At 40.9% G+C, this 144,179-nt stretch overlaps 1 protein-coding gene and 1 long non-coding RNA gene across 3 annotated transcripts; one reads left to right on the forward strand and one right to left on the reverse strand.

The window, feature by feature from the left end:
- The first annotated feature begins 8,403 nt into the window (after window positions 1-8,403).
- On the forward strand, window positions 8,404-69,216 carry TECRL (trans-2,3-enoyl-CoA reductase like). Of its 2 annotated transcripts, XM_040064038.2 has the most exons (12): window positions 8,404-8,637; window positions 23,154-23,205; window positions 42,388-42,432; window positions 43,751-43,854; window positions 55,760-55,875; window positions 57,904-58,009; window positions 59,129-59,201; window positions 60,948-60,991; window positions 64,614-64,671; window positions 65,556-65,641; window positions 66,060-66,105; window positions 67,217-69,216. In XM_040064038.2, the coding sequence occupies exons 1-12, from the start codon at window positions 8,404-8,406 to the stop codon at window positions 67,342-67,344; spliced, it is 1,092 nt and encodes a 363-aa protein (XP_039919972.1). In that variant the 3' UTR covers window positions 67,345-69,216. The 2 variants fall into 2 exon arrangements, with proteins under 2 accessions (XP_039919972.1, XP_039919976.1); XM_040064042.2 differs by lacking the exon at window positions 64,614-64,671 and having other exon boundaries at window positions 67,217-67,352.
- On the reverse strand, window positions 8,633-57,985 carry LOC120752644 (uncharacterized). Its single transcript, XR_005700784.2, has 5 exons — window positions 57,873-57,985; window positions 18,647-18,730; window positions 12,092-12,189; window positions 9,793-9,982; window positions 8,633-8,856 (listed from the first exon to the last, which is right to left on the reverse strand). It is a non-coding gene; the product is annotated as an uncharacterized LOC120752644 (long non-coding RNA).
- Window positions 69,217-144,179: the final 74,963 nt, after the last annotated feature.

The following is a 144,179-nucleotide window of genomic DNA, read 5'->3' on the forward strand; positions in this document are numbered from 1 at the left end:
TTAAAACGCTTCTGTGACAATGCTGGTGTGATAGAACAAAGTGTGGATAAACTGGGTTATGCCAGCAAAAAGGAGCCAGGTGGAAAATGCTTCATTCACTAGGAGTGCAGGTGTTTCCTGAGAAGCCACAGAGGCATTTCTGGAGCTAACAGTACCATTTTCCTTGGAGCTCAAGCTTAACATTCTGTTCATTTCAACTTGTTCCAGGTTGCTGTGTGGTCATAATAATACCATTACAGAGATGAAATGCACTGTTGTATTTCTTTCTGGTAGTCAACAACGGAAGAGAGTGGAGGCCTTGAGCTCACATGGGCTCCATCCTTTCGTGCATGGGAGGATGCCCTGATGTTGTACTGAGGTTCATTATATCTGTGGGCAGATATGCTTAGGCATGAGCAAAACGGGCTTGTGAGAGACTCAGCTCTCATGGGTCAGCAGGATACACACACATGGTTGTGCTACTGGGCTCCCCACTTTCTGTGGTTCTGTCAACGTCCCTTGGATTTCCTGGTGAAAGGCAGATTTTATTTCAGGGCATGTGGTGGCTCTAGGTGGCTCACAGCCTCCAGGTGCTGTGAGGATGGCAGGTTTGATGAGGTGGTAATCCTGAGCACACGAACCTGCTCAGTTTGTGGCAGTAAGTCAGCGACATTTCCACCTAGACCTGCTGCCAGCAGAACTGCCTGGCTCAGCACTGCTTCCCATGCTGGACCAGACCCCAGCCCTGGCAGACAAGTGATCTGTCCATGGGTGAAACTTCTTCCTGCTCCTGAAGTACAAACAAGGAATGCAGTTTCTTGCAGTCCCTTAAATAGGATAGATTTCCTGCCCTGTTTTGAACAGCCCTAGTGGGGGCTCTGATGCAGGCCTGTCAGAAATAATGGTCAAAACAGAAGGTACTAGCACAATGCTCAAATTGAGGCAGGGCCACTTTTTTATCAGAGTTGTTACTGGGAATGGTAGTAGTCTGGGGGCAGAAGAGCCTTAACAAGAGAAAGAATTAAAGAAAAAAAGATAGTATTTCATTCTGATGAGCATGCTTGCTTTTATTTTCCCCCTAAATTTTGCTTCACAGAAACATTTTTCAAACATTTCAAGTTTAAAAAAGCCTAGCCCTGAACAACAGCTCTAATGAAATAAATAAGGTCCTTTTTTGTTTACTTGTCTAATTCCAAGTTTACAGTAATTCTACTGTTTCTCAAATTCGTTCCGCTTTGAAAGAAAATGTCACAAGAATATTTTTTAGTCACAAAATGATTGTAAAAAAAGACTGATAATTTAGCTCAAGGACTGAGACTGAGCATTAAAAATGTTATAATAAATGGGAACTTATAGTAAGTGGAAACTTGAAAGTTTTTTGAAAGAAGGAGGTTATGCTGACAGATGTTTCAGAAACCTAATTAATGAAGCCCTGAAATGAAAAAGACTGAGAACAGTTTGGCTTCTTGTATGAGAAGAAATACCATGTAACATTTCGAAAGCAATGAAAGACCAATCACCCCGACAGTAAATAAAGAAGGATTGTAAATTGGAGTTAGGTTTCTTTCTGTCATTAGAAACTTTTAAACGTATTTCTGGATAGAACTGTCTGAAAGACCATGATTATATTTTGTGACAGTTACTGAGCTTTCAGAATTTTATACACTCTACATTAACAAACAAGAGCTTTTGAATATGTTAATGTTGAAATAGCTTCTTTAGAAATCTATAGGTGTTCTAGTCAAGGCTGTTCTTCCCTCCTGCTGGTCAGAAATTATTAAAGAAGCCAGACTGTTCCGAACCTCAAAATCTTTTCATCTAAATGAGTAAATTTTTTTGACTGCTTCAGTGTCACTGAAAAATGCATATTTGAACAATATTTTTTTTCCCTGAAATTACTCCAAGTGACTCCAACTTCATCTTGCAGGTAACAGTTTTTCCCAAATGAAAGATGCACCTAATCTCAGCTGTAAGAACACGGATTTGCCAGTTCTGTAGTGCTGCCATTTGTGAAAAATAGCTTTGCCTCACTGTATTTCTTTTCATTATCCTTACTTAGTGGCTGACCAGCTTCCAATAATGTGGTTACTTGATCTTATCCTGTGAAATTACAATCCATTATCTCTTCAGGGTTTGTTCTCAGTGGGGATTTTAAAAAATGCTGTCAGTAATACCTGTACTCAGCCGAAATTAAGTGAGGGCACGGAGGGAGCTTCACTGCTGCAAAGCACAGGGTATCAGCACCTGTCCTCCATGAATCTGCTCAGCCCTTTCTCTTTACGCTGTGAAGTGACACCGTGCCATAAAGCCACGATGAAATCCATGGAAACTTGCTGTCTGCCCGTGCTTGGAGGAGTCTCACCCACCTAGATGCTGCCTTGTTTGATAGCTTTGCTGCTGGGCTGGCAGCAAACAAACACGGAGCTCATCCCAGTGGCTTTCCTCAGGTGAGCAGCGGCACATGAGAGTGCACAAAGCCCGTTGTGAAAAGCTGAAATAAAGCCAGACATTTGTAAGCCACATTCTAACCTCTGTTAATTGAGGTGCCATTTTATTAGGCAGAATTGATGATGCAGTGAGGGGAGTCACACTACATTAAGGCAAATGTATGAAAGCACTTACTGCCACTGAGAGGCAAAAGCAGCTTGAGGACACGCTAAAGGATGAGCGTAATGCTTTAGGGAAAAATTATGCAGGTAAAGGTCAGTGGTGTTTTCTTTAAAAGTAGTTCTCGGACAAGTTTGGGCGACATTTTTTTGGTCCGATTTCTAATACTGCTTTCTAATCTTTGCCTCAAAGAAACAATGGGGTACAAAGCACACTGTCTGTGCAAGGACTTAAATACGTAGTGTGTTGATCTCCCTGTCTTTCTGCAAAATGCCAAGACTAGCTTAAAAATCATAGACTTTGTTTTGAAATTTTTTTTTAAAAAAATCCTTTTCCTTAAGCTTTTTGAAGTCAAGTTTTCAGATGTTTCTGTATGTTTAAAAGGGCTGCACATTTACCTGAGTGAAAGAGAATGACAAAGGAATGACAAAGTACATGTTAAAAAAAAAAAAAAAAAAAAAAAAAAGACTTTTCACATAGCATTTCATACAGCCATGTATTTCCAGATGCATAGGGGAGAAGACCTCATGCCTCAAATAATGGAATAGCACAATTTCCAATGTTTTCATGTAAACAAGAACTGAAACTTCACAGCTGTGAATATGCTATTTACTGTCAGTGATCTTAAAAGACTGGTCACTTTTGAAGATTCATTTGGGTCTCTTCATCACTAGGAGCATCTTTTCGGACTTCTCCCATACTACAGTCCAGCAGATTCCTGTTGCAATATACCCTGCCTATCACGAGATTTCAGTTCTGTATCAGGCTGTACTTATTTTGGTAGAGAAGTAGGTGTGTGTTTGTGTGCTCCAGGGGCTGGGGGTGGAGGTTTCACTGCATAGTGCTTGCAGATAGAATTACTATCCTCTATTTCAACTTTGCTTATTTCCCTTGTGGCTCTCAAGGATGTCCGTGTGGGATAAAACAAACACTGGCTTTGGATTTGATTTGCACTGTGGATTTGCTTCTAATTGGCACCACCCACACCGAAGTTTAAAGCCAATATTTTCAGTTTTCAAATCCAGAAGGATAAAGCCAGGCTATTACAGTGAGATTTTAAACAGCTGACGAAACATCATTGGTCTGGCCAGTGGTAAAAGCTCCTGCAGGGCCAAGGTGGGCACTGGAGATCCCTTGCAAGCTGCTCCTTTGACTCTCCCTTCCCACAGCCTCTGAAGGATGTGGCCTGAGGCTTGTGGCTTTTGGCGGTGTAATGTTCCCACTGCACAGTTCACAGGGTCAGAAAGGTTGTCATCCTCTGCTGAGGAGCCCTGCCAGTGCAGCTGAAGAGGAGAAACACGGGTGTGTATCAATTTTACCCTGTCCCCTAGCCGGTGGGGTTTAGTCCTGACTTCAGCACTATTTAAAATAGCTTTAGGATTGTTTAGTGTTAAAGTCAGACACTCTCCTTCTGCGCCTTTCTCTCTTCCTTTACTTATTCAAGAGACTTAGCTTCAAGAGAGAAAATGCAATGACCTGAGTAGTTTTAGTAGAAATGCTGTGGAGCTCCTTCTAAGTGGCATTTTCATGTGCAAGCATGTTGACGGAATGTTTTAAATTGATTTTAGGACTTCTAAGGTAGATGCATGCAGGCAAAGAAATGCCAGAGGTTCATGCACAGTGGTTTTAGTTGTTTCTTTTTTTTTCTTTTTTTTTTTTTTTCCCTAGCAGCCAGGCTCCTGCTTAAATTTCTGCAATGCTTCAGAAATACATTCTAGTTGTTATTTGTTACAGATAGCAGAATCAAACCAAACATCTAAATGCAGTAGCACCCCAAATAATCTGGTAAAGCTATTCCTAAACTCTCTGCCAGATGAAGCCAGGGGCCAGACGCACAAATTATTGTCTGTGTTCTTCCAAATAAGTAAATTAGATCAGGTTCTTAAATCCTTCCTTGGACAGCTCGATAAAAAGACACTGGAAGAACAGCTACACTCCTGCCTGGCCCTGAAAATGTGAAATCTAAGACTGAAACAGGGAGAAGTTAACACCTGTGGTTAGACCAAGCACAATACCTGGTGTCAGGGCTGCACAGTTGCTGAAAAAGGTGAGGCCAAGGGCCGTGTGAACATATTGGTTCTTATCCCCCTTCCCAGCAAGACAAAGTGGCAGCATCTCCAAAAATGGCACACAAAGGTAAGTGTGACCTTGGCAATCTGCTCTGTTTTAGATTTCATGACCTGTGGTTCTGAACCCCACATGCTTTGGGCTCTGGAGTTTTGTGTCTTGGGGGCAAAGCCTGTGGGAAAAGAATAACCCTGGTCCTGCCAAGCATTTGAAGTGTGTGGGATAAAAAAGTGACATGTGAGGGGCTGCTGACAAGCATCTGGACTGACAGAGGTGACCCTGTGCTGCTGACTTAACAGCTGACATTCTGCAGGCTGAAAGGAGATGACCAGTTTGCTGGGAAAGGAGGAGTTCAAACCATGACCAGAGATGAAAAGGAACTTCAGAAGCACCTTGAGGCCCCAGCTGAGATCTTTTGAAATCCCTTTGTGCCAGGCTGTCTGCAAAATGCACAGTGCAAGAGAGCCTCACACAGGGACAGCATGTGGAATAGGAAGGGAAAACAGGGAAACCAGGAAAACCAGCAGCTCCCTAACTCCTCACAGGAAATTGGTGCCACAAGCAGAAATGGAATGCTAGGTCTTAGCTCCTGAGCAGTGCTTTGTTACCTATTTTGTCATGACCAGCACAGGCTGATGCTTATTTCCAGATACTGATTAGAAGGGTGCAAAAAATCCTTTACAGGTGTAACTTTTTTTTTTTTTTTTTTTTTTTTTTTTTTCCTGAAAATATCAGCAGAGATAATGGCCAGGCTGTGTGATTTGGGGGCAGGCATTCTGTGCCTCCTTGAAAAAGTGCCTTTTGGAAGGATGGCTTAACCAAGTGCCTGCCTGTCTCCAGAACAGCCCATGTGAGCTGAGTGCCAAGTGAGGAGAGGAGGCAGAGCCGCCCTTGGAGAAGAGTGATGCCCATTCTTGCAGCCCCTCAAAAATATCAGCCCCTTATATGGCCTGAACTTCAGTGCGAGCTGAAGCTGTCAGAGATGATTTAATTCTCACTGAGTGCTCTTTGACTCCTCTCAGAGTCCCAGAATGAAGCTGAGGTCAGGGGCTGGGTGGCTGCTGGCTGCTAGCCCTGCCACAGCCCTGGGGACAGCACCTTATAGCTGTGTAATGTGGATGAGTAAATCTCACCAGAGGGCTGATCACTTGTCCCTGTGTGCCAGGACTGCCCCTTTCCAGTGCTGAGCACTGAGATGAAGTACAATAACTGCACTGAAAGGAAAGATGTGCCTTCTGTCCAGTAATTAATGTTTGCCTTCCATGTGCACCTCCACACAGAACGGGCTGGATGACTTGACACTGAGCTGGAACATCCAAACCCATTGATGCCATTTCAAGAAAGTGCAGCACTTGTTACAATAATGGCAGGACCATCACAGCTTTTATTCATCTCCCTTTTAGAGCTCGGGTTATCAGTGGTAACTCTATCCCTGATTATTTTCGGTAGAGCAGCTCTCATCCACCTTTATATGCAAGCATTACGTTTGCTGCAGTCTAATCCTAAATCCGTAACACAACAGAGGGAGGAAAGGGCCAGCCACCTTTAGGGAAGATCTCCTAGTCTTTGTCAGCAAAGTGTTTGGGTCTGTAAAGATGGTTGTTCAGTAAAATATTGACATTGCAAATGATTAGCTTGGATTGAAGAAAATGGAGTATATTTTTGTAAGCATTTTCCTGGAATTGTTTCAGATATTCAAGCGTTCATTGGTCAGTAATAAAATTCTGATCATTTAAATGTCTGCACTAAATCAAAAGCTTTTTTTCTCAGCAGCAGCAGGAGCTCAGATGTTATCCTTTTAAATATTATAAATATACCCACAGTAATGACTGTAACACCAGCTCCTTTATACACACAGAAATTAGCCTTGATGATCAATATTATTCTTTATGGGTTTAGAATTGAAATAAATTTAGAAATTTATTAATATATGCTATTACTGCTCACTTATTCATATAAATCCTACAGCTAAAGGGGGATATTCTATCAGTTTGTCTCGTTCCTTGTACAGTTTCTTTAGAGTAGCCTGTTCAAATAAGTTTATCTCACACTTGGATTTTAGGACTTGTCTTTTCTGTGGTCTTTAGGTGGCTGTTTTAAGCAAGCCACTTACAGTAAGACAGTAATTAATCATTCTCCCTGTTGTGACTAGCTTTTATCAAAATTTCTGCCTGCTGTATTGACTCCACCAAGAACCCCTTTCATTTAACCTCCGAGACCGGTGAACTTCTCTGATACGATAAAATCCTGTTCAAGTCTAACTGCTTTTTTCCTTTAGATGCTCACTTATTCTGCACCACTGGCAAGACACTAGCTGATTTCAGTAAAGTCAAAATTTAATCCTGTTTTTTTTGTAGTAGGGGATCAATATTGTTCTACATCTGCATTCCCCAATCAGGGTTTTCCATTAACAAATCCAGGGAAGGCATTCCAAGGCTGCACGGCTGCATCACCAAGCAGGGGGGACTTTTTTCTCCATCTAAGCTACCTCAAAATTTGTTATGTATGAGGGCATAAAGCATCTTAGCTATGAGTTAGGGTTAGCTCCTTTAATCAGAACTATGGCTAAAGAACCACTAAATTTTCTCTAAGTCACAGCAGAATCAAAGAAAAGAGACCTGTTCCGTTTCCACCCTGCATCCCAGAGTGGATATTCGTTGTGTGGTGACTTTTACCTTGTGGAAACTTTTTTCCACTTAATTAATTTCCTCAGTGTAACAAACCTATATGATTTTTATAATAGTGATTGTAATTTTCCTGAGATTTTACCATGCAGAAATTTATTCAGAGTTTACTCTCTGGAAAGAGCTGTGTGCAGAAACTCATGGTGTCCTTCTAACACTGTAATCCTAGGCAGCTCAGGGAAATATAGGGGAGAATTTCAGGATGGAAAAGCACTGCTAGTTCTGTTAAATCCTATTAAAAAGCCATACATGGAGAAATGAAGTTTAAACACGGCGTGGGAAAGCTGCTTCAGAGAAAATTTGTTGTTTTATGTAGTCTTTATTTTTACCGTTAAAGCTGCTTTTGTTTTGTTGTAGACTTGGATTGTAAAAATTGTCAGGAAAAAATAAGAAAATAGAGAAATGACCCTGATTGTATGCCTTTAAGGTTATAATTTCCTTTCCTTCAGTTGATTTTCCCTGGCAGAACTGTGAGGAAAGCTCTACCCCATTAAATACCAGAAAATTCACAGTAGTAAAGCCAAGTAGATACTTAAAATATCCCCTAAATTTTGCTGATGAACTCATGCTATTTTCTTAGCAGATATTTCTAGAATAGATGACATCTGATGATGACAAGTCTAGAATAGGTGACATTTATACCAATACATGTGTGTGTACATGGACATTTTAAACATCTGTCTCAGTAGGTAACAGTGGAATTTACTATGTTCGTTTCTGCTTGCCCCTCTGGAGCTCTGGAATTTCAGGATCTGATATCTGCTAATAGGGAATTCCAGCATCTCTTGTTTCAAACGCGTTTTTAAATAAAATGGAAAAAAGAAAATAAGAGAGCAGCAGCAGCATCAACACAGGACATCACGATAGCAGATTAAATATAGACATGGATTAGAGAGCCATTGTTTTCACTCCTGCTAAATAAGACAGTACACTTAAAATGGAATGCCACTTGACCTTTCGTGTCTCGTCAGTCTCTGGCTGTATTTAACCGATGCAGGGAGGAAACATTTTCCCCTGGAACTGTCCCCTGCTGATATGACGATCGCTGCTGCTGCTGGGTCACACCATGCTCAAGAGGCAGAGTCCCAGCACTCCAGAACGCAGCAGGGATCTCGCAGCCGATGGAGGAGCTCTGTCCATGTCTCACAACGACTCACGCTCTTTTTTCAACTTGTCTCAGCTGGTGCTCTCTGCTGGCCAAATCAAACCCTCACCAGCTCTCAAACATTCAAAGGTCACGTACTTTGAAGTAGAGATTGTTGATGTGCAAAGCAAGAAGCAGATCTGCATTGTGGACAAGGTGAGTGTGTTATCCCGGCACGCTGGGGCTCTGCCTGGTTCTCACGGCGCCAGTTCAGGCACTCTGTTTTCAGTGTGTTGTGGTCTTATTCTGTGGTAGAAGTACTTTCATTCCTTTCTCTGGGAGACAGTAAGGATTCCTTGTGGGTCACAACCCCGGTCTTCTCCAGGATTTTTACAAATAATCCTGCACTGGTTTGTTTGAGACCTCCTGGCAGCTCTGTGGACTCAAAGTTATGTCCTTAGGCTGACTCTTGACACTTCGATTACAGTGTCTGTTTCAGAGCACGACACTTAAATGTTTGTTTTGGAATGGATACTCATTTTTCATACATTTGCAGAGCCTACCATCTCAGCAATGCTATGAGTACTTGCTGGCACCTAAATGTACTCAGCTGTGCCCTGCTTATTAGATTGGACCTGGCAATTTTAAAAATTTTTATTTTTAAACAAAGGGTCTTAGCTAAAAGAAGTGTTTTGAGTTTTTGTTTGTTTTAATAACATGAGTAAAAAAATATAAACTACAGCCAAATTGTGTAAGTAAGATGAGAGGAATGGGTAGGATGGAAGTTTATGAACCCATAAATTACAGCTAAAAAATGCTTCATAAATATTTTCATGACAGTTTTTGTGATTCATTATCCCTCAGTGAAAGAGTTGGTCTCTTGAATGCCACGAAAATGGGAATCCTAATCTATTTAGCCTATGGAATTTTTCAGTAAACTAGGGGAGTTTTGAGACTTACTGTTTTTCTAGAAAAAAAAAACCCAAACAACCCTTGTCTCATTTGCAACAACTGGAACAGGTAGATAAGTTTGCTTCAAATGTTTAATTCATTGCCTTTGAAATATGCAGGGTGGAATACTAGCAGATTTCCAGTGTTCTTGGTCATTTAAAGGGTGTATTTGTAATTTGTGTGCCTAGTTAAAGGTGAACGTCTCATTTGTTCCTTCTTAATGGGGTAAAATATTTTTTGCTATTTTTTTTAATCTAGCCAAAGAGGAAGCATGCACAAAATTGTCAAACCAATATGATGACTATTACTAACAATTTTGATGGTAGTGTTCACGTTATTGAGCGCTATTTACACAGTTAGCTTATCTACATACATTTAGAATTAGGTTTTTATCAAAGGAAAGACAAATCCGTTTCTTACCTTCAGCTTTCCTATAATGTCAATAAAAGAAGCATAGTACAACAACAGCATTAGGCAAAGAGCCACTTTTCAGGAATCCTTCCATGCTGCATGCTGCTGGGATGATACCAGACCTGTGTTTTAATCTTCATTCTGAATTTTTCTGACCCTGAAGATTTTCTACACCTCCTCCAAACCATGGACTCTGCCCCTGTAGCGGTGAAAAGAGAGACATGAGTGGTGATTGCTAGGTACTCTTTATTCAGAGGTAAAATACACACAGGGTAGCAATAACAGCTGGAAGTCTCTGCTTAGAAACAGAAATTTATGTTCAATTTACATGGCCAGCAGCGTGGACTTTTTTAAAAAAATATTTTTGGCACAGTACCAAGGGATTGGTACAAGTATAGTACAAGGCTGAGATTTCCAAGACTGCCTGAAGAATTTGGTTTCTGAATGCTCATTCACCTGGCTGTTTAAGCCCCTTTATTTGCTGTGATAACCCCTTCCTGAGCCAACCCTGAATGAACAGAAGTTGGGTTCCTTGCTTCCATGAACCCTTGTCGGTACTGGTGAACTAGTTTCAGTTAGTTATTAGAGCAAATGAGAGACTGCTGTACTGGATTAGCCATAATTTTCTGTTTAATTAAATATAAGTAGTACAGGCCCAATATGACACTTCTAATGCCTGTTTTCTGTTTGTGAGATAGTTATGATTAACTTAATTTCTTGAGTTTACATTACTTACTGCTTGCCAGAATAGGCCAGAACCACAGGAACCACAGATTTTAAAAAGTATGTATTTAGACCCTTATTGCATATTGCTAGTAGTTCAGAATATTGTGATTTACCAAATGCATTTATAATATTCTCAGATTAATAAATCTAAAGGGAAATGCTGTATTGCAATGCCAGAGAGAAGAACCCTTTCTTTCTCTACCCAACAGAAACTCAGGCAGAGTGATTTAATGCTTAATGCTCTGTGGTTAAACACCAGGAGCTGCTTCCAGGAGGTTGAGTTTCTGTGAGATTCTTGCATGTGCCCTATGAGTCCCATTCAGATCAGTGGGAGCTCTGACAAAGTCTACAAAATTATAGCACATTTAACTAGTTCTGGTATTTAGCAAGAAATAATTTCCTGTCCTCAATGCAGTATCAGGAATTTATAAAAGGTGTGTTTGGCTGTGTCATCTTGAGAAATCGGTTGGCATCAACCCAAAGTTTTGAATTCAGCACAATTAATTCTCTGAATTAATTCTCCATTTTAAAAAGGAAAAATTGGCATTATTTCCTTTGGTTTTCTTACCTATCTTGTACTTTTGGGAAGGATCAGTCACATATATTAAGTGTTATTATTAAGTTCTTGATTTTCTTTGACTTCAAGGAACAGAATAAATACATATTTGTTTTTCAAGCCTTTAAAGCACATTCACATCACATTGCGGGCTTTTCCACAACCAGAAAAATGCAGAAAAAAATACTGAAAGGAAGCAGAAGAGAAAAATCCCAGACATTTTGGTCCCACAATCATCTCCTGCAGGAGCTGGGTTCAGGGGAAAATTACCTAATCTTGCAAAACTTAAATTCACATGAGTCAGCAACACCGGCAGTTTATTTTGCACATGCACGCTGTGAACATGAAATTCTTTATAGGACTATAATTTCTTTTATTCAATATTGTCAACCTGCTCTGGGGACTTTCTCTGCTATGGATACGACATTATGCAAGGAGTTTGGTGCACACGAGCTCTTCCAGTGAGTTACTTAAAGAATTTAGAAGAGAAATAATAGCAGTGTGTGATCTTTTTCCCCAGATTTGCTCTTGAAATTAATTCTGAGGTGATATGCCATGGAGAAGAAATTTTTGATTTTGGGGGGACGGAGAGGAATCACAAACCAGCTTCAGGTTTGTTTTTTTTTACCCAGTTATCCTACAAAATGTCCCCAAACTAGGGGAAGTCTCCAAGCAGGGAAAGTTATTTACACTTAGGCTACAACTGTCCTTAAAAGCAGTATATAAGTGCTCAGAGGAGGTGTCTTGGGACTAGGCACTGAAGTTTTGAGGAGGGGTATGAGCCGCCTCCTGCTCCACACACTGCCCATGACAGAACAAGGGTCCAGGTGTCTGGGCCAGTTTGGAGGACAGCATTCTGGGTTTTCCTTCCTTTTGGCCCTGCTCCCCAGGGAGGCAAACCCAGGAGAGGATGTGTCTGAGCAGAAAGGTTCTTACCCAAGCAGCCAAAGGCCTTACTAGAGCTGGTGCCTGAAAGCCACAAGTAGGAAAATTTAGCCAAGAAATTTGGTCCATCTTTTTACTTACCATCAAGGGATGGTAAGGAAGAGTTGAGTGTCTTGTGGGCTGATCTTCAGGTCATTAACACGCACAGCAATACTCATTTGAGTGAAGATATTCTGTAGCTGAAACATGAATCACACAGGTTTCTTGCTCAATGAGTGAAAGAAGTATTTAGCAAGGATAAATCTCTTTGGCCAATGTAAAACAGTAGGTGAGCCTAGATGATCAAAAGTCCCTTTTTTCCGTCTCAATTTATTAATTTGTATGGATGAAATTCCTATCTCTTTGTAAAGAGGAAAGCAGGTAATTAAAGATTTCTTATAAGAAATATTTTCAATTAAAAAGCATCACAAAATATCTAAGGGTTTTGGCTTCTGTGTTGCTTCCAAAAAGCCACAGAAAACAGCAGAACAAGCAAAAATCATCAAGTCTTATACAATTACTTTTTTTTTTTTTTAATTTTTTTTTGGCCACCTACAACTTATGAAAAACTATGTGGCTACTCAAAAACAGTTTTACTCATACATTGTTCCAAAAGCCTAATGTAGGTTGGTTTTAAAGTTATCGATGTGCAGTGATTTGATTTATAAATGCTGTTAAGGCAACTCGTAACTGTTTCCTTTATAGCATTCATTATATAATATTTTTTTTCTTCAAATTAACTTGTAGTAAAATGTATTTTCCCACAAACATAGTGCAACATAATTAACTTTGCATGAGTTGCTTTTAAGGCAGAAAGTGTTACACCGTATAGTTTTTACAGAATAAATCACCTCTGGGGAAACCAGCAGAGAAAGCCTTTTGCCATCAAAAGCCTCAGAGCTCAGTAGCTCTGCGCTGTATGATTTTGCAAGTTAAGCTGTAAACAGAGGTGCAAACTCAGATTTTGGCTACTGTGCAGTGACCTCCTTTTCAGTACACTTTCTAAGCCATGCAGAAGAGATCTTGCTTCTTCAGATGCGCAGGAAGAGCCTCTCTCCTTGATGTGTTGCAAAGACAGTGGAGGCTACTTTCCTGCCTTTCCTTAAGCCAGCTCTCCATCCTCTACCCAGTGCCTTCTCCCACTGAAATCTCTTCGTAAAACCCAGTTGGCGATAACTGAACGTTTCTGGTTCAACGTGGACGCTGGAGGAACTTTTAACCATATGAATGTCATGGGAATATTGTTATTTTTAGGGAATTAAAACACCCTTGCACAGACACAAGTGTATGCATCAACCCAGTCACTTGTATATACTCAACACTCCTTGCAGTTAAATATTGCAGTGTGTATATCACTACATCTTTTGCCAAAGATGAATTAGGGCTTAGTCTGATTGCTCTGAAAGGCCTGTTTTTCTCTGAAGGAGTTCATAAGCTTTTTTTTTTTTTGACACTGTTGTTTGGAAAGCACCTGAAGCAGCAGTGTCTTTGTACATGCATGCTATGGCTTAACAACACAATGAATTTCCACTGGCATGTCAGCAAAGCCATTTGCATGCAGAAATGCTGCCTCTGGTATCAGAAATCTCTTCCTCTCGCCTCGAGAGAGGAAAGTGAACAGCCGAGGAGAAAAGTCATCACTGTCTCTCTTTTGCACAGTCAGCTCTAGCAAGTAAAAATAACTTCTCACATCATGGCTTGGAGGTTAGACATACCACATTCATTTTAGGTGAGCAAATGCAGTCATTAAAGTAGGCAGTGAAACTCTGCAAAGGAACTCTTTGCAGTACCAGAATATTGCCCCTAACGTCAGATTCTTCCCATTAGCCTCATTCTAGGGAAGGAAAGTAAAGAAGTCCTTTCCCAGGAAAGAGGTTAATACTTTCATGGCCATTTTAAGTATTACCCCCCTAAATCTGTCACTTCTAATATTTCACTTCAGAGGACTATATATTCTTCTCTGCAGAGAATGAGCAGAACCTGTGACCATCCACAGCAGTCTCATTTCATGCAGAGGATTTTTATCATAATTTTTCTCGTTCAAGTAATCTATCATTAATGGTGTGCCACCTCTGGTGCCAGAGATACCAAAAGAGGCTGAATAACCAGCTGTGTCAAAGTAAGGGCCTTCCATAGTGGGACATGGATGCTGAGTCCCACATAGCAGCAATTCCCACAGCAAAATGGCTAAAGGAACACAGACACAAAAATAGCTGAATGTAGGCTCATTGCTGTGGAAATCCTCCTTTTTTACTTCCTTTTGGAAAGAGGATTTCATGGTGTCTTGTGTCTTCCACTGTACGTTTTCAAAACATCCAGCACAACAGGGATCTGGTCCCTGCTGGGGGGCACAAAGAAAAACTACATTTATAAAATCTGTAATTTTCTTGCCTGTAAGAATTGAATCTTATGCTCAGCCCACAGTGCTGGAAGTGATGACAGTAGTATTTTCTTCCTCAGTTATTACTTATACTTGGTAAAGTAGGTAAACATATTCAAATTTCTGTTATAGCAATGCATGACACTTATTTCTTCCTGCTTTGCTAGAAATTCACATAATTTTAATGTCAATATAGCTACAGATGGTTTCAGATGAAAAGAGGCAACTATACATATTACTTTTTGCTTGCTGTGAGATGGCTTTTTAAATGGAATACCTGGAGAAATGGCCTTTGATTTTTCTAGAAGAGAAAGACTGGGGAGAGAGGAAGCTGGTAACTTTAGGGCATTTAGCATTTGCAAAGGGATAATTTAAACAATTACAGAAGCTGCAACAGATGACTAATGCTTCAGCTGATACTAATCAAAGCTTAGAAGCGCCTTTAAATGACAGATTTTATACTTATTTTAGATTAAAAAAAGTCAAAGCCTGAGGGAAGAAATAAAGAAGCAAATACAATAAATATTCAAAAAAATTAAAGTTGCATTCAAGGTTCAGCAAAAGCAAGAGTGAATTTGTGAGACGCTGGTGGTGCTCCAACTCCTCCTGAACATTCTGGCCAGCAGCGAAAGCCAGCTATGCCGCCAGAGCAGTGAATAGTGCCAAAGTTATATCTGTAGAGACAGATTCCCAGCCAGTGTGAAAATGTCCTCTTTCCCACCAAAGTTATGACATTTTACCCCAGCCACACATTTGCCTCATTGCATTAGAGATAATTCAGAGATTATTGCAAATTATAAAGGTACTGGAGCAATACAAGACCATAGGGAGCAGTAGATGTTTTATTAGTCTAATAGTTAACAGCACAGCCCATGATGGAAAGTTAGGTGCATAATGGCATATCTTATAGGCATTATTAGCATTAAAATACTCCTGCATGTGATTTATTGCTCCATCAGAACATGCTTCAGGTTCTTCCTGAAATCCGAGGTGTGATTCTTCAGAAAACACCTGAACCATGTAGTCATGGATCTGTAAATACCCAGCAGGATATGTTCATGCTGGTATTATATCTGCCTATGTTTAAGCAATTTTGGATTTTAAAAAGTCCTTAAAATGCGAGCTTTTCTTCCTTAACAGCTACATTTCTTGTGCTTCAAAAAGCAAAACTGTGGCAGCCAGAGAACCTCTACCAGAAGTACAGTAAGCATCTCCTCATTGCACTTGGTACTGAATAATGAAAAGTACTTGGATTTCTAACAGACCTGAGGCTGCCTGGTTGTTCTCATACATCACTCTCATTTCCCATTCCTTTCTGCTGCTTCTCTGCTTCCAACCTCCCTCCACGGACCTGCTTTATGAGCCCTGCTTGTTTTGCCAAAATATATTCTTCTGTGAATTTTCCTTTGAATTGATTGATCTTTTGGCTTTTTTTTACTTCATGCCGTCCCCCAAATAGATTGTGACAATCTTGGGCTAAATAGTGGTTGAGTTTCTTGGGTGCACTTCCTGATTTTTAATTTTAGCAGTGTGTGTAGATATAAAAAAGCAAACAAAAATCTATATAGCCATTTGATAGAAAAGGGAAGACAAATTCAGAGGTTCCACAGCTAAGCCATATGCTTTATCTGTGCTAGAATTGGCAATCAAAATCCCAACAAAAAAAAAATAAACACCATCCTAAGCATCACTTTCTTCCTGAGAAGTGTGGGTCAGAATTACTGTTTGTTATTCTTTATTATTTATACTTTATTAAACAAAACAGCACTATATTTATCTATAATAAAATATTATGATTGTGGTTTACATTACTTTATTTTTTGTTAACTATTTTGTTTTTAAGCGCATATCCCAAATGTTGTTTTCTTTGAAAATGACAGTGGGGAAAAAAATGAGCCTTGAATTTTTGATGGGTAGAATTTGGGAAAGATTGCATTACAAATTCGTTTTGAAATACTTCAATCTGTTATGACACAATAAATATTTCAAGTTCAGTTTATTTTACAACTTAATAGTGCATTTATTTGCATATTATTTCCTACTGGTTTCTTTTCAATGATGAGGGCCATGTGCTATATTATTTTGCACTATCATGATAGATGTGTCATAAAATAATGCAGAAGTAATGAAAGTTCCATACAGATGAGAAATCAAAAGTAATGAATATAACTCAACAAAATGAATTCCCAGCATGTTCCAGAAGCAGAGTTTTTACAAATTTCTATTCCATTTTTAAAATTTGAAGTCAACACAAATTTACACATCCAGGATTTTTACTAGAAAAATTCCATTTCCCTGGTAGAAAAGTGTTGTGGCAGTGGTTTCCTGACAGACTCTGCTGTTCAGCTGCTGAGGTGAACAGTAAACTCCCCTTAATATAAGGATATAAGGTGAGAGGGCAGCGAGTTGTATCAATCCAGTCAGATTTGATCAGAATTAGGTGTACATGTTGAATTCTGCACACCTTCTCTCTGCTAACGAGTTACATTCTCTTTACTTTCACTCTCATCTTTAGCAGAGAGAGAAAAAAGCTCTTTTTGGTGCTTGACACTTTTTCAGGCAATTTCTTGTAAAGAGAGAGGATTTTGTTTTGTTTTGTTTTAATAGAAATACCCAGCTAGCAGCACAAAAACAATTAATCATCTTTAGAGACAAACTTGGCTGGCGTAAATTGACGTGACTGCATGCAGCAAGCATGTGGTTATGTGTATTCTTAGCTAATTTGGCCCAGAATCACTGGAAATGTTAGTCAGTCAGATTATCTCATATGCCAAGGTTCATGTGACCAGATAATAATCTGGAAGGTTGCTCAGTGAGACAGTACTTACGTACGTGTGCTGGAAACTACCTCAGCTCAAACCGTAATTTGGAATATCTCCTGTTCCTGGAAGGGCTGGACTGAGGTCAGAGCCAGCTGTTTGGTAGCCACTTCACTGCAGTCTACTGAGTAAAAGACTGGATTCTGGATAAAGCCTTTGTGTAGCTGCTGACAGCACTCGTCTATATGTAGCTACCTCCATGTCATTCCCATGGTGAGCTCATTTATTTATATCCCTTTGGGCATGACCAGCACACTGGTTCACCAAAAGAGCAGCAGCCTGGGACACACTGGGGAAGGTTAAAGCAAAACAGTGCCCAACTTTTAATCCTGACTTTGAAAACTGACAATAAGAAAGAGCCAATCTGACCTAGAAGTGAAATTCACAAAACACAGAGATCAGCTAGAACAGGTACTTTTCTAACTAACTTTCTGTGGTATGCTGCTGGTTTCTTATAATACAGCATGGTCCCAAAACAAGGACAGGGTGCAAAAGCATGAAGTATGTGTTGTGTGCTGAATTTGGAAATTACTTGGCTTTCCCATTAGCTGGTTATCTGTTTTGCAGCCAGATTCTCAGCTGCAATAAACTGATGTCACCCTTTTGACCAGATTTACCCTGGCTGAAGATGGGGCAGTCGTTAATGAGCAATTGGAGTGGCAGAATTTCTGAATTCCTGCAATTATGGAAAATGCCTGTTACAAAGTAGGTGACTCAGGAGTGCAGCGGCACTGACATGTCACAGAGAGAAAAAAGTATTCAGAGAGAAATGTTGAATGAAAGATTACTTATTTGCTGAAATGCTATTATTCAAATTCTTAATGATATTCTGCTGACCTCTGACCCCTACTATAATTCTTTAGTGCAAGAACTGTGTGATGCAGTTACGTGCAGATCACCAGATTAGGCATAATTCCTTGACTTATAAATGTGAAAGAGGTATGAAAGTGGATAACTATCTGATTAGCTTGCACTCACAAAAGGCAGTATTAAGTTCCCTTAATATCTTCCACTTAGTTCTCTTCCTTCAGTGGTAGCATAAAGTACTAATATGGTATTTTAAATCTTAAAAAGAAATGTGATGCTTTGTGCATTGGTGTCTGAAGGAAGAATAGAACTGGTATGGATGACCCAGAAGGTCCTTTAATTCTTGAATTCCTGTAAATGAAAAGTTGCCTCAAATGGAAAAGTAAAAGTTTTCTGGCTGTGAAAGCACAGGAAAACCAGGATTTGACATTTTGAAATCATCCTTTTCTGAATGAAAAATGTAATAACTGCAACCCAAAGCTGTAAAATATGCATTTATTCATAACATTTTTTTCAAAATAAAGTAGTCTTGAACCTTACATATGATAATCATTAGAAAGTTGACTACACTTTAAATCAGATCTTAAGACTATAAGTGAAAAAGTTGTAGGGAAAAACTGGCTTGACCATCAGACTGTGGAAGATACATACCAAATAAGAGCAGAAATCCATCTTTCTTTAAACAAACTAGGGGTGGTCTTCCACTCTGCTTTGTCTTTGCATATTTGTGAAGTTCTGAAATAGAGGAAAGAAAAGGTTATAACACTTTCAGACATAATTCAGAGGAATGAAAGGAGAGTAAAACTAATAATTACAGTGAAATATTCCTGGGTGTTTTATTCAGTTAGCACAAAGGGTAATAAGATCAGACGCCTTCCCAGTCCTTACAATTCCTTAGCTTGTATTGATGTACAATGAAAAGAACAAAAGATAATTAATGGTCTACGAAGAGGACACTCTTAGTAGTAAGCTGGTGTCCCAGCATCCATTTCTCGTTGATCAATATTAGAAACTATAACTTCACTGGTTGTTTTATGAGGTCCTTAAAAAAGGACACAGAATTATCAAGATCATAAAAAAATGTATTTCATTCTTTTGCGGCTACAGCCTCATTATTCTGCCCGGGCAAGGACACTGTGATTCCTCTATGTCCCAGCCCATTCTGGAGGGCGAGAGCATTTGTGTTATTTTTCAGCTCGCGACCCGTGTCGTTTGTCTCAAGTGGAAGGGTTCTTCTGGTTCAGCTGGCTCATTAAACGGGTGTCCTGCTGGATGTGAGCCCCGTGCCTTCCCGAGCCCCCCGGCCCGCGCAGAGCCACGCGGAGCTGCCAGACCGCCACTCGCCAGCCCAGCACATCTCCGGGCACGGGCTGGAACCGCGCTGGCCTAAAGCAGCCTGGCTGGAGGCTGGCACAGCAGCGTCCTGCTAATGAGCTCTGCCTCGCTCAGGGATGGACGGAGCACGGCCCTTCCAGCTGCTGCTCCGGGGCTGAGCGCCGGCTTTGGAGATGGGGACTGGCGTGAGGTGCTGCTCATCACCCCCCAGGGGCACACGCGCCGGTCCCTGGGCTGCAGCAGGATGCTGCAAGCGCTTCATAGCTTTTAAACACTGAGGCATCTGGGTGGTTCTATGTTGGGGTCCAGGGCATTCCTTTGGCTGCCCTGGGAGGTCAGAGACCTGGACAGGGGGGTCTGGGACCCTGGAACAGAGCCCAGAGGGACATTGGCTTTGATCCCAGTCCATGAGAAAGGCTTCCTGCACTGCGGGAAGGATTCCAAGCCACAAGAGAGTGAAAGACAGTAGTTTAGCTTATCACAAGGTGAGAAAAGAGTAGATTTGGGTTTTTAATATGGAAGTGAATGGGAGCAAGATGGAGGATTTTGGGCGTTGTCTCCTGCTTCTTCCTTCTTCTTCCCTCACTCCGTTTTCTGCAGTGACGGTGGCACAAAATAGTTTAAGGAGATTGGGTCAAAGTAGGGATGACCTTTTTAGTATAAGCGATAGGTATTGGCAAATAAGGATAAATAAAGAACACGTAGCAATTAGTATAAAAGATAACACCACAGCCCAGTGGGGAGGAGTCGCCAATGCCCGAGCAGCTGCACAGACCTTTGTTGGGCACTGAGAAAATTGTAAGATAAGAAACAATAAACAGATCATGCAACCTTGAAAAATCAGAACCTGAAGACTCCATCTCTTTCTTGCATCTGGCTCAGGGCTTTGCAGAAGGCAAAAGACTCTAATACCACCTGAATCTCGGAAAAGAAACCGAGAGTTCTAGACCTAAAACGTGAGCTTGGATTAATTCTTTAAATAGCTGAAGTTAGGTGATATGAATGCCATTGCTACCAGGATTGCAGGATTTGGAGGGGAGAAAGCACTGATTGTCTCAGGATGAAAAAAGGTAGGGGGATGTAAAGGCAGAGCTGCTAACAAGGGCTGGGACTAGACATTTTGAACAGATTGAGAGCAGCTCTGCCCTGAAGTCAAAACACACTCAGGAGAGCTGGAGATGGAGACCTGGGCTCTGTTTTGAGCAAGCACTGCTCTGTAAGCATGCTAAGCTTTCCAGTTTTTCAGCTTTCTTTGCCTAAGTCGGTTGATCAGCTCTCCAGAGCACGGGTTGGCCCTTTCTGTACTCTATCCCAGAACCCGTCACAGTGAGGGGTTGATCTGCAGGGATGCAGGCCCTGCAGCAATGTGGCTTACACTGCATTTAGAAAGCCAGCTCATCATCCATCAAATTGGAAAAGATCATCCCCATCCTTCAGCTGGCAATGCCAGCTCTGAATACCTGCACATCTGCCCTGTGCTGGGACACATGACAGATTTCAGTGTGCAGGCTTGTATGCTGAATAGGTGTTGCCAGCTAACAGTGCTTGCATCCGTATCAGATGGATTCTGGGCTCCAGGCCTCACAGGTGTGAGATTATAAAGTGTGAGAAAGTAATTTCAGACATTTTTAGAGGTTTTGGGGACATAACCCCCCGCAGCTCCAGTATTCAAGTCCACAGAGGTTGCACACATGACAAGAAAACCACACGGAGACTGTGGGAGGTGTGCTGTTCTACTGGGTGTTGCATCAAATGGCTTAACTGCAGTAAACACAGGTAAAATGTTTTCTGTTGGAGTCCAGGGCATTCCTTTGGTTGCCCTGGAGGGTCAGGGACCTGGACAGGGGGGTCTGGGACTCCAGCCCAGAGCTCAGAGAGACACTGGCTTTGATCTCAGTCCATGGGAAAAACTTCCTTCACTGCGAGAGGGTTTACAGGCCACAAGAGTGTGAAAAATAGTAGTTTAGTTTATCACAGGGTGAAAAACCAGTAAATTTATATTTCTAGCATTGAAGTTAATTGGGGCAAGATGGAGAATTTGGGGCATTGTCTCCTTCTTCTTTCTTCTTCCCTCACTCCATTTCAGCAGTGACGTGGGCACAAAGTAGTTAGTGAGGATTGGGTCGGAGTAGAGATGATCTTTTTAGTATTAGTGATAGACATTGGTAAGAAATAGTAAATAAAGAATACGTAGCAATTAGTATAAAAGATAAGGACAGCCCCAGTTCGAGGGGAGTCGTCTGAAGTCCAAGCCGTGGCAAATATCTTGTTGGACACTGAGAAAATTGTAAGATAAGAAACAATAAACGAAGTATGCAACCTTGAAAAATCTAAAACTGAAGACTCCGTCTCTTCCTTCGGTTTGGCACAGAGCTGAGCAGAGGGCAAAGGACTCTAAAACCACCTGAATCTCGGGGAACAAACCCAACAGTTTTTCTTCCTTTTTCAACTAAGGAAGATAAAATAACTCCATCTATTGTTTCCTTCTGTTGTTTCCTGCATCTAGGAAGAAAAGGGTCTCCAAGGGCAGCGTCTCTTGCCTGGCCTAATACAGTTCAGCATGGCTTGGGTCAACACGGGTGTTGGGGACAGGGAAAGGGTTATCCTCGGTTTCAAGGAGCCTAGGCCTTGATTTGGGTGGAGTTGGCATTGCTTAGCAGCCACATCAGAGAGACAAGTCAGGGTTTAAGTGGAGTTTCATTTACAGCAGTTTCTGTAAATGCCCAGTAAAATTCTCTGTAATTGTGGAAAATAAAGTGTTCTCATCCAAACCCAAGAAAAAACTTAGAAAATATCTGCACTTTACTACCTTTTAGCACAGGTGTCATTTTACACCCTTAGATCACTGAAATCTGTACTGAACTCTCTGCCTGTTCATATTACTGGGAGCAAGTTGGGTTACTCATAAGTACTAATAGCACATACATTGTATATTTGTGTGGGGTGTCAAATTACATAAGAGTAAACTTTTGTTTCTGTACCAATTTGTTGCTTTAGAGTCAGCAATTTTATTTTGTTGCATCAGTATTCCTCCAAATTCAGTCTTTTCAACAAAAGAACCTACGTTTAGGTGCTAAATGATGTCTACTAGGAGAATTTCTTATGTTCTTCTCTATTTGTTTGCACAGTTATTGTCACAATCCACTAATAAATAGCTCAACATGCTATTTCCTCAAGAGTCCCATTGCCTTTCCTTGTAAACAAAAAGCAAATCCAAGTCTTTTGCTCTAGTAAATTCTAAATGTGTTTCTCAGGTAATTTGTACAAAGTATCTTAAGAAATAAATATACATAATAAAATAGACTCTAAAAAGCCTCCAGACTGCCCTCTATAACTCTGGCACCTGAATTGCTTCAGTGCACATGAACAAAAGCATGCAGAAGCAAACTCATTTTGGGCAGAAAGGACAGAAGCTACCAGTTTTGCTGCTGCCCTCTCCAGAGAACCCTTTCATGTCTCTGGGACATGGACTTCAGCATGCTTGAACCTAACTTAAAAGCTAAACCCTTCAAATTTTTCCACTGGTTTGATCTAGGGGCAATTACTGCATCAAGCAGGGCCAGCAGATTTCCCTCTTGACGCTTGTGATTTTACCCTTCCAGTGACCAAGCAGAGGTGGTCCAGGTGATGTATTAGTCAAACCTGGACAATCCTTAATAACATATCAACCTGTAAAAATAAATTTACTGATTTTTCTTTTTAATTTTAGCCTGAAGGACTTGCAGACAAATGTAAGCATCTCTTCATTAGAGGAGTGGAGAAGGGATCCCAAAGTGAAGAAGAAAGAAAAATTAATCTGCATACATTTTGCTTTCTTTTCCAGGTACCTCCAGCATCTACCCTTCTTGATGTGAAACACAAATTTCACAAAGCATGTAAGTACTATGGTTACCAGACTGGAGACATGGTTAGAGGCCTTTCACTCAGAGAAATTGTCAAATTTATTTTTCATGAATCTCACACAAAAGCTGAGACCGGCCTGACAGCTCCAGCGCTCAATAAGAATAGTGTTTGAGCTAAGGTTCTATTGTAGCTGTTGCAGATGGGAGAGTCTGGAAGGAGAGAACTGCATAATTTATCTCTGCAAGCACATGAGGGGCAGTCATTTTTATCTTGTTTTCAACATTACATGGTGTCATTTCAAAACCAGTACTGCATTTCTTCTTCCAGTGTTACACTGAATAAACTTCAATTAACAAAAGACTGCTTCAAGTTGGCCATAAACTGACCATGTGGGCCAGGAAGCTGCTGTAGTGGGGAACTTGACCTCAGAGTGATTAAATAACATCTGGGATTTAGGTTAGATATAGGAAGAAATTCTTTATGGTGAGGGTGGCAAAGCAGTGGCACAGGCTGCCCTGAGAAGCTGTGGATATCCTGTCCCTGGAATGGTTCAAGGTCAGGTTGGGTGGGGCACTGAGCAACCTGGTCTAGTGGGTGGCATCTCAGACAATGAGCTTTCATTACTATTACAAAAAAGGGTGTGTTCAACTACAGGCTGGATGCCTTTTACAGGGGGAAAAAAAAAAAAAAAAAGGTTGTCAGCCAGTAATATGCATGAGTTCAGAGTAGGGTAAGTAGAAAAAGCATTTTGCTTCTCCTGTGTCCTTATAATTTTATAAAACACTAAAGCTTAAGGCATCTGTGGTTGCACACGGGTTCAGTTGATGAAGCGAAAGGCTGTTAACCTGACTGCTCTAAAGTTACTTATTTTCCCTCCCTGTAAGGGCTTGTAAAATACAAAATGGCAAAAGTTCAAAAGCCACACTGCTGAATATGAAAAGATCGAGTGCCGGAGTTTTAATATTTCAACAGGGGTATGTCCTCCCATCAGTTTGTCAAATGCAGCGCACTTCTGCCTAGAATCTCTTAAATCAATTGAAACCGGATTTATATTGATGCAGTTTAAATCAGCTGGAGAACACTAGCACAGAGGTTTATGCCAATATAACTGCAATGAGGTTTTCAATGGATTTGGGCTAGAATGACATGGGATTGTGTATAAGCCATTTTAATGGCACCTGTTTTGATATTAAGAGGCATCTTACTCCTCAAGTACCCCCAGTGATGGAAGTGGAGCTGAGTATAAAGGGAGACAGTAAGCATACAACAAAGCAGAGTACACACCATGAACCAAACCTCTGCCAGTGCAGTGTGTTACAGCACATGGAAGGGCTGGCAAGTGCCTTCAATGCTTTCTAAATTCTCATATTTTTATGTCAATTCCTCCCATTCCCAGGAGTACACCATATCACGGTCCTATGTCCTTTCTTCTCAGTTCAGCTCATTGCTTTGATCTTTCTTTTCCAGTTCAGCCTGGATGTTGTCGTCTCATGAGGTTCCCCCCCCCTCTCCTCCTTTCCCAACTGCAAACATCAAGCTTTCACTTTTTTCTCTTTGTATAGTTAGTGGGATGACAGCTAATAGAATACAGTTCTCTTAGGCAAGGGCTGAGAAGGGGCTGAAGCTGATCTGTGGATACCTTTGGTTCACATGCTATTTTGTACTCGCTCATGCATTCATTTCTGCCATTTTGTGTGTGCCAGACTCACACGTTCCCCTATAATCTCTCATTAAAACACACTCCTGCGCACACCCCCTTACGGTCTCCCTGTCTTCATACGTTCTCCTTTGATCACCCATGCAATTAAGCTTTCCCCTCAGCTGGTGTCTTGTCAGCCCTTCGGTGAGAGGAACCCCTGTGCAGCAATTTCACAAGCATCATCTCTGTCACTGATCAGGTTTTGCTGCCTGATTCAAGAAAGGAGGAAGGAGACTGCATTATGAATTGCAGCACAGGCTGTTAGTCATTAAAATAGAAGAAATGAGACGCAAGTGACACGTGCCATCTCATGGATAAGTACGTTAGTCAAATATTAGTTTGGATGTGTGTTTATACTAAAGGCAGAATGTGGATTTAGAAGTCCAGGAACAAATACCCCTCAGCCCTCACTTCAGCAAAACTGTCTCTACTGAAACAACCCCAGAAAGGCCTAACCTTGTGCTTTTTGTGGCATTGAGTTCAGGGGATCAATCCCAGTTTTATCACTGGAGATTCAGGGATCTTAGTGGAGAATAACCATTTAAAACAAAGTGCTATTTTCATGGGAATTCAATGGCTTTATCCAGACTGAAGGTGTTTTAAATCATCCCCAGGCTGCTGTAGCCACTGCCCATGGGAGGGATGGGCAGCACCTACTGGGGTCAGCCCAGAACAGCAGATTCCCTGCTGCAGCCCCCTCCAGCCATCAGCTCTACAGGGGCTTTCTGTAACAGATGTTAGAGCCAGGCTGTCATGCTCAATAGCAAACATCACACCTGCCCACCATGGAACTGTCTAATCCTTTTTAAACCTACTTATAGTTCTGACCTCAGCAAAATCCTCTGGGAAGGAGTTCCACAATATAAATATGTTGTGGACCAATGCCTACACTTTCACGGCTTGATATTTTCTGCCTGAAATTGAGTGGCAGCTGAGTGTCAGGGCATCATTGGCCATCAGGCTGAGTTTTCTGAGGCACAGGCAAAGAAGCCTCAATCAAAATGGTGCCATGTATTAGGAGACTTTACTAGAATCTTCCTCATTCCTTCGGCTAGCTGGCAGAGATGGAACCAAGCCAAAAACTGAGTGTATACGAAAGAAGTCTCTTGACCCATTTTCTCGGTTGCTTATAATGAGTTAGCTACCTGGCATTTTCTTTATCTATACAGATTATGTTTTCAATGGAGAAAGAAATATCTTGTAGGCTAAACTTCCCAAGCTCTTGTCCTTGGCAATAACTTTTCACCTTTAATTTATTTTTATCTTTGCAAAATGTATTGGACTGCTGGGGGAGGAAATCTTGCAGATAGAAAATGAAAAACTGTAATAATAATGCTAATTCAAGTATCACATAACTAAAATAAAATACCTCTAGAACAGGTAATATAGTGGAGTCAGTGATCATTAAATATTTTCAAGGTTACTGCATGAAAGTTGCTGAAAAAGCTCTTGAAAGAAGAGGAAGAACTGAAAGCAAGGGGGAAATCAGATCTCAGCGATGCTGTAGCAGACTGATAGAGGCAACCTCCTGCTCAAGGGGAAGAGCACAACTGCAGCAACATTTTGAAGCCAGAAGGGTGAGGCAGAAATTGCTCTCTAGGCAGAAGGAGCAGCCAGGGAAGGGAGGCAGCCTGGTGATGGGTGGAAGGAAAAAGGGAAGTCCAAGAGATAACTCTAAACATCATGTCAAGGGTATCCTGGTCCACAGAGGGAAATAAAGTGCTCAAGAAATAAGGAACATCTAAGCTAACAGAAGTTATATAGGGCATTTAAAATAGGCAGTATCTATGAAAGCAAATCATTAAGACAAGAATTGTCAGTAGATGGCACTCAAGAATAAACAGCATAATTTCTGAACACTATGAAACTTTAGAATCCTGCTATACCATCTTATAACTGCTCCTTACAGGTATTTCTATAGCGATCCTGGGAGCCATGTTCCCTGGAATGCTGCTGAAATATTTTCTGTTGCTTTTCTCTAGAGAGTGGACAAGGAAAAAGACAGCACAATTCCTTCCTCATGATGGGACCAATCAATCTCTCTTTCAGCCTCCTCCTTATGGTAGGGCAGAGTGTTGGGAGTCATCTGCCAGGTTTTACCTACTGCTCTCATCCTGTGTGTGCCCCAGAAGCCACAGGAGGACCGGCAGCCCAGCAGATCCCATCACCCTGCAAACCGCCCGGTCAGAGCACACCCCGTCTGACTGCCTGCACAAAGGCAGACCAGGCCCTTCCACCACACCATTTCACCAAGCCTGTCAAACACTCCCACTGACTCCCAGGTGCTTGAATAAGAGGTTTATTGCCTAATGCAAGGAGATGCAGTCTCAGAAGGCAAACATAAGCATAGGTACCACGTCATGCAATTCTTTTCCCTGTGCTTATTGTCCCTCCTTCCCTTTTCAAAATGACCTGTTACTGCCTTCAGCTCACTTCTACCCCAAGCTGCTTATCAGTAGTGCTCAGCAGCTGTAAGAAGAGCAGCATTTTAAAACCAACAGGTCCTTGCTCACCCAGAACCCTGAAGCAGATCTTAAAAACACAAAACAGTGGAAGTCAAGCTGATAGGGTGAAGAGTGAGGAGGAGAATCTCTCATGGCTTAGAAATCACAAGGCAGGCTTTGTGAGCACAGCTCAAGGCACATGAAGTACTAAAATGAGTTCTTTAGTGGAGGAAACCCTCTTCCTTTCCTCCTTTCTAAAAAGGCTGCTAAGGATTTTCATGCCCTGAATGTGCAACTTTTCTGGTTTTCATGACACCTGAGATCTAGTAGCAGGATTCAAGGGCATCAGGAATGACTGGGTTTTTCCAGGTCTGTGCTGACACAAGAGCAGGATGCCGAGCTGTTGCTGGAAAGGATGACTGTACTGCATCACATAATTCCCTTCTGGAGGCTGGCTGCGATGTTAAACTGCAAGGCTCAGAGAGGTGAGAAAGGATGCTGTGGGGATTAGTCATTAAGAGCAGTACCAGGGAGAGCGGTGACTGCTAAGCCAGTCCTTGCCTACCGGCTCTGTATAATCAGGACTGTCTGATAACACAGTCTTGCTGGGAACCTGCAGTTCCTCTGATTTCTCCACACTGTCTATTACAGCTGGATTCTCAGGTTGCAGAAAGTTAATGAAATCTGTCAATTTTGATGCCTGGAGAGACTCATGCGCCTGATGAATACATCTGCTGGGGACTCAGAGAAGCTGAATTATGCTATTTATGGCTCAGCAAAGTTGACTTCACAGTCTTGGCCTGTCAATCAGCCATGTGTCTCAGAAACCAAAGAGACCCAAATAAGTTATATCTAGGGCACAGAGCCTTCCAGCAGGGATCTTTCTTCTGTCCTATATTAGGATATCAGTCTTTGGGAAAGCCAAAATGTTTGAAAGAGGGCAATGATCTGATTCCAAGAGCTGCCTTGAGCTGGATGCACTCCCTGGACAGAAAAGCAGCTACAAAGTCTATAGCTTTTATCAGATCTCAAACTCTTTCCTCCCTGATTGTGTCCTAAGTAGTTCACACTAGCCCAGAATCCATATATGAAGGAGTTTTCCAGAGGACAGACAATATCCTGCTGTGCAGGCGTCTGATTGCAGAGCTCAGAGGCCCAGCATTACAACCCCAGTATGGATTCTCGGAGCACATTGGGCTGGCAGTCACATCCAGCTATTGTTTTCGATAAATTCTCCCCTCTCTGCATTCATAACAGCTCAACTGGAAATCACACAATGAAGGCGAATCACTGGGGATGGGCAGTCATTACAAATGGGCACTAAGAAGTACGGTGATTTCATCAGTGTAAATTGCTCATTCATCTGTGTTGACTTTGTAAATTGAAATTACTAGATTAGGAGGAAACATGGTATTTATTCCATACTATATTTATAATTTATTCTTCTTTTGTCTTAGTCACACGGCAGAGATCAATAGGACGCCAGTTCCTGATGAATTTCAGTATCCTTCAAATGACAAAGATCTTTTTACTTCTCTATGCCTGTCAATACAACCCAGTTTATTGGAAACTCCTTGAATTTCTTTTTACTGCCACAGTGAGGCTTGTATCTTCTGAAATTCTTTACTTTTTGCTTCCCAGCTCTAAGCACAAAAAACCCAACAGCTCCTGCCACAAAACTCAAACTGGTTGCTACCCTCTTCCTTCCCAGCTCACAATCAGAGATCTCATGAGTAAATTTCTTCCTGCCTGTGTAGCACTTGCCTGTCAGAACGGGGACCCCAATTTTTGCCTCAGGATGGGGCTTTAGTCACAAGACCAGCCTGTCCAGTAACTTAATTTCTATCCTGTGCAGGGAGAAGCATCAGGAGGATGACCTCCTCTCAGCTTATTTGTGACATATCTGTGCAAATCTCTCTATACGAAATACAGGAGTCTGTCTGCTGGTACAGATTCGTGCAAACCTGAATTTGTGGCTTGGCTGTCAAAATAATTAAAGCCCTCCTGTGAAAGCTGGGAATTTTTTTCACTCCTTTGCAACAGCCAGTCAGGAAATGAGAATGGCATCATTGACCTAACACTGTTAAAAGAAAGGGAAAGCCAAACTGAGTTAACCTCATGATTTTAATCTTCAAAACGAATGAAGATTTACCTTATCCTCAGTCACCACACATCCCACAACCCATTCTGTATTGGAATTACAGAAAAGTGATTCTGGCCGTGTTCCTAAAGGGACAGACAATGCATGAAGCCCATTGTATAAGCCCTCCAGAAGGTTCTGTTCACTTCACAGACACTATTGTGCATCCTGAGCTGTGGTCATAAGCCTCCCACTCAAGCCTGATTCATGCCTCCTGACACTGCTAAGGCCCAGATATTGCATTTGGACATTTCTAGCTGGGGTGCTGAGATAACAAAAGCGAGAGTGAGCACCAGACCTGGCATCTCCAGTTCATTTCTCTGCTGAGCACTTGAATCTTGTTGTAAGTTGTGAAAAATGAGACACTAAAGCAGTCTAAAAAGCATCTGATCGGGTATCTGTGATGCTTTACTGTCTGAAATACCTACACAGTTGCAAAAATATTTCATTATTAAATTAGGAATCTATGGTGGAGGTTTGGCTCACCGAGCTGATTTAGGAGCGGGGCACAGAGAACTTTAAACAAGCTTTTCAAAGACAGATGTTTAAAGCATTCTGGTCTTCAAAAGATAATCATAAAAGCCAGAAGGTGCTCTGGGACTTTTGAAGTCCCCTGATTAACACTGAAATGAATGTGAAGTTTAAGACTTAGGTCTTTAAGACTTGACCAATGGGAGTAATGCTATTGACAGGGGTTGGTTGTGTGCTAGACACTTGCTCCCTTTTTAGCTTCATTTTCTCCTTTATAAAATAAGAATAATTAACCTGTCTTTCATCCAAAACCTTGGGGTCTTTTGTCTCTTTTGGCTGTGATCCTGTAAGAAACATTTGGGACAAAGAATGACTTAAATATATTTTTAATGACCTATTGAACCAGAGGGAATAAGGTGTCTAAAACACAAAAGCCAGACTATCCATTAAATCCTTACTGAAATAGGATGACCTTCAAAAAAACCAGTAATACTTAAATCAGCAATGGAAAAAGTGAAGATCAACTCAAAAAGTTTAATAAAAATTCACATTATTTCTCTGTTTTTGACAGCTGCTGCATCTGATGTTATTGCATTTCATTAGCAGGATTACGGATGAGTAACATAATAAAAGAAAAGGCAGCAAATCTATTGAGATGTAGCTTGAAGCAGAACTGTCCCCCTCTGCTCTCTGGGATATTGTTCCCAGCTGAGATTTCCAGGGCTCCAACAATGCATCACAAATGACATCCTATGTAAACAGTTGGAGAACAAATGTGAGATGCTATTTAAATGCCTCATTAAGAAAAGGAAATTTCATAGCTAGATTCTTTGCTTTTCTTGACTTTACAGTAGATTTAATTGACAGATCTAGATGAAAAACATCAAAATTTGTTTACCAGAATTGCCTGTTATTATTTACAATGGGTCTTATATTAATGCCTATGGTGCAACAGAGGAAATTATAGTGAAGGCCCTAAAGTGTAATCCAGGCCTTAGGAATATCCAGTCTTGAGGAATTAAAGCCTACTCAATTGTTAACAGAAGATGCCAAAGTAGTTTTGTGTTTGAAATTGCTCCTACATCAATTTAAACTCACATATTTTCATCTGAAGAACAGACTAATTTCCAGTATTAACCTGGTGTTCACCAGCAGACTCGTGGTCTTAATGTTCATTCAAGGAGCTCAGGATGCTAAAAGCCCCAGCGGGCCTTCGTTAGTGTGAAATGAATCTCATGTCCATTAATGAGACAGGAGTCTGTTGATTAAGGCAGGGTCAAGGTCACCTGAGGCTGTAAATGTGCTCTGCATCTATATCAGGTTCTTCACAGGAGTCTCTGCACTTCTGAACACCTAAGTTGGCATGTGGCTTTGCTGAAAGGTCCAACAGCTTCTCTTACAAAGAGCTGCTTGAAATGGATGTGTATGAAATATTCCAGTAATTCTTGTGAAAGACAGCCAACAGGTGCTGGCTAACAGGAGAGAAAGTGAATCTCCCTTACCAGAGTGGGAGGAACCTACCTCCTCGAAAACCTGTGAGAACAAGCGTGATAAATGGCAAGTCCTGTGGTGTCATCTCTGCTAGACAGGCTAGAGAAGAAGCAGCAGCTTCAGCTTCTAAATTCAGACTTTCCCCTGGGTCTTCTCATCCTCATGGATTCCCTGGATGTGCTTTTGCAGCCTCTCCCTTCTGTGGGGCCAAGAGCTGTGGTACAACAAGTAGCTGCAATTCCAAGGGTAGGGTCAGGTGAGCAGAAGAGCAAGGGGGGCTGTTCAGAACTTCATGTGAAAGATCTCACCCTGTGATAGTGGTTTGTTTTGCATTTGTTTAGGCTCTTAATTTGTAGCCTATTTCTGTCTTTATTTTCTTATTTGTGCATGGTGGGAAAGAAACCCTAAGAACAACCAAAACAAGAAAGCTTTCAAACAAAACTTGGTATTTGCGACTGTTTCAAGTTAATGAAAGCAATGCATCAAAGACAAGAAGGTGAACAAATTATTCACAGTAAAAATAATGTAGCAGATTTCTGCCTCTTTCTAAATTGCCCCCAAGTTGCAATGATATTGAATATATTTGCTGTTGAAAATTACTCAAACTCAAAATTACTGAAACAAATGGTGTGTGAGTTATACTGGAACAACGTATGTTCCTCTGGTTAAATACATACTAGTGGAAGGCAATGTTTTTTAATGTCCTGCCACTAGACTGCAAGTTCAGAGTGCACAAACAGTCTGGATGAGATGGGTCTATCACGCTTACAGAGGGGAAGCAGCAGAGAACACAGGCCATGAAGGGTTTGCCATATAGATTGGGATGAAATATCCCTCAGATATCAGAATGGAAACTCACCAAGCAGTACCACAACAATCAAGTCCCTTACGGGCTGTGTCTATAAAGCACTTTGCTGATCAACTTTTAGGTTGGAAAAGGCCTCTGAGGTCATTGCATCCAACCTGTGACCAATCACCACCTTGTCAACCAGACCACAACACTGAGTGCCACGTTCTGCTGTTTCTTGAACACCTCCAGGGATGGCGAGTCCACCATTCTCCTGGGCAGCCCATTCCAATGTTTAGAACACTTCCCATGAAGAAATTTCTCCTGTTGTCCAGCCTGAACCTCCCCTGGCTCAGCTTGAAGATAGGTCCTCTCATCCTGTCACTGACTGCCTGGGAGAAAAGCCTGGCTCCCACCTTCCTACCACCTCTTTCACGGAGTTGTAGAGGGTAGTAAGGTCCTCTCAAGCCTCATAGCAGTGCTTCTGAGGCACAAAAGCCTTTCTACAATCTAAGTAAAGTGGTGGGATGGGAGAATTAAACCAGTCCTAATAAACTTCTCCTAGGAAGGACATGGGAACATGACAGCCTCTGGCTCCCGTGCTAGTGCCTGATCTGCTGCCAGAGCAGGGCAGATCTCTGCTGCCTTTTTCTCACTGCCCCTGGAGAAATGACAGTTTAGCCCTATTCTTAGTGGGGATTAATTTTCAGCGTGGTGAATTTACCAATGAATTTATGAGAAGTTAATTTGTTCTGAGGACAAAAACATGTCAATTCAAATGTGCTCAGTTAATTGCTGATGGCATTGGTGTGGGCAGTAGATACAAACCCCGCATTGCTTTGGGGATCAGTGAGGAAAAGCATCCTGATCAGCTTAGTGGCTGGAGAGAGCAATATCCCCTGGACAGTCAATATTGAAAGAAAATGATACTTAATTAACATAGTTTATTAGGTAATTGACTGTGGAATGCTTTTAAAGAAACAGCTAGAGCCTGGGGTAGGATTCTGCCCAGTACATCAGCGGGGAAGGCACAAATGAGCTTTTGGACCATCTTTCCTGTATCAGCTGTGATTGCTGGACCACTGTGTACTTTCTCATGCTGGAATACAAAACCAGCAGGACCCCAGTCCTGCTCTAACATTTGTTGGCACTGGAGCACATTCAGGCAGCGTGCAGACAGCACTGGGTTGAAACACTGACCTCACCAGCTCTCTGCTCTCTGTCTCTCTTGCAGCTCTGTGGAAAGCTGCTACCTAAATGCATGCAGCAGCCGTGCTGATTGCAGCAGTAGCCACACCAGAGCTTTCTGAAGTGAGGGAGCAGTGACCTGTGTTATCAGTGTCCTGAAGCACAGCCTGTCTATGACACTGCAAGGCACAGCACTGTTTGTTCCCGCAGAACTTGGCACGGGATGAGCATGAACAAAGGTTTTGAAAGGAACGTTTTAAAACAAGCCTTAATATCTTACTGCTTGTGTTTCCTGAGACCACGAGGGTGGAAAGATAACTGCGTTTAAATGCTCTGCTTTGCTGCCAGTGAAAACCTTGTCTGGGCTAGCAACTCCACACGAGCACAGATAACTGAGCATTTACGGACTGAGATAGACAGCAAGTGATTCCATAAACCACCAAATACTGAGCTGCATTTTTAGAAATCCCGTGCCAAATTATGGACAAGAAGATAGAGAAGGAAGGATATTTTTCATTCCTGAAACACATATTTAGTTTGGCAAATGTATGTGCAATTTCTCAGGTTTGTGTTGCCCTTCATGTGAAGGCTTCACCGTTAGAGTTTATATTTAGGAAGAGAATCCCGCTTAAGTTCTCACATTCCCTGATACCTGAACAATTATCTTTGCTACTCTTTCCAGACCTGTGGAGATGGGAGAAGCAAAGGCAAAGGTAACTACCAGAATACAGATCCTCACTTGGCATAAATTACTCATCTCTGTTTTAATTTGGGCTGGCATTTCAAAACACGACTGTCTGCGAATACAAAGCAAACCCAGCGCTGTCACAGCGCACGGGTGATGGACACAGCCCTCCCTGGGGGTCCCTGGTCCAAAGACTGCCCGAACCCACTAGGCAGAGCCCAGCTGCACTGACCACCCCCTGCCACCCTGCAGTGTGTGACTGTGTCACAGGGGCAGTGAGGGCAGGGTGAGGGGCCAGCCCCGCAGTGACACTGCCCTGTGAGGGGCACGCTGCTGTCCTGGCCAGCCCTGCACAGCACCACGAACTCAGCACCTCCTCACCTCCCTGCACCGATGAAGGGCAGTCCCCCATGGGAAAGGTCCTTCCAGCTCCAGGTTTATCAGAGTACCTATTTTCTTGTTTCTCTGTATTCTGCTCTGTGGTTGTTATTAATGAAATAAAAGGTGAGCCTCATTCCCTTTCCCTTCCTTTGCCCACGCACATTAATTTAAATGCAAATTCACTCGGAAAGATCAAAATTAATTATGCTTTCTGCAGCAGGCTACATGGAAAATGGAAATGCACAGGGCTGGCTTTTCCCTTTTCTCCTTTATTTTTTGGAAGTGCAAAGAAAAAACAATGTAGAAAAACATGAACATACGCATCTAAATATACAGTATGTATATATTGCATATATAGTTGTGGGTTTTTTTCCTGATGCTTTTTGCTTGTCTGAAATTTCACCATTGCCTGCAGTTGCAGATTGTTTCAGAAGGAATATTGAAAGGTTAATCTGTTAGTGACACAAATTGACATCCAAATGATGAATAATATTCTGTTTACCATTAATAAGAACCAATCTCCATTAAGAAAAACTATGCTGACTCTTAAGAAATTTGTCCATTATTGCCTGATCAGAATATAGCTGAAGTATTTAATTTTTTTTTCAGTGGGGGAAAAAAAAAAGGCATGAGGGGAGTGTTCTGTTCTCAACAACTTCAGGCATTTTATATATATATGCCTTTTTTAATGAAAATGCAGCCAAGTAAATTTGTGACTCAAGGTGCAGTGCAGAGTCCCACAGGCTGGAGCTTCACATCTGGGCACAGTCACAGCAGCTGAACTGCTCCCAGGAACCAACACATGGACAGGGCTATCCTTTTTTGCCAGATTAAAAAAGGCAAAATTCTGAGAGGTTTTTTTAAGGGGAATGAGTGTGGGAATTATATGCATTGTGCTATAGAGACACTAGGTATGCTCTGAGAAACCTTCTGGATCAGCCTCTGTGAGGCTTCAGTGGAGCTGCCAGGGGGACTATTACATGACTTTATGTAGGAAAAATGGGTGGTCACAGATTTTAAACACTTAAGGCCAATGGGAATAATCAAATGAGCAGGTAAACCAAAAGCATTTAGTCAGAATTTCAGTCAGCCTGGGGCTTACTTGCCTAGCAGTCTGTGGGAAATGCATGCTCTGGGCCAGACCCTGTCCTTAGCACTGCTGGTCTTAGTCAGTGTCTCTGGAGACATCAGTTCAGCCAGCTCACTGCCTGCTCTCCCTCGGCCAGCAGCGTGGTTGTAGCTTGATGAATTCACGTATTGCAAAAACCAGAGGAAAGAAATGGATGCTTATGACCAAACGGCTAATTTTTCAAATTCCACATGCCATTAAGAAAGTGCTTTTTTGTGTCCCCATAGCAACTAGAGTTCAAGGTGCCTTTGTAAAACACATGGCCAAAGATCTTCCCTGGAAAGCTTACAAATGAAACAAATCAGAGAAAATATTCAGAGAAAAAAGCTGACAAAGAAAAGGGATTTATCCCCAGCTATAGAGCCATTTAAAACAACATCCATTTCAGTACTCTGCCGAGATTTTACTGAACAGGACACACTGGATCTGCTCTTTTCACTAACTTCCTGTAAAAACCATGGATCTAGCTCAAGATCTGCTCCTGCTCTTTAAATACTCTGATACAGCCCCTCAAAGTCCTTCTGCCAGGAAAACACAGCCTAGCTGAACGATCCCAGATCCAGAAAGTGCCCTCCCAAGGTCAGCCCTGTGCCCTAAAGACTTAGCAAGAGGTGGAAGCAGCACTCAATTTGTAGCCTGACCCTTGTGAGCTAGGCTGGGCTCAGGAGCTCAGTCTGGTGTCAGCTGAGTGGTACCTGGAGGGGGCCTGGCCAGAGCTGGTCCCTGCACGAGCCCTGGAACATAGACCCAGGTGACCGTGCTGGCACTTAGAGTGTCAAAGCAGCAGCACATCTCTCAGCCTGCAGCCAAAGAGGGCCTTTTGAGAGGGACCATGTGAGGAGATGCTGTGGCCCTGCTTGCCCCAGGCTTGCTGCTGAGAACTGCAATTCTTCAAGTGGGCTGGTGGTTCAGATTGCAGCTCTCAGTGGCTGCCATTTATTACACTGGAGGCAAGCACAGTAAGTAATCACTTTCTCTCTTGATCTTGTGGCCGAGCTTTGTTTTACTGTGGTTTCTCTGGTGTGCTTTGCTTTCTGCCGTCGTGCTCAGGAATCACTCGAGTGCAATGTTAGCACAATAAATCACACGGCCTTTTTTTCCCAAATAAAAGAAGAAAGTAATAGCTTTGAGTCATTTCAGCATCTTGCTTTTCCTGCTGTCAGCTCAGTGAAGCAAGACTACACAAACTTCAGCCCTGCAAAGGCTGTGGTCGCTAGCATGGTGACGTCTCTATCCTTAACTTCGCAGAAATGTTCCTGGGAACAGTCAGACAGGGCTGCTGCAACCGAGGGAGACAACACCATGGCCACTGTCCAAGGCCACAGACAAGGGACAACTGTATTTGTTCAGTGTTTACTTGTCAACGAAAGACCTCAGCAAGCTTTAAGATAATCTGTCTGTCTCTATATATTGTGCACAAACCCAGCATACCCGCACCTACTAAAATGTGAATCTTTTCCTAGCAAACTCTTCTTACTGCGACACGGGTATCAAAACTGCCACCTGGTTAAGGTCGTGGAACGTATTTCAGCCACGCTCAGTTCACACGAGCAAGTGCTGTTACACTTCTCAGCTCATGTGCAACATTTTTGTGATCAGAAAGGGAGGCTGGTGCCGCAGCGGATCCTTGGAATTTCCGCTATTTCTGCAAATTTAAACAACATGCTGCTGATGATTGATTATAGTAATTTTGTTGTTCATATCACCCTATTCATATCACAGCAGGTATTGCTTGTAATTATTAAGGCTATTTGTTATTAGAGATGCATGGGTGGTGAAATACATTGAGAAGCAAACAATTTAACTGGTAATAAAATTAGCTGATGATGGAAAGTCAATCTGCTAATTATCTCCAAATTGCGTCTGTCAGCTGTGTTTTGCATTTCTTAGACTCCTCTCTCCCCAGCAGAATAGCTTTTGCAGGTCTGCATTCTAAGGAGCTCACCGAATTCCCCAGCAAGGGAGGTCCTCATCATGTTACCTTTGTTCTCATACAGGCTCACATAACTTCATAAATACTTTGTGACAAATGAGTATTTGATTGTGCAATTTACTGCAGAGCAGACTGCTTTTTTTTTTTTTTTTTTTTTTTTTTTTTTCAGGAGATTCTCTATGAAACTTCATAAAAACTAGGTCGATTCCTTCAATTTCACAACTACTGAAAAGCACGAAGTACTTAGATTCTTAGCTGTTAAATTTTCAAAACATCTTGTGATATTTAAGTGGTGGAGCACACATGAAGGTCAGTTTGAGTCATGTGGATAGAGTACCTTTGGACAGTCTTAAAAGCTGCACAGGGGCTTTTTTGATTGTCCTTGCTTCTGAGGATTGTCTGATTAGCTGATTCATTTACTGGGATTCTAGTATGCAGGCAGTGAAAAAAACCATGTGGGCAGCAGGACCACTGGAACTTGGTTTTCTGTGCGTTTTTATGCAGTGATATTGGCAGCTGGGCATGGTGCTGAGGTTGTCATTTTAGCCGGTATATGTATGTTGACAGCCCTACATCTCCTTTTTATGGACAGTATTAATAGATAATTCCATTAGGAAAAATTAAAGGTGGACATCAGCTTTTATATGTCCTGCCAGTTTGTTTGTATTTTAATTTCTTTTTAAAATATGGACAGGTACCAACAAATAACCCACACAGAATTACATATTTTTCCTCATATCCATTTTTAAAAGAGGTTATTAAAAGTAAACACTGAGCTGCTTTCCAAGCAAACACCATCCTGTTTGGAAAAATTACGATGCCTTAAACATCATAGAATTAAAGTATTTTAGATGTTTTTTTAAAATAAATGTATGGATTCTTTTAACACAAAGTTGGAACAAATGCCTGGTAGAGAAGATGGAATATGGCCAAAGACTTAAGACCTGCTATAATTGCTTACGCCTCCAGACTAATGGAAGCCTGTACACATAGACATAACTTTGCCTGAATCATAACAGAACAACTCACAGAACTATACAACAGTTTGGGTTGAAGTGGATAATCAGAGATCATCTAGTCCAACTGCCCTGGCATGGTCAGGGACATCCTCAGCCAAATCAGGTTGCTCAGTGAAGAATTAACTTGATGTCACTTAAATTCAAGGAGTTTGTGAATGACTTTTCAGCTGAGGAATGGACAAAGCTTTCAGGTGCCAACGTGCCTGCAGGTGGGGGGGTGACCATACCGGGGTCTGAGGAACACAGCCTTCCAGAGAAGGATAAGCCAGCAGAGTAGGGGTAATCAAATAGAAATGGGAAACTAGGAAGACATTTCAACAGCTGTCCAATGATGCTGCAAAGAGAGGAACCAAAGCTGTTTTACAGAAATGCTAGAAACGTAATAGATGTGGAGGAACCACAATATTGACTAAACATCAGAGGATGTAATATTGGCTAAATAGACCTGTGGTTTGAACCATCATGGCCACTCTTATTCTCTGGATGGCCTGTAGCTGCTTTCCCAAGTCAAAGTCACTTTGGGATATAAGTGAGCTGAGACGTTATTTTTACAATTTGTTCCAAGTGTGAAATACATATCCAAACCCATAAACCCTGCATAAGGGAGCTGAACAGCTCTGCTAACCACAAGGATTATAGAGAGATTGTGACCTGTTGTGGCTGAGCTCTGATGCACTGTCACAACGTCAGAAAGTAAATATTAATATATGCCTGATCTTAGATGTAACATCAGTTACAAGATAAACTTCCATCACCCATGGTCTTGGATCGCCATTAAGTTCAGCAGGAGGCAGCAATGGAAAACGTTAGTAAGAAAAAAGCGGGGATTAAATACTGCTAAAACCTCCCCAAAACAACCCTGCAAAAGAGAAACCCTTCAGCTTTAGACTGGAAGCAAGGGGAGCTCTGCCAGGTGTGGGAGTGCAGAGGAGCCTTCAAGTGCTGCCCACAGCTGCAGCTGTGCCTCTGCCTTTGGCGAGTGTGTGTGGTTACCTTGTCTGGGAGCAGGACTCTCCACATGCACTCCTGAACTCCTGCTGATGCCAGGTGAAGCTACTCTGTCAGACAGCCCTGGCTCTGGATATCAAGCCCTCATTCTGACAGGAGGTAGCAAGAATTAATACGAGTGATAATTAGTCCTTCGGTTTGGCCTCTTTTCACTGCTTAAAGAAAAGAGAGCTTTCCTGCCATAGGAATGAGCGGAATGTTTGTCTGCCGTAGGCAGGCTGGATTGGAATAGATTCCCACACTGCCAAACAGAAATCCAGAGCTGCTCTAGTGAGATTTTTGGAGGATCCCTGTGGAAAACACTCATAGGAGGAAGGCAAATAAATGGTGACAGGTGGGGCCAGGGTCTCTCTGTCTGACTGTTACCAAGAGGTGAGCAGGATGCCTAGGAATGTGTGAGATTTCCTATCTGAAACGAGCCTAATCAAGCTAGGAGAGCAGAGTCTTGGCGGAGTATGCTTCTCCCCAGAAAGCCATGCTGATTTCTGCAGGACCCTGGACAGCTAACACTTGGGCGCAGCCTTGCTAAAACCTGCTGACAATAAAGACTGAAAGCGGGAAGCTCTGGTGATCTCACTCAAAGCAACATAGAAATTTGTTTGGGCTTTGTCCCCTGCTCCATTTAGCTATTTCCACTTGACATTAGCTAGTGGCCCCCCACCAACAGTAAGAGCAGGGAAGGAACAGCTAATTCCAGATCCTTCCAGAAGAATACACGCAGCTTTGCAAGCACGGCTTGGAAACCAGAGACACGCTGATGTAATAACAAGGTCACTGCAGATGAGCAGCAGCAAAGACACACTTCCATCTGTCTAAATCTTTGAGTATGTTTGAACATAATGGTGTACTGAGGCTAAAGGGCTGGAAATGTGGGATGACGTGCTTAAATGCACAACCTCTGTTTGCCCTTGTGAAGATTATGAGCCATACCTAAAAGAGCATTGCCACAGGATCAGGTAAATTGACTTTTATTGAAACATACTGTAATATGAAGGGGGGAGCTGGGGGGGAAGATTCCAGTTTAACACAAATACATTGCATTTCAGGCTTCCAAATAACTATTGATATCTGCTGTCCTGGAGCAAATCATATCTTCCCTGACAAGTCAGACAGCTGCTCCTTCTCTATCTTCCCTTTGTTATCTTTAATAGCCATGGATTGTTGTGGTAGCTTGAAAAAGATGTTCGCAACTTACTTGATGGATGTCTCACCTCTTGCTATTAGCCCTGGTTCATGGGTTCATCTAATGCCTGTTCTTGCCTACAAAAGTCAGACCAAGTGCTTTTGAAATGAGTGTGCTGAGTGTCACTGCACAGTGCACACCGTGTACAGCTCCCTTCCCCTCCAGCTGGCAGCTGGTGGCGTGAACAAACTCTCCTCATCATCCTGAAATAAGTTAGGTAGAAACAACCTCCAGAGCTCATCTCCAGATCCAGGTTCCTGCTCAGAACAGGGCCAACTTTAAAGTCCTGTAAGACTGTTCAAGGTCATCCCCAGACAAGGCCTGACTATCTCCAGGGAAGGAGATCTCACAGCTTTTTGGGGCAAATGTTTCCACGTTTAATCACTGGGAACAATATTTTCCATTTAAAGGTATGGGAATATTTGTACCTTAAACACAGGATGACTAAGAGTTGTAAGATAAGTCTAAAAAAATTCTGATCAATTTCACGTAAGCTTTGAATTGAAAAGACAAAGCAAATCTCCTTCAGGCTATCAACTGCCCTCAGGGGTGTCAAAGGAAATAAAGAAAAATGTGGTAGAAATGGCTGGGGGTGGTGATACTGCAGTAGGTTCCTCACTTTTCTCTGACAATCTTTTTTCCCCCAAATGTCAGTCAACACCACGGGCTATGGAAGTTCTCACCACGTTGCTTCAGGTCAGCCCAGAAATGTGCTGGGACAGCCCTAAAAACATTCAGCAGCAAACCAAAGAGTGTATATGGGGGTTAAGCAAAGTTACTTGTCCTTGTGATGCAAAGGAGGAGTGTTTGTATCGTCCATTCAGCAGCACACCTGTAGAAGCACAGCCTTCTGCACAGAGGAACTAAAGAGCTGGCCTAGTTAACAACTCGAACAGCCACAATCCCCTCTGCAATGTGTTGGTAACAATTACCCGCTCACTCCGACACCAAGGGAAACAAAAGCAGCTGGAGACCTGTACCTGTTTGACCAGCCTGACGTGTCTCTGTTCAAAATTGCCAATGGGAATCCAATAACAATGACCCACTACTATTCTGCATTTTGGAATGACCTTTAAAATACAGCATTTAAAAATCTACTTCTAGGAAACATCCTCAAGTTGAGGGTATCAAGGAAGTCAAAAGTCACTCAGTATTAGCTACCCATGTGCTCCTACTTTCTGTGTCTCTATTTCCATGATTAATCTGTGGTTGAGAACTAATACAAGCTACAGATGCCTAGTCAGGTTTTACATTCCTAAATGGGAAACACCAAGTTCTGGACCAGACTCCAGCACAGGCATATTTTTTGAAGGAGGGGCAAGACAGTACATTTAGTACTGTTTTGGCAGATATAGTAATAAACAGTATCCTCTTTATATTTCCCAGTGCTGCACACAAGCTGTGCTGATGGAGAGCTCAGCATTAATATTGGCCCTTCTAGCACTCAAATGGAAGAAGGGATTTATGCTCTAATGTGTGTATTGTGGGCTCCTCCCAGCTCTCTTGTATTCTCCTTACAGAGATAAGACTGAAAGAGAGGTGGGTTTTTATTCCATCTCTCTTTTGTAGCTATCAGCTAAAAAATGACCCCCAAACCTAACAGAAATGTAGCTTTTCTATCATGAAATTTACAGCCACACTTTGTGATTCAAACAGGTCCCCAGTGGTACCCATCCCGTGTTGGCCTGCAACTAGAACGCAGTGAGTATTCATAGAGCTGAATACAGCCACCTAATGTATTACTAATCCTCTGGCAGATTCTCCTCCTCACAGTATTGCTCTCCATACGTGTTATTGGGTGAACTGTTGGTACATTCTCATTAACTGACATCAATTATTAACTTATTCGTTTTTTTCATTAATGAAGGAACCTAGTGGTTTTCGTAACCACTGAGTGAAATGTTCCAGAATACAGTGTATAATCACATAATGAAGACAAGGCTGTTTTAAGCCCATTCACTCCCTTCCTCCCCTCTTGCCATTACCTGTTTTAATACTTGCTTGCTGCCTCACCAGAGGATGCAGCTGGCTGCCAGAGGCAGCCTCTGTGTCAGTCCACAAGTTCTTGGCAGTCATGGCAGTGAAAGATAAGGCTGCCAGAGGCTGTTTGCTGTTTGGTGTGTAGATGTGTAGAATTGCAAAGCTATAGAAAATGAGGGCTCAGCACCTGATGGAATATACCCTGATTGACGTAAACGGTCAAAAAACATATATTGAAAGGGAGACCATATATAAAGAAAAGAGAAAATAGGTGTTGCAGCCATGGCAACATCATGTGCCAGTGGCTGTTGGATTTTTCCAATATCCAGCTCACTGCCTATACTAAAAAACAAAAAAACAAAACAAAACAAACAAAAAAAACCAAAAACAAAAAAAACCACCAAAAAAACCCCAAACAAACAAACAAATAAAAACCCAAATATTGTTATTTCATGTGTCTGCCTGCACACTCTAGATCCATTAGGATTGGAAGAAGATGCCCCAGAATACTTCAAACAGTACTGTAATGCTCAGATACACCTGGTCTGCCTAGGTCAGACAGCTAGCAAAGAAATCTTGGATCGTGAGCCTTTGCCCAAGAAGTTGCAACCATCATCAGGTACTGCCTGTTGTAAAACAGCCTGCAAATGCTTCAGCAAAATATGTCAGAGAGGGAGACGCTGTGTAACACAGACTTTGCCATTAGTCTTGCAAGGCAGAACAAGAGGTGCTCTGTGGAGTTGTCTGTGTGGTTGCATGGCCTGTCTCTAATGGGCCAGATTAACAGAGACAGCAGCGCACAACTGTCACACGTTGCCGCCCTGTGTCATGGCAGCCTCATGCTTTTGTTAAAACGGGGAGGGAATAACCCTCATGGAAGAGCTCTAAGCTGCTAACCTGGAGAATAAGTACAAGTCACCAAAGAAAATCAGAATCCAAGCTGGGCCTACAGCTGGCAGGGCAGCCTCAGCGTTATGCTGAGCCCCCGAGAGGGTACCCGTTCTTCACTCCATCTCCTCCTCCATTTTTGTCATTGCAGACGGTCCCTTTTTGAAGGATTCCGTCAGCATCCAAAGCCTTGCCGTCTCCTCCATCATTACACTCTATTTTACAGACCTGGGTCAGCAGGTTGGTTGGACCACTGTAAGTATGTCCTTGTAACACTCGGCATGATACGTCTTAATGGGCAATGTGTTTTGGCATCAAATTACTTCGACTTGCTCAGCCTGTGCTTCCTTATGTAAAATGGTGTAATTAGTTTATCAGCACTCAAAACAGAATTAAATGGAGAGCAAGCCAAGTTATCAATATGCTAACTCTGACTTCCAATTAAAGATTAGAGGGGGAACATAAAAATATTGCCTGAGGAAAAAAAAAATCAATTAAAAAAAACAGTTTTAGCTTATCTTGGGCTCATATGCCTGTGCAGAACTGTAGCCAAATACATTAATTTGCTGAACGACTCCTCAGCTTTGAAAGTGGAAGGATATTATAAAGAAAAAATGGATTTCTAGTAATCCTGTTACTAATGCAGGAAAATAATTGGATGGAAATACCTTACCCTTTGTTCAAGTAAAGAACAGTTCCGAGAGAGGCCAATGATTCCAGGCAGAAGATGTCCAACTAGGCTGAAGAGCAAAAAGTTTTGAATCTCCTTGTAAAACAAAAGCATTTGCCATGACAACAATACCTGTCTTATGCTGTAGGTAGACCTGGTTGGACTTTAGCTATTTTCCTATAAGCAGCTGTTGGAAGGTGAGGTTGCTAAGAGAAAGGCAGCACATTCCACTCAAATAGGATATAGGGAACTCTACCCCTACAGGCTCCTTTGGGAAAGTGACAAGCGAAAGATTAAATTCTTTCACAGCCCAAAGACAGAAGACAGTAGAAGGGTTTGAGAGGACATGAAGTAATGGGAGAAGAAGAGACCTTTCCAATGTCCTGCAGTGGGCACATGCGGAGAAGCTGAGAGTAGTCTCACGATCACTCTGACCAAGCTTTTGCTGCAGTTTGCACGTAGAGCACTAGCTGAAGTAACACCCAGCCCACATTGGGTAATGAGATGACCAATTTCTGCAGTGAGAAACACAGGTAAGACAGAACTACAGCTTCTGAAGGCCATAAAAGCCATGATAAGACTACTCATGGCAATGGAAAGCAAACCACCAATTGCGTGCAATTCCTTTAATGAATCAAGTGAGGTTTTTGCTAACTGGCATCATGGCTGTTGGCCAAATTGTTATGTTTTTACCTCAGGCAGCCCACAGGCCCCACCCTGCTCGCACAGGGGGACTATGAGCCGCTGTCCTTCCTTGGCTGTGCCGACAAGGATGGATATCACCTTTTGGTATCAGGTGTTTGAGCAGCTTGCAGGTGATAGTCCAGTTCCTCTCTCCAATAGGTCACTACAGGTTAGGAAACATCCCTACAACGTTCACTCAAGGTGAAGGTTACTGCCACAACAGTAACCCCTGACCTGGGAAAAGTCAGCCTCTGGATCAGCTCTATAAGGTCCCATATCCATCCCAGCTGCTTGAGATCATGCGCATTTCTGCCTGTCCTGGGAAGCAGATAGACCTGAGCAGCACAAATTCTGGCAGGTTTTATCCCCAGTGAAGAAGAACATGACCTGTGTCCACCTTTCCCAGTTCCGAAAGGATCCAGATCCCCAGGGGGTGACCAGCACTTCACTTCAGCAGAGCTAGACATTTCCCACTGTGTGAGCTACCTGTTTGAGTAGAGGTCTGTGAGTTTACTGAGGCTTTACCCCATCCTGATTAATGGCCTACTGGGGCCAGACTAATTAATGCTAGTCCCGTTTCCTTCACGAATCCATCCCACCACCTCTCAACCATGGAATTTCCTTGCAAAGCAGAATTGTGATTACTGCAGCTTCCTGTTTGCTACAATTAAGTAATCTGCAAGAACCTTATTTATTCTCTCTTTTCCTGGTGGTTTATGTAGCCTAAGACAGTAACATAACTAAAGCTTAATATCCCATTATAAATACTGCAGTTATGACCGGGAGTAGGTATTGCAGGCAGAGGCATTTTTTTTTAGGATTTAAACTGCATGCAAAAAATTGACTTCATGAGTTTCTGAATATACATCTTATCCCATTCTGCTCCATATTCTGAATTGCCTCCATTCTCAGTGGGAGAAATCTTCTTCCTAGCCACGTCACTTAAACAGTTAAAAGACTTTCATATTATAGCTAGTCTATAGCAATAGAGAAAAGGTTCACAGAAGACTGTATTCTAACCAGAGCAATTAGAAATGCATTTGTACACAGGATGTGTAGTTTTACTGCCATTTTTAACTGTCTTTAGATCTCCTGTGGTCCCATCCCCCTTGATGCTCCACTAGATTTATGCAAACCGTGAGGGAGGCTTCTGATTTAAAGGTTTGACATTTAAACAAACAAGTCACAGAATAAAAATATTCTTATCTTGTCAGCAAAATGATAGCTATGGTACAAAGGGCCACATTCAGGTCTGGACTCCAAAAATAGATGCAGGAGAACATGGAGACATGTTGGTTCTCTAGAGGTTGATGCATTGGGCATAGGTTTGTGTAGGGGAACACTCAGCACAGAGTTGGGTTTTCTGGGGCTCTGTCACCTCACTGGAGATCACACTTGAGGACCAAGAACACCAGTGCTGGGGATTTACACCAAGACAATGACTAGTAGTTTTTAAAAGGGGAAAACAGTATCGACCTCCACCTCCTGGGAACAATACCCTTTCTAAACATGTTGTAAAATAAAAGGTGATGCTGCTGTCTGTTCCCAAACTAAGAGTTTGTGTATCAATAAGCCTGGAAAAATCAAGAAACTTCGCCTTCCTTTTTGGAGCAGAGACAATCTCAGATTTACAATACTTGTCACACTCCACCGTGGCAGCTCAAGGGTTTGTTGTCTCCTGTTGCCTACTTAGTCCCTTTGCCAGAGGCTGACACCTTGTAGGAAGGATGTTTCCTCCTCTTCCTCAGCTTTCCTAAAACACTGTTGCACAGTGACCAAAATATTTTTGGTGTCTTGTGCTGTGAAATGCCAGACTTCCCCTTGGCCCAGGTTACACCCCAGCTCTGAGATTGTCTGACCAGTTTTCAACACGTTCTAGAGGGTGGATTGCTCTGATGGAGGGAGGAGGACAAACTGGGGTGAGGAATTTGTGATTCTTCTCCAAAGGAACAATTATTTGTCATTTTGTCATTCGCTTTTGAGAAATGAGGTCCTTTTCTGGGATAAAAGTGGATTTTCAAACTCAGCTGGCTCTTTTAGGAGAAAGGGGGCCCTCAAGGCTGATTTCCAAAATATAATTCATTGACAAAACAAAACCTGTTTCTGAGTATCATGAAATTTGTTAGAACTCTTGCTCTACTCTCCCTTCTTTTATATAAAATAAATATTACCTGAAACACATAATTTACTTCTGCACAAGACCTACCAATTTCTTTACCCTGCCTGGAGGGCATAGTTGGGGTTTGCTGACTGAGGCTGCAGAGATACTAATGGGAGCTGAGTTTATAGGTTTGTTCTATATGGCCCTGCAAAGATTTTACCCCCAGGGATGTTTGAAATTCCCATAACTGGAGTGATGGCTTTTATTTTTAATCTCTATGCCTTTGGGCATAGAGATTAAATTTCGGTCCAAAGCATGTTTGACAGACACCTCTTTTTATATAATTGCAATGTGGCATGGTGGCTTTTTGAAACATGGCTGGTGTTTCACTGCTAAGAATACCCACTGCTGCTGTATTGAAAAGAAGAAAAAACAGAAAAAATCAATTCTTCTGGCCCAAATCCACACTGTTGCTAAAGTTTTCCTCATTTGAGCAATGATTGCAATTTCTGACTTATCAGCTTCTGTTGTCCTGTTGCTACCTGGGCTAGCTACCAAAAGGATCCAAACAGAACTGAGAAAACAGCATAGAACTGTAAAAAAAAAAAAAAAAAAAAAAAAAAAAAAAAAAAATTACCTCCAAGCCTTTGAATTTCAGAAGATTAATCCTGAAGCACAGTACTTCAGTAAATATTTTTTGTAACTGTGATTTAAAATTAGGGATTGCTTAAGTACTTTGACTCGTGAGGGCCTTAAAATAGTAAAGCTGGCAGCAGAACTTCTCCATTTCAAATTTCCCAATGAAAAAAGATTCTGCTCAATTTGGAAATGTAGAAACTAATACTTCTTTAAACCCAGGAGCATCGCTGAAGTCTGAAAATCCACATTTTTCACCAATAGATCTGTTCTCTCCTGGCTGGCAAGCAAATTTATCACCAAGTTAGGCATTGTGGAAAATGAACAAGAAGCCAGGAAGGGATCTGTGTTTGAAGCCCTGTGGTTATGCACAGCAGCTGTAGGCAGTGGGGAAGGGCAGCGAGGAGGTGCTGCTGTCCTCTCAAGGGGAAAGCAGTGTTTTGGTTCTCTCCTCTTGCATCCATGTTTTTTGGTCCTGTTGGCGAACAGGGAAGCAGCAGCTTGCTCTGACTGTTGGGCACAGCTCAATCCATTGGTCCTGTAAATGTGGAACAACCCCAAGAGGTCTATGGGATGATTGTGTTAGGAAGCAATTTGTGTATTGGTGGGTTTGGAAAAAACCCCAGCAAACTTCTGCAGACTCATTTTCTCTACCTTCTCTATGCTGAAGCTAGACTTGAACTCCCCATGGGGAACAACTTAAGATATTTTCCCGAATTTGGGAACAGAAGAAGAGACTTCAGTAAAGGTTTATAACCTCTCAATGGGATGTAAAAGTACAGACAATTACAACAGAAGGAAGAAGAGAGGATCTGAGGAGTCTGAAGAAGTGTGAGGACTGGGAAACCCAGCAAACTAGTGAGCCAGTGTAAAGATGGTAAGTGTAAGAAAACTCATATTATCATAGCTTAGGAAGGAATTTGAGGTCCAGGTAACAGAGAGAGCTGAGGGTCTCTTTGATGTAGCAGAGAATGTCCCTGAATATGGTTCTCAGCAGACACAAATCAGGGTTTGCGTACTTTGTGGACAATTCAGACAGAATTAGTCTGACTAGGGACTAGTCAGTGGGACTAGGACCCTACAAATTGAATAACACAGTCAGGGAATTGTGGGTACCTGAAAATCGTTGCAGAAGTGCCAAATAAACAAGAAATTTGATTCTGTGTGAATCTGTGGGTGCCTTAAGAACGGCTACAAAAAAGTGCCGAAGACAGAAAAATCATCAAATGGTTTTTCATTGCTAAGCATCTTGGATCAATAGATAATCTGGCATAGAAAATGATCGCCGGGAAAAAAATTAAGTCACTATTTCCTTGATAGCACCTATTACGACTACAATTATTTGTAATGCAAAGCACCTCCGTTTTAGAGCTAACAGTTTGTACTTGGCAGAGGTTTCTGCCTGAACACACAGTAAGTGTTGCTATATCTTGGTACAGTTGGCCAAGTCTTGAGCTGATCCCAGTCAAAAGCTGAGAACTTTTAAAAACATTGTGACCTTTCACAAAGGCAAACCACACACAAGATTAGTCTTATTTTTCATTTAATTAAGTCTAATATTTCTCAACCTCCAGTGTTATCAGGAGAGAACAGCTTGCATTTGCCTGATTTCTTGCCATGGTTTTATATTGTTTGTGCCTTTCCTTGGGCGACACGTACTTTTGGCTCTCTGTTACTGCCCAGTGGCAGCATGAAGTTAACTGATAAAAGAAGAGGAAACCTCTGAAACTGCCCAGCTGGCTGATTTGGATTCCTCAGATGCTGCTTCTAATGATGCAAACAGTGTTGCAATAATTTCTCTTGGTCTCAGCAACAAATGCCACTAGCTCGCGATGAACCATGCCAGAGTGTCAATTTTTCAGTTGCCGAGGGGAATTAGGGAGCTACTAGAAAAATTAATTCTGAGGATTCTAGTTACTCTTAAGCTCAGTAAAGACTGAAAGACCTATGCCTAAGTATTACAGGAATGCCCTTGAGTTTTTAGCCCTTTGAGTGCAAAAAAGAAGGTAGAGGGAATTCAGTAAACATAAACAGATCATATGTTTAGAATATATTTCTTTCAGTTATACATAACTTTATGCTTAAACCTTTCCTGCTACTTAAGGAGCAAAGAACTGTTTGATGTACAGAGCTGGTACGTGTAGACATCTTCCTATTTGTATTCAGAGTAACTAAGGAGGCTGGCATTTTGTCAATCTATGCAAATTTGAGCAGTTTTAGTCCCTCTAGAATGCATAAGCCTGGCACAATTATTTTGTATGGGGAATTTTACCCGATCCCATACAGGGTGTGAGGAGAGCACAGAGAAGAGTGAACCACAGGGTGAACCAGCGCTCAGCACAGTGAACCAGAGACTGAACCAGTGTTTGAGAGGACCAGGTGCCCCTTCAGCCACTCTTGCCTGATGGCATCTCCCTTGACAAGTCTCTGAATTTCTCTGTATTTCAGCTTCCAAAACACTGGCAAGAAAGTAACAGTATTTTCCACTTTGCCAAGTGCTTTGAGGCTTCTGGATGAAAAGCACAGATGAGGTTATTTACAATAACCAGGTGTTTAAGAAGCACTATTTTGTTTATGTAGCTACATAGCAGACGATAAATACACATTTTAAAATGATGCACATTATAAGGCATATTTCAAAATGCTGTTGAAGACCTGTAAAGATTTGGCAGCTAATCTGAACTCACACTAGTGTTTGGTTACAAACAGAACTTGAATTCTTCATTGAATATGTATCAGTATGAACATAGACAACATACATATATGTGTGTGCATAAGAATAACATTTGTTAATTTGCAATAATTTTTCATTTGGAGTAAGAAACATGAAATGGTTTGCAGTCTCAGGGAGGAACGTTAATCAGAGTAGAAAATGGTCTTATGTCAAGGTTTCAGACAGGTCAGTCTTAGGAGAAGAGACAGGAAGCAGATGGGATTTCACCACCCTTATTCCACAGAGCATTCACAGGTCTGACTCAGGGACAAACAGAGTCCATTGCTGTTCACTCCCCAGCTCCTGAAACTGGCCAGACTCAGCTGCAATTTGCCTATAAAATTCTACAGCAAATCCATCCCTATCTCTGCTATTTGCAGTAAGTATTGAGCAGCAGCCTGAAATACTCATAGACACCAAGTTAGTGTAAAATCTGCCCAGACAAGGGACGTTTCAGGTGCCCCTGCATGCACATTTTAAGTTTTGTAGACTGCATTAGCCAGCTCTGTGAGAACGGGAACAAAAAGTAATTGAATAATCAAGCAGTCCTTAAGAACTGTATTACTTGAAGCAAAACTGCTGCTGCAGTGGATTTTTGAAGACATGAAAATACAAAACTTTTACAAAGGTGAAGATTTAGAGATGGTGCTAAAATTATGCCATTATCATCCCTAGGTAACTGTACGGCCTTTAATGAGGTAACAAAGTGTATGAAGTAGAAATTAGACTAGAAATTAATGTTTCTTAATGATCATCAGCTCAAAGGTACTTAGGGCTGGGATTGTAAAAGGAGTCTAAGGTACCTATACGCTAAGTTTAATGTGATCTGGGGACTTGGGAGGATTTAGCTGCCTGTTTCTCTCGGGTTTCTCTGAAATCCCAGCTTTTCTCTGTACACTCACACACAGCAATAGTCTGTCTGCCTTAAAGCAGGAGATTCTCCTCTTTGTGCAGTATGTACTGTGCCAGTCTGACCTTGGCTCAGACCTGCAACTACCTCCTTTGTCTCACATTTATCAGAGAAACTAAGCCCTGTCCATTAGATAATTTATATACTGCAGCTGCTTTTCCATCAGAGTTACCCAGGACACGCTCGAGCTCTTTTGTATCTCTTGCTGTGCTGGGGACTACAGACAGCGACCCAAAGTCATTGTCCTGGCTGCAGGTATTACCCTCATCCCATGCTCTCTGCCTCCATCCAGACATCCCGTGGGCAGTGGAAGAGAAAACATCACAAGCAGCACCAATGACTGGGACACTGGCCCTACATGGCATGGAAAGATCTGCAGGAAGGGGTCAGTGTGGAAGAAGCTGTATGGCCTTTCCTCAGCTCTGCTGCTTGTCATAAATGAGATAATATGAGACTATGCCAAAAGGCAACAAGATAGGGTGTGCTGTGCGATATCACAGAAAGGGCAGGTCATAAACATTTCAGAGAGGAATTAGCTGATGCCCTCATGTGAAGATATGTATATGTGGGCTGTTCATTTATAAAGATTTGGTTGGACTTTTTTCAGATTCCCTCTACTCCACTGCCTGCGTTTACAGCTTCCTTTTGTCCTGTTCTGCCTTTTCCTGACCAGTACACATGGTACTTTATCTCACATGAAAATCCATTCCATTCTCTTTAGCAGACATGTCAGGCACTATGTCACCCCTTCCAGCCAGAAAATCCCTCCAATAACTTCAAAGAGCTCCATTCACATCTGCTGCATTCATACCTCCCTAAATACACCCTATGCCTCACAAGGTCTGGGATTTGAATTCCTGGCTGTTACTCTGCTCAGCAAGGTGTTCCTGGCATGATGAGCTGAATAAAAGATAAAAGAAGGAGGTAAAATCTGGCTTATGCAAGATGAGATGTTTTGTTGATTTGCAGATCAGCTCTCCTGTAATGTTTTACTTCTTTTTCCATCATCTCTTGGATAATGGAAACTCCTACTTTAACTCTCTTCTGACTGGTTTTGGATCTCAGTTTTGATGTTTATGTAGTGGCCATTTCCAGTTTAGGTGTTACTGAATCAGGTCTCTGAGGACCTGATACCTGAGATGGTTAAAGAAGATTGATTTTAGCACCCTGTATGGAGACCATGTTGGGGAGAGTTTTGATTCCAGAATAGTTTCATTTAAGAGCACTTTCTCTATGTTACTGAGAATAAGAGGTCTATAGAGTATGTAACATCAGACACAGGTGGGGAGAGAAGGAAAGTAAGAGACATTGTGCAAGATATGAAAAAGAGTGTACTGGTGTGGGAAAAAAAGAGGCAATCTCCTGTTTTCTCTCTTCAGGGAGTTAATGAGGAGCTCAACAGTTAAATCCTGTTGAGCTATGCTCATTGCTATAGAGACATACTGCTCCTCCAGGAAAAGATATTTGCGTTTATTATGGATCACCGTATTTGGTTGCACCCAATACATCAAAAGAATCTAGGCTGTACCACAAGATGGTAAAGAAAAAGTGATTTTCTTCTAAATGTTGAGGTTTGGTGCTTTTATTTGTTGTTTTTTCTTTTTTTTTTTTTTTCATATTATATTTCTACATGATAAATCTGCTCTGCATTTTAAATGATCACATTTGTTTTTTCAATAAAATGATATTTCTTTTTCTTAGAAAAAACAAGCTACACTGTTTTTACTTTCAGGCCTTTGTTTAAAATGTGATTACTATTTTTGCTGAGTATGTCAGGAGGAATCACTAATTTTGAGCACCTATAAAAATGATGGGTCGAACTGATCCTTGACACAGCTAATAACTCCCCAAGCCCAGCAATCAGCTATAGGATGAGTAGAAAGATACTAGTTAGGCTTAATTGCATATAATCATTGAGAATCAATACTAAAAGTATGGGGCTTGCCCTTGATTGCCAGTGGGTAGAACCAATAATTGTAATGTTGTGTTAATTTAAGACTTTAAGACTTTCCCTTTCACCTGCTTGAGCTCATGGGAATTTTTAGCAGTTTCTCTGCCTGCCTTTCTGGAACCGGTTTTTCATTTGACAAATTTAAAATCAGTGGGTCAGAGAATGAGAGCAGTAATTGCAGTATGGGAGATGCAACAGAAGAAAAGAGTCTGAAACTTGCCTAAATTGAACTATCACAACAACTCTTACAGCAAATTGAGCCTCATCCTCTAAAACAGAATGTTACTGATCTTAACAATGTGCCAGTGTGACTGAGTTATGACAAAGGCAAATACAGTCCTGTCTGCCAGACAGTGCCCAGTTTGATTACACATCTCATGGCTGACCCTACACGACCTGCCTCCACATGGGTGATGTGACTGACACACAGACAAGACTGAACCCTGTCCACAGCCTGAGTGTCCTGATGCTGCTCACCCCACAAACTCCAGCTCAGGAGCTACTTTCAGTGCTCTCAGGTGCTTTCTCTGAATTGCATTCATGCATCCCCCCTTTCTACACCAAACCCTGCCACAAGGATTCAGTTACCCTGTGTCTGGAGCTTTGGCTTTTAAAGAGAGACTTTTTTTTTTACTAAATCTTGAAACTCCTCCTTTCAGCATCTGAAATCAGTCTGGGGGTAAGGGAGGAACACTTGGTGCAGTAATAAGTAAGCACAACTCGGTGCGAGGTCCTGCCAAACTCTTCCTTGGTAGCTTTGTAATGTGCTTGTGCCAAAGAGATGTTGAAAGCTGACAGTACGGATGTACTTTGTGGCGCAGCTCATGGCTGAGAGAAAAAGCTACACTGAAGAAAGCAACTCATTCCAGGCTCTTCCCCTGACCTGCCCAGACCACATTACCTGTGCCCCTGTCCACTGTACCACCACAGTCAAGATTTAGCATGTTAGGTTTAGACAGCAGAGACCATGCCTTATAGAGTTTGCAGAGTGCCAAATACAGCGGGTTCCCGCTTTGGAACAGACACATACAACTGCTATTAGGACAAAATTCTAATAAGCCCTTGGCTGTGAGGTATTCCAAAATGAGTGCTCCTGGACTCCTAGATTAAATATTTTTACACACACACAAACACACACACACCTGCTCTCGGGATCATGCAGAGTCTAAATGGAGCACAGGGGTCATGATGTCACTTGGAACAAGAGAGAATTTGAAGTTCCCCTGGTAGAGAACACTTAAGTCTGTTGTTACTTTTGGAGATTGTCCTGCTATGAAAGGATAAAATTTCAAAAAGTCTCCCCCTGTAACTGAGGAAAAGGGAACCTAACTGGCAGATATTTCTGCAGGAAAACTTTCTCTTTCAATGTTCTTCTGAAGAGTAATTAGCAGAACAGCCCGCTGGGGGGTAAATACTAGTTTTGAGAACGGTGGTCTAAAGACGGTGTTGCTTCCTTAAGCCACAGGTATTTATTCATTACAATTCTACAGCAGTGCCAATAGACACCATAAAGACAAATAACCCATCAGTTATAAATCTTTCTCCCTGAGGCAATGATAGGCACTTCAGCTACAATTTGCCAGTCCTTGTAAATGTGTGGGACTACACCACTTCCATTTTATTCTGGGATTCAGTCCAGTGGGGACAGGTGATCAAATCCAGATCTCTCATCACTCTAATGTCATTTTACTTCCATCTGTGGGTGGCTTAAGAATGTTCCCCAACAAAAATCAATACAGACTGTACCAAACCAAAGTCAGACCTTAAAACAGAGGGCAGCTCATGTAATCTCCATGACTCTGCCTTCTCTTCCTGCCCCTCCTCTGTGCTCTCTGTGCCTAGCAGAGGTGACAGTGGTGAGATGGAAATAATTTCTTCTTTGTTTTGTCACAGTAGGGCAATTTGTCCAGCCTGCCCACCACAGGCTACTTCTGCTGGTGCCTCTACCAGGAGAAGAACCACACAGTCACCAAAAAAGAGCTCAAAGCACCATGCACCAGGCAGGCTGGTCCTGCTCTTCCTTCCTCCACCAAATTTCAAGCAATGACAGCCTTCCTTCCAGATGACTCTGCTAGCAACCAGGATTCAAAGCTTTGTTTTGTTTCTGTCATGCCTTGTTGGCTTTTAACTGATGTACCACTTAATTGCAAAAAACACTGGCAGAAAGCAAGCTGCCTTCAGTTCCTTGGCCTTGATTTTCCGTGTTATTTAGATTCCAAATAGGCACCTGATGGCACAGCCAAAAATATAAAGAGGAGATAACTTTGACCACCTTCTTTCTTCTGCACAGAAACCTATCTCATTTCCTAGATGGATTTTTCTCCTTTGCTAAAGAGACTGCAGAAGAATCCCCTATGTGTCATTTAAGTCCTGAAAATGAAGCCAAAAGTCATTGGAAGGATGAATAGGGGTTGTGGATAGGGGTATCCTTTTTCTCACTCCTTTCGTGATACAATTTTCTACTCTGCCACAGCTATTTTATTTTTCATTTCTAGTTTTTTCTAACAGAATACACCGGGCCTCTTCTCATATATCTGCTCTTTTACATTCGCCTCTCGACTATTTATGATCAAGTGGAAAGCAGGAAGAACTTCCGCCACCCAGTGGTTCAGTAAGTGGCACTTGTTTGAATTATTTTCCTGGATCATGAAAAACCAAAGGGATGGGAGATTGCATTTCCAGAGCTGAGGATCTTACAGGGGGTCTGAGGCTGCCTGCCTGGTGTCAAATTCAGTTATTACCAATACCTGTTTGTCATTTTAGCAGCACTCATAAGCTTGACCAAAAATGGGATCCCAGCAATGGTCACTGCACCTTGTCATCATGTAGATGCAGTGTTTTCCCCAAATACTTTGACATCAAGTCAGAAAGTGAGATAATAAACACAATGGGTTGTAACTCAAAGACAAGACCCATGCTTGACAGAGAAGACAAGACTTCAGGTGCCCCACTTCCAGTTCCCTTATAGCACACTCCTGCTCTTGAGATGAGCAGCATCAGTACCCAGCACAGCAGATAACTACTCCCACACCAACTCTCAACTGGGCACAAGAAGGAGAAAATTTATCAGGCGTGCATGTCATGTGCCAGGTCAGAAAACTCAAAGGAAGCATCTCCACACGACGGCGGTAGAATGCACCAGGCAGACTGGGAACTTTCACACTTAAAGGAACTTTCCTTCAGTGGAACTGCCCCCACTATGGGTGATTAGCGCCTGGCAGAGGGGTGAAAAGTGACCAAGGAAAGCCTGTCACCTACGTAAGTTGGACCATGTATAGGAGGGCAGGGACCTAGGAGGCTCAAGGACTGTACAGCTTTCCCACACGCTTCTTCCTGTGATTGCAGAATCAGGGGAACTGGTACACAGCAGAGAAATACACTGAGTAATAATGCCATTTACAGATGGAGGAACAGGCACTTGGAGAGGCATTAAGGGAGTTAGTGGAGCTGGGAAAGAGAACACAGAATAATTGAATTCAAATCCAGAGCTGCAAGATGCTTGTCTTCCTTCTCTTGTGCATATGCTTAACAGGAGAGAGTTTCTGGCAGCACAAAAGAATCTGCAATGCCTTTATCTTCTTTTACGTGGGCAAGGGTTGTGCAGAATCCTGCCAGTGACCACTCCTTAACGGGTTCATCTGAGGTCCCCATCCTAAGCCAAATTAATTTTAAAATTTCCAGCAAAGCTGGAAGTTTGCTCCAGGCTTTGGATAAGTCATTAATTGTTCAAAATTCTCTTAGCTCAACTCTCTCTGGTTTAATTACTTTGAAATTATTTAATCTTTGACTTTAGCTACTATACACGATGCATAATAAAATTATTTGAGATTTCACATGCTGAAAACCACTATTCATTTATGTCTTATAATTGGTTTGCAGCAAGATGGGCTATGGTAGTACAGTAAATGTAACCAAGATAAAATGCCATCAGGAATCACTCCTGACATTTGTTTCTGAAACTCAATCACTATGAGCTGCAGCTCATTCTCGGAAGCAAATCAGCAATGCCTGTTATTGTTTCATAATCTTCCTCAAAAGAGAATCAATATAATAATTTCCACCACAATTGCTTCATTTCTTTATAACAGGCAACAAAAAAGCCATCAGAATGGATTAACTTAGCAGCAAAATTTCATTTTGCATCCACAAGGAAATGAAACACAAACTACCTCCATGCAGCTACTTGAGTTGGCAAAGGACAAGGAAACCATTCAGAAGATGTTCAGAATGTTTTTAAATGTCAGACACATCCTACAGGAGCATTAAGGTGGCCTTAAAACACGGGAAACATCTCTTGGAAAAGCGAGTCAGACGCCCGGCTGTATACACAGCTGTCCTGTCTAAATGTCTTGTCAGGACTATGTATCACATTCAGAGCTTGAGGAGCTCTTTTTATTTCAAGGCTAGTAAAAATAAGTTGCTTCCTTGCAAAATACAAGCAATTTTGTATAACACTGAAAATTATTCCATTAATCTTTGGTTCCAGATGCTTCAATTAAGACAATACCTTAAATCCCACAATTTTAATGCGACTACAGTCTTGGAATACTAGTTCTTATTCTTTTCATGACATTAACTGTGAAATAATAAAAACAGTCTTTCACTTACCTTAATTTCATTTCTTTTTCCCCCCTTGCAGCTTGGCCTGCTTCTGTCACTGTTTACACTACATCAGACATCTTCTGGAGACATTATTCGTTCACAAGTTTTCGGAAGGGCACACTCCTCTGAAAAATATGATAAAGGTGACAATATGTTTACCATCTTGTGTAAGAGAGAATATCCTCATATCAAAATAGTCCTTGGAAGAAGATAGGGAAATAAAAATTAATTTATTTTGTAGCTCCAGGAATTATGTTTAGTGAAAATATAACAGATAACAGGAAGGATTTCAGGACTATGCCCCCAGAGACATAAATTGAAATCAATGTCCACTTTAGCTCCTGCATGTAAATGTCCACTTTGACTCATTCACCCAAGGGGCTGATTGTCATATCCAGGATATTTTTCAGACTGAATGCTATTTTATGATGATAGCTGCTGCTGCAACATCTAGCAGCATTGACAGAACTCATACACTGCTTCCTTGGTGCAATATAAATACATAGCAAGAGACAGGCCATGTGCTAGGAAGTGAAAATCAAATTACAAGTTGGAAAAAAAAAAATCCTGAAAATGGAGGCCTCAGGCAGGAAGATACTGAGCTGGCCGGGTATACTCTCTTTCAAAGCTTCCTGAATTTCAACTGTGTGTCATTACTCAGAGGCCTTATTTTATTTTTATTTATTTATTTATTTAATTAATTTTAGACACTCTATCTTGGCCATTTTGTATCACCCACCCATGGCTACAATATGGGGCTTCACTTTTTCTTGATTTGTCTGGTTTAGCATCCTGTTTGTCTTGCTCTATCTTGCCTGGAAATGCTGCATTTCAGGTACAGTAACAGCTCAGCTGTGTTAGCCAGCTCTAGACTTTCAAAAGCACAGCTCACAGAAATGTGCTCTTCAGCAGTAAAATAAAAAAAGGAGAAAACAAGTGCCAATTCCTGCAACAGGAATAAAACACATTCAACGCAAAAAAAAAAAAAAAAAAAAAAAAAAAAAAAAAAAAATCTTTACTGTGTCGATACCAGTTTTTTGTTTGGTTTTTTTTTTTTTTTTTTTTTGTTTTGTTTTTTGTTTTTTTTTTTTTTTTTAATTTCTTCATAGCATCTTAGAAACTTCTATATTCTAAGATTCACAAGCAACTGCAAAGCCTTTCAATGGTCACCTGGGTTTTTGCACTTGGCAGAATTTATACTTATAAAGTTACAGTTTGTACTTCCTTATTGCCCTTTCAAAAAAATTATCTGTCTGTTCCAGGGCTGTGCCTTTTACTGGGGATTCACATCCTGGATCGCATACTACATCAACCACCCACGGTACACGCCACCATGTAGGTATGGGTAGGACATCAAACTGACAAACCCGCTTTGAAAAAGTCTTTGCCGTGTAAGTCCTCCAAAATCAAGAGATTGGTCCCACATTAAATCACATGACTGATCTAGCCAGAAATTAAGCCTTTGCTCCCTGTCAGGAGGAAGATTGCTGTGTTGGAAGCACGTCTCTGCTTTTGCTTTGTGCCATGGAATGCTCATGCCTGTTCAGCAATGGTCAATCGCTGTCCAGTTTATGAACAGGAAATTTTGGACAAGTGGAGAAAACACAAAGATCAATATATTTTGCTCATCCTCACAACATTTGTATTAAAAAAATGCAGGAGAGAATTGGAACTGGTTGCATTTTCTTGGAAGAGCTATTTATGTGCCAAAGATACATCCTTTTCATGAAAATTAAGGTTTGTTATTTTCCCTGAGAAACCAGTAAAAATCCATCACATACTGCTGACAACAGAAAGATTTTTTTTTCAAGTTTTGAATTTCATCCATCATTTTGCTCCCTCTCATCATATTTTAATATTGCATGGCTGCTTCTTAATTTTATTTTTCTGTTTGCTTTCTGGATTTTGCTTCTTTTGAGAATAATTGGCACAGGTTTTATTTTCTGCTGCTTTACTTTCTTTGTTATACCTTAGTCTTTCTTTTCCTCTGCATCTCAGATTTACCTATGAACTTTGGGGGAAAAGCATTTACTTTGCCATTTTTATTTATACTCAGTTGAATTGCTAAGTTTATTCAATCAAAAATTTCTCCTACATGACACTTGCTTTTCTTTCAAACTAGCACAAAAGTTCCATTTCAAAATTATGCGATTCATTGAATGACAGTTGGATTTGGTGCGGCTTTAACAACAACGCCAAACAATGGAGAAACTTCCCTAGACACAATTTTTTAGCAGTCTGGGCTATCAAATCAATAAGTGCAGCTTCTTTATAGGGGAAACTCTTTGTTCAAGACACAAAAGAGGAAGCGTTCAGAAGAAATATTTCTAATTGCTTGCCACTGCCTTAAAATGCCTTTGGCACCACAATGGAGTGCTGTGCCAGCCAGGAGCAAGGAGTTCTCAAAAGTAAAGGCTTGATGAGCCATGGCCAAGGCAAGTGAGGGACCTACACATGGTTTGTGTCCCCCAGCTACGACCAAGGTTTGCTTGGGAACTGTAAACATTTGGACATGAACTTGGTAGAGCCGTACACTGCTTTGGGGACAACTGCAAAAAAGGGAGGGCAGCCAGATGGCAAAATTTACAAATGTTAAATGTATTTCCTGCATGACTGTGAAGCAGGTAGTGGCTGTGTAGTAAAGCCTCACTACTAAAGTAAAAAATTGGTAATAGATAGGTTATGTATTGAGTTTTCTGCTCAGGGAAGTAGAAGGGTATATGGATAAGGCTGGGATTCTCAGCCTGATTTTGACACTGACCTTCACTCCACTGCCCTCCTTGCCTTTTCAGGGCATTCACCGCCACCAGCTGCTTTGACCAAACACTTGGATTTATGATGCTGGCAAATACTAAAAACAATTGGGTGAAAACTGCCTTGAGATCAGTGCTGTAAAACTGGCATTTCTAGAGTGCTGTTACTGTTTGTATTGTCTTCATACTGTGTGCTATAGTATCCAATCTTTCTGCAGAGCCTGTCAGGAAAGAAGCATTTCTGCTCCAAAGCACTAGATTAATTTCACCCACAGTAAACCATGTGCATACCATAAAATGCAATTTATAATTTCACTCTGTTTTCTAGCATTTGGCCACAAACAAGTTTCTTATGCTGCTCTTGCTTTTCTGGTACGTACAAAAATGAAGTTTTATTTATGATTATGGAATAGGATTAACTCACAATTTATCACAGTAAAACCAGTAATGCTTCTGTGCATTTGTGTGTACACATATATCTAAGTCCATGCTCACAGCCTTGTGTATTTTGACTGGATTTAGTACTAATCTATTAAGGTTTCTCAGTCAGGAAGTGTCCTACTAATAGTTAGGTACACAGAGTTTAAACTGAAGTACTGTATTTGAAAGCTGTGAGAACATCATCAGCATTACTGCTACTGGTAATTGTGTTAGAACGCTAATATTTAGACAGACTAAAACTTGTCGTTTTCAAAACACTGAAGAATTACATGCTAAGCAGACTTTGCAATAGCTCAGTGTACCCTGGATAACTTATATCAACAGCTATTAAAAACAATATATATACACCCTACCAAAATGGGATAAGCCAAGGGAAAGTGGAGACGATGAAGAATGGCTGAGACTACCCAACCTGCTGTTTGAACATAATTGTACAGTGAGACAGAGGCTTGGTAAGAAGTTCTCACATGGAAATGTACATACCCACTCTGTCCTCTGGAACTGCTGGGCCAGTAGCCAAAACATCCTCTTTGAAAATGAGATGCAATTTCCAGAAATATGACAGGGTGATGAGACAGTAATATTTCTAGGCTCCTTCAGGCAAACATGATTCAGAAAAAACATTCAAAAGCTCATTAGCAATATTTAAATGCTTTTGTAAATAGGGACCCTTAAAGGACACAGTTTTGGCAGTGTTTGTCTCTGGGTCTGTCCACGCAGTTCTCAGCTTTCCTTGCTCTAATAAGGTATAGCAAAGAGAAGGAAAATACTTCTATGAAGATGTCCACACACTCCATGAGGCTCTTGAGCCAAAAGCAATAACCCAGCACAGCAGAGACAGGAGGTTGTGGCACTGGTAGCCAGCAGTACACTCAGAACATCGCAGTGTGCACCCCTCCCAGACTCAGGGGGTGTTTGAATCTAAGCAAACTGCTTGCCTGAATATTCAGTGCTACCAGCAAAACTAGTCCACATCAAAGTCTCTGCTTAGAGAAAGCCACCTTTTCCTTTGAAACCTCCTTCCCTGCATCAGTGGAACATGCCCTGCTATAGCTTGGAAGGAAAATGCTGCTATCAAGCAAAGTGATGAATCCTGTTGGGGGTGTTTGCTATAAAATATGTCAATCCCCTTAAGATCTGCATCAGCACCTGGTCAGGGTTCTGAATTCTTACAGCTCTTTTGAGAACTCCCTACCCAAGGAAACTCAAGACCTGTCCCCTTCAGATCTTGTGTTGGCAGGTTTCCAGACAATGAATTTAAAACATCGACATATGAAATAAAATAATTTGAAGCTGTTTTCACAGGTTTCTAAAACACAAACAAAATATTTGGAAGATTTATTTTTTTTTTTTTTTACCCTCTTTTAAATCTTGTCTTTATTACACATCCTGATTTAAGTGTATACATCTGCAGCTGCTGTAAACAACAGTACTGAGTAATATAAAGAGTTTCTGCAGGCCCTCCTGAAAGATTCTCATGTTTAGAGAAATTCAGTTTTGCAGGGATGTTTTTTGCATACACTTGGAATATACATAGGGGAAAAACTGTGTGTAGGTTTCAATATTTAATAATCATTAATAGCATAAGCTTTTTCCCTGCTTTCCCCACTGCCCCGTATTTTATATATGATAAACTGAGGACTAGCTTAAATTTAGCAGTGGGTCTTAATGTAGAATGTTAAAAGTCACATGTCTAAAGAGGGATTATAAGAGTTAATCACAGCAGAATGCAGCTGCAGAGTCAAAGGTAAGCCAATAAATACCCCTGCAGAAATGCCCTTAGCTTGTTTTACTTAGAATTGGTAGGGGTTAATTATAGTGGGTGGGTATCTCTTGCTCAACAATAGTATGAACATTTCATTAGCTATAGTGCTTTACAAAACCACTTTTAACCACAAAACCTATTTCTTTAAAATAATAGCAATCAGAAAAACAAATCATGTTCCCAGCTCATAATTGGAAGTATGTAAATTAAAATTACATCCATTGCTATAGTTGGAGTTATGGCTTCTAATATGTTATCTTATAATGGAATTTCATTTTCTGGCTATTTAGTGTTTTACATCTCGTATTTATAATAGAGGATTGTCAGTTAGTTGGAATTAAAATAATTTAAAAGGACAGCAGGACTTGAACTGTAGCAACCTACCCACGCAGAAAAACAGCAAATAACAGGTCTATTTACTAATAGCCCTGATTTAAACCTTCCAAACAAACCCCACAAAAATACTTAGCAAAAATGGGAAAATTCTTCAGCAATTCGTCTATCTGCAATGTACTTTCAGATAATAGCACATTTCAATATAAAATGAAGTTACACATTTCTTTCAATTAGCTTTAACAAAAAATTGTTAAGGATGACTTTCAGAATTGACTTAAAAATGACAATTGAAGTTCTTTTTTTTGTATTAATTTTGTGACTTCACACTTTTAACATCTCTAGGTTTCAACATTTTCCTTTTTATTTTAATTTCTTAAACTTTTCTGACCCTTGCAAAATATAGAATGACAAATTATATGAGAAAATTCAACTTTTTTAACCTGCCTTTTTTTTTTTTTTTTTTAAATTTGAGAGGACAAATCAGTCTTCAAACCCAGAAATTAATAAAAAAGTTCAATTCATCCTGAGCTTGAACTGTGTACACCATTTTAGTTTTCTTCACAGGGCAGGGGAAAAATGAAAACCATAAAATTACATAGCTGTGATGACAGGTCATCTTCTCCAGGAATTTAAACTGATTTCCCTACCGGTTCCCATTTTAAATATGGGTAAATATTGATTTTCGTTCTTCAGTATTTGTAACTGATGAAGTACTGAAAGCCTTAAGCAAATCTGAAATCAGCCTGTACTACAGGCTGTATAACCAAATGGGGAGAAACTGTACCTCTCCCAAAGGTTTGAAATACCTAAATGTTAGAGACGAACTTTGAGAAGTTGGTTATGACTGGAAATGGCATTACCAGAGAGTTCCAGAACCAGGAATAGCACTGGCTTGCCTCCTTTATCAATCCCTGACTACTATCCATTCAACGAGTCTGCCTTTTAGAGACTACTGCTTTTCTAATCACCCTTTCTTCCCCCCGCTTCCTGTTTTGCTGAACACCTTTGAAAGCGTGTGTAGGAAGAGGGGTAGCGACATTTACTTGTGACATCTTTACAAAACCAGAGGTCAGCTTTTCACCTGCTTCTTTGCAGCTTGGATTAAATCCAGGAAAAATCAAGAAGAGCACCTTGATGAATTCCTTGGAGCCAGGGAGTCTCTCTGATCTCCCCAGGGCCAAACATGCTGCGCGCTCTGGGCATGGGAACCCCACCGAAGGCAGGGCTGCACAGAGTTCTGTGATGATGTGCAAGGGCTTTCACCCCAGGCTGCACCCACAGTGTTCACTGGACACTTGTGTGTGTGACAGAGATCACAGGCTGCTTTTTGGCACACATATTTCCTGGATACAGAGACTGAGTTGCAATGGGGAGGGTTCCGGTTATGCACCGCACACAACTGCCACAGCCTTTTAGGCATACAACTGAAAATATGTTTTTAATGTCTTGCAGATGTGTGAAGCTGGAAATCACTTTATCAACGTAGCTTTAGCTCACCAAACCAATTCAGGTCTGTCTGTTTCCTGTTCCTTAACCTATCCATCTTCTGCTGGTGTACAGTAATTTATGCACCTACATCCACTGAATAAAGAAAGATGAAGCAGTGGCCGTGCCATTGGTCTAACACCTCAAAAAAACTCCTGTGAACAAGGAAACATTAGAAACACTGTTGTTGTTTCAAGACTTATAGCAAATTTATCTTAATTAGACACAACTGCAATTTAAATATGGATTTAAGAACTGAAGTTCTTTAAAGTATGCTGGTGACTGACATAAATGTATTTTATTTTAAGTAAGTCTCAAAAACTTCTAAACTACATCACAGCGGTTTTAGACACATTCATCTCAGGCAAAGATGTACATGCATATATTCAAATACACAGAGACAGACTCATGAATACTTACACAAGCACCAATGTATATGTAGGCTCTTAACAGGCTGGGGTTTCAGCATTTTTGTGTCATGAGAATAAAGGTTATACAATATATACCGGAAAGCAAAATATATTTTCAGACACTAATAGTGTAATTTCCCCACTAGAACACCCTGCTCAAAAAAATACCACAGTATGATCAACTTCACACACAGAAGTCCGTTTCTGTTCTGGAATGTTTTCATGCACTGCGGTTAGAAAACTGTTTATGTTACTTCTTGCAAGGCCTAATTCAGTTTAAAAGCAGCAAGAGTCAAAAAATTAATTTAAGTTCTTTCTCACTGGGATAAATACAGCTTTTACTACCTCAGAAGATTTCACTGCAAGTTTTCTAACAGGTGAGAGCATTGGCCCAGGGGATTGCTATTACATAGGCAGGCTGTGATAAGGCTCAGTTCGCTTCTCCCTGTACTGAAACTGGTTCTGACCTTCCCCACCCTATTTTTTCCCCTTTCACAAGGAAATAGAACCTGTATTCCAAGCCCAACCTACAACCCCTTCACGTGGCTCTTCCTGCTGGTATCCTGTCCCAACTATACATATGAGGTACATGACTTTCTTCTGCTTATATGCAAAGGGTAGGTGGTTACGGTTTCAGCCTTTGCCCGTGGAAAATCAGCAACACCTCCATGCAGCTTCTCTCCACATCAATCCTTGTGCTCTGTATGTCAGAGTCTCCTTGCTCCCACATGTATTTCTCCACCAAACCCTCCTCTTCCCTCACATCACTATTTCACGGACTTCTGTCTGTATTTCCCTCCACTACAGTCTCCCCAGTGATCTAAAGGTTTACCACCCATCTCTTCACCCCATCCAGCACACTGGGGGGTTCATTTCTTACTATTTTTTTCTCTCCCATTTCCAGTACAAGTACCACACTCCTTTTCCTTGGGAAGCTTTTGAAAACTTGCCATTTTGCTTTACATAAAACATACAACTAACCACGCCTTTTTCTTTGCAACAGGCTGGGTCTTGGATTAGTTTCACAGTGATGACACAAACTCTGCCAGGTAAGTTTGAAAGAGAATGAAGACAGCATTTAAAGTATATGTGGAAGAGAATTCTGGAAATCTAAAATTTGCCAAAAAAGTTTATAGTATACAAAATATTGCCATCAAATTTGCCATATGAGATTAACCTCCGAAATGCTCGCAAGAGCAGCCTGCTCAGTAGCATTTGCAACTCTTGCTCAGCACTTTGCTGCACTCTTAGAGACCTAAATACTCACAAAAATCATGTCCCTGGGACTGAGCTCTCCAAACCACTCACTTTTAAATTATTTTACCATTTCAAAATAGAAACCTATAAAAACTGCTCGTAAGAAGTAGCCCCACGTGGCTTACAAATGAAAAAGGAATGGATTTCTAAAGTGGGTTAACCGCATCATGCAAAAATTAAATTGAAATTTTGTTTGAAAAGATGAAAAGTTTTTGTGTTTTAGGCTTTGGTATGGAAATTATCTGAAAGTCTGGTGACAAGGTAGGGCTGTCCCTACAATGGCTGGAGCAGCAACAGATGCAGCACGCTCATCCTTGCTGTAATTGTCCCAGACGTAACTTGGGCGGATGCCAAAGGGATGTTTCTGATTAACCACCTCCATATTCAGCAAAGGATAACAAATTTGCAAAATGCAAATGCAGTACAATTGTCCCCTATTTGGTGCCCATTTGCTGGATCAGGGAGCTACTGCCTACTCGCTTTAGGGCCCAGCTGTCCCTCCACGCAGCAGGGAGTTACAGCACAGTTCCCTGTAAGGGTTGGCAGCCAGAGGTGGAAACAAAGAAGTGTTATAGTTCAGAAGTAAACCAGAAATACAGTCAAGAGAGGCCATGGGTTGAGACAGCGCCATGGCCAAGGAGGCCTCGCGATATATGAGTTTGTGGTGAAGTCAAAGGGGGTACAGGGTGTGTTACAAATGTGAAAGTCATCTGTGTGAATTCTGAGGTGGAGACTGAGCCTTGGGCTATGGTATATCAGCAACTGCCAGGCTGAGAGGAACTGCAGAGTTGTCTCTGCCCACAGAAGACACTGCAAATATTTCCATAAACCCTACTGCATTTACAGAAACAGGCACTGAAAGAACACATATCATCCTTGTCTTTAAATCTTTTTCTCTGCTAGTTGGCATCTTTGCTTTCCTGATGGTCATCCAGATGTCTCTGTGGGCCCAGAAGAAACACAAGCTGTATCTGAAGAGATTTTATCCAGAAGTGAGGAGAAAAGCAGCTATGATTCCCATCATCTTCTGAGGCTGTCACCAGAGTGGGAGCCTAAGTGTACACTTCAAGAGCCAACTTGGAGTAAATGAGCCATTTCATTCAGGAACTAAGTGGATTAGAGTAAAAACTATTGGATATCTTTTTCAGGAAATTAACAGTTCAAGATGGAGAGGTTTTAATTAAATGCAAAAATTTAGCTCTTGAATTCCTGGTTCCTGCTAAAAGATATGATTTAATTAGATTTTCTGTAATGGAGCTAATTGAAAAGGGACAAGAAAATTGCTTATATTGAATGCTAGATATTTAGCTGGTGTAAATGGGCACAGATGCTGCTAAAATAATGAACACAACTTGTCTGCACACATTCAGGTATGGTAATTTTAAGGTTCAGTGTTTGATGTTGAGGAGAGTCTTGGATTTTTGCATCAGAAGATGTTTCACAGCCTTATTTTTATTAAACTTCACAGAAAAAGCACACTCTGCCTCAGCTCCTCTAAAGCACCACATCAAAGAATGACCACTATGCTGTGAACACTGTTTAGTCTAGCTCCACAAAGGTTTTTTGGTTCTTTTTAAAAATCAGATCTCATAGCAGAATGATTAATACAAATTGGCTTAAATTATTCACTGCTAAGAGGACTGGCTTGCTTTTATTTTTAGGTAGGCAGACCAGCCCCATGATCCCATGGGAGGATCATTTGTGACCGCTTCCCATCTTGTAACTAATTTGAGGCATAACCTTGGGTACATCATTGAAGCCCACTTCCCTTTCTCACACTGTACAGTGTGGAAATCGCAGAAATCCTTCTGCACTAACAAGAGTGTTAAGATCCCTTTGTTCAGTGCCTGACTGCACCCAGACACCACTCACCTCCCTTGTATGAAGCACTGTGAAATCCTTGGGCACAAGGTGAAACAGAGTACGGCTCATTACCAAACGGGAAAGAGATGCCAAATGCATTTCAGTCCTTATCCGAACTGCCTCAGACCAACACTGCTGACAGGCTTCAGCTCCCCTTCAGTTTGGACAGGCTCTAGCTGCCACTTTGCTTTCCAGGATGTTATTTTTAAGGGATTCTCTGAGTAGCTCTGTTTGCAAATCAGTGGCACCCATGTCATGCAGGAGCACAATTTTAGTTAGGCAGAGCAAAAGAACCAGAACTGAATACTTCAGCGGGTATTAGGATATGAAGAGTTAGGGCATTGAGTCCAGCTTTCATTCTATTTCTGTTGCACATTTATCAGTATCTTTTGGTGCTCTTAGGCTGGTGAAAAAAGATCTCGCCTAAAGAATTTTATAATCATTAGAGAAACACTGGAGTACACAAGCAAGGCAGGCAGTTTGTCTCCTAAAGGCGCTGTTATCTTTGCGCCAGCTCAAGTGTTCTAACAAAGTTAATTTGCCCGGTAAATTGGGTTCACGTCCCTCTTCTAATGTCTAACTTGCAACACTTATCCTATTACCCACTGTAACTCAATTTCATCTTTGTAATGTAAATACATCACTTTCCATATTTTTTAACTTGTAACCTGTGAAATAAAATTTTTATTCCTCTCAACTGAAAACCCTAATCAAAGTGAATATCCAGTTCTCTAACCCAGACTGCTAATAAAGATCTATTTTTGAAAAATTATCTTTTCTACTCTTTAATTGAATACTTAACCCCAGTATTTTTAAAACTCTTTTTTTTTCCAATGTTAGATGTGAGCAGTTAGATGTGAGTAAAGGCTGTTGTCTGTTTTTTTCTAATCCAGCTACTGAAATTATTTTCCCTTCATGTTTATTAAATGTCTTATTTTAGCAATTTTAAGTTTTAAAATAGTCCATGTAGGAGAGTAATTTATTAAAATCAATTACTGATCTATTAATCTTTCAATTGCAATGGCTGCAGCTTTAAGTCTCTTCAACGCATGTTCAGTGGGATTCCAATTGCTAGGAACAAGGTTCCTATTCAACAGTTAGCTTAGTTGAAGGAGATACTCCAGGAACTGTTAACTCCCTGTTTATTAATTGGTCATTTAGTCCATGGGGTAAAGGGAAAAAGAGTTTTGGCTCTTGAAGTAAATGACTGAAGTTTTAAAGTAAGGTAAAAAGTAAAGGGTGAGAGCACACACTAGGCAAGAACAAATGAAGATACATCGCAGAAGGCTGTCTCAGATAAAGATGATAGATATTTTGAGATTCACCAGTGGGGTGTTGATGAGCTAAAACTGCTCTGATCAGTGTTAAATGGCTTCACAAATATCAATACATCTCACTTCCTGCACCTTTATGGATCTCTCTGTATTACATGTCCTCCTCTGATTTTCAGGGCAAGTTTCATACTATTAGAAAAGGTAAATTAACTTCCTGGAATGGGGGGCATATTCTGCTTCAAAATGAAAAGTTTATAAAAATCACCCATCTTTGTTTTGATAAACATTTCAGAGGCCTTGCTTACAGACCACCAAAAAAGCTGAGCAAAGAAAAGAAACCCACCCAGTTAAAAAAATATTACTGCATAAAAATATCAAACATGATTTTAGCCCAGGAGCTCCATGCGTATTTTCAATCAAAACAGTTATCTTCACACAAACATTTTAATGAGGAAGTTTCTCATAATTGTGCTGGTTACCTGGAGAAAAATGCCTTATTAAGCTTTATAAATCCAGGTCTTTCTTATGTGAGGGGCTAAGTGAGGAAGCAAGTGGTCAGCTGCAAATTCCTTTGGCTGTGTTTTCTCGTAAGTGCAGACCTAACTTCTCAGAGCCAACAGCAGAAGGAAGGCATGGGTAAGACCACCCCACTGCCAGAATCCCACCGTGTTCCAAGGTCAGAGGAACTCAACCTCCAATAATTGCCATAACAGCTCACAGAGGCAAATCAACATTCCTCACAAAAGAGAGGAGCCAGGAGCACCGAACAGCAGGAAAACCAAGTGGTTGAAGCTGGAAACACATTCTGGTTAGCTATGAGGAGCTGCTACAGACCCATGGATGGGGCAATTCCTGCTTAACACTCTTCAGGAGGGAAGCCATCGGAACCAAGAGACCACAAATAAAGCAAGATACAGAGGCTAGACAACAGTTTGGTCAGGAAATATTTAAAAATAAATCAGAAGGAGTATGAATAGATCCTTCCTGGCATGCCCAATAAGGACTGTGTGAATGGCATTGCCAGTGGGACTAAAGAGTACCTCAAAATTATCACTCCCTGCTCCACACGGGGATATTGCTCAGCTTCCAGGTCCTTCCACGCTCACCCTGCAGCTTACAATTGGGTTTTTGCTGGAACTCTCCAGATGGATGAGTCTCATCTGTCCCAAATGATTCCTAAAACGTTCCAGTTAAGGAGTCTAAAGTTAAGCCTTCAGATACACAGCTCTACATTTCTGTGGCTGGTTCTTGCCATAGAACGCCCTCCTGGAAAAGAGCAGACACCAGCTCAAGCTTTCTGGTGGTGCAGGGAGGCGATGTGATGGGGAACTGACGTGGCAGATGCTTCTGTACACAACTTGGCAGCCTATATTTGGATTCCCAGTTTGAAAAAGCCCTTAAGACCCAGCCATATGTTTATCTTATAAGATGGTTACCACATCTTTGCAGCTGACAGGACTGAAAATGATCTCTCTGTGATTTCATCTTTCCACAGGGAAAGTGGAGCTCGCAAGGACACTGAAAGCAGAAGTGAATAAAGGCAGATGGTCATCTTTTTTTAAAGTTGCTATTATCATCAAAATATCTTGTACTTTGCATTGTTTTGTATAAAGTAAGTGACTCCAAATTGGCTTTTATCACTCTAGGAACTGAGATAAAACAGCCTGTTATCAAAGCAGTTCTCTGAAAGAGAGCCTGCAGTGTTAACTAAATATAATAAAATAAAAATCACTGAATGTGAAGACTTCTAAAGCACACTATAAGAGGAAAAAAGCTATAGGAAGGCAAGAGACTATTTATCTATTTATAGGTTTAACAAGTGCTGCTGAACTAAAAATTAATTCAAACCATAAAAAGCTTTTTAGCAAGCTAATATTTTTCACATGATGCTTTATTGGCTTTCCTTTTCTATATTTTCCTAGGCACAAGTGCTGTCTACATGTGATACTCCTCGTCATTAACATCCATGGAAGCTTTTAGAGAAACACACACTATGCCTATCCCAGTGTTCAATAAATAAATGTAGATGAAATGCTGTGCTGTCATTGAACACAGATTAGTACCTATATGAACAATATTTTTTTATGAAAGGTCTGTTTTATCATAGGTGAGTGCACAGAGGCTGTACAGCTACAATTAAAGGTGATTTTCACATCACCTGTGTTTAGCATCACAGAAGAATGTTTGTGTTAATGGTTTCTGCACATCCTTCAGCCACCTGTGACTCAAACTTAGCTCTTTCTCCAAGAGCTGAGCTGTTCTATGCCTTTATCACGGTCCTGGTGTTTGGTTATTCATTTTTTGTAGCACACCATAGACTGCCTTTCACCCATTTCTTCCCTGAGAGGACATTTGAGAACATATTTATTTTTCCATCTTGTGTAACTGGACAAGCAGTTGTGCCGGTGAGGAGTATTGGTCACTGTGTTACTGAAAAAAATCTGCGTTGAATTTCCTTGGAATGTAATAGTCAATCTAAAACCACTTTATCAAAAGAAAAGACAAGATAATGGGTCCTGAAATACATGTGTTTAGGTTAAGAAAAAATCTGCCACGTATTAACACCTTCACAATACCCGGTCTTCTATCGTGTACCTGCTTTTATGTAACTTCTGAAGCCTTTGAAAACTCAGGAACCAAGTATGAGGAGATCATTTATAGTTAAAAGGAATATGGTAAGGCTATTCAATAATACTAACGAATTCCATATTTAAAAAAGCAAACTTCACATCTTTTGTCAAGGAAATCTGATTGTTATCCATTTTTTTCCTAACACATAGTATTATTCCTGTGAAAAAGTAATACAGCTCTATGACTGATTCCTTTCAGTATTCTGAGTACCTGGCCATAGTCAATGGGAAAGGCTTTTGTTTCAAAATTGCAAATTTCACCATATGGGGACTCTTTGAAAGCACTACAAGACAGCCTCCAAGCAAAACAGACCACTACAACATTGATTTTTTTTAAACTCTAATTCATACTGAAAAGTTGATGAGTTTTCAGTTGACTGATGAAACTGTAACACTAAGTTACAAAGCAACAAATATTTTAAAAGGTGTCCCTCTCCTCAAGGTAAGAATAGGGAAAAAAAGGGTGCTTTTTATCTTTTCTATTAATATTATGAGGCCATTTCCAAGGTTCTGGGGCATCTTTGCAGAAGGAGACATCGATTAGAGAATGTGGTTGCACTGTGCTTTTAGGGATTAGCAGCCATGTCTTTTTTGAAAGAAATTTCACTCTTTCTGACAACTGAGCTTGACAGAAATGGATTAAAGATGACACATCTCCAATATCGTAACTAATGAAAAACAAAGCACCTTTTCTTGAACCAACCGGGAATTTTTGTCACATATACACACACACTGTATTTTTCCACCCTCTGGTTTACATCATCTCTTTGCAGTGGGTGCTTTGCATTGGACTTGCATTCCTGTCATTCAGATTCTTAATTACTTATCTTTTAGAGCTTTGATGTACACAATTATGTCACAGGAAAACCCCCTAGTTTCAAAAATGAAGATGTAGAATCTTTTGTACACTCTTAACCAATTCCAGCCCTGTCGTCCTATTTATGCATTGATAATTTGCTGCGATTTTTAGATAGCCTTCCAATATGAAGCACAATGTTCATCTACATTCAGAGGCTTGCCAAACATCCCACCTTAATCCAGTTGCAAGCACAGAGCTAAATATTCAAGCAGTGAGTTGCAACACCTGGCACTATCTGAGCCCTGGCTTTAAAATGCTTCTCCTTGCTTCCTTTGCTCTTAACCTCTGAAGGGCTGGAGCTACTCAGGGACTTCTCTCTGCAAAAGCAGAGGTTTAATTCTTCCAGGTTTGCATTAGTATCTTGCTGCGATATCATAAATCTGTAACAATACAAACAGCAACACTCTTCCCCATGTTTGACACCTTTTCCTATTTAGCAGACCCTAGCAGTTAAAAGAAGACAGATTTTGTGCTTTTACAGATACAGAGACAAACTGAACAGGGCTATGGCAATTTGAGAACTACTTCACTCAGACTTCTGCTCAGGGGCTCAGCACCTTGGGCATTTCTCCCAGGAAAAGGCAGTGCAATAAAAATTTTCTGCAATCTGTTAAAGGCAATCTTGACTATGGATCTAGAATTACATGAAGAGATAATGCATTTGATCACACGCAAATATTTGCCGGAAGCTGTACCTCAAACACTTTTGCACTTGGCTTGGAAATCCCAATTTTAGAACAATTCTCACTGACACACATGACAGACTTGCACCGAGTAATGCAAGTTACACAGGGAATTACTGCATGACCTGCTAGTGGATCGCAGTATCATACAATATGCTGAGTTGGAAGGGACCCATCAGAATCATCAAGTCGAACTCTGGGTGCTGCTCAGGACACTCCAGGAATCACACCCTGATATCTGGCCTGATAGCCAGATCCCTCGGGCACACACAAGACTTTGACTGAGGGTGCCAGGGTGTGTGAGCTTCGCACAGGGCGTTCAGCAGTCATTCACAGGAGTTAACAGTCCCCGCAGACTGCCCCACTGGGTGCTGATGGTTCTGAATCTGTGATGGACTGGAGCCCATCTCAGCCTCCTCCCCGCAGAGCTCCTCTGCTGATTGCCCTGGCCCTGACATTTCAGAGGTTTCACAAGCCCTCTTTGAACTGCTCGAGTGTCACAGATGTGACAGGGGATGTGCTGTAAGTGCAAGGCCAGGATGCTGAAGCCAAGTGCAAGATGTGTTTAGCCATCTAAATAAGCAGCCTACCAAACACTTTTCCATTCTTGAGCAAGTAATTGATGTTTGCTTCTCCTTCCTTAGGCAATTCTTTTATTGCTTCCCAGCCTGTTTCATTCAGGCACACATCTGACTTGCTCTCAGTGGTAGAGGACTGCCCAAACCAACAGAAGTGAGGAGAGCATCCACTGCCATCAAACACTCAGGAAAATTACTACTTTTATTTACTGGCAAACAGTTCATGAGCACTAAATCTGGCCATGTGTAAGGCAGTATGGGGCAATCTTGCCCATGGCAGTTCTGGGGCCTTGGGACTGCAGATGCATGTACCATCCAAAAAGAATACCTAAACAAGTTAAAAGAAATACCTTGTGTAATTGCATTGTTCTGATATAATTAGATGCAAATAATGCATTATAACAGCTGTGGACACGACCCTGACTTCTCAGCAGCCCTTCAAGCAGTCACTTTTATGATATCATTGAGCAAACAGAAATAAAATCAAATCCTTCAGTGCCCACAGACGTTGAGTTGACATACACAATCAATAGGCAGTTACAAAGAGAGAAGAACTGCAGGAGTCTTCTCATTTGAGATAAGGAGCAGGGGGAGGAACTTTGCTTTTCACCACCCACCCCCCAACACTCTCAGCAGAGAAAATAAAATTGATTCATTGGTTACAGTGCAAGGAGATGAGCATCTCCAGCAGAAATTAAGGGCACAAAGAAGGTCACAATACATAAAATTTCAAGCAGCAGCAGACAGAGCTGGCTAAACTGACTGCCATTTTAACTGCAGTTGTTGATAAAATGGTCACATTAAGAGGCAGCTGAAGGATGGTCAAGAGGTTAAGCCAGGCAGGCTGGTAGAGAAAACATAAAAAATGTCCTTTGCCACAAGAAACGTCTGCAGACAGGGCTTCTCCTACTGCTGTCCTCATGGGGAGGAGGGTGGGAAACTCAGGGCAAGTAGGGGTCCTGCTGATGTCTTGATCTCAAATAGGACTTGTCATCTGAAGCCAGCAAAGGTTAGTGGTACCAAAAGTCAGGCCAGGTATTTCTATTATTTCTAAAGCATCTAATGATTTTCCCTGAAATGTTTTCTCTCCATCTCATTTTCCTTCATTTCCAGAGGATATACTATATGCCTTTATGTTGCAGCAAAATATTCTACAGCTGTAAGTAAAGAAAGCCATCTGTTCTTTGGAAATAAAGCATCTCAGCTAAGATTTTTGGGTTAGTTTTTGTTTGGGGTTTTTTTTTTTTTTTTTTCCAATTAATACAACCAATCTATCAGGTTACTTGCATGTCACACACAGCTGAAATATTAAGCATTTCAGCACAAGCTAGGAAAAAAAAGTTCAATCAATCCAAAGATCACTGCTTTTCTCCCTTCTGATTTTTGATTTGCCAAAAGTGTTGAATATTTATGTTTACACTAGGAATAAAAATGTGCTACTTCCCAATGTGAGCCTCATTTCCAAATCTTATTTTTGGGAATGAGTCGCTCAGTGTGTTTCTTTCTCTAAAAGCAAGCACCATTTCCTTGCTAATTACTGTAAATTACAAGTGCAAGGGGCAGCATTCCCTCATTTTCCGAGAAAAAAACATGTGGGCTGAATGCTACAATAGGAAAACGTACTGTTCGATTTCCCCAGCAGAAACATGCTCTAACTGCTCTGTACATGGGCGTTTGACAGCTTGAACTGAGAGTGAACCAAACCTGATGCTTCAGACCACTGAAAAGTCAAAGGAGCAGCAGGAAAATTCAGCTTGCTGCCAAGGGGGAAACTCTGGAAAGCTCTGACCTTCTATTCAACAGACGGAATGTGGCACAGGAGTAGGAGGGGGAAAAGTCTTTGCCATAACTGAGGATTTTTGTACACCCAAACTTTTGCTCCCAGGGATAACCAAGTGGTGTAATGGGTCAGGCACTTCCCCAAGCCTTCCCTGGGGATTCAGGACCAAGAGGCTTCTTGTAGGGTCACCAGTCTGCATGGCTCCAAAACTGCCACAGGGGAAAAAGGGCTGGAGCCACCAGAGACACCAAAGTGTCCCTCTGCTGAGCAGGCAAGACTTTTCACACCAAGAGAGATGATATCCTTCAAACTCTGCCCTGTCCCTCACATTCCTGTGTCACTGATGGTGCATCCCTCCAAAACAAAAAGTGCCCACAGTCGCAGATGGCCACTGTAATCTCCCTGAATGGCATAAATAAAATAGATGGATGCAAGCAGACTAATGTTCTACTCTAGGATGGTTGGTTATGATGCATTGGAAAGAACAGCTGGCTGTCAGCAACATATTTATCAGGAATTTAAAAGACAACAACAGCCATATAATCCAGAGGATTTAATGACAGAGTGGAATGAATGCTGAATAAATGCTCCTTTTGATAAACTCACAAACATTTGGGCGATGCAACAGTGATTTATATTCTTCTGGGAGAAATAAACAAATTAAGGATTTCATGGCCTTGTGGAGACCAGATTTTGTGTATGTGAATTTCTGTGTACTTTCAGATTAACTTTATCTCTCTTGGTATTAGTGGAAAACAAACCATGGTATTTTCAACTTGCTAGAAATTCCAATCTTTTTCTATTCAGCTTTGCTTGTTATTCTGTCCCCCTTAAATCAAGAAAGGAATGTTAGCTGCAACTCAGAATGTATTGTGTAACAGAATTTTCTACCTGCTCTACAGTGAAACCATACTAAAATTTTACCTTTGTGAACGTCAAAAATGTTTTAGCAAAAGTTTAGTTCTTACAGTGTCAAAGAGTTTCTTTGCAGCATGGTAGAATCACTGGAACTCACGAGGCAGAGTATGACAGTTGCATTTAAAAATTACTAATCGTTCAAACTAATACAAATAGGCAGCACTATTGGTGGATAAAATAAAGCTGTTAGGAAAAAACTGTGTCAAGCAGGATGATGCAGCCTTTCCTGGTTGCAGCAGCACCACACAGAGCACTGCTTGTTCTCAACTCATTAAAGCCAAGCTTGCATAAGTTACTCCCTCCATATGCACCCTCCAGGAAAGCAAACCATGGAGTCTGAGACTGGAGAGAAGCCCTTTGGTTAGGCAGCATTTAGGGAGAGAATGGTGAATGGCCACTGAATTTTGGCCATCAGGTATGGCATATCAGAGGGCTCTAAAACAGAAGAGAACTCTTCCCTGTCCCACCCTGTGGGGGCTGTCAGGATTTGAAGCACATCCCATATGGATCTCCTCACTAGATCACACTCCCAAGAGGATTTCTCCTTCAGTTGTGACTTGCTGTGGGACATGGCACTGCCCAAATGGCTCTCAGCAGCCTATTATGGGCCAGAAAGTCCGAGCTAAAACGTAACATTACAAATCAGACCTTGCCAACATCAGACAATAGGTAGTGGATCCTGCTATTTACTGACAAAATATTTTTTTTACTTCTTGGAATAAGATGTTGGTGCTGTCTTTTGCTGTAGTCCTTACTGAAATGCAACTCCCTTCATCTTGCCTCATCATCAGAGCTTCAAAACTTCAGCTGTAAACAGGCATCATTTTCACTGTGCTGAAAAATGTTATTCTGTACCCTAACTGCTACCTGCGTTGATATTAATCTGCAATTCATGAGCTTTCAGAGCTCTCTGGTTGCCATCCTGAGCCAAGACCGTCACACACATACTTAACCCCAAGCAGACTGCAAGCCCTACACAAATCAATGGGCTAAGACTTCTGCAGCCCTCAGTGCCTGAAATTTAATGCTGAAAACAGTATCAAAACCCTTCCCCTGCCCACGGAATTCACCTATATGGAAAGGACATTCTGTTAGCACTGGCAAAAAGTTCATGAGCTCAGCAGGGGAACAGTGTTTCAAGTTCACCAAGATGCCCATTTCTCTTTCTGCTGACTGCTGAAATAAGCAACGGTCCATATTTCCTAGCACATGCTCCATCCCTCCAGACAACTCACAGCCTCTTCCTGTTTCCCATATGTGCACCCACTGTTGCTTACTAGTTGATACATTAGCACTTGAAGCAAAGATCAGGAGATCATTATAATAGATTCTGTTAGCAAAAATAAAAAGAAGAACAATCCCTTACTCCCATCTGAGCATGAGGAGAAAAGGCAAATAATGCATCCAGGTAAAGGGGCGATAAGTCTTGAGTTATGGAGGATGACACGGAAAGAAAAAAATCCCTCTAGATTTTCATTACCAAACTCATTTGAGATAAACTGTAGGAACAATAATTTCTTGGAGGGGAAACGAACTTTGTACAGTTAAGTCTTTGCTGTCAAGAGCAAAAGATAAGAATGACCTTTGCTTTTAATGTATTTGTCTTTCCATATCCATTATAGACAGTGAACCCAGTCTATTAGCACCATTGGTCTAACACTAAAAGTCAATTTGATTTAGCCATACTTGCTGGCACTGCAAACTGCCTGACTATCACTCAATTAGAAAAGAGACATTAGCTCAGGTGTTGCTTAGGATCTAACTGCTCTTTCACCTTTGTAATGTACCTGAGATTCCACTTTAATTCAGTGTTCCGTAATCAGCTGGCTTTAAATCAATCCAGCATTGTCAAAAGCATATGGGATCAAATGAAAAGGCAAAATTTAGAATACAAATAACCATTGAAGCTAGATTTTAACTGCTAGCACTGTATCATTATGGCAAAGTTGATCTCATTTACAGCAACATTAAAGCAAGTGTTATTAAGAGAAAATGAGGCATTTGTCAATGAGTGTTTTTAGTGTCATTAGAGGTCTTAGAATTACCACGCTTGCAATATTTTGACTAAAAACAAGCTCATTCAAAGGCTCTTTTTAGCATATTAGCATCTTGTTAGACTTTGAGGATGTTTCAGATCTTCCTTCCTGAACTAGTAAAGGAAGAAATCAAATTCCAGCCGGCATGTTACAAAACTGTGGATGTATAGCATTTGTTGTTGCACGTACTCAAAATACAAAGATCAGCCTTTTTTTTTTTTTTTTTTTCCTGGGAAATATAAAATTTTATTTCCAGGGTCCCATAAGGAAATATGAACCAAGTTCTGATATCCCCAGTCATTACTGAGGATTTTTTTACGATATTAATTACCCATTATCTTTTATAGGGCCATTTCTTCAGTGAGAATGCACCCGCTGAGATTAGAGGTCTGCCTCCAGCATAATAAAGTTAAAACAAGCTGTGAATATCACAGATGGGCATACATTTATTGTGAGAGAATTTTTCAAATATTCCATTTCAGGAGGAAACTTCTAAAAACCAGTCTCAGTTCTTTGCAGAGTTCTTATAAATATATTGTTCTGTCTCACCTCCAAACACCTAGAGTGTCTTGTCCATGTGGCTGTCTCAGTGCAGGAGCACACATGGAAAACCCCACATACTGCACACTGTGCCAAGAAGGAGAGATTCCCTGCTGCAGAAACAGACATCTGGATTTTACTCCCACATACTGGCGTCTCGGCACCTTTCCTGGACCAGCCCAAGTTCTTGATTTTCTCACCCCCTTTAACACAATATTTCTTTACACAGCTGCCTCAAAAAGGACGGCATTTTTGCAGTCCACTGCAGAGGGACATTCTCACCACAGGTTTAAAAGCAGATTTAAAAGTTAATGTCTAGGTCTGGCTGCTCATCTTCTGGATTTCCTAATAAAAGCCCATGTTACACCCAGACTACCCCTTTACCAAACCTTAGCAATGGAAGTGTGATGTCAGGGAAAGGGTCACCAGCCCAAGAGAGGTTTGAGGCACAGCTGTGGGCAGCCTACCTGGTGTTAACCAAGATATACCCCACTAACCCCTGCAAGCATTTGTTAAGTTAGTAACTGTGAAATAAATAAAACTGTGCAGAAATGCGTGTTGGGCAGCTCTACCTTACTGAGTGTCATCCCCTTCAGCTGAAGAAGGTCTGGCTCTGTGGCTTATTGCTCAATTATAAAGTTAATCAAAGAACTAATTGAGCTTGGTCTGCTTGGTCTTTTGAGCCTTTCTTATGGATTAGCTTTTATTAGAGCTAACAGAGGACATGAGGAAGGCTGTAAAGGGCAAGGAGATGATGAGCTTAATATGTGAGAGGAATGATGGTTGTATGTCATATTTGTGCAGACAAAATTGGGTTCTGGGAAGGGATATGACAGATCCATGTACGTTTTAAAGACCTATAACCTGCGTGGCATTTGAAACCTTTCTTGCAGTGTTTTGCCATCTCAAGTGTTCATTTCTTTAACTGTGCTTTACTAGCCTGTTTGCAGCAAACCAGTGCCTCACGGGAGTTATCTGCCTCTCACTGTGACAAGCAAAGACTATACCTCTTTTCTCAGAACAAAGTGATCTCAAGGAGAAAACTTAGGTATCAATGTGATATTAAAGATCTGCATCTACAATAGCATTTACAGGAAGCAAAAAACTAAGACAGAAGGGGCCCAGCAGTATTACAGACCATACAGAAGAGGGATGATTTCTTAAAGATGTCCTTCAAAGTGAATTTGCCTTGTTGGATGTGGGCTTCAAAATGAAGGCACATGATTAAGTTATGTGGAAAAAAGAGCAATGACTTACAGTTCCTGACATTTTTGTGCTATTTTTCTCTAACACTAATATGGAGAAAAATATTGTTCTACACTTCAGAGCAATCAGAATACTTTATCTTTTAAAACTGTTTTGAAGAGCACACATTCTGCAAATGTCTTAGCTCATACTGGATAATGACGAGCAAGTGAAACAGAATTTCATGCTTTCTAAAATGTAAATATAAGGAGGCGTTCTTTTCTCTTTCTAGTGATTATCCTATGCTACAATTACCTTCCTTTTGGCTGTCTAAATAATATTCTCCTGATGAAAGGAAAGTGCTTATGGAAACTTCTGTCGCATGGTTACAAATGAAGAAAATATCTTATTTAATGCACAACAGCCAGAATTCAATGGGAAAGAACTGAAACTGAAGATGCTTCCTTGCTATGGGATTTCTGCTCATCTTTGTTCTGGTATGAGACAAGAGCTACTGACTGGGAAATACCCAGCCAGTGCAAAGCTCAGAGTCAGGTGTTTGGGTACACACATTCACCTCCAGGGGCTGATGCAATATAAGGCGTTTTGGCAGTCCAGAGTTTCTCCTTCCAGGAGACAAGAGTACGTTCTTCCACAGCAGGCAACCTGGGGAAACCCTGACTGAAGTTTAGGGGGCAGTGTTTGCCAGCTCTGTGCAAAAAGACAATTCGGTGATACAAAGCCTCTGGATTTCGGACCCAGACACATGCCCTGCACAGTATGAGAATATGTATATCCCAACCTATATGATTCCCTTAAAGTCAAAATCTCTGCGTGGTACAAAACAGTGGTTCTCAGATACTAATGTCATGAACAGAACTACAGAGCAGAAGGGACAGCCCTTCATTCTTTAATTAACTCATACAGCTCTTCAGCCATATCATACATCAAGCCTGGCCATAAAAATGGCAATTTTATAGTGTGTATAAAAAGAATAAAATGATTCACAGAGATTGAAGATCCATTTACAGCAAATGTATATGCCTGTCTGAGTACAACGGATTCCAAACAGATACATTACTGTGACCCATAAAACTACTTCAGTAACTTATTTACTGTAACTTTGGATGACATTGTCACAGATTAATAGTTTTGTAAAAGGTTTAGGTGCATAAGGTCATCATACTCTTCTTGAAGAGTTTTTTTTTTTTTTTTTTTCGGTCAGATGTGTAATGATGGGCAATGTGACCATTGCATTATTATGTCTGCATATCGTTAGGATGTGAAATGAGTGGGTGAACACCAGAAATTTGGGAAATTTAGGACAAACCTATTTGAAGATTTTGCACCTAAACTTTTTAGCCCAAAAACTTGAGACAAGATTTAAATGCAACATAAATGTGACCAGTTAAAAAAAAAAAGGAAAGAAAAAAAAAAAAAGAAAAAAAAAAAGAAGTTTAAAATGCAGATGGGAATAAGAATTTAAATGCTGTAATCTCTGAAGAGAACCAGCAATCAAAGTCTAATATCCTCATATTGTGCCAGATAATGAAATATTAAGCTGGAGATAATAAGATTTCTTTCCAATGGATAGTCTTCAGCATAGTTAAACCTATGAATGAACAGCTGAAGTGTTTTATATAAGCAAAAGGTTATATGTCAAGGATTCTGAGGACTGAAAAGAAAAAAACCTAACCCATTTATTACAAACTCACTTCACTCATTCTCTTTTAAAACTGTGACACAATTAAATGCATTTCAAGAAAGACAACTTCACTGATGGGGACAAGGGATGCAGTGGACGTTTTTTATCCAGTTTCCCTAGGGAAACAAAGGCTATGTAATCGTGTTCTTTGTGCCTGCACATCTACACCTCCATCTTCCCCAGTAAATGTGAATACTTCCATCAAGTTTGACAAAAAAGCAAGGATCTTAAAGACAGTAAACTCCTTAAAACGTTCACAAAACTGGAAAAGCTAATAGATAGATAAGCAGCCTCCAACTGAAGGAACTGATGCGGCTGAGTCACTTCCATCAGCCTCTGACAAGCCAACACTGACACAAAAAGCCAGAGAAAACCAAACTAAATCCATCCCACCACCCCTGTAGTTGTCAGCTCTTTAATGTGCCAGGGAGGTGCAAGAATGCTGCCAAGGTAATTCCCGCCCTGACAGTCTATGGCACTGGATTTCTGTGGTCACTCACCAAGGGGTTTCATATTTAGAACTACAAGGAAGGGGTGAGTCCACTATGGAGCAGAAAGAATAAAAGTGGGCTTTACACTACAAAGGGAAGTTCAAAAGGGAAATATTTCTCCTTGGGTCTTACAGAAACCAATGAGACAAGCACAGCTCAGTGAAACACTGCTCCCTGCCTCCTTAAACTTCACGTGTAAATCTAAGAGAACCATCTCAGTAAGAGCTTTAAAATCTAAACGGGAGTTAAATACACAGCCCTTGTGGATCAGTTCAAATGTCTGTGGAGTGAGTTTCTAACTCTGAGCTGAAAGGAAGAGGCCCTTTCAGAAAAACATAAATGAGGACACAGGTAGAGAACTATTTCAGTTCCTCTAGGACTTCTTCCCACCTTCCTGCACTGTGGACGCTTGCATCTAATAGGCTACAAGTGGGCCACTGCATATAACAGCTCTCACTGCTACATTTTCTTCCAATGGCTTCAATGTCTTCTTTTCCTGATCCTGCTTTACGACAGATGTTTGCTCACTTTTACAAAACCAGTATAGATATTTTGCCAATTTAAACTGGTACAGATGTTTTGCCAATTTTTAATGCCTTTCAAATCATAAACCATCAATGCTATAATACTGTGCTCAGCAACCTGTTGTATAAAGAATGAAAAATGAAAAATCTTTCACACAATTTTTCAAAATGTGTTGAATTGTTAACACAATGATGTAAACAGTGTTTATTCACGGAATGGTTTTTGAACGCATGTTCTCTTTTACCTGTTTATGGATGCCTATGCTCCCTTTAAAAAAATACAAGTATTCATAGCACATCTCTGCCACATCTACAATTGCCCATCAATTAATCTCTTTCCTTCATCTGCATTTTTGAACGATCCCTTTAGGAGACAAATTGTGGAGAGGCAGAAGTATGATTCCTTAAAATATTCGCAAAATTGCTAATATTGTAGAGGGTGCAAGTTTACACTTGTAACTGAAGTACATTTCCAGCAAAGGCAAAGCCAGGTTCTCTTGGGAACATACATGGTCTTTGCAAAATGGTGAATATGTTGGGATTTTTATTCTCTTGCTAAAACAAACCACAGCACAGCATAAAGAATGTGGCAGATGGTAACTTCCTAATCTGCACATGAAATATCTTCCAGTTACAGAATTTGTTGCTTAATGTCTCAAAGTCCATATTAATTATACACACTAACAGAGAGGCAGTACTGAAAATTACTGGATCTGGTTGTGAGGCTGCACAGTCTTCATTGTGGAGTTAAATTGTTGTTCCTCATAAAGCAGCTGAAAAGCTTAGACAATGAAATTTTGCCAGATGGTTGTTGATAACACAAGATGCTGGGCTGCTTTTTCTGCTGCAAATGACCAGGGGAAAAGCAGGTCATAAAATCTCCCGTGGGTTTGAGAATTTGGGATTTTTTTAAAGCATGGAAGAGAATTTGTGCTTGTCTTTGAGGTGTCAGCAAGGTCTACTAAGTACCTTATGATAAGCTATAGGTGGTATTTGATTGTCATCAAAGCTCTGTCCTGATCTCCTGCCAGGGCTAAATACTCAATAGCTTAGGGTCAGTCACAGAACTGCAAGAAAACATGTATTTTCAATACACTCATTAAGAAATCAGGTTAATTACACACCCACACTCTAGTGAAGCCTTGAACTTGCCATAGAGAAACCAGCGATTTTATGATGCTGAAAGGAAGAAAAATACCATGGCAACTTTCCTGTGCTATTTAATCACATTTACTGAAATTTTATCAGGTGCTTTTGAAGTAAAATGACAGGAAATTATCTATAAAAAATAATGTGCTTTTTAATTCAGAGACCTTGAATTTGAGTGTAAAAGGAAACCAAATCTCTAATTTAGTGGAACCAGTGTGATTAAAAATAATTACATTTGTAAAGCGAACATTTGGAGAAAAAATGATTAATGTACTCAATAATAACATCCATCTAATTGGTATAATGAGCATTTTCATCTAAAGCCATGTTTCCATTCAGGATATGAAGAGATTTAAAAGGAAATAACTTAGTTAGCATCAACCACTCATATTGATATCACCATCCTGATTCTGAGTATGTCACGGCCTCGCAGCTCTGTTTGCCATTCAGTCTTTAAAAAAAATCCCCAAGAATAACAACTTGTAATTAAATGTTGTAATTTATAGACTCACATAAACTCCATGAAACATTAATTGTGGCAAATCAAAAGGAATACTAGACATTTAAATACTGATTGCTCACCATGTCAGCAAAAACACAGAAGTTAGCAATCTATATGGATACAATATAATATTCGTTACAGCTTTATTAACTTTCCCTGATAACAACCTCAGAAAAACATTATTTTGTCTTTCTCTTTGTGGTTATAACTTCAGATTGTCAGCCTGTTTTCTCCATCCCAGACCACCCCTTCTCTCTCTCTATGAAGGGGCTGCTCACAGTTTTCATTGTAGTGGATGACAGAGCACTACAGCCCTTTGAGTTAGATTCCTAACAGGACACAAAATGAGGAGTCATTTAATTTAAAGAAAAAGTTGTTGTTACTTAGAACATGCCTCAAAAAACCTGCAGCATCAGACCCTCACAGTGCCCAGCAAACCCTAAGGGCTCCGTGGGTGCTTAGGGGTGACATGACCCAGCAGAGACCCTGCAGAGGGTCAGAGCATCCCTGCTTTCCTGCCACATCCCCAGAGGTGCTGCATGTGGCACACTAGACACAGGAACAGAGCACCACGCTTCACCTGAGAGTTTATTCCTGCTTTCTAGACACCCTGTATCTACATCTCATCCTTCTTCCTGCGGGAAATAAAGTAAAAACTGTCTTAAGGAGTTTTCCTGGAAAGCAGCCACCTAACTCACTGAAGTCCTCCTGAAGTCCTAGTGATTAGATCCCACAAGCTGCTTAAGAGAGCAGCTGAGAACATGCACAAACCCCTCTGAATTTATCCAAGTATGGTGGGCAGGGAGGAAGGGTGATCCAGAGAACAAATACAGGTCAGCCCTAGCTCTAACTTGAACATTCTTTTCTACTCCCTGAAATTTAACTGTTCCTTATAGGGTGTGTCTCTGATCTAGTTTATTGCATTTCAAGTCAAATTCAAGAGAAGTTCCACAGGAAAACAGAACCTCATATGTATTGTTTCTCTAATACTGTGGTTGTTTAGAATAACTTCCTCTCTATTCACTCCCTAAAGGTTTTTCAAACAAAATATGTTTTCCATTTGTTTGCTAACCAAATGAAAAGGAAAAGAAAACAGTTCACATTCAATCCAAATTACTGTAAGGTACCAAAAATGAGAACTCTGTTCTTGGTTCTCATTTTTCAAGGAGGCTTCAACAGGAATTAAAAAAAAAAAAAAAAAAAAAAAAAAAAAAAAAAAAAAAAAAAAAAAAAAAAGGTAGTTTCCACAAACTTTCTTTAAGTGTGTCACATTCTGTTTTCTGAATGCTTAATAAGACTTTCAAGCTTGCAGACTTATTAAACAAGACAAGGACATTGAATTTCTCCAGTGTCTCTAGCCTTGACTATGCCAGAAAAGCTTAAATTTTTATGCTGTCTGACTAAGCTGGTTATACCTGTCTGTGCTCCCAGCACTGAAAGACTGAGAGCGTAAAAAAGAGTTGCAAAAACATAATCTAATATTTTATGTGTTAGATGCCCAAGGTCAAGGGTGCAAATCCCTTAGTCTGTGTGGTGCATCAATGGAAAATTAATGGGGCTGTTAAATGTTAAGAGGTGTTTCAGTCACGTTATTATGCTTGCTAGCAGGGCACAGGGCTGAGATGCTATTGAGGGCAAAGCAGATGATCTAATAAAATAACCTTGCAAGGAGCTCTCCCTGCTCATCTGAGGGGCAACAATCTGCCACAGCTGAGGTGGAGGAATTTCTTCCACAGAGATCATATCCTTCAGGCGTACTGCAAGACGAACAGAAGTGCTTGTAGCCACTAAAGTTTCTTTTCCTTTTCTTCACACTACCCTTGCACAAGGAGAGAGGATAAAACCCAGCCCCCACAGTTCTCAGTTTCTGCGGCTGCTTTGCAAGTACAGCTCCCTTTAAGAAAAAAAAGGTCAGCCAGGATAGGAAAGCAGACTGTCATTCATTTCTAAGGTAAGACAACTAAGAATCTGTCATGACCATTATTCAACTAATCAGAGATAACATCAGCGACCTCATTCTGTCAAAAAATATGTACAACAATGACCTCTTCCTTTATCAGGAGCAATGGGATATGACAGCACAGCCATTATTACTGTGTAGATAAGAAAGCACCCCCATGAACAGCAATGTGTGCCCGCAGCTTTTTATAATGTCTCCCATCTCTCATGTCTGGCACATTTTGATTCTGATGACAATAATGTATTTAAATAACCTTGTAAAAATTTGCAGATATACCTCACTGATGAGAATAATTGTTGATGGTGGGGTATGGTGTGAATTTGGGGAGGGCTGGAAACCCCATTTACTTAGGAAAAGACAGATGGCAAATGTGGTCTGGCTGCAGTTTAGCTAGGAAACCTGCACACAGGGTAATTGGACCATCATGTTGTACAAACTTCCCAGATAATTGGTAGTGGCTTAAAGCTTTATTATTCTAATTCAGAGTCCGTGACCTGTATTTCCAGAGTGATTAATAAATTTTAAGCCATTTTAATAAATTTGCAAGGACCCTTGTAATTTTACAGGCTTATGCTCTGCATAAGGCCAGGCCAAAGATCAATACCAAATAATCTCTGCATCGACCCTGCAATTCCTGACTGAGCACTAGGAGTTGCTTTAGAGAGATGTCACAGAAGGATCATTCACCCCTGCCTGAGGTTAGCTGTTCCTTCCCTGTTAAACATTTCCACTTTATTTATATACTCATTTTGGCCAGCTTCATTTTCCAGCCAATTATTTTCATGATGCTGTTTTTCCCCCCTAGAGATTTCTGGTATCAAAATTCCCTGCTGCACTTCTCCCTGAGTCTAAAGTCTTTTTGCAGCTCTTGTTTGTGAGGAGCTAAGTAGCAAAGACTTTATGTGAAATCAATGAACCCCAAACTGCAGCCATTTTTTTATTTTTTTTTTTCATTTTAACCCTTTAGCGGACAAAGAAGTGCTGGAAGGTTGAGAAGCAAGAAGAATCTGTAAAAAAGAATCCCTTCACGTGTTTTAAATTAAATTCTTTAATGCCATTCTCACTAAAAAGTTTTTTTCCTACAAATGCTGTTTGATTAGGACTTCAAACTGCCTGCATTAATGATGAATAACTCTTCTGCAAGGTATTTACATGTTGCCTTGTCACTGCCACAGAACAGCAGTTTCATCGAGTGTGAAAGAGGGAAAACTTGGGGAGTGAATTCACAAACTGGGACTCTACTCACTGCAAATGATCAGTGCAGGACAAATGCTTTCAGCACATGCCTCAGGAGAACATCCCTGCGCCCTATGATAAAGGTCTGCCACAGCCAGATGTTTGCACAAGTCATCACCTCACATTCTGTTGGCTGCAACTCTTGCAATGCTCAGGTCCTTTCCTGAGACGCCACTTTATGAGACACTCCACACCACCTACCCAGTAGGAACCACGGTGTGCATTCCTGGATGTACAACCTCGTGCTGATGGTGCTGTAGGGGCAGCTCAAGCTGTGGCACCACAGAGCCTCACAGCACCCATATGATGTGACTGTACCCATTACTGTTTTTCATTCTACAAATTTTTTTTTTTTTTTTCATTCTACAAATTTATTTTTTTTTTTTTGTCAGAGACTGAACAGTTTTTTTCCAGGCTACAGAAACAGATATTGTAGACTAATCAGTCCGATCAGGTTCCTGGGAGACCTGTCAGACATGTGAGACATGACTTTAAAGAGTTAAGATTTTAGCTAAGGGATAGAAGCAATTTATATTGATCAAGATGTAAGTTAGATTAGAAAATGGTAGGTTAATGATTATTAGATGCCCAAGCTAGAGCTAACTGTTGTATTATGAGCTTGTTTATAGAAAAAGTGGAGTAAGTGAACCGTCATAAGAACAGACTGAAACCAGTAAGAACAATGGCCAGCACCTGGACTTGGTATCAATCAATCACAAAGCAGGGGACCTTGGATTGTGCCAGAGGGTCACAGAGACCTGATGAAGACTCTCCTGACTTCATCCTTTGAGACCACTGACCCAATTTGAGACCACCGACCCAATTCAAGAGAAGAACTGCGCACGCGTGAAGGACTGATAGCCTCATTTTAATACAGAGCGGGGATGGGAGGTGCTGGGGTTGTGCATATGCATTGTAGGTAAGATCTTGGAGAATAAATAGAGAGCAAAGAGCCTTGTTCGGGGCGGCCACACCTTTCGGAGATGACTCCCGTGCCGCCCGCTGGTGAATAAACATACCACTGTCTAACTTTAATTAGTTAGAGGGTCTTTGTCCGTAACTATATCAGTTTTCAATGACTCACATGTGGCCATTTTGTTGCTGACTTCGTGTTTACCAGTGCTTTTGGGTCTCAGTAAACACACTTGCAATGGGTTCAATAACAGAGATGTGAGAGGAATGGGATGAATGTAGACATTTTGCAGCCATCTACAGACATGCTGACATCAGGTATAACCATGTTCAAGCTCACTCTCAAAGACAGTGCTTTGCATTCCCCAATGTTAGCAGATCATTTCATCCCAGAATCCAAACTCCTCTGAACTGGGAGAGCCAAGGTCACACTGAGCAGGGTGTGGCCAAGTAAGGAACAGCTCAGCTCACTGTACTTTGAACTACAACCCTATTCAAACCAGTAGTGTGGTCAGGGGTATAAATCTTGGGACTTGATGCCCACTCCCACACCTGCAGCCAGGCATCCAGAGATGCACCTCCCTGACGTGCTCTGGTCTTTCCCTCACCTCTTCCCTCCCTCAAACACCTGCTATGCTTAATCCCATCATCCCAACAAGGGCAGAATGGAGGCATTTCCTTTTGTTTCTACCCCTAAGAGGTCTTGTAAGACCACAAAGCACATCCACTGATGAGTTCAGGCCTTGACTGTCCTCCCCAAAAACCTTCTCACAAAGCAAAAACTGTCAGTCTCTTGCGAATTCAAAGATGCAGGTCCAATCTGTGCTTTATATTAAAAGTTTCTTGTTTAAGCTGCCCAAAATTTAGCACTGCTTGGAAGGCTAGATAGGAACTGAGATAAAGCCATTACAGATGCCCTAATAATATTCCTTCACACCAATTACAAAGCTCTGTGCCAACACGCAGTAACAACAGGTTGCCAATTAGGCACACTTAAACACTGAGCAGGAATTGAGGATATGTACTCTACGAGGCTGGAGTTAGAGAGGAATGGTGCATACACAGGCTGTGTGCGCTGCTGGCACAGTTTGTTTCAAGTACATTGGATAGAAACGATGCGTATTTACGGAAGCCAGAGTGGTCCCTGCTGCCCTGAGCATCTGGGAATCAATCAAATACCTGGACAGTGCTTTCTTGGTTGCTGCACTGTGGGTGCAACTTCAGGGCAGTTTCCATAAATCTGGCTTGGCTAAGCAGAGGCAGGCAGTCCCCCTCCATGGAAAAGCAAGGGATAGAACGAGAGCTGGATGGGCAGAAAGAATCCTGGCTGCAGAGTGGGAGCGCATTGTATAATGTACACTTGTACATATGTTATTAATTTTACTGCTACCCTTTAAGCTGAGTACATTTGGAACACAGGCTACGTACCACCACAAGCCACGTGGAGTAAATTCCAAAGAAGGGAATTAAAAATTAATTTTTAAATTAAGTTAATTTTTCCATGGGTTAGAGCTAGATCTTACTTGCTATACAGATTCCCAAGGAGACTCATTTGAGAGAACTAATGAAACATTAATGCCTGCAAAAGATTTTTAAGAGTGGTACTTTAGGAACTATTTGGCTTTGATGAAAGGTTTGACTGCCTGATAACCCTAGAGCCTGCAGTTATAGTACAATATTTATAAATGGAAGAGACATTTACTACCTCATAAAAGCTTCTGTTTATTGTTATCAAATTGCAGTGTTGCACTGAAACATTAATATGTAGCTTAACCTGTTTCTTGTAGCTTTGTTGTGAGAACAGATGAAGTAGCTGAGCAAGCACAATGGACAGAAAACTACCAAACGTCAAGTGACAGGGGCAATGCATGACAATGAGAGGAGACAACCCAAACACTGCTACTAAGTCCATAGCCTGCCTTTGGTTCTCGAGATACCCAGCTCAAAACCAAAGACAGTGCCATGATGCCTATGAACAAGAATTGCTTTGCACTGACTGAATCCTCTGATATTCTAGGACACAGCTGTTGTTGTCGAGATGGCCACAGCACTTGAGAGTGCTCCCTTAAAAACTTCAGGAGGCCTCAGGTATCAGTACCTTGTTACCTAAAATACCCTCTCTACACTGCAGTCCCATGTTATTTAAAAAGTCTTCCCTACCTTTGCTAAGTTGCAGTCCTATGAACAACCCCACACATCTCTGGCTCTTTCTCCTGCAGTTCCAGCTCACTGCTTCCAGCCCCTTCCTCCTCGCAGCACGGCCAGCAGACACTGACTGACAGACTGACCACTCCACCAGCTAACTCACTCCTTTATCACCCATAGCTGTGAGGGCAAGGCTGTTCCCACTCTTTGGTAATTAACACAGCTGCAACACATTAGGGGCAAGAGTGCCTTCAGCATTAATCTCTCTCTGTTCTCCCACACATAGCACAGACCACAAATCTCACTAAAACAGGTCGAATGGGCTAGCCAGTAAATGGGCTAATATGTTCTCCTGGACACGCTCCTGCTTAGCAGATATGCATTCATTTCTCCCTTGGATCCTGCACTGACTTGTTCTGGAATCCTGCTCTACTCCCGCATGTGCAACTACAGGGACTGACTAAACCTGCAAGAAGCAGCATCTTAATTTGACTGAGTAGACTCATATCTTGATCCTGAAATGTGTAGGGTTTGGTTTGGGAGCTGGGTGATGAGCTGTCCTGTCCTACATTTTCAAAAACATCTTTGAAAATTTCCAGTTCTCAGGCAAGTTTTGACTGTGAAATCAATACCTTGTAAATGCAGCAGTCAATAGGGCAGGACAATGTAAGGAGGATATAGCTGTGAAAAGTTTTGTTGCCCCTGTTCCACCTGGTTAAGCAGCACATTTGACACAGAGCAGCAGCCTCTGCAAAGCTACTGGTGGATGAGAAATAGCATGATACTTCATTTTCCTCTCTGATGGATACATATACCCATGGCAGGCTCTGAACAAATGTGTTTCAATTTAAAACATTATGAGTTCATCAAAGATTGCAGAACAGACATTGGTGCTTTTATTGTCAAATCGGTTCAGCATAAAACCTCCCCCCTCCAAGGAAAGCCTTGAGCAAATAGACCTTGCAATGAGATGTGAAGGTTCATCAGTGTGGTCCTTGTCCGGCTAAAACTGACTGAGCAATGCTGCAGTGGCTGTTTCTTCATTTGAGATCCCCAAGGTGGCTTCTGGAAGGTGTAGTTCTTAGCCCTGCTTGTGGCCCAAGATCCTACTATGAACTACATCTTCCCTAAAGCACTACATCTATTTTGGTCTCAGGCTGTGAGGTACAGCTCAGTTAGATGTATTTTAGCACAGTACACTTTGGAAATGCCAGTACTTCGGAGATTCTGTCTAGAAGAGATGGAAAAGGCTGAAATACAAGTTAGCAGAAGAATATACACCCTAGCTTCTTATTCACGGATACACAGATTCCTAAAGTTCAAGTATTGAAAGTGACCTGAAATGGTCTTTTCAGCTTTACCACTGGAAATAAAATTCCTTTAACAATTTAGCAGGAACCATATTTTCCATTAAAATATCTTTTGGATAATAGTTTCCTGTCCAGCTCCATGAATTCCTAACGAATTCCTAGGAAATCAGTCTTCCCAAACCCCACAAGTACTTTGGAAATACTTTTTTTTTTTTTTTTTTTTTTTTTTTTTTTTTTTTTTTTCTTTCCCCCTAGCCACTGAGAATGAGAATCTGGTGTTCCATATTTCAATTTTTTTTTTTTTTTTTTTTTTTTAACACCCTGTTAGGCAAAACTTCAGTGAAACCTTCCGAGGGTCCCCAAGGTCTTTTCATCATATGCAAACAGCTGGCACACACACTGTAAGAGGGCTTTATGTTCCATCCTCAGCACTCTGGGTTGCAAATAGCAGCAGTGTCCTACAGACTAATGGGTCCTGGCATGGATGTGGATGATCAGGACGAGTGACCAGATTTGTAGGACAAGAGGAAATAAGGCCAGAAGAAACTCTACTGATTGTCTGTTCATCTTCCTTACCTCCATCTTACATGCCTCCTCAACTACGAAATGCTTATTTTGCATGCTTGTCTCCATATTTAAAGCTTAGTATCTTTTATTCCTTTCCTTTGGAATCTTCAGACTTTATATGAGTCATTAAAAATAAAGAAGGAAAATATTCTTTTGGCAATGGTAATGCAGACGCATAAATCTTTGCTGCTTTTTCAATTCAGGCACTGCATTCTTTTACACTTGCTCCCTGCTGAAACCAGCATGATAACTGCAAATTTAAAATTGGCTCTTAATTTGAAGACCTTTGAGTTTGGGTACACTAGACTTGCATTTTCAAACTTTGTGACATTTATACCAAGGCACCAGGGTTATTTAAATTCATTTTTCATTATCAGTAAAAGAGCCTTCTATGTATTTGTCATGATTAATTTGAACACAAGTTGCTAAAACAAAAGAAATGTGAGGGCAGTACTTTTAACTTTAAAGTTTTAGCGCTAAGCAGTTTTTCATAATGGAAAACTTTTGTGATGCACGACACCTTTTCAACACTGAAAACAGCATGCAGTGAAGACCAAACACACAGAACTTTAGTCCTAGATGTAAGTATAGTTTCCACCGCAGTTCAATCTAAAAGCATGCACAGAGAGCCCAGAGACGCCTTCTTCCAGTTCAGACTGGTGATTCGATGCTCACTCACTTGTGAGCACCAAATTGCTGTCACTGTTGCTTGCCAGCTATATTGATTCCAACTGCACTCTGCAATTTCCCACCCTTGGCAGCTCTGGGGATGCCTTCCCTGCTGGAAAACAGGAGGCACAGACATCCCATCATTGCAAAACACCGAAACCATCTCTGCTCTAGCACTGCTGCCGAGGAAACCGCAGCCTCCCGGGAATGGGTGACAACAGGAGGAACACAAAGGTGTCACACCTTGCTGTGCTCAATTCAACAGCAACTGCTGCTGCCAACCTTGTGCCACATCAGCTGGCCCCAGCGAGCTGTACATGGAGCACAGGAGGAACCTTTGCCAGCAGCAGGGTGAGCTGAGGCTATGCCTGGGCCTGGGAGAGGAAGAACACAGATGAAATGGGCTCCATCCCACAGAGTCATCCAGCAGAGGCCAACAAACACTTAGGGCAATTTACAACTGTCAGCCCCAAACATAATTAATGTGCAATCACAGCCAGACGAGCATCTTAAGGGAGAACACGGTCTACTTAGCTCACTTGCTCGTAGTAAAAAGGACTTTATTTTTAGGGATCACTGCTAATGGCAGACAGTTTCTTGGGGGCCATCAGGGCTTAAGCAGATGTGGGAGCAGATGGCAGGACAATAATGCTTTTTTGGATGATTGACTAATACCTTTTGCCAAATGCCAATGGTAATAGAGATATTTTACCCATCTTGGATCAAGCGACAAGGAATTTTCATCCCAAGAGGTGACAGAAGCCGAATTGCTGTCTGTTTGTAAGCACCAAGAAGTCCCCATGAACTATGCTCAACAATGTTTTCGCCGCCTTCTCCTTCCATCTAAGAAATTACTTTCCTCTGTGTATTTTGAAAAGGTAATACAAATATTTAATCAGTTTTGCCATGTCTCGACTCTGTTGAAAGCAGGATGACATATATACCAAAGCAAGGGAGTAAAATCTGTCCAGCAGAAGGGAAAATTTATGGCTGCAATTTTGCAGAGGGGCCCCTATGATGCAGTAAACTGCAAGAATGAAGCATGAAGAGTTTATTAAAGCCATAAGAATCCTGAGATGAGATTACAGCCTTTATACTCTGCCATGCTTCAGATTTGATAATGCATGCCTCTCGCCGACCCCCCTCCCTCTGCCAGCTCTCCTGGAAAGGCGGAGAGAGGAAAGAATCCACACAGTAGATTGATTTTGATTTCACATGTAGTGTTCTCATTAATTTTCAGGGCATCAGCTCGTGCAGATCAAAGTGGCAGAAGACGCTGACATCAGCTTTCATATCTGAGAGGTTATCACTCCCTGATGATAAAACTGCCGGATTATCAAGGAGTGCATCTGAAAGTCTGTAGCTACTGTAAAAAGCATTGTGACATATAAATGCACAATGTGACACCATTACTGTATCATCTTTACTGGAACACTTAGCAAAACATTTTCAGTGACACCAAATGACAGTCATGCCTTTGATTTTATTTCTCAGTTTTGTAGCCTTGGAAATTATAATTTGGGGGGGTAGAGGGGGGAGGTGGGGAAGGGGTAGCACTTTTTTTTTTTCCTTTGTCCTGATGGTCTCCAGCTCTGACATGACCATCTGCAGTGGAAAATTTGCCATGAAAGATCTGGACCAGTATGGCCAAGGTATCCTTCACCTTTTTCAGATCTGCTGATGGAGTGTCATTGCGACAGCAAATGATCCCACAACAACACCATTAGAAATGCTTATTTTAACATTTCAGTTTGAGGGGTTTGGTTTTTTTTACACTCAGCTCCTATGCAGAACCTCAGGAATAAGAAACACAGTGTTCTATAGATTCTATATGAACTACACTTCTGGTTTTCCTCTTTTGTTAGCACAGGAGACAAGTCCAGCAAAATACTGTATCTTTCTTTAGCCTTCCTCTTTAATGCAGAGCAGTGATACTGAGTCCTAAGAGCACTTAGGGCATAAAATAAACAGGAAAACAATTTCCCAGTCACTGGGGAGCATATAATCTCTGGTACTTGGTTTTCGACAGAAGAGAGGAGTATTGCAAATAATTCTGTGAGCAGGTATTACAGTTACTTTCACAGCCACTCTTTTCCCCTCTTTTCTGTCCTACCATTACACACAGGAGGCTTAGGGATGAGTCCACAGCAGGAATACAGGGGAAGAGTTACCTAAAGAAGCCTGGACATTTAGCTACACGTTTCACTAAAAGCCTGTCTGGTTGCACTGCTCTGAGTTAATCCAAGAGAAAACAAACCTGCAACATTTCTTCCCATTCTGGGAATCACAGAGGAGAGCATATTCATCCTTTCCTGTTAATTGCAGTTAATAAAAGCACCAAAACATATTCATATACTATAAGGATTGTAAAAGGGCGTGTAGAAAGTGCACTTGGAGCACACCTTATGTAGGTTTTCTTCTCATCAGCCACTGGGGAAGCACGGGGGAGAAGGAAGGCTGTAATCTTGCTCACCACAACTCTAAATCACTTCAGTCACAATTACTGCACGAGCACTAAATTTCAAAATGCAGTTCTGAAATCACGTTCTGTTCTGAAACTGCTAATACACAGTTCTCACCCTCAAAATGTCATGTGTGTGCAGTCCAAAAGAAAGTTATTTTTATGGCTCTAGCTGTGGCCAACCTGCCAACAACTTACCAACCCCGATTTAGTGGACATCTACACACTAGAGTTGTTTTTGCTCAGCTGCTTCATGTAAAGCACTGCATCTCCACTCTGCCTCAGTGCTTCCCTGACTATCTTTGATCAGAGAGAGTACAAAAGAGTTAGTAGCACTGGTCAGCATGTAAATCACATGCCTCACTGAGAAACTAAAGACATTTGATTAGGCTTATCTAAGACAAAAGATTGTGATTCACAAAGGCAAAAGGCTTGCAGTAGGAGAAAACAGAAATTAAGAGTCCTGTCCTCCGGGCTGGAGCAAACACAGTCTGCAGATGAAGGTGTTGGGTGGCTTTGAGCTGACCGTAGGCTGCAGAACACTCCAAAGGATGTGCACATCCAAAGAACCAGAAACCCAGGATGCTAGCTCAGAATGTTGGCTGTGCTGCCCAAACTCGCTTTGAAATACACCATGCTCCATATCTACCCCAACTATCCTAAGGGGTCACGAAGATGAATGACAAAACCCAGCCCTTTCTAAGGAATGTGAGTAACCTTACCAAACGCTTCACAAACAAAAAGAGAAAACCCACACAGCTAACTATTGGGAATAGCTGGTTTGTGATTAGAAATAATAACATCCCACCCAGAGGAAAAAAACAAAGGCCAAACTGAAACAACAATGAACAAACCACAGAAACCAAACAGCAGAGTGCCGTGCTAGGATAACCTGAATAGAAATTGCATAAAATCTGTCTTTGGAAAGACATTGACCCCCTCCTTTATATACAGTGTGTGGTCACGACTACTGAAAACTGAATAATGCATACTTTTTTTTTTTTTAAATGAGCCTGTGATACAAGATCAATATAATGAGTACTTAAACACATTCTAGACACAACTCAGACTGAAGACATAATGAAAAAATACCACCCAGTAGAAGTAATAATACATCCTGTCAGTACTTGTAACAGTCCAAAAGCAATTTATTGACTAGAACTGTGAAGAAAATATTTCTGTTCAGTGGGATCTTATGTCATTTTGAAATGCATTTGTATTGCAAAATAGCACAGGAGTTGATGTTTCTTGTGAACCTTAAAAATACTTAAAAATTCTTGCAAAACTTGTGAAATACCAAAAAGCTGTGTTTTCATACAGATTATTCTTTTTTTTGTTTAAGAAGAGGATGCTTTAAATGAACAATGAAGCGATGTAAGAGAAAAAGAACATTTTAGCTTAAAAAGAATGTTACAGTACAAATGTATCAATAGAAGTTAAATGAAACAGCATGAAAATTAAGGGTTTTAACTAATTGAGAGAAACAGTTCAGTGTTACTTAAATGACATGCACAAACTATTTGCTTCCAATCCCTCCAACAGAAAAGGCATCAAATTTCGCATGTGCCCATGTAGCTTCTGCTTTCTGAAACGGCACTATTCCAGGGGAAAACCCTTTTTTGACACGTTTCTTATTTGCATATATAAAATATGGAGTCTTTTGCTGCAAAAAAAGGGCTCCACTCCTGTGTCCATGGGTAAGCAAATTGGTGATGACTGCAAGAGCCTCCCGTTTTGCAACGCTTATCTGAACAATGGAAACTGATAAATGGTGAAAAACACCTTTCAAAAATGGTTCCTTTTAGCTCAAAGTATAAATAGCTGTCATGAGAGCTTCACATCATTCCTGGGAAATTTCTCTGCTGAATTTTGAGAGCTACAGCATTTTTTAATGGGACCAGATATCACTGAGGTGTGTTGATGGGGATTTAGTAGCACTAATCCTTGTGTCACTGAAAGTCTGTATCAGATTGTGACCTTCCCAAATTAAAAGTATAAAATCATTAAGCACAATGCAGCCTATCAAAGTGCCTTTCTACAGCCTTGTGCTTCCTTTTCCAACTCATCAACTCAGGTGAGACTTTTTGCAACTATGCAGTGACATTATATTGATAAATCCAATATGTCACTGATGTTTTCAGATTGCTTTATCCTACAGAGCTTCTGTCCACTTGAACACAGAAGCAAATGCCCTCTCATTTGCCAAAAGAATTTCGCTGTCAGCTAGGGCAGGTAAGAATCTCATTCTAAGCTGAATGAAAGGCTGGCATTGAAGACACCACTTGGAATTTTAAAACCTAGACCATCCTAAGTCTCTTCTACCCATCAAAAGGTTATTATTTAACGTGCAAAATTGTATGTGATTAAAAGGTCAAGCTTCTAAAGGAGTTCATATTCTAATGCTATCAGCACAGAACCTGTTGAGTTAATGCCCATCTTAGGTCACCAAGTCAAGTGTTCTGCCCTATTAATATTTATAGCCAAGAAACTGAGTGAAGAGATTTGGCACCTACATAGTGCATTATTGGGCACACACCCTGCATGCAGGAAATGGCAAATGGCACAACTGTTAATTTGCAGGGGAAAAAAACCCCAAATGTAGAGGGGACTGGCTGCCACACACTTATCCAAGCTGACTCTGAATCCCATGATGCTGGGAACTTGACTCAACAATCCTGGTGTCTGCCCCTTCTGAGACACAAGCTCTCAGCCAACCATGCAGCCCTGACCTGAATGACAAAAAGGAGCTTCCACATCTCCAGGCATATTTGATGGAGAAGAGATGGGAGAGAGGGGCTACTACAGCTCGTGGCACAACTATGGACAGACTGCAGGAGTGCAAAGGGCAGTCATGACAGCAAACATGATTACTAACACTGATCACTGTTGTCAGACTTCTTTACATTGTACTTTTAGCCCCAAAAGTTGTGTCTTTTTAAAGATGCTAATAATACCTGCATTTTCATTTCTTGTAAAGTTAAGAGTAGAAATGATTCATTCTGACTGTCATCAAAGTGACTCCAACACAAAACCTTCAAACTCTAAGTTGCAACTTTTGCGCTCTATGGGTAAATCATTGCTTTACTCTCTGTCTTCCTCCCTTACTGAATTCATTTCTGTAAGATCCTTCAGATTTAAAACTGGATTAATAGTTAAAGAACCTTCCTATTTTTTTTTTACCCTCTGTGAGTCTTTTCAGTGTGTTTGTTGACCTTAATTAATCTTGAGAGGGCTTGTTATACATCTATCTTGGGATAATTAAGTTGCATTGTTTTAGGTGCTTTGTCTTGGTAACACTCTCTATAATTACTTCTGGAATCATACATCTCCTGTAAACCCGACTTCTGTTTCAATTTTGTTGCCTGGTTAAAAGCCGTTTGAAAAGATCTTTGTAAACTGAGATATTAAATGCTGTTAAATGTATATTTCAACCTCTTCTTGATCAAAACCACGTGTTTCTAAAAAGGTTCTGTATCCTTTTTGCTTTGTGGAATTGTCTTGTGATCATCTATGATCTGGTACAGTACTAGAATTTTAGCCAAAACACATTGCTTACAATATGGCCCTAAACAAGTTTATCAGGACCCAGTGCAAATACGCTGCATCACAGATGAAAACTCTGAACAAGACTGTAGAGAGGCCCCAGTCACACACAAAGCATTTACTCAATCCCCTCAGAAAGTGTGTGGAGGCATAAAGCAGGGTCATTCTGCCCTAGCTGATCTCTCCTCCAGTCCTTTTTCATTCAGCAAACATGTGGCCCTGCGGCCTTTGCCTGCAGCAGTTCCCTTCTCGTTTTGGGCTGATGGCCCAGGATGGGGAAATCATAATTACAGCTTGATTCCCATCTGCTGCAGAGTCCCACCTTTCCTCCCAGAAGCTGTCAAGTCTGGTGCTGCATCCTGAAGTCCTGTGCTCCGTGAATGACAGTGAGGGAATCTATCGCTTCTCTAATCAAGTCACACATAGAATAATATGCCATACATCCACACACACCAAAAAATTAGATGAAATTAGAAACTTAAAAAATGTTCAAGCCCCCCTTTTTATTCCTTGGCCTAGAACTTCACAGTCTGTTTTGGAAGTTGTTGGAATGCTATCTGGAACAAAACTGTGCCTACCAGAGATGAGCTGACCTGACCCCTTTATGAGGCACACCACCAATGTGTAAATGTGCCTGCTTGTACTCCAGACCCAAACCTTGCTGGTGCAGACTGCATTGAGAGTCAGGGGTTATAAAAGACAATAAAAGAAAGCAAATGCTCTGTTGATGATTTGCTCTTTACTTTTAGTAACTGAATGCATTCCTTTGTGGTACCCAAGCTCTCCAAAGATCCCAAAAGATATTGCCAGGAAATACCATCTGCAGAGCCCATACAGTGAGACTGGCAACAGTAAATTAATTTTTTGCAAGAGAAGGGCTGTCACTGCTGAGGACTGCCTTTGGACACACATACTGGAAAGACGAAAGGATTACTACCCTAAAGCTGACCTGTCACCAGCCCTTGCAGCAAAATGACCAGAAAATTACAGCACAGAACTGTCCCACCCTGGTTTTCATTTATATTTGCATTTAAAGCCTCCGTGGTATCACAGCTCCCATGCAGGATAAAGCAATACGTGGAATTTCTTGCAGAGTGCAAGCCAGGAGGTCACAGTACAGCTCCAGAGCAAGCTATCAATACACATAAGAGCTCCCTGTCCAAAACCTCAGTAATTCCTTACCCAAGAAAGCCTGCTGTATATCTTGTACAAACACACAAGCATATACTTCAAAACTGCAGTGTTTCACACAGCTATTGCATATATGTTCTCATTCATTCCAGTCTGAGAGTCAGCCCTTAGGCACACTGTCACAATCCTGCCTTTTACAAGTAATTCACATCGAAGTACTGCCCCTCCAACAAGAAAATATCATTCAGAAATGCTACAATTCTGCAGTACCTTCTGCTTCTTTTACAATGAGGAAAATCCCTGAGCAGAAACTGAACCCAGTAGAAACTTCAAATATTGATGGAACACAGGACAGCAAAGAAAACTAGCTAACCTATTGAGGAACTAGAGAATTCAGATGTGTTTGCAGTGCCTTGCCAGGCAAATGCCTCTCCAAATGTTCTTATGGCATGAATTAAGAATGACCTGACAATGCCAGAAAGAAACAGGCTCTCTCTGTTACAAGGAATTTTTAATGATGCATTCAAAGTAGAACAGTGCACTCCGAGGATGACAGGAAAAAGCAACCCAGTTTAAAGTCAGGTGCTCTGCTGAGGTGCAGTGAACTCAGGCTATCTCACAGCTGAATGATATTTCCCACATCTCCTGAATACCTATATCCAGACCACAAAGAATGAATGGTTTCAGAGTTATAGGTCTGTGAACACAAGCACACCTGCAGACATGCACATATTCATGCTCTCTTGTTTCCTGTTTCCTCTGTTTTATATTCCATCATGCAACAAATGCATGCTCTTCACCCTGTTTCCCTCACTCCATCATGCCAAGCACAACTCAGGTTTTGTTCATCAAGCCAAACAATCATCTGTGCTCCAGCTCACATCTACCACACTGCTGCAGCAGACCCCTACTTTGGAGCAACAGCCCAGTCAACTGCTATTCGATAGCATCACATGGAAATGATAGCTGCTCAAAGAAAATTAATCCAAAGATTAATGGCACCCAAGTAATTGGAAATGCTTATATGCTTTTGTTCTTAATTAAATGGGCTCCAGTTTGCAATGCAAATACAAAGATTCAAAACCTCCATGTCTGAAAGAGGGTAAAGTTAGACTGGATGTAAAGAAGACATTTTTTATAACGAAGGGGAAGAGACTGAAACACGTTGCTCAGAGAAAGCGTAGGTGTCTCATCACTGGAAATGTTCAAAGTCAAACAGGACATAGCTTTAAGTAAACTGATGTAGTTTACAGAAATCTGTGCCCACGGCAGGGAGGTCCCAAACTATTCTACTACAATTTTATGATTCCTACCAAAAGCAGGAAGACATATAGTGAGTTAAATATTCTTTGGTTGCCACTTTTTAAATGAAAAATCTAAAATTTAATATCAAAAAATGTAGTGAAAATGCAGTTCCAGCATTTCCTACCCAGGAATAAAGAGGCTCCTGCATAGAGGTATAAGATAAAGGTACACCCTGATCACCTCTTTGCTTTCTTATCAGATGAAGGTTTCACTCCAAGTGCTGAGCGGGAATGAAGATCAACATGCCTTAAGGTGATCACTGGAAAAAAAAAGTGTTTTGCCTATTAAGAATTAGCTAAAAGTATATATATATATATTTAAAATTCACATTGGAATGTTAAAAATGAAGAAATTTAGATATTGATTATGTGTCCTAGGCAGGAAAGGAAATAAAGAGAAAAGAACAAAAAGATGGTGATTTTATTCCTGGAAGCAGCGTTGATCCATCTGACACAAATCAAGATGAAAGAACTTGACATACTCTTGAAACAGTAATTGATGAACAGATTACTCTATTAATTCCTTCATGATGTTTTCTATCCTCCTGTGTTCAGTTTTCTTTCTCACTAGCTCTCATTTTGCAAAATGATTTCTATTCAATTGAAAAATTATCTCCTCAGTTACTGTGACATGAGATGCCACATGCAGACAGACCATGGGACACACTGAAATATTTCTTGCAGTCAGTGCATTCTTTGAATGGCCAAAGTACACAGGGGTCACCGTGCATGAGCCCTGCAGAGACCTGATATATGTCTATCAACATTTCAAATTTGCACAAGGATACCTCACTGACAACATATGCAGCCTAATTTGCAAAAGTGCTTGGGACACACAAGTTGATCTCCAGAGGGATTCTTGGGAATCAAGGCTTTAAAAGAGGCCTATCCTTGGGGAAATGTGCTTGACAGTGCTAATTATACGTCTTCAAGTTTCTTGGCTCTCTTCTCCAATCTCCCTGGCTGCTACTAGGATAACACTTCCAAGAATCAGGCCATTTTAATCTCCCAGAGTAAAATATGGAAGTATTTTTAGACACAAGACAGAAGGAAAAAACTAATATTTAAGGGTAGAAGTCAAAATACAGTGTGTTATTCCAAACCATAGCATTGGTTTGCCAGGGATATCACCCCAGTTTCAATTTCCTAGCTAATCAAGAACTAGGGTTTCTTTGGGCTGTTAGATAACTTTGTAGCTACCAAGAACTGATTTGGGGTGCAAAACGTGGTTTTAAATATACAGCACACAAGGTCTAACCTTCATGAGATACAGCGGTTCCTACTTCTCTATCAGCAGCACTGCGGCTGCAAATGGAAATCTATATCATGAATCTCATTAATATCACACTATTGACCATCTTTCCCTCCCCATGGTAATTCATAGTTCCATTTCCCTGCTTTATTGCTCTGCAGGTTCAGGTGACATACTGCAAATAGTGACTGTGTGTCTGTATTATAGTTGGTATCACTCAGAATCATTCCCTCCCAGACGTTTTGCAATGTGTGACACTCTTGGCAGGCCATCGTGACACCCACTGATCAGCTACGCAGTCAGGATTGAAATTTGTTCTGCATGAACTGGCTGGAAATTTTGCTTCTTTCAGTAGAAATTGCAGCTGGTAAAACAGGAAGCCCTGTGGGACCCAGACCCAAACCTTTACTCAGGCGGTATAAAGGCATAAAATCACATATGTAATTTAAATCAGTGAAAAAAGCAGTAAAGGACAGCCTTCAGTTTTTGCTGGGGATAAAATATCTTCACTCAGAAGTGACACATAGAAAATCTGGTACTGGAATTGGAGTATCAAATTGTTCAGTCCCTCAGTTGTTGGGGGGAATGTGTGGGAATAACAATACGTTTTGAGCAGTGGTGGTGTTTGGTTTTTTTGAAACAAAACTTAAACCAGTAAACCTGGTTTAAGAAACTACCATTTCTGTAGTGTATTGTTATTTAGACAGACAATCACCTCACTAATGAGTAAAAGTGGATTTAAAATAAAAATATTTAACACTGAGCACTTACTGGAGAGGACATTATTTTGGAGGCAATCCCCTCTCTAAAGTTTATTACATTTCAAAATAAATAAGGTTTTCTTGATCTATAGTTAGCATCTGCACCTAATGCATTTTTTTATTCCTAAACAAAGATAAAATGCCATGAATAACAAACTAATGGTTTAGAAATAGCTTTGACATTAATCACCCAAGTACCAAATTGGTGTCAATCCATTTATCTTGCCTGTGATATTTTCAGAAGAACGATAGATAAGTGAACTGCCACAAAATATGGAGGTGCTTAGCTCAAGCAGAATAAATTCCAGTGTTGGTTAAAAGAAAAATATGAAAAGGCCATTAAACACATGCTCACACAAATTTATTTACCTTAAAGAACAAAGGGACCATTTGCTGTAACTAAACGTAAGATAACTAAAAGTGGGAATTACCAATTAGAATCTATATATTATCAATAAGTACTGTTAAAAATACTTCAGTGCTGCATGAGCCAATGATAATATCAGTTAATTTTATTTTTCAGCACTGCCATTTCTAAGAACTCTGCACAGAACTTCTAGTGTACGGTATAGTTCACTGATTTCTTGTGAGGACAGAGCACTGAATTTCGACTTGAATTAAATATCCAGTAACAGGCAGCACGGATGAAGCGGCCTCCCTTCCAAATGCTGCTTGCTCTCACTCTGCATTGACCTAAACATGCATGCACCTAAATCCAGATTTTATGATAGTTTGCACTGACTACAACCCGTATCACCACCTACAATAATACAGCAATAAGCTGTTAAAAAACTACAGAGCACCTGCAGAAACAGCCAGGCCTGATGGTTGCAGGCTGCTGCCCAAAAATCTTGGTTCCCTTTCTTTGTCTGTGCTATTTAGCAAGGTCTAACCCCTCAAGATGGTTACTCCTTGTCCACGGATCTCATTCCTGTCCTTGAAATCCGAGACACTTCCAATGTAAAAAATAAATTTGTTCCTTTGAAATCAAACTGCCTGAGGACCTGTTCAGTCATTCCAGCTTCTGGCACATGCAGTGCCAGCCCTGAGTTTTAGGTATCACCACCATGAGATTGATAAGGAAACCAGTGTCCCTGTCAAAGGGGAGCACCAGGAGCAGGAGTGAGACAGGATAAGTGACACATGGGTAACTTCCTATTTATGACTGAAATGGTGGGATCTGCAAGCAGTTTTTGGGCAGGTAGGAACCACAGTGCTCATAAAACACTGATTCCCTGTAGGGCTGTCCTTGGAAGCACTTAATTTCTGCTAGTAACCCAGTTCACTCTTATGACAGCAGGCTTTAGTCCCTGCAAAACAGCAACACTGAGGCTATTGCAGGGTCTATTGCCTGCAGACTAAGGAAATATAATCCGTGAAGATCTCCTGGATCATAGTCCCCATCATGATACAGATGTTTACAAAAACAAGCAGGAGACATGCAAAACAGAGATGATGTGTATTAAAATTTACAGTCTTTCAGAAATACAATGCCCCCATACTAGCACCTTAAGGCCTCAGTAGAAATCTGTGCTGCAGACTAACAGGTTCCTTAACTCCAAAGTTCTTACAAGAATCAAAATTACAAACTGCTTGGCTGAGGCTGGATAGGCAAGAGGGGAATGCTTATGCTTATTTTACATTTAGGCTCAAGCTGCAAGGTTTCCTGAGTGCAGCTTTCAATATGGTCTGCAAAACAGTAAATATTATCTCCTGATGCCTTCAGACACCTTGGGTAGTCTGGCCATGGACTGTATTGGAGGTAATCTTCACAAACAATAAGATCAGCTGTATTTACCTCATTTAGTGCCATGAATTGCCCTCAAGTCAATGGGAATCATGGTTTTAGTTTTAAATTCACCCCTTTTGTTATCTCTGAACCCCTATATACTTTTCAGTGTAGTTTGGGGGATGATACTACCTCCATTAATCACTTTGTAAAACATTTTTCTGTATGGTTTTGCTGGGATAAGATCTTCTCTAATGCTGACAAGCATTAAGCTTTAAAATTTCTCCAGGTCCCTTTCTGTGGCCTCATATTTCTTCTCCTTACTTCTGAACTCCATTTATTTCCTCACAAACCAACTCATGACAACATTTGTCAATGAATTTAATGCTCTAGTTAGCAAGGAAGAAGCTTGTTAGCTACCATTTATTATAAATTCTCTTCACTCAGCGGGCAATGGACTATACAGACATTTGACTAGGAGATAAAGTACAGAAAATAATTTTAGGTATTTTTTTATTCACTCAAAGTAGTCAATCTGAACTGAATGCAACCGAATGATTTTCATGGAGACAGCTGTAGCAAAAAGGCTCCTATAAAAGATATGTCTGTATATAAAATATAGCCAATAGACAGTGTTGCCTGTAGATAGAAGGGAACACACAGTATTAAACACAAATCTCTCATTATGCCAGGCAAAGGCTGCTGGTCAGTGAACATATGAATGCAGACCTAGGACCATCTGAAACATTTCAGTGAAAGGAGGAAAAAAAAAAAAAAATCTAGGCAGCTTATAGCATTATATAGAGTGCCTACAGAAATTTGGCTTGTGATTCATATTTAAACCAAGATGCTAGGCTACTCAAATACGTCTGAAAGTCATATTAGGTATGTATCTTCTTCTAAAGGGCCCATATGGGCTGTAGTGTCTGGCCCTCTAGAAGGTCTACTGTGATCCTAAATCCAACTCCTGAGCATCTCAGAATATTTCTAAATTGCCATTTTCATAACACATTTCCTAGAGGAATCTCTGAGTCAGAACAACTTTTGTTGGAAGCACCAAAAGAAAAACATTACTATGATGCATGGAGCATTAGTCGCACTGCAAAAAGAAACAAAATAATGGAATAGCACTGTAATGATTTTCAAAACTATTAACTTTGTTAATGAGTCATTAAAAATTTACTCCCTGCACTGATTCAGTGAGAGAACACAGTCATTCATTAAAATCTCATCCAAAAGGATTTAATCCAACTGCCTCTTGAAATGTGTGGACAATGCATATATTTGGTTTTAAATCACCAAAGTTTGGGCTGTGGAGAAAAATCTATTTTGGAAGGAATACTGCAAAAGTTTCTTCAAAGTATTTCCTACAGCTTGATTGCAGATGTGTAACTGCAGCCAAAAAACATCAGTGCAAAAAAAAAGAGGTGGACTCACACCTGACATGCACTAAATCCTCAGCTATTTATCATTATCAAGCACTTCTATCTCCTGCTAATCATATGTTTAATGCAAAATAATTACACAGGAGGTCACAGAATAGGAGGTATGTATTAAAGGACAGTAATGCTTATTTACAATTATATAGGAAGAGTAGTCCAATTTTAAAGGGTTTTGTTTTTAAGTAGGCAAAGGAGAGAAAGCTGGCAGTCCTGCCAACTCCTATGATTTCATTACAAATCCAGTGACATTTCATGCTCAACTTGTGGCTCCTGAAGCCCTCTAACATGAAAGAAATTCTCAGCTTTTCTTTTATTCATAAGTGACTCGCTTTTCAACTGACAAGGGAAAGCTTGAAAAATATAAACCCTAAAGAAATTCCCAAGAGAAATACATATCCACACACCCTGGAGTCTCAGGATTTTAAGGCGATCTCATGACTTATGGAATCTTTGCTCACAACTTCTTTACTCTGGCAAGTATTGGAGTTTTCTGAAGTGATCTATGAATATGAATACACAATTAGAGTATCGAGCCAGGCACTATTGTATTTTACATTAGAATATTTTCCTTTGACACGTGGTGAACTAACTGGCAATGGTGCTGTGAGAAGAGTCACCAGGGAGTAAACAGAAGGCACTTCTGAAGAGCACACCAGAAGGAAGGTGGCCAAGTTTCAGGCTTCCTGTCCTCCATCGTGCTGCCAGTTCTGTAAAACTACAGTTTAGGATCCAAGATCAAAAGCCCTTCTCAAGACAGAAGCAGGAGTATCTGCTGGAATTGCCTAGTTAGACAAGTTGAAAGAGATAACTTGGAAAGAGGAAGAAATGGAGAGGCTTTTCAAGTCAAGTCAAGTAATGGTAAAGACAAACAAAATCTGAAAGATATTCTTAGTTTATTTTACTGTTTCAGCACAAGCAAGACTGCAGGAATACCCTTTCCAGCATCAGTCTGGCGTATCAGTACAAAAACCTCAGTACCCTCCACCACTCTGGTAGACATTTAAACTGATTCTCTCAGGAGCCTCTATAAGCAGAAGTGTAGTTTTCAATAAAACCTCTGAGAGTAGGATCACAAAAGATTTATCTTTAGCTTCGGTAAAGAAAGAGATAATAAACCACTAAGAGGCAGGGAAGTTTTATATATTAGTTTCAATAAAAGGGATGTAGATCTGTAGAAAAGCTAATAAACCTACAAGACTGCCCATGATATTCAATATTCTTGTGGGCCTCAGAAATTCTTAAAATCCTAGTGAGAATGATTCTACGTATTTTCTAGATTAAAAAAGAAAAGAAAAAAAAAAAAAAAAAAAGGAGTCATACTAGACAAATACAAAACATCCAGAAAAATGTAGAGGAAAATATTAGGTGCAAGAGGCTGCACAAATTTCATGCAGTGGTAGGGTAGCATTAAGTGAAAAGGATTCTCTGGTTATCTGAAGGTCAAGCTCCACAGCAAAGCTGCTTTAATCACCCTGACAAATGGATAAACTATAATTAATTACCCATCTCACCAACTCAAGCCAAAGATGAAGAAAATAATAAACTTTGCTAAAGACCTTCAGTCAGATCACCAGTGAGGTTGATTAAGAAAGTCCTCCCCCTGGCTGTACTTAGAAAGGTCTAAGAACATTTAGAGCAGGAGGGTGGGGCAGGAGCTCTCCTGCTGCCATCACCTATTTAGCCAAGAAAGGGAAGATTTCAGAACCATTCGATACGTGCTCCTGTCACAGGCCAGAGCATATGACTGCTGTGCCCCTGATCTTCACAATGCATTTACCTTTGCTAAATAGCAGCAAGGCAGAATAAAATCCAACAGCTTAAAGGAATTCAGTACTTGTTTTCCTCTGCCATGAGAAACTTCATCTGTACTAGCCAGAAGTACAACTTCTGGCCTCTCCCTTTGCTGCTGCAAGAGTTTATAAACCAGAGGCCATGACAGCAAACGTAAACTTCCCTAAAGTTTTCATTAAAATCAGAGTTTTATTTTCAATTCCCCTTTCTAGGAGTAACTTGTTGCAAGCAGGAGGACAAGGTTTCAAAGTCTTTTCATAATAATCTCCTCACCAAAGTTTAGAGGCCTTTTCTCCAAATCTTGGAGAAAAGCCCTCTGAACCCACTTTCCAGTATACCTGAAGTATCCCAGCTGCTGAACTGTTTTGTGGAGCTCTCTCACCATAAACAGACACAACAGTGTCAGCACATCCACAAGGAAACACTTTTCCAAAACAGCAGGCAATCACTGGAAACATGGCAGCAACCGTGTTAATAAATCACGATTAAAAGCCATCATCTTTAATTAAGAAAATTTCCAACGCATTTTATTTTCCTTCGTTGTGTTTTCAGCTCCTCTGTGTTGGTCTCATTGCCAGTGCACAAACTGCTCTTGTGCATGGTGGGCTGATCCTGGGAGATACTCAGGGCAGCTGTTGAGGTGCTGGGCGCCCCTCGTTTCTATCAACATTGCATGGGAACTGAGCAAGCTGAGCACGATGTAGGATGAGGCCCAAAAAGCACTTTGAAAATACATGTTTCTCCTCTGGCATCCAGCAGGGACAACACGCTGGCACACTGATAATTATTTTTCCATTACTCTGAGAGCAGTTTAATTCTTCTTTATTTTCCTTTAATTGCCTTGACACTATTTTCTAATCTGATCAGAGTGAAGCAGATTTCAAAAATATACGTTTCCAATTCTAAACACGATGCTCATTGCTGACAAGCCTTAAGCAGTTCTGTTATGCCAAAAAATGGCTGCTTGCTCTGGACCATTTCAAAATATGAGAAGCACAATGTTTCCCAGCTGCTGTGTTCTGGTTCCTGTGCACATGAAGGATAATACAAGATTAAAGTATCCTACTGGAAATGAAGGTACTAGTCTTTGCCTCAGGGCTGTGCTTGCAACTTCACAGGTAATCCAGAAGTATCTCAACTTCTGCCCCATCTTCATCAGTTTGAACAAGCAAAAATAAAAAAAAAAAATTTCCTTTCTCCCAGTATTTTTGTCTTATCTGCTTATTTTAGTACATCTTGTGGGACAGTAATGTCTTGTGTGACTTGTGCACTGTGTGCACAAACATTACAGCATCGCACAGTTAACAGATCCTGGCTTGGCTGGAAGCCTCTAGCTGTCACAGTAGTATAAAAGAGAAAGAATTATTGCCCGTATCTAAAGGGCATTTGAAAACTGATCCTGCTGTACCTCTGCTGAAATCACCTCCTGCTTCTGCATTAGAATTAGTTAGCTGATCATGAGGTATATTTCTCTCGAATTCTTCATCCCAAACTACAATACGAAATAATTTCTTTTTTTTTTTCTGTTATGAAGGTCACTACATTGGCCTCATCATGAAAGAAGCAAATGAGCTTTAGCCCATGTCCCCAAAAATATACTCCAGATAGACTCCCATTTTAAACATGAGGAATGGATGTCCACTGAGGTCAAAAGGACAATTACAAAGTCACTTGGAAGTTCAAGCAAAGAGTGGTTGCTTTGGTCGGAGCTGAGCAGCATAACATTGCCTGTTCTTCCTTCCCGCTCCTGCACACAATATTGTGGCTAGGTTTTAGCATGGTTTTAGCCTTCAAAAATAGTAGTACTTTCACATTTCCATAACCTTTATCTCAGATACATTTTCTAAACTATCAAAATACTTCCTCTTCGAAAACACCACCTTCATTTCAGTATTTTGAAACAAAAGCAAAAGGGCAAGGCAGGAACAAACTGTTTACAGGTTCAGGCTGCATTTGGTAGGTAGTTAAAGTCAACAAAAACCATAACTTTTTCATCAGATAAACTATTCAACCAAAGCCCTGCACACATATCTGCTGTGAACACTTTATTTGCTGCTTCTTTATTGGGTTTTGGAAAGAGTTATTGAGTTTCCTTATTGATTTTTAGTGAGTGAAACAGTAGTTTTTGTTGGAATCTTGACTGAGCTAATTGATAAACTCTTGTCAATAAACAATAGCAGGGGCAAAAAGGTAAATGAAATGCAATCAATGCTAGTCAGAGCAAAAAAATGCCTTCGGAAACTTGCAAAATAGTATCATTATAGCTACAAGCCAAGTGTAGCTGCAGAAATGCTTGAGAGCTGTTGGGGTAATGAATGCTATTGGAAATGTAATGATTGCACACTGAGTAATTATCATGTTACATGAATTACTGGTTCATCTAAGGATGCATGTTTATTTTAGCTTGCTGGGCCAGATCAAGTAAAACAAAGCATTCTATAATTTATTTGGCATGGAGGCTTTATTTCCTACAGCTTGGTTAGAAGTTGAAGATGCGATTGCAGACATCCTCTGCATGCACAGTTGAATCAAAGACCGCAGCCTGATCTCTCATTGCAAACTATTGATAACTGAGAATTGACCCATTGCTCAAACAACTTGTGAAAGGCATAATACAGTATGAGTCCTTGTACCGTGTTGATCCAATGCCTTCTAAGTCATGCCTGATGCAACCTTTGTCAATTCACCCAACAAGCAATAAAACCCCAACCCACAGTCTCACAGCAAAGTAGTAACTTTGCCAAGACAATGCAGATATAATGCAGTTGTTCAGTCACCTAAAGGAGAGTGCTTGCTTCCTTCCTTTTTCAATTCACATGTACTTTTAGATGTTATCAATGGCCATTATGAAATTGGCTACAGGTGACAGTTCAAAACATTAATCCGTATTGCCAAGAAGGCGAGCTTAATGCAGTTAGTGTGGAGCAGGTTGGGCAGATGCAGAGCTCATCTCTTCTACACTGGGGGATAATAAGGTTCGGTTGTGCAAAAGATGTAGGCAAAGGTTTGGGAAAAGTATGTAGAAAAGCATTTTTCATGAAAAATTATTAAATTATTTGGTTGTTGGTTGTTGGTTTTTTTGTTGTTGTTGTTGTTGTTTTGTTTTTTTGGTTTTTTTTTTGGAAAGTTAAACACTGTCAGGTGCCACTAACACTTAACTGGTAATACCATTGTGGCTCTCCATGGGTATTTCTGTGTCAGGACCACTCTCCAAGTCGAGGGCTTCTAAGCGAACTACATTTCCCATGAGATACTGAAAAATTCCCCCTCTGCAAACTGCTGTGCCCTCAGAACCCTGCATAGCAATGGTCCAGAGGAGAAACTGTACTTGGGAGGGAGGGAGAGGCTCACTGACACCCCCACAAAAGTCACAGCTAACTGTCAGAAAAAGACATTTCCTGTCTCTTTCCAACCCTGTGCCCCTTTGCAACAAGGCTTGTCTCAGACCCATTGACATATTTATCCCCTTTCCAGAATTTCAAGTTTGCTTGCTGCTTCTGCTCTCCTGACCTCAATTAAAAGAATCAAATGGATGCTTCTCCTGAAACCTTGAGCACATTTCAGACTGACCTTAAATGAGTCCGTAAAAGGAGATGGCAGATGAGCACAATGACAGTGTGGCTGATAAAAAGACCCTTTGCCCATCCCATTAATTGCATTAAGTGATGCCTTGGAAGTCTGTTTGTATGAAACCCGTTCTTAATTTATCAAGTCAGCTTACAAAATAAGGAGAAGATACATGCAAGAATGCCTGGCAGTCTAGTTGCTGTGCATGCCTGACAATGACGTCCTCACGTTTTCCATGGAAAAAGGCAGACAGTGGATTAGAGAGTATGCTGAAACTACCCAAATCACCACACAGATCCTAACAAGCCAGGAAATTGAGACAAAGTGCTTTGGAAAGGAAAATTCATCTTAATACCTCTGAGGCACCTGACTAAGTCAGGCCACCCTGTTTGCCACCCAGTTTGAGACAAGAGGGGCTGAAAATGGAAAAGTGGAAAAAGAAGCTACTGTTGCTTGCTAACAGAAAGATTGAAGAGGAAAAAAAAAAATCAACAACAACAACAACAACAAACCCCCCCCCACACACACAAAAAAAAAAACCCACAAAAAAACCCACCCCAAAACAAAACCAAACAAGCAAAAAAGACCCCACCAAAACCCAAAACAATTCTTAAGGGTTGGAATATGATCTTGCATTAAAAGTGCCAAAGTGGGTTAGTAACCACATTCCTTTGAGCCTCCTGTTCTTTCATTCACAGAACAAGAGTTGAGGCTCTTCAGTCAAGAGTGATAAGTGCCTTTTCTCTGGATCTTACAGCATGTGCTGTTGTACCCTGTTCAGGTAGAGCACAGCTTCCTGATGAAAGATGGCTCAAATTTCATGGGGTGGCTGGAATCAACGCTCCCATCTCGTGGAAAGAAATGACATTTCAGCCTTGCCAGGACAAGTCAATACCAACTCACTCTCATCCAAGTGCCCCTGTCCTAACCCAGGCTCTTGATCTGAACAGGTTTGCAAGAATTATACTTATTCCCTTCCCTGGGTAGGAAGGCACATGAGAAACTTCTGCTTTACCTCATAGGGCTCAGCCTGCTCAGCATCCACAAAGCCAAAGGAGTCCCTGGGGTGCCACTCCTGGATTAAGGAATGTACAGATGTTTTGGTTCCACAGATAATGAAGGCTTCCCCCACAGCTGAAGCAGAATTGGGCATGACTATAGCTAGAACTGGCTTTTAAGGCAGCTGTTCAACTACTTGTACCCTAGGTGAGACTTTCAAGGTTTTGCAAATATTCTTAATGCAATTTGTTGACTTGCAGGGAGCAGGAGAGTCAGACAACTGTAACTATGGCGATAAGATCATTACTGGTGCAGAAGATCTGGTCATTCCCAATGCTTCAGCAGCCTTCATCCATGATGCCAATTACACAAATTCTTTGTGATTCCTTCAGGCTTCTACGGCACTGAATGCAGACACTCGACCCCTAATGAACCAGATTTACTTAAAATTATGAGACATAACCATTGCTGTAAAGTATGTTGAACAAATTTGGCCATTATTTTCCCAGGCTGCAAATCCTTTTCCTTTTCAGCATCATCTTTAAGGACCGACAGCTAGTTACTGAAGACTGAGACACATGCCTGTGTTGTAGTGGGTCAGAGCATGTTCTGCCAGTTCACCCTGTCCACATCTCTTCATGATGTTAGGGGAATATATTGCTCCCAGAGTGCCAAGCCACTCAGAAATCTGCTCCCTTTAAACAAAGAGTTCTTTAGACCATTATCCCCGGCAGAGGTGCTAAACACGTCTGAAAATCAGGAACAGGAGGTGATTCACTGGATGATATTTGTTACACCTATAATCACATCTGCCCAGTCTGTCTTGCAAAGATGGCACTCATGCAATTTTTCTACAGTGAAAGGCTCCAATGATATTCTTTTGACCATTTCTTAGTGTGAAATAAAGAGCATGTGTAAGCATCTCAGAGGACCTATGGCGAGCACTGAATAACATGTTTCCAGTAGAAACGTGTAATGGCCAGAATTGGATGGCTTTGTTGGCCATGTCCCTTTTGATGAAAGATGTTCACTTGCTTTTTCCCTTCCTGGCTGGCTTGCCTGACCAGATGCTCAGCAGCTCTCCTGTGTGCTGTTGGATTTCCCAGTTCTCAGCTACATGGGGGACTTTCAAGGACCACACATCCCAGCTGTGGTGCTGCTCATCCAATGCATCTACTGGCCATGGTGGAGCATTCCAAGCCCTTGGTCTCCCATAAACTGGCTCTGACCTGAGACCCAGCACTGCTGTAATCCACCTACACTTCCATTTTCAAGCTCAACAGTATTTCCCGCAATCTCTGCTCAGTGCCCAGTTCTTTATTTCCTCCAGAGCTTTGTGGACAAAATAAGATGAAGTTGAAAGAGAGGGAGGTCTCAATTGCTTGTGAAGTGCTCAATTCATGTATTCCATTCTCCACATCAGCCTCCTCTCAAAGTTTTAGCCAACCATCACTTGTCTTTTTAATTCTGGCCCAAGCTGTTGTGTCACCTTGCTCTGGGCTGTTAAGAAGCAAGTTTCAACTCTGAGCTACGCAAAACTTTTTTCTAAAATACCTTGAGATGACTGAGAAAGCTCAAGAATCAAGGCTTACAAAATGCTTTGATGCTAATCATCAGATGAAAGATGCCTTAGGAACAGAAATATCTCACAATAAACAAGAAAGAACCTTTAAAAATATTTTCTTTTAAATAGTTTCTTCTGAGTCTGGGTAGATGGAACTCATGCAAAGGGAAGATACTTTGGGCTGGGGAAAGTGAGGCATCACTCCCCTAAAGACACAACAGCACTGTAATGGCATCTTAAAAATTTAGAGACAGGTGAAGCATAAGCCACAAAGGCTGATAAAAACCAACAGCTTAATTGAAAAGCCACTGCCCCCACCATTTAACTCTTCTGGAAGAAGAGCACAGCATTCTGTGGAGGAAACATTTTCAAGTGGACTAGGAGGATGAAGTGGGTGTGATTTAAAATAGAAATCTAACTCTCATCTGGCTTGACTTGATTATTGTGCCATCTAAGCCAGAGGAATTACTGTGATAGACTCAGGAGTAAAAAGTGAGAGGAGAGGAACTTGTAAACATCCTGTTATTAAAGAAAACCACCCTGTATTTACTGCAAATCTCTTTGAAACACCCTCATTATGTGTCTTGCACTGCCTGTTTCAATAGTTCTTATTTACTGTCATCTACATTTCCCTTTTAAAGCAGATTATTACTCTTACTGATCAGCTGGTTATTGTGTGAAAGTTTTTTGATGCAGGCAGAATATCAGGTGTTTCTTGTAAAGGTTGTCTTTTTGTTACTGTTTGACAACTAGCTGTTCATAATCCCACAGCTTAACAATTAAACTAATTTTTAAACTGAAGGTTGGAGCCATAAATTTTCTCCAGTATTTCCTGCAGCTAAAGAAACACAGTAATCAAAAATAATAAAAAAAGGCACTAATAATATTTTATGACTTCTTTATTTTCTTGTCACGCATGCTGCAATAACTTATGGAGATAAACAAGTGCCTGTTTTTCTGATTTCATTTTGAACACAGAAATCACTGTAGGGCACACAATAACTTGATTTTTGGCTTATGCTCCACAATCAACAGCTAATCGTCAGCTGAACATCTGATACAAGGTGCTCTGCTCAACCTTTTGCCTGCAGTCTCCCTCACCTTTTTGCGTGCTCTTTCATTTCAATTAGGCCGTGACTGAATTTATCACCTCTAGGTATTATCTTTCCTTAAATGAAAGAGCACTTTGCCTCATGATCTTAACCAGAAGCTCCTTGAGGGGGAGTCTCTGCTGCTACAACTGGGCACCAAGTCCTGACCTCCCCAGCATCTCTGAGTAGAGCAGTGTTTGTGGTAGACCAAGAGAAGGGAAATGGGGCTGTCACGCACAAAGTGATCTGACATCGATGATAACACAGACACTGATGCCAAAAATAACAACCTGTTCCAGGGAAGAGTGGTAAAAATTCAGCTCTTCAACAAGTACAGTACAAATAAATGTAATTCAAAGGCTCCGTTTAGATAAACTTGATTGTCTGGTCTATCTTCTCTGGCCCAAGCTTTCTTTAGAGTCATTCTAAAATTTTCAGAAGCCAAGGTCAAATTATCAACTCGGTGTGTCTAATAGTTTGGTTAAATTAATGTTAGGTAAAGTATGTGTATTTTTCACCGTAGTGAAAAATGTTCTTCCTTGTGCCACTATTGGTATTTCTGTGATCCTGAAAAATTGCTTTCCTATGGACTGGGAAGTGCCTGAGTGAGGCTCCCTATGAAGCCGAGGGATACTGCTGCTGATATTACTGTCACTTAAAATAAGTGACCACTTATTTTAAACAGTTCCTTGGACATTTGCTTCTAATGGAACCTGCTGCAGACCCACAGCTCAGACAGAAAGGTCAGCCAGCCCTAATGAGAGCTCCCGATGTTTTCATTACACCCACTGTCATATTTCTTGTTCTGACCCAGTGCTGTGCAAACAGCTTCCCGGAGCAGACAACCAGTGAGACAGACATACCCAAACTACCCCTACAACTGCCCTCTATATCTACATAAAACTACAACATATTTAACTTAAGGTATTCAGAGACACTCTGGTCTGAATTCCACGGGGTCCTTGCTAAAGATTCCGCTAAAAATGTCATTGCTAAGTAAGCATGTGACTTTAAGAAAGCCTTACAGGCGATGACAAGGGGCAGCAAAAGGCTGTTCAGATAGCCTGCATTAAGCAGCTTCCTTCTGATGCTTGAGCCAGGAACCTGGGCTCTGCAGGCTCTCTTAACATCAAAGGAGGGAAGCTCAGAGGCAGTGCCAGTGCCACGGCTGTGGCCTGATTAAACAACACGTCATTTTATGTGTGCACATGCAGATGCCATGACATGTGACTAAGAAAAGCAGGAAAGGAGAAAAATAAGCCTAAAATCAATGTTACCTCACATACAATCATGAGAACTCCACAGACCAAATTGCAATGTGTCAAAATCGCATCAAGTGTGCTGAAAGCTGTTACTGCAGTGCAGTAACAGTTGGCAATTAGGAAACACACTTTGATTTGGGAATATATATTCATTTTATGATTGATTTTATCGTTTTGGCTCAAACTGAGACCAAAAGGTAAGGTTTTAGCTAACTACTACACGAGAAGGTGAATACTTCCTCTACTACCACAGGGCCCCAGTGATCTCTAGCTAATAATTATTAGTGAGTTGCTGTAAGGGAATGCTTCCAAACACCGCCATCTCCACAGAAAAGGTGGTGATGCTACAGACACGCTGCACTCCTATGAACTCACAGTTCTGGCTTTTTGTTGGCCATTTCTCTGCTTGCACAAAACAAATTAACCCCCCTCCCCGCCAAAAAACTGCAACAAACTCCAAACCAAATCCCCAAGCCAAGCCCCCCCAAAGGCTTCCCTACCACTCAGAAAGGTGTGATGATCACCAAGGGGACGTGAGAGGCGTATGCTGTGTGTTTATCTACTGTCAGGTCATCATCCTTTCCATGCTCCTTACAGATCAGTAGGGCAAGACCACTTTCCTTCTAAAGCAAATATTTTAGATTTACTGTATCGTTAAAGATCTGACATTTCAGGGTCTCTGAGGGGATGTGTGATGGTGAACTTGTAAGTCAGTGCCCTTTTTGAGGCGGCATGGGATACTTCCTCAACAAATCCTGCTTCTGAACACAGAGAGCCTCGTTCCTTAATGCCACATTGAAGATGCGCACACAAGCACATGGAGGGATCGTACCTCATGCTATGAAGCAGAAGTGAGGCTGCTCCAAAGTGGGGGAAAGCCAAGGGATCCCCATGGGCTGTGATGCTTTTTTTTGTGGATCCTTCCAGCCTGTCCTAAGAAGTCTGTGCTCCCCAGATCGATATCTGGCCTTTTTGTACCACAATCCCCCACTGGACCTGAATGTGAACACAAACATGTGCAAGTATGATTGCTCTCTCATGTCCTCTGGGCTTGTTTCTTTTTATAAATGCCAGAAAAGTTCACCTCCATTTCATGAGTGGAATAGAAAACACTGAACAGCTTTCCTCCCCAACAAGACTGTTTGTTCTTGGGAAAATATTGTCTTGCAGATGCCATCTTTTAAATGTGCATTCAGTATCCACTGAAAGGTGCAAGTGGCTGAAATGAGGGAATAGTTAATCACATGGGCTTTGTTTAACCATTTTGCACATCTCCCTTCTCTGCAGCACACCATTTACAACTGCCTAGCAGGAGACTACACATTTGTTTCAGTTAGCCTCAGCCCTGAGCAATTTATTACACTTTGTGTAGGTGTGTACGTTCTTATTTTTGGTAGCAGAGATGAAATCTCCCTTCTGACACAACCACAGTGTAACCTTGGTCATATCTGGTGATTTTTGCACCAATTCCTGGTAAGAGGGATGAACATTTCCTGGCCACAGTCTATTATGACTGTGCACAGCTTCAGAAAAGGCTGCCTTTTATTATTAATGAACTCTGTGCTTCCCTCATGGAGAAACAGCTCTCATTTAAGATCTTAAGCATTATTATAAACAGATGAGCCAGGAAAACACCCTGTGCTGCTTAAAGCTGGTTAAAAGGTTCCAAATGCCGTGTTTTTTTATATTCTCCTGTATTAAGACTTGTGACAGGAACAAGATGGCATTTCTGCCTGGAACAGCCTTGAGTTCGAAGTGACAAAGCATTAATGTATGCAAAATACGCAGCCTACAGCTTGTTCATTAGGAAAATGGAGAAGTAGAGGAGAGTATGTAGATTAAATGTCACCAAGGCATATAAAACTCTTCCCCATACATAGGAAAGTGCAATGTATAAAAAGGAGAGAATGTGCAACTGCTCCACTGCCAAATGCCTAGCGATGGGTAAGTGCGACGTAAGCCAGGAGCGCATGGAGACCATAAACCTCAGTGAAGGCATCTCTGTAGCAAACTCGAATGTCATAAGGATTAAAATTGCCTGCAAGATATGCTGGTTTTACTCAGCCTCTTGACTCATAATTTTGTTCTACCTGGCCGTATTTGTTGCACTTCACATCGCCTTGACCCGCCCTTCTCCATTCCTCCTCTGTGCAGGTTCAGGTTTGCTCACTGCTTGAAGCACTAAGAGCATCGGGGATGCTGCTATAAAATTGAGACAGGTTGTGCCAAAGGACCAAGACAGTACAAGGAATAATGAATTCCAGTCTTGGAATTCTGTTGCCATACCACAGTATTGGTCCTGGCTTCTTCTGTCAGCAAGTTATCTGCTGAAAAAGTTGGATTTGGCTTTCCTCTCATCAGACTAGGTCACAATCTCTTCCTCCTCCTCCTCATCAGCTCCTTCAGTGTAAGGTTTTCCGCTTCCATGGCCACATGCAACACACAAAACAAGAACTGAAAGCTGAACAATGATCCACCAATTTCACTAACTGCCAAAAAGGGAGTGAAGAATTATATGTCAGCCACATTATTAAAATTTAAAGACATATTTCTGAGCCTACCCAAACAGTCATTGAGTTTTAGTCAGGTTCAGAGGACAGCGGCAGGCGGAGGGAACTCAAGTTGTTTAATTTCAATATTTTTAAAACAATTATTTTAAAACTTTTTTTTTTCAATTTAGAATGTATTTAAACTACACAAGCTAGCCCACAGTTTCAGTAGTGCTGTTGCATAAATTCACAATGGAAAAAGAGCAAAGGAGCAAATTTTTAGCTGACCTTATGCATGCCTGTATTAATTCTCACTGTCCTACTTCCAGTCCCTCATGTTTGTGCAAAATCAGAGACAGCACAGCTCACTGCCACCAGCCATTTTATTTTCCACCAAAAAGATGATTCACCCATTTCCATCACTTCTTTTACTGAAAATGTGAAGCCTGACCTATTGTTTGAACAGAACTGTTTCTTTCCATTTTTAGTATTGCCCTATTTTTTTTAAACATGTGACCAAAATCAAAACAAAAACTCTGCCATATTTAACACTAATTTTTGATGAAAAATTAATTTCAGAATTCTTTTTTGTTATCCCACTTGGAATAAAAATAATTTCTTACTACAAATCAGCTGCAAAACAGAAAATCTAGGCTTAACTTCCTAACATAAGCAGAGAAAAAGCAATGAAGGAAGAAAATACCCACTCTTAGTGCTGACTTTTATCAAAACGTGTTATTAGTAAAGAATTAGCTATACCAGTCCATGAGTATTTCTGGTTTTAGAACTGGCTCGAAGCTTTGTTCCAGGGGTCACATGACAAGAGCTATAAATCCGGAAGACATCGCAGTAAGATATAATGTTTGACCTTCCTCATAAAGCTTTACATTCTGCTCTCAAGAGACAGAGGTGAGTTAGAGGGAAATTTCTCTCTATTTTCTAAATAGTTTTTTAGATCATGATTGAAGAAAAAGCCTCCTGATCTCTAAAGGCATTAAGTTCAGAAAAACAACCCCCCTTAAAAAAGGAATCAAAAGATAAGGGCTTTCTCTGTTATAGATAAAATCTATCTCGAGGGAGCTAACACTCGTCTGCGTGCTTGGTTCCATGCTTATGTTTTTTTCACTAGACAAAATGCAAAATCACAGACAAGACAGTATTTCAGCAGTTTTGTTTTAGCAATCACAGGGCCAGCAGATGGAGCTGAGGTTCTGCTTTAAGCAAGAAGGAGCACAATTAATTTCTGGAAGGTTTTCAGTGAACATTATGCATGCGAATAGCAGACAAATACATGTAGACACACTGCTCTCTATATAAATTAGGTGTATTTCAGGTTTAAACAAATAATTTGAATGAGCCATAGGAACTAGTAAATCAGGTCCACAAGCGTTTCTTCTGTATGTTTTCCTGCTGTCTAACAAAGGGTTAGCTTTCCTTGGCTGTGGCTCCTCTATGAGCCACTAATCCTCAAAAACTTGTAGGAGTGCAGTCCCTCTGACACCTCTGCTTCTCTTCAAAATATAATTGAAATTTTCCACCAGCTTCAAAAACTGTTAGACAGACAAATAGACATGTCCAGACAGCAGAATTATTTAAGCCCTACTACCCACCATAGCAACCAATATGTAAAATACCTAAAAGACTTCATCATTAAAAATTTGGTTTGTGCTCCATACTATTCTGCATATGAAAAAATACAAGCTTTTCACCATATATTAAAAAAAAAAAATAAAAATAAACACACACACACACAGGGAGCAGTACTACAAAGATAACAGCCAAAGCATCAGTGGGAGTCTAAGGGAACTCTACCACTTCCTCCTTACATTCACACAGTGTGCCAGAAAACCCAGACTGAATTACTGGGACAACAGTAAGTGATTCAAGTCAAAGAGGTGTATATATGCCAACACCATTTAAAATGACTTGCTAACATTTTCTTCCACCGTTTTAATGAAGTTGGCTTGAATCCCTGGAGTTTAACGTTGTTAGAACTCAAATGTGTCAAACTTATTATATATACAGTTGTTGTTAATGCCTGTTACAAGATACATAGCCCGAATTAGTACTGTAGTAGACCCTGGAAAACTTGATGACAATTACTACTCCTTTCTACTTGACAGTTTACATAGGAAAAAGCCCTTCTTTTCTGCAGTGATTTCACCCCAACCAGTGAAGATTCAGGGTAGGAGGAAGACACTGCAGTCTGTGCTCATGTAGTGACTCTACCACAGCCAAATGTAGAGCACCTGAACAGAACAGTCCAAAAAAAATGATGAACATTTGGTTTCATCAACAGCTTTGAGATTTCCAATTCCAAATTCATTAAAAGGCAAAATTAAACATGACATTTTAGGAGAAAAATAATTGCTTTGGACTGATCAAACATTGTGCTATGAAATAAATTAGACTGCAATTATACATTGCTTTACAACAATGCCATTAAAAAAACTCCAATAAAAAACAACCAAAAAGTCTCCACCCTAATGGAGTCTTTGCAGATTCAAAATGGGATGTTTTGACATTAGTCAAGATTTCTCTCCCTCACTGCTTCCAAAATAAGAACCCAGAAATCAATTCACTTTCAAGAACTATTTGGACTGTAATGAAATCAAAGTAAGAGTATCAGTTTCACACAGGTTTCTCCAGCTGATTCAATCCTACGGTCCAGCTCAGCCCTTGAACCTTCAAATCTCATTCAATGTAATAATTTTTACATTTTACCAGGAGTGAATAAACTGCCCAGATGTCCTGAAGCCTCCTTGCCTTGCTCCTGATGGCACAAGCTCCAGGACATTTAAAGTGTTTGGCCACACATGGCTCATCACCCACATCTCCCAGCCACCTTCAAGAATTCTCTTAGCTAAACTTCCACATGTACTGTGCTGCCTTCGCAATAAAAGACTTTTTTACTGACCCCTTTGCCTGAAAAAATATTTCCTGATCATTCACCTAGAGCCTCACATCCAGCCAGACCTCCTCCCTCCACAAGTGCTGCTGATTGCAAAGGAGGAACCGGACTGTGGCCTGTGACTGGGAAAACGTAAAACAACCAGCAGGGAACAGCATCTCCTGGGAAATTTTTCTTTCATTAAGCAAAAAGGTCATGCCTTTATTAGCCTCCAAAGCTGATGAGCAATTCCCCTTCTAGGCTGGAGGCTCACATCCATGCAGCTGTGGCCTTTTGCTGCACAGCAGAACCTGCTATTGAAGTGAGTTCTTCCTCTGTACTAACGTACTCATGCTCCACATAAAAGGTATATAAGGACGTGTCTCCAGGAGAAAATACACTTTTTTAAAAAAGCTATTTTCCCCACAACCACTACTGTAGATAAGCTTTGTCTTCTCCTGACATGGGAGAGAACTTGGTGAAAAGCACTTCTGCAACTTGCATGATCTGAAGCTGCTTCTGGCTGGCAAATGTCTGAGCTGATGAGATAGAAGAATTTTGCCCCTCCTCTCTGTTTCCTCAGCCCAGTGCCTGGACCACGATGGGCTTCCCACACCATTCCAGATAGTCTGTTAAATGCTGAAATGGGGGCAAGAAGTGTCTACCACTCAACTTTCTAATACCTGCCTGTGAAAAGGAAATGCCTCCCCTACAAAACTGGGTTTAATTGTGTCCTCCTGTCCCTGAGGTTACACCACAGCATCTATCTGCTCTGCAGTTCTGACCGCTTGTGAGAAGGGAGGCCCTGCTGGTGGAGGAATCCGGTCAAGTTATGTGGATTTTTATCCCAGCCTCACGAAAAATGAGAACAGCACCTAAGACAGAGGCTGCATTCCCAGAAATACCAGGATTTGACCAGAGTCAAGCTAATATTTCCAAGGACTTCAGCAAATTCATACTCTGATGGCTCAACTCTAAATTACAGATGGAAGATCCTATGCACCTGTGTCACTCATCTTTGGGGACAGCACAGTAGTCTGACAGGAGGGTGAAGGGGCATTCTAGTCTCAACCTGGGATTCTAAGAGGTGGATTCATTCTCTTTTCCAACACCTTGAGCACGAGAGGGTCAAGGATTGCAGATCTGTAGACCCATCACCTCTTTTGCCTTCTTCATGTACGATTTCATTGGTTCCTGTACAAAGCAGTTTTCCCATCTTCATAGGGGCTTTAATGTGAAGATTCTCCATTATAATCACATAATCACCACTCAGTAAACCCTGATATCGGTGATGCATACTCCACTTGTATGAAGAGGCAAAAGAATAATACAAGAAGTTGAGGATATGAGTCAGGGTAACATGATGGTGCATGTGTTCCAAAATCACAAGTCAGCAGCTTTGGTGTCAGGTCCAGCTCTGGATACATATGGAATATAGAATGACCCTAGAAATTTCAGTGCCAGCTGAACTTTGAAGCCCCACCAGCACTTTTTGGATATGCCAAACCCACATGGGACAAAACTATGCTGAAACAGTTTCCCATTGAAACTGTTCCCATCCCAAGGAATGCAAGAACCATGACAGAAGAGAGACTTGGAAGTCACTGGAATACAATTCTACATTAAAACGGTTTCCTCGGCAACCAAAAGTCAAAGCAGCCTTCAAACAATTCAGACACACGAACCTTTCACTCCTAACAACTTTTCAATTAAAGAGGGACAAACACACATTTAAATAATGAAATGGTAAAAGCTTTCTAAAAAGCCCAGTGCAGTGCAGCAAGCTCTCACAGCAATATATTTTAGTTAGATAACAACACCTCCTGCAAGGTTTCAAGGACAGCCGTAAGACATGGAGCAAAAAGAAAAGGATTAACACATTATACGCTTTTGCACTGCACTCAGTGCAAGTACCATAAGGTCTCGGTTTATGAGCCCATTCCACAAGATCACAGTTTGGACACACTGTGCAGCATACAATGAGGGTTTTAGACCTCTACTGTTGATGTGACATCCAAGATTCACTGCCTTCAGACAGATGGGCAGGGCAGTAGCTCTAGAGCATGCCTATGGTGCAGTCACAGCGCCAAGGTCCACAAAGGCAGACAAGAACTTGCATTAAGCTTGTGGAGCAGCAGTGGGTGAGGCAGAGCTCAGGTCATCCCTTGTGGCAGGGCCCAAGTCAGCTGGGTGGTGCTTTAGGATGGAAGCATAAAGTAGCAGCGTTATTTTATGTGTATAAAGTGCATAAAGTAGCACCTGCTGCCATCGAAACAAAGGCTCACTCCTCAGTTTCACAATGCCTGCAGAACCACGGATGAGAAGGAAACATGCTGCTGACAAAAACCTGCTGTGGCAAGACAAGAAGTTGCCTTGGATTCAGCATTCAGGCTGGGAAACACAAGACCCAGGGAAGAGGAAAGGCAAAGTTATGGTTGATGACATGGTCTGAAATGATAATAGGAGAATTCCCTGATGCTAGAAAAGGCCACACCAGGAGGAGGCAGAACAAATGTCCCTGAACCACTGTTGCTTTACAGTGCCAGAGACACCATGAAATTGAGTCCTTCTCCTTGGATGACAGTGTCGGGTGCACAATTCTGTGTGCTGTGTCCTGTCACTGCAGAAGATGAGACTTTGAGCTACACAGATCAGTTTCTCCAGGTGCAGGATCTTACCTCCTGAGCCTGCTGAGTAAAATAGATGGGAATGCAGACACTCCTCCATGTAATGACTACAGGTGCATTGCTAACAATGTGACTGAAAATATCCAGCTTCAGGCAGAGAACAACATTTCAGGTAGATATTTAACAGCTTATAATTAAGAAACTGAGAGAGATTAGTGCAATATAATGTGTAGTAGCAGGCATGCTTTAAGAATAAGGCTCACCACCAGAATCATGTGTTTGTCTGATCTGTAGTCCTCTGTGTGTATGAATATGCGCTGTACATTCTCATTTTTATGGAAGATCACCTGTCTTTCTTTTCCTTAGGATTTCACGTTTTTATGTACATTCTTGCTATATTGAGAATCCGCAATAAAGTTACCAATGAAATTGTCTATGAATAATATATTACTGCATCACATAAAATAGTCAATGGCTTCTTGAGGAATAACGGTAACTACTTACTGGGTGTTCAGGCCAGGCAGCACATTGTTTACTAATTTATTTTAATAATTGTTAAATAAAATATTCAATTAATTAATCTCTAGTGTCATACATCATACAGTACCAGAGCAAAGGAGCACCCAGAATGTATCCATAGCCCATAGCTCAGCTCTGCAGCAGCACAGTTACAAGGGGATGCTGAGGACACTTCGGAATTCTGAGCTAGAAGGCAGGCATCACCGCTCATCTTCCAGCCTGATACTCAGAAAACCTGAGCTTCACAAGCAGTAGAGATCCTACAATAGCCACTGTTGTGCCCAGAGTCAAAGAAAATAAGAGTACAGGCCCAGCCAGATCTTCGCAGGCAGCGGGGTGTACTCAAAGTGGGGCATGCCCAAAATTCTGAGCAAGTGGTGGTAGCCAGCTGTGGATCCTACCCCAAGTTTTACCAGGCTTCTTCTACCTCAGCCACTTGCTATGATAAGACGTGTCAGTGAATGACTGCATTGAACACTCAAATATTTAGATAACTTTCAGTTCAGTCTATTTATACTCAATCACTTAACCCATCAGCCTCTGCGAAACAGGAAAATCTCACTGTCTAGTGAGTGCATCCAGCCAGACTAGCAAAGAGTGAAGTATATTTCCAAAATACCATTCTCGTTTAAGGAATGATACTGCAAGGTGCAAGAAGAATTGCTGAGAATAAATCAACAAAACAACTCTGGTTTGGAGGGTTTATTATTGTTTTGAAAAATAACTACATACAGGAAAACTTAGTCCTGACCTGCTGACAGTAAAACCATAGAGATATAAAATCCTCAATATTCAACTGCTAGATATCAGGAAATATTGAGAATTTTCCACTATAACACTTGGGAAACAAAATGCTACCAAGCCAAATAACCCCAGCTTACTCCTCCAGGAAAAACTGACACACTGATCTAATACTCCAGTGATTACCAGACTGAAAACTGGCAAGATTGTCTATACTTTTCACATGGTATTTTATTTTCTTACAAAGCATCAGCTTGTTTTCTTATAAAATACTGAATTTTAAGCAATGTTACCTTTCTCCAAACATACCCAGATGTCACACTTCTGCCTCATAGCCTCCATCAGCAGTAGAGATGGCTAGAGTGGCAAAAACTTCCAACAACCAAAGTAAATTATAGGCTGATAAAAATCAGAGAGGAAAATTGAGGTTTCAGTAATTGTATTTTTTTTCTCCTGCTCTCTCCTCATCATTACAAAAGTGGACTCAGATAAGAGATAAAAACTAGAAAAAAGGCGCAAGTCTCAGGGGGAAAACCTCCAAAGCATTTAATCCTGTTCTAAATGAAAATGTTGCATTTCTGCTTAATTCTAAACCAACAGTTTCCATTCAATTAATCAAAAATGCAGGAATAAAGCGTGACAAAAACTGAAACTTTTTGCATCGTCCTCATACTTTTTTCTTTTTTCTGTGAGAGCTCAACCCACCTTTTCAGGAGACCCTAGTAAGAGCTGCATTTCCCCTTTTGTAACTGATTAAACTAAAGCAGTGCCCTTGGCTCCTTCAAATGCACAGTCGTGAACGATCTACACAATGTGCTTACAGAGGACCTAGAAATGAATGCTTGGTGCTGGTCCTTGAGTGACTCTCTTTGGGTTCAGTGCCATCACACGCATAGGAATTGCTCAGGAGTGGGATCCACTTCAAAGAGGACTTCTAGAGAATCCAGTAACTCAAAGACACAGCTGGACTGCACAGACTAAGGCCTTTTTTGAGAAACTTTTATGGGAAAGAGGAAGGGATATAATTTGGTTAGTCAAACAGCAAAGGGTTGTCTCCTTAAGAACAAAGGGGAAGCAGGAAGGGATCTATGCATCCAGAAGGACGGCATACAGGCACCTGAGGCTTGACACTGTTAGGTTAATAGCTAGATTCAAACTTGAAGGTGTTTTCCAACCTAAATGATTCTACGATTTTGAAGACACAGGAAGTGCTTGCAAGTGTATTTTGCTGTAGTTCAAAACAAAACCCATAAACCACACAGACAAAACCATTAAGCAGAACAGAAAGTTAATCCCTCAAATAATGAACTTTGAAGCAGCAGTGAGTTCCGCAGCAGTGAGGTGATATACAGGATTTCATGCATATGAGGAATGAAGATGATCTTGAAAAAAATGCAAAAGACAGCCTCTAAGTTAACAACTTGCTAAGCACTGTCTGCCAGGGAGAATAACAGAACCCACTTTTTTTTTTTTTTTTTTTTTTTTCCTGCAGACAGACCCTGTGATTCAGGGAAGGAAGGGAAGATCAGCAACCAGAAAACCTTCATGCTCATCTGCTCTATTTCCATTCCACATTATTATTCCTTTTTTGTATTGCGGTGTGCATGCAATCTCATTCCCTGGGAATATGAAACCTGCAGTCACTATTTCTTTAAAGACAAGTTTCTAAACAGCCCAATCTTGCTGCCTTTCTTTATGGCTATAATCTCCATTTCTCTAGGTATTGTCTATCTTCCCAAAACTTCATCTGTACTCTTAAATCCCAACAGGTTTTGTCACCTGAAGTTGTGAGTTTACCAAAACTTTCTGTTTCCTGTGATAATCTCTTGGCTCTCTGGACAACTGGCCACTGTGCTAAGTCCAAACCCATCTATCCCTAATACATTAAGAGGGACACTCGTCCTGTGGCTGGTGACACTAAAGATGAAAAATAAATGCTGGTGGTTTGCTTCAGACTGTTAGCCACAAATCCCACAACTTTCCTCAGAAATTTTGTCCTTCCTGCGCAAGCCTGAAGCTTGACGTGGCCAGTGATACAGCATGAGAACAGAGAAGCATCTATAGCTTATTAGGGCCTTAAAGACTGATACCTAAATCCAATGCTTTGAGCAGAGGTGGAACAACTGCAGCAGCAGCAAGGAGCTGGCTGTTTCATCCTTTCTTCCTCAGACACTTCTTCAGAACCCTGAGTAAAAAGATTTAGTCATCCTCTTCCGGAGGTGGAGAAACTGGAGAGAATTGAAGAGGATGTGCCTTGCCCCTGACCAAGTGACAAATGAGGAGTTAAGCTGAGATCAGCACCGAGTGTCCTGGGCTCCAGCCTAGTCTGCCACCTCAGGCAGACTGCTCTAACACACCAGGGGAATATAAAAGTACATTTAACCCAGTAAATCTTTCCAGGGTGGCCCTGTGGAAGTGCATTGATGGGAGCCCACTGGACAGATCAGCGCTTCCTGAAGGAAGCATTTTTTTGCCTGATACAGCTCCTCAGGAATACATATCCATGAGAAATTGATTTGAATGCTTTCCAAGGAAGTGTGACACTGCCTGGCTATAGACATTTCAGCATGGCCCTTTTGCTGTCATCTTCTAAATCAATTTCTTTCACTTGGTGCCAACGCAGCATATTAGTTTTTAAGTTGCCTTCTCACTGAATAAGATATGGCAAACCTGTGAATTTTATTGGTTATAAGAAAGCTTTCGGAGAGAGAAGAGTAGAGAGAAATATCAAAGCTAGACTTCAGACCATATATTGATTGTTCTATCAAAAGCAAAGGGGAAAAATTAATTCTTTATCCTGTAATGTGATTCGTGGCTCTTTCCATAAGGCATTGATAGTGTAATTCATTAATTTGGCATTGGTAGTCTTCGCCATTTTCTTTGTATATATTTTTCTAGTATGAGCCTGTCCACACTTGAAAAGGTGTCCTGCCTTAAGTATGTCAGCACAAGAGCAAACCTAAACCAGCTGCATAGAATATGGGTGTTTTTGTGAGGGGAAAATTGCCTGATATTAGCAGACAAAGTTAGCCAGAAACATGAGGAGATGAATTCAGAGATTTGGGGTAACTTATTAACTCATTGCTTTCCTCTTATTAAACCTAAGTTTTCAAGGAAAAAAGTGACTACTCCAATAATTTCTTTTCTAGACCCCGAAACACTAAGTTTGCAGGGATTGTGTTACAGAAATTATATTTTGAGACAGCAAGCAAAAAGGAAAATTTTAACTAATAGACCACTCTCAGAGCACTTTATGGAGAAGGCCAAAATCATTGCTTTCTTTTTGAACCACAGCCAGGCACAGAAGTCCAAGTACAGAAAAATGAGTCACTTGCAGCAGTCTAACAGCTAAGGCAAAGCACACACTTCAGTGCTGTGCCCATTGGCCTTAAGATACATTCTCTGGAGGTGTAAAATTGTTGTCACAAAAAAAAAATTAGCCAGCATCAGACTTACATTTCTCTTACAGGAAATAGTAACTGATAGAGCACCTGAGTGAAGTAGCTTATCACCATGAAGTCAAGTTGGTCTACAATGGTGAAGGATCATATCAGTCTATAAAACTGCCCAATAGAAAATAACACGTTCAAACTACATGCCTCCAACCCTACAAGTTTAACTGGTTATGATTCCTAAAATGAAATATCTAGGTTGGATGTTCAAAGGGTGGAAGACATTCAGGCACACATTTTCAGTCAGCTTTCATTGGGAAGAATTTGACCCAGTTCTGCTTTGATTATGCTTTAAATAAAAATTGTACTTCGCATTTTGGGTGATCAGGCTTGACTCTTGATAACAACAGTCAGCCTTGATATCCCGAGCACAAACAACCCTAGAGACCTATAAATGTCATTTGATGAGAATTTTTCCATTTATGTGGCAAACAAGAATTTTAACACAGGCAGGGAAATGTTTGTCCTGCATTGCCTTCTTTACTGACCGGTGACTCATGGCTGATATTAACTGCAGTGGATCATAATCTAAACTTTCATATCTTTAAATACTTTGAAGATGCACAAGGGTTTGTAAATGCCAAAAAACACTGCTCTGTTTTAACATTACCGAGCCCTATTCATGCACAACTGAATCAATCTATAATCATTTGGACACAAGAGCACTCTGTACTGCAAGACACAAAAGGGAGCGGCTAAACATCAGCTTTCACAATAATTTACCTAATTTCTAGCTAATTTTAGCAGATTAGTTTACCTCCCTCTTGTAAAACCATTCATGCCTGACAGATAAGCAAAATGCTCTCTCATACAAACTTATTGAGAAAATGTACTGTGACAAAAATACCGTAATATCTAATGGCAGGTATTCAAGGCTTACCTTTATCTGCCAGGATTATCATCAGTGTATATCCAATATCCATACAGTGTTCCTAAGCACTGCACTTTCTGTATAATGTGTCTTAAACTTCTTTGAGCTGTTCATAATGGATCAAGTAAACTTTATAGGACATAAAACAGCCCCCAAAGCAAATAGCGTTTTGGGAGAGGTAACTTCATCATTCTTAAGTAACCTACATTCACTGCTGGGAAAGCACTACCATCAGGTACCAGTTACGGTGTTAACTGATGTGGATTTGACTTCTCCACTGTTTTTGCAACTGCCTGTGGTACACTCCCTGCTGTTCTTCATTTCCCCCACCAGTGCTTCACCTGCTGGCTCACCTGCTGCACACCGCTGGGATCCTAGACCAGGAGGAGGGGAATGCTTTTTCCCTGCATGGCTCCAGCTGCTTTGTAACCTGGGCACCTGCTGGGGCTCCTTGAGAGGCTGCAGCGCCCACAGAGCGTAGATGGCAACAGCACTGCCACCTCCCATGCCGGCACTGAGAACAACTTGAATCAAACCCATGAAGCACAACAGGGCGGCTCTGTGAACACCGATTAAAACACCTGCAGGAGCTTTGGTTTCGCTTCCCTCTGAGGCCTCCAGACTAAAGCAATTAGCAGCAGGTTTTAGCGACTCACGAAGCATCAGTGTAAAGCTCTTCTTCAGAGTGTTTGTAATCAAGACAAGCTAAGCTACTCTGAATTGTACATGTACTACTAACTCTGCAGAGACTGTACCAGACCAGTACTAGCACCCACTTCCGTCTGTACTAAGCTCACAATTTCTAAGTCTCCTTATCTCTTTTTTTTCCCCCCCTAACTATTCTAACTCACTTTTGAGCTGTACAGTGCAAGCAGCCCTGAGCCCTGCAGCCCAGCTACTGAGGGTGTCTGGTTTGCAATCTGTTCCATACTGTCTTGATCTGAGCTATAGAGGGTATGAACATAGCTAAAAGGGAAGAGAGACCAGCTCACAATTTTACATTACATGACTGCAGCGTATTCTGAGCCCACATGTGTGTGTGGCTCATACGGATTTACCCCGGGGGAGGATACTTTGTTAATGCTACTCATATATGAGGTTTCCTGCTCCTACAGGCAGCTTCTGTCGAGGATTCTCCTTGCTGCAAAGATTCATAATTTAAACAGAGAAGGCTGTTAAAAATTTCTCAAGGTGATACTTATGAAGTCAAACCATTTTTCATGGTAGAGCCCCCAAACAAATGATTATCCGTCAGTAAATCTATCATGTGTGATATCCGTGCTCCCATGGGGTCGGCCCCACAGTAAACAAACAAAAGGCTCTTTTAATGATTCACCATTGCCTAAGGGGAAGAAGAAAAGAAGGCATAAGTTTTTTCTTGAAATGCAGTTTGACAGACCTACACTGATGAGACATTTACATCCAGAGGATATTTTCCTTATGCAGGGACACAGCTCATTTCTACCATTCTCTTTCTATTGGCAAATGGCAGGGAACCGCCTAAATCAAAATGAAGTGCTCCAAAGTTGTGGGGCATAAATCACTGATTGTCCTTAAGTTTAAAGCTAAAGAACAACAACACTCCTCAGTGATCTATGACAACTGATAATCTAAACCTGTAGAGAATCATTAAAAAAATCCCCAAAGTGACAATTGCCCATCAAGGTGGTTTCAAAGAGGATTGAAACTTGTTTTCCCCCCTTAGACTGGACAAAAGAGCACACAAGTTGTTCCACAGCCAGTGCCAGAATCTGACAGAGAAGCCCAAAGTGGGTCCAAGTTCCTGCGCAGCTGAGTGACCTGAGCTGGAGCTCACATGGACTGCTGTCTTCCAGTAATGAGAATTCACCATAGCAGATTGGAAAGTGCTTGGGGATTCAGAATTTGATTCTATTCCATTCTATCACACCACTTCTCCATCACTCCTACACCAGCGGTCACATCAGCATAAATGGGGATAATGCAGCAGAGGACAGGGTCTGCAAAGCTCTACAGATGGTATTTCATGAAATGAGCCAGGCTTTATCATGTGGAAATACACTCACATCTAAATATCTATATCTATATATCTAAATATATAGCTTTCAGAATTTATCACAACTGAAAAAAACATACACATTACAGCCAAAAAACCCCAAAAAAAAAAAAAAAAAAAAAAAAATCACCCATTCCAGTCTAACAGGCCCCACTGGTGAATAATGCCGAGCACAAGTTGCATTGCTGAAGAGAAATGAACTAGATTACCTAGGGAATGTCTCATCCAGCTGAGCAAAGGGTGCTAAATGGTGTATGAATATTCATAAAGCCAAGTGACAGAAGTACATACTCATTTTAGAAAAAGGAAAAAGTAATAGAATGATGTTATACCCAGGCTTTCTCACACAGCTCAAATTAAGGGTGGGATTTCAGTCTATCATTATTTCCATTATACTCTTTTATTTGGAAGGGTTAAGAACTCGGCTATTAAAATGCACTCTTGGATGAAATTTCACAGGTAGAGCATTTCAGCATGAGAAAACAGCATTATATATCAGGAAGAGAAATTGTTTGTAATTTTTACATAAGAATTGAGCACAAAAATTTTCAAACTTTTCCATTTCTTTCAATTAAAGTGTCAAATGTCTGTGTTTGTAATAAAGCTCTTAATGAATAAGCTATCAGCATATAATGAAGTACGCACCAGGGCAGACACTGCAATTATCACACGTGTTAAAAATATTCTTTCTCCTGTACTACACGTATTTCTGAGTTCTTCCAAGTTTCAGGAGGCAAGATGGAAAATAAAAAAACCAAAACCACCAGAAGATATAAAGATATGTTCTCTGGCCTGCAGAAGATTATGGCATCTGTTTTTTTTGCTCCTGACAGAACCTGGGCACTTTGGAAAGTGTGGAGACAGGAACAAGCTGGAAGAGCTCTGCACCTAATCTATTTAAAGCCAGTTACCATCTCTTACTTCTCTCTTAGCACAAGGATTTTGCTACAGCTTCAGACACCACACAGGTGTTCAAACCCTCTCATAGCGACAGCTGCCACTGAACCTACAACAAACCCTTTGTCTGCACAGCACTGGGTGCTCACCAGAGCTGCAGGGAGAGTGCCCACCATGTGCAAGTGACAAAGTGTGGGGACTGCCTGGAAAGTTTATTTCCAAATATTGGATCAGCTTTAAAAGATGATCCTTGATGATCTGACCTCGTACAATGTTTTTTATTTTTAGTTAAACAGTGGGAAATATTATTAAACACTTCTACTATATCTTAAGATTTAAAAATCCTTTGGTCTGCTTATACTGCTATATTCCAGACTACTCAAATGAGAGCAATAAAGACAAATTTCATTTCAGCAGGATCTCTTTAATTAGTCTGAAATGAGATTTGCCCTGTTAGAGGTTTGTAGCAAATTTTGTGGAAAATGTTCTATGCAATTCTATTTAGTCTTACTCCGTCCCATACAAATACCCCATAAAATATTTTAAAAGCCTGCCATTACAGGAATGTGCCGCTTGGTGAGTCATAAGACTGAGCTGGTAGTGCTTTCACTCAGGAGAAATGCAGCCCAAACCATCACCACTCATAATTTACAGAGGAAGGAAAAGACATGTCTCCATCAGCAAGGTGCAATCTGTTAATTTAATGTGAGCACATCCAGCTGAGCCTATTTGACCAGTCCTACAGGTTACAGGAGGTCCTGATGCCCAGCTTGTTTGCAGAGTGTCCAAAGATCCCACTGGGAGCCCCTTGCAGGTGGGGGAAACAAAGCCAGGAGAGGTGAAATGGGATGTCAGAGGTACCCAGCTCATTTTTGTGGTAGATTCTGTAGCTTCAAGTCCAGCAGCGTGACCAACAAGCTGAGCTTCCTCTAATTAAAGGCTTCTGTGAGGGTGGTAGGAGCAGCAAAACACCGGCTGAGTTCTTAAATCTAAAGATGCTTTGTGTTATGGTCATTGCTGTGTCTCCATGCTGGTTAACCCTGCAGACTAACAGTGAGTGGCGTGGGATCCGTCATGCTCACTGGCGGGAAGCTCACACCATGGATGGTGAAGAGCAGCAGAGACAGCAGCAGGAAAGAGAAGGGTAAGACTTTCAAAAAGCAATGCATGTGGTAACGTATGTAAAATCCACGCCACTTATTTCAAAATATAAACTCAGGTTTTAACATCTCCCCAACAGAGATCCTCTGCTTCTCAAAAAGCACAGTGGCTGTTAAGCCTCACAGTGGTTATTTAATTTCCTTGCCTTAAACTAGAGCAGTAAGAACTAAACTGCCAATTCATAATTCTTGAGCCACTGCGTTATGCCAAACTCTGCTTTGAGTTCCCAGGCAGGACAGCCCCATTCTCCAGTGGAAACAGCACTTACGCATCTGAGGACCTCGTTTGGTTCCACAGACATGTTTGCTTCAAAGCAGAAATATTTATTTCTCAATTTTTTTAATGGTAGTTTGAAGTGAGGTCTCTAGCACTCAGGAGGAACTGGGAGTGACTGTAAGTGTATCCGGATCTTACCTCCTAAAAATAAAGTCCTTTCTTTATGCACCCTGATACCCTGCACAGAGATAATAACGAGCCATTCCCAGAAACAGCACTGTAGGACAAACTGCACCAGGAAGCTGAGCACAGAAGAGTGCCTACATATCACAGCCTGGGCTACAGGAAAAGAGAAGTCCTAACAGGGGAAAAAAGCATGGGAAAGGTGATGTCAAAGGCTTTAAAGAAGTGCTTTATTCTTCCTTACAAAATGAGATAAGCAGCTACTTGACACTCAAATACTGATGTCCATCAAAAGCATAAGAATAACTATATGTACTACTTGGCTTTCTAGCAGCTACCTGAAAATAAACTTGCACAAAATCAGGACACAACTGGAAATCTACTTCATTGTGCCAACATATAGGAGTAAATGGAAACAGAGATAAAAAAATAAACCTCAGTGCATGAAGGAAGCCCTGGACGACACATGAATTAGTCATGGTAGAAACAGAAGTAAAGGAGGTAGACTAAACAAACTTGGAGAGAAGTGACTATCCAGGAAACATTCCACCTTCCTGACCCTAAATGTAGATCCTGAAAATTAATCCTTAAGGCTAGATATTGTCCATTCCCTTTGAGAACATGAATTCCTGTCAGTAATTAATTTGGAGAAATAATCACTTAAAATTAGTTCCAAGATACAAAAATTATGGAAGGCTATCAAAACTGAGGCGCGACTTGAATCTAAAGTTCATCAGAACTCCCCTAAAGAGCATAAGGACTAGTCACACAGTAACATTTAAAAGATCCCATTGTGATACCCCCTGAGGAAATCAGCTCCAGTGCTCCATAAAATCTCTGCTGCACGTGTGCAGCAATCCTTATCACATGAGAGGTGAGAGGAATTTTTTCATCATCTGAATATAGCACAGTGTCTCCAAATGCATATACGGATGGCACACGCAGTCACTGTTAATAAATGAGATTAAAGAAAGTGGTTTGGCAGGAGCTGCTTCCTTTAAAGGATAGCTGAAAAATATATTTATCTGCATCACAATTTCTCAACAGTCATAAACCAAGCAAAAAGACATAACACAACTAACCAGCCAGATTTAAAGGCCTCTCTTTTAAAATGTTGTTGTTTTTTAACACTGCCATACTGTCAAGGTTGTCAAGGAGCTAACAAAATCTCAAAAAGAAAAAAATCTAATCCAAAAGGTAGCCGATTAAAGAAATTTATTGTGGGTCACTTGAAGACTGGCAATGACTGGCTTTGACAGAAAAGATTCCGGAGGAAGTCAAACTGTCTTATTTAAAGGCACAAGCACGTTGTAAATCACTTTCCTGGAAGTCGTGGCAAGTATTTGGCCTTAAGCTGTTGCAGAAGAACTACATTACAGCTCTTGTGAAACGCACAAAATTCATTGCAGAGCTCCTAACTCTGAAACAAATAGTTTTTTAAGCCACAGCTCCTTCAAAATTATCTTTTCTATTGCTTTGAACTCTCTTCAAAAGAATTTTAGACTTAAGCTTTTCATGCCCAAAATTTTGAGCAGAATCAAATGGAGTTTTCTGTTTCACCATAAATCTTCCTGAAGCACAGATTTCAAAGGAAAAGTTCTGCAGCTTTATTACTAATCTGTCAGAACCACAGTGCCCAGTACAAATGATCCTCCTTTTTAAAAGAACTGCAGTTTGTTCTCTCTCAAACAAGAAAAATACTCCCTTTTATGAATTTCCTCTCTTATGCTATTGTTAGTACTCTGTGAAATCACAACAGATTCTGAGAATGTTTACACTTTTCATGCAAGTGTCAGTTTTTCAAAGTAGTGCTGAATATAACCCTATTTTTTTAAAAGACCTTCCTCCTCCTTCCCTTTCTCCCTGTAAAAAATAAAAGAATCAATACTTAGGAAAATAGAAGGCCAAGGAGATCGTCAAACTCTTAATGCTGTGAACATAATCAGTGCATATAATGAAGAAACTCACAGAATTATCTGGGAGAGCAAAGCTGAAACAATTTTTTTCAAAATATGATGTCTAAAAAAGCCCACCTGATATTTAGAAAAACATTTGCATTCAATTTTTTTTGTGGCATTTCTTGAAATCTAGGGGATTTCAGGATGATTTCAGACCTCAGGATTTATGAAGACTGAGGAAAATCATTTAGCTGCCTGAAGATTTACTTAATGACTGAAGTGTGGATACTCCTCCTGGAAGACTGATTCAACGCTGGAAATGTGAGTAATTCAAGAATCACCTTACTCAGAGTGCCTTAAAGAACTCCAGTATTTCCCAAGCACACCAAGTTAAGCTGTATGGAGTGTCAACCAGCTGTGTTGTCACGAGGTGTATAATTAACCAGTTGTTTTTAAACATTGTCCTTTAAATGGGAACCTCCGTAAGCAGCATTTAAAAATTGCTATATGCTCCATAAAATCTCGGTGAAGCCTTGCAAGCACAAAGATTTTAAAACTTTGAAAGATGATGTGTGCTACTCAAGCACCAAGCACCGAGCCTTCCACTGCTCTCAGGCAGCCTATAAACCCATAATAAGGGACAATGAGCAAAAAGGAGATGTGTGAGAAGATGTAACATGACATGCAGGTATTTGTTTTAGAGCTAGACAGCAGGAATTGAGCAGAGAGCTGTGGTGGTCGTGGTAAAGTGCTTCCAGGGCTTCTTTCTCTAGGCTCCATCCCTTCACAGCCATGCTACTGAACCAAGTCTGTCCTGAGGCAAGGGCTGCAGTATTTCAGATACCTGACAGCTGAGTGCCACGTGACAGCAGGTGACAGATTTAGGAAGGTAACATAAGCAACTGGAGTTCCTGCCAAGTAGAATATTTGCGTCTTAAGCATTAACATGCATAGATGCAAGTTTATTTCATCAGCATTGCATTTCTGCTTGGTTTTTTCTAAAGCAATTTAAAATCCTAGCTACTTATATGGCTGAAAAGAATTTCCAAAACTAATGCCAGAGAGTAAATACAACATGGAGCATGTTAAGATAAACACAGGTCCAGAATTACCTATAAGTGAGGCAAAATTACTTCCTCAAGATCCTGTGCAAGACCATGTCAGAGGTGGAGTTAAAACTCAGCTCCCTTTGGCTGCACTTCCCTCTATGTTTTCCCAGTATAACTGTGTCCCTGAGTACAAGGTGGTTTCCCATCCAGCGATCCCAAGCAAACAGGGAAGCTGCACACTATTGAAAGCTCCTCTGCAACCTAAAGTAAGTCTTGGGCCCTAATTCATATCCGCCCACACTGTTGGAATAATTCACTGGATTTGAAGTTCATTCATTGCCATTTTCTTCCTAAAGGATGCCTTCAGTACAGGTGGAAACTCAGCTGGGCACTGGGATGTTTCAGGTGGGTGAAGAAGAGGAATAGCCTCGGTGATATCAAAGACACAACCTGATGTAATAAAGAGCAATGTTTGTAAATTTGTGTGCAACTGCATATGCTCATTGACTTTCTAATGAACTGTTTGCAGAAAACAGCTCTCATCTCTGTGCAAACTGACATCCAGGTATCTTTCTGTGCCATGGCCTTAGCCATACCATTTGTCACATCACCAGAAGATGTACAGTAATAAAAGGAGCAGACGTCATTGGACAGCTGCAACATCATTAATGGCATAAATTTCTTTTGTGTGATGCTCTTGCATATTGCTACTACCTCAGGTTAACAGAAGAAGAATCTAACACTCATACAGCTACATTTGGGTACTGATACATGGGAAGATCTATTTATTTTAGGTAATTCAAATAATTTCTTCATGATTATTTGAAATCATCAGACAACCACTATTTGGGAAGGTCTTATATCAAGTAACAGACAGAAACCTCCAGTTACTTGTAACAAACCTATGCTGTGGTGCTGTAGAGGGAGAATTTATGTGCCCACACTTGAAAATATAAAGCAATTTTTGTTTCTTTGTTTAGCTTCTCTAATGTAATTTTTTCACCTCACGTCTGCCGAGAAAGGTCAATGCCAGTCCCCAGCCCCCAGTGAAAACAGATGAGTGTTGAACTACAGCCAAGACCTGGTAGAGGTATCCAGATATTCTGCTCTTCCCATAATGAGAACTCCCTTTCCATGCAAGCATCACAAGAATTCCTCCTTTCCTGATCAAGAAATGCAGCAGGTAGTGGGGGGCTGAGGTGCCCATGGGTCTCTGAGACCTAATAGTGACCCAGAGCTTGAAAGTCTGTGATGTGTGCAGAGATGAGAGCAATTCCCAGACCCTTTAAAGCACATCTCTGCACTAAGGGATATTCAGGGCAGACAGATTAGAGCACACAAGTGGTGGTGGTGCGTTGCTAGAGGACACAAAGAGAAAATGATACTCACACACTCTCTGACTCCAATAAGAACAAAGAAGAACTAATTTTATTATGACAACTTCGCATATATAGATTCTGGACAATGACCAGGGATCAGAGAACAAGGTTACCACCTCTCCATCCCACTGGCCAGGCTAGAAGTCAATGAGTTGACCCTCATCAGAAAGGAATGTGAAAAACAACTCTTGCTTATGTTACAAGCATGAGAAAACTCAACTACAAAATGGTAAACATTCAGAAAGCTAAGAGAATATGGCAACAGCGTGATCTGCAGTGGCCTTCTCTCTAGGCACAGGATGAAGACAAGCTGTCAAGCATATTCATAGCTCAATATTTATCAATTAAGATAAGAGAGGCTGTAAAGAAATGACATACAGAGAAAACAACACCTTCTTTTTCCAGGGCTGCCCTGTTTCTTCCCAGCCTTGGAAAGAAACAAGTCCAATCTAAAAACATATTAAACTAGAAAAAGGCCTGAAATAAAAGTTAGCATCAAAACACCACATCTACACTAAGCACCTTAGTTCAAAAGCAGCTTGATATTAATCTCTGTGTCCAGGTTCACTCTCCTCCAAAATTCCAAAGTGCAGATTTGACCTATAGCAGAGAAAAGTTCAGGACAGAAACTTGGATCTAAATTCAGGAATCCATCTAGGAACTTGGTCCTTGTACTTTTGAAAATTGAGGAAGAGATTTGAGCTGGGTGGTAACAGCAAAGTGATCCTCTTCCACTGTGCTCTTTTTCTCCATTTCATCTTTTGAACTTTACATGGTAACTCTTGAATTGTACAACAGAGAAGAAAGAAATTCTCCATGTTAACACCTAGTTAAACACTACTTATTGTAATTGCTTGGCAGTAGACCAAAGTGTCTCCCTTAAAGTAATAATTTATGCTAACAGCTGTTGCTATTCAATATCCAAACACCACTTCAGGTATGTGAGATGGTTCACGTAGCTTATCACAGCCTCAGCAGCCCTGCAGAGCCCCTCTGAAGGATTGCTTTCCCTACCCTGAACACTCACCAGCTAAAATCTAGGGTCCCCAACATGAAGGGAACAGTCACAGCACCACTCTCCCAGTGTAAGCACATGCACAGTAATCCTAGGCTGGCCAGAACCACGTTGGACATATGTGCACCCACCCTGTGTTCAGCCAATACAGGGTGAACACATGGGTGAAGGCCTGTGTGTGTCAAGGCTGAGATCATCAGCAGTTCAGCACTTTGACAAATCAAATCACTGTGTAATGATGGGATCCACTTAGCTAAGTCATGGTTTTGGGGCTTAATGGAGCTCAGGCTGGACCCGGAACTTTTCTAACATGCATGAGGTACATTCATACTATTGACAGAGGTAGACTTTTGTGTCTCACCAGATGCTGTGTCCAAAATGTTTTGAATCATATAATTAACAGACCAAATGATTAGTCCCTTAAAAACTTTAAAAAACAGCCAGGTTTCAAAACTGATGTCCACATCTAAGAACAAGAGGAACTAATTGCTCCTGAACTTTCCTGAGAATTATGTTCTTAAATACTCAGAGTTGTTCTAAATATTTGTATTGCAGACATAGCCTAAAAAAACCAAATAGACTTTAGTAAAAAATGTCCATATTTAATGATTTAATCATTATGACTGAGTGTAATGGAAATTCCTTTCTTTTCACCTGCCACAGAACATTGATCCTAATTCATCAACAAGGCATATGAGTCTAGACAGTTGAGAGACAAAGAAACTGTATTGCAGTGCTTCTAATTCATTACTCTTGGACTATGCTAAATTTGTTAATTAACCATAGTGGTTTTCTCACCCACTTTGAACCAACTCCCTGCTCCTAGAATAAGCTGCTCTTCAGTAATTCTAAGAGCAGGGAAGATCGCTCTTGTGAAGACTCTCAAAAATTTAAGAAGCATTTCTGCTAAGTTCTAAAAGACATGAATGCAAACTGCCTCAAACCCAAAGTGTATTCTCCCCAGACAGTTTGCAAAAATTTCCACTTTCCACTGTGTCATCAAACAGTGATCTTATTTCTTGACTGGCAAAAAAAGGTGGTTTTTCCTGTGCTGGTAAACATTTTTGTAGCTGAAATCAAAAAGCAAAAATAGTTCTTAAAAATAGCTCCATCAAAAATAGCTATGGGAGTGTTAATATACATGAGAAAACTACCAGAAACCAGAGCCAGACACATGCATCAAGGGAAAGCCTCGCATTTTTTCACTGTCTGACTTTAGTGGGTTTTAGGGTTTCAGACTGGAACAATTTGCTTCTCCATCAGGTAAAACAGAATCTCTCCAAGCAAAGGGCAAAGAGCTGCTTGTAGCTGCATTTCTTTCCAATGCTTATGGAAATGCTTATGGGCGTCTCTCTTCATTAGCCACTGATTCTACAGGGCCATAATTTTAATAGAAACACATATTTAATCAACTATGGCCCTTGTGCTTTCATGTCTGAGCATATTTCCCCTTCCTCTTTCTAGTCAATATTTCTGAACTATGCTATTAACAAGAGCAGAAAATCCAGCAGGTGCCCATTTTGTTTTCTTTAATAATAGATGATATCTATTTCAAAAAGATAAAGATATTTCCTTGCTCTGGGGTGTGTTCTTTTCCTTCCAGATAAGTCACTATTTCGCACATTACATTTGCTGCCTTCCAGAAACAGCAGATAACACTGAAGAGATTTAATTAATATGTACCACAGCACGACCTCAATGGATAGAACATCTACCCTAAAGGAGCAGAGCTGTAGGAGGTAATTAGAGCACACCATGACATTTATTACTAATGCTCTTCCATTGACATTTGCTGTTGACAGGCTGCATGTAAAGTTTTCCTCTGTTTGCACTGACTTACAATGATTTAGACCTCCCCACATACGTAAGTGGGAATGTTTTTGCTGTTTACAGTAAATTAAAGCATAAGAGACAGAACAAAATCTTGGCCTATTGACAGCAATGAGCTCAGCTCCCACCAACTTTCTGGATCCAAATGTCTTCTCCACAGAGTGTATTATGTGTGAGTGCTGCTAGCATGAAATAAATCCTTTCAGGAGGGGAGAAGTCCCATGCTCCTGTCCCTAGTCTCTTCAGCTGCGTACATTTAAGAAAATGGTAACTGTTGAGTGTAAAACAGATCAACAGAGACACAAAGAATCTGGATCATGAACCTGCTTCTTCCAATCCAGACCCACAAAAACCTCTCTGCTACAGAGTTGCATTACGGAGGGGATGCCTGAGTATTTTATTGGCATTTACATTTAGATAATGAAATAATCCTTTCAGGGTTTAAAACATACCTCAAAATCAGCAAAAATTTGGAAAAAATAAGAGAATAACTGGAAGGCAAACTCTACTGATATCAGTAAAAGTATCTAGAAACACTGTGAAAGCCCTGGTAAAAATCTGACAAAGGTTATAAGATATGAAACACTCAGTGTAGTAGAATGAAGCTGGCAGAATTTCTTTTTTAAAAAGTAATTTCACCTGGGGTGAAGCAGCCTGAATAACTCAGCTAATCTCATTCAAAAACATTCTTCTTCCCTTCCCTCTTGCACACAAAAACTTAAAATAAAAAATAATGAACATACTCTGTTTTGGAGCATCACGTTCTCACCAGTAGACAATTATACCTGCAGCTGTTGGAGGACAGCTCTGTCATCCAAAGAAAGACTGAAAATCTGAATTTGTTATAGTGTTATGAGGAGAGAAAAGTAAGAAAAGTGGGTACTTGTAACCAGGAGGCAGTGCAGGTCAGATATATATTCCAAGTATCTCAGATACTACAGGAATTAATCACTACCATGAAAAACATCTCATGCGTACAATACCAGAGCCTACTCTTGTGAAGTCTTCCACAGTTAGAAAGTGCTTTATGTTACTGACTAATGGGAATGCAATGAGAGTTGTTACATCCCCTTTAAATTATGTTCTGTCTCAGAATATAATCTATATGTGTTTCAAATTTAGTGGATAAAAAAAGATTTAGCAGCCTCATTGCCACATAATATTTATGCCTATGAGAACACCCTGGATGTTCTATTTGAAT

Source organism: Hirundo rustica, chromosome 5 (assembly GCF_015227805.2).
Source record: "Hirundo rustica isolate bHirRus1 chromosome 5, bHirRus1.pri.v3, whole genome shotgun sequence".
Taxonomy (NCBI): Eukaryota; Metazoa; Chordata; class Aves; order Passeriformes; family Hirundinidae; genus Hirundo; species Hirundo rustica.

Excerpts from the sequence above, each read along its gene's own strand:
- TECRL (XM_040064038.2), top strand. The coding sequence starts at position 8,404 with ATGCTCAAGAGGCAGAGTCCCAGCACTCCAGAACGCAGCAGGGATCTC. Across the intron at positions 59,202-60,947 it reads CCCACGGTACACGCCACCAT|CATTTGGCCACAAACAAGTT; the intron begins GTAGGTATGGGT and ends TCTGTTTTCTAG. Across the intron at positions 65,642-66,059 it reads GTCCCAACTATACATATGAG|GCTGGGTCTTGGATTAGTTT; the intron begins GTACATGACTTT and ends TCTTTGCAACAG.